This window comes from Sphaeramia orbicularis, chromosome 9 (assembly GCF_902148855.1).
Source record: "Sphaeramia orbicularis chromosome 9, fSphaOr1.1, whole genome shotgun sequence".
In the NCBI taxonomy this organism is placed as follows: domain Eukaryota; kingdom Metazoa; phylum Chordata; class Actinopteri; order Kurtiformes; family Apogonidae; genus Sphaeramia; species Sphaeramia orbicularis.
In genome coordinates, this window is record NC_043965.1 from 2,668,685 (window position 1) to 2,792,776 (window position 124,092).

The 124,092-nt window shown below is 34.9% G+C and overlaps 4 protein-coding genes across 9 annotated transcripts; 3 read left to right on the plus strand and 1 right to left on the minus strand.

Moving 5' to 3' along the window:
• Positions 1-47,927: 47,927 nt before the first annotated feature.
• On the minus strand, positions 47,928-58,226 carry sdf2l1 (stromal cell-derived factor 2-like 1). The gene is given in 5 exon segments (XM_030144403.1): positions 47,928-48,398; positions 48,400-48,457; positions 48,460-48,541; positions 50,205-50,397; positions 58,072-58,226. Coding segments are annotated over 5 exon segments (486 nt in total). The 5' UTR covers positions 58,089-58,226; the 3' UTR covers positions 47,928-48,262.
• A 4,855-nt stretch (positions 58,227-63,081) lies between these two features.
• Positions 63,082-76,685, plus strand: marveld2b (MARVEL domain containing 2b). 2 transcript variants are annotated; one of them, XM_030144400.1, is made up of 7 exons: positions 63,082-63,237; positions 64,787-66,051; positions 67,640-67,675; positions 67,770-67,942; positions 69,000-69,171; positions 69,283-69,333; positions 75,985-76,685. In XM_030144400.1, the coding sequence occupies exons 2-7, from the start codon at positions 64,807-64,809 to the stop codon at positions 76,099-76,101; spliced, it is 1,794 nt and encodes a 597-aa protein (XP_030000260.1). In that variant the 5' UTR covers positions 63,082-63,237; positions 64,787-64,806; the 3' UTR covers positions 76,102-76,685. The 2 variants fall into 2 exon arrangements, with proteins under 2 accessions (XP_030000260.1, XP_030000262.1); XM_030144402.1 differs by having other exon boundaries at positions 63,167-63,237; positions 64,765-66,051.
• Positions 76,686-78,534: 1,849 nt separating this feature from the next.
• On the plus strand, positions 78,535-99,646 carry oclnb (occludin b). 2 transcript variants are annotated; one of them, XM_030142514.1, is made up of 9 exons: positions 78,535-78,651; positions 80,811-80,875; positions 82,069-82,771; positions 86,560-86,724; positions 94,573-94,688; positions 97,026-97,118; positions 97,786-97,957; positions 98,895-98,936; positions 99,024-99,646. In XM_030142514.1, exons 2-9 carry the CDS (start codon positions 80,838-80,840, stop codon positions 99,120-99,122), a joined length of 1,428 nt encoding a protein of 475 aa, XP_029998374.1. In that variant the 5' UTR covers positions 78,535-78,651; positions 80,811-80,837; the 3' UTR covers positions 99,123-99,646. The 2 variants fall into 2 exon arrangements, with proteins under 2 accessions (XP_029998374.1, XP_029998375.1); XM_030142515.1 differs by having other exon boundaries at positions 78,591-78,651; positions 80,814-80,875.
• A 1,838-nt stretch (positions 99,647-101,484) lies between these two features.
• Positions 101,485-120,619, plus strand: gtf2h2 (general transcription factor IIH, polypeptide 2). 4 transcript variants are annotated; one of them, XM_030144527.1, is made up of 15 exons: positions 101,485-101,579; positions 103,998-104,076; positions 105,316-105,393; positions 105,909-105,945; positions 107,423-107,509; positions 107,591-107,641; positions 107,969-108,023; positions 109,718-109,823; positions 112,619-112,709; positions 113,940-114,135; positions 115,915-115,978; positions 116,063-116,172; positions 116,841-116,943; positions 118,772-118,811; positions 120,168-120,619. In XM_030144527.1, exons 2-15 carry the CDS (start codon positions 104,021-104,023, stop codon positions 120,276-120,278), a joined length of 1,185 nt encoding a protein of 394 aa, XP_030000387.1. In that variant the 5' UTR covers positions 101,485-101,579; positions 103,998-104,020; the 3' UTR covers positions 120,279-120,619. The 4 variants fall into 4 exon arrangements, with proteins under 4 accessions (XP_030000387.1, XP_030000390.1, XP_030000388.1 ...); XM_030144530.1 differs by lacking the exon at positions 120,168-120,619 and adding an exon at positions 118,965-119,093 and having other exon boundaries at positions 118,772-118,867; XM_030144528.1 differs by having other exon boundaries at positions 101,512-101,575.
• The last annotated feature ends 3,473 nt before the right edge of the window (positions 120,620-124,092 follow it).

Consider the following 124,092-nt stretch of genomic DNA (forward strand, 5'->3'; position numbering starts at 1 on the left):
TATCACATTTATTGATCATTGTATTTGGAATAACTATTTAAAGTGCATATAAATATTATAGTTTATATTAAAACGGTTGATAATGTAAATCTGATTGTGTGTGAGTGACCTAAAAAAGTGTCTGTGAATGGTTTGTGTTTTGTAAAAATATACAGAGGAAAATGTGTGTTAACAAAGCAAAGGAAGCGGATCTAGGTTTGATTATAGTTTGTAAAAGGGGGTGGAGTCAATAAGTGATACTTCTGCCCACTCCTTTTCGAGTGCAGACAATTTTATTTATTTATTTATTCATTTTTGACCATGTTGTATGATTCTTGTTATCTGATGATTCTATGTGCTCGAATAAACTACTACTACTACTATTACAAATACCTAGAGGTGACAGGTTTTTGGTCTTGGCTGAAACCTGAAGAAACATTTATCTATTATATCCTTTATTTTTAATCAGGAAAAATCCACATTTAGATTAAACATGTAAAAAAAACAAAAAAAAAAAGCAACATTTACACTGATACGTTACAAATAAATAAAAGCAAAATCATATGCGAGTAAAAGAAAGAAAGAAAGAAAGAAAAAAAGGAAATGATTACAGTCCAAATTTATAATAATAATAATAATAATAATAATAATTATACATTTTTATTTATGTAGCGCTTTTTCCTAGAACTCAAAGACACTTTACATGCAGCAGATAAAAAACAGAAACCAGACATATTAAAAACAGATTACAAAGCAGGTGCAAAAGGCAGGTATATGGATATAAACAGGTAAACATTAGATTAAACATTAAATAAATGAGTTTTTAAAAGGGATTAAAATAGGCTTAAATTATTCTTAACAATATCAAAATGTAAAAGATGTAACAACCTGATGACACCCATGGTCTCTGATTTTTGTCAATTTAGTGCTTATTATGTCATTTGCACTAAATTAAGTCGAAAATAATGAAAATGGGAGCAATCAGCCTCCTTTAACAAAGGAAAGTTGGTAAAATCTTCTTTATGCTCCAGAAACTAGAGGTGGAATATTCAGAATAATTATATATATGTGTAATATCACAGTATGTCTATGAGGTAAAGAAGTGGTTTGAACTAAGAATGTGAACAACACATAAGAGTAGACACATACAGTGATTATTATTGTTGTCTAGCTCTGTCCTAATGATATTATCCTGTTTTCAGTAAATATTAAAGTCTTGGTGTGAAATTCCAACACAGAGCTTTTAGGTGATACGTTACAAATAAATAAAAGCAAAACATATGCAGTAAAAGAAAGAAAGGAAAATGATTACAATCCAAATAAAAATAGGCTTAAATTAATCATAACAATATCAAAATGTAAAAGGTGTAAAAACATGATGACACCCATGGTCTCTGATTTTGTCATTTAGTGCTATTTATGTCATTTTCACTAAATTAATTCAAAAATAACGAAAATGGGAGCAATCAGCCTCCTTTAACAAAAGGAACAGTTGGTAAAATCTTCTTTATGCTCAGAAACTAGAGGTGGAATATCAGAATAATTATATATTGTGCAATATCACAGTATGATATGAGGTAAAGAAGTGGTTTGAAGAATGTGAATAAAATAACCCCTAAATGTAAAAGAACAGACCTATACAGGGATTATTATTGTTGTCTACCTCTATTCTAATGATATTTGTCCTGTTTTCAGTAAATATTAAAGTCTTGGTGTGAAATTCAACACAGAGCTTCTTAGGATTTGTACACTGCAAAAAAAGGCCTGTTCAAAAATAAGAAATTAAACTCATTATTGGGTTTAAAATGTCTTATTTGAAGTAAAATTGTCAGCCAGTGCAGGAAGAAAATTACACTTAAGTTTTCTTAAAATAAGAAAATATTATGTAAGGATTATACAATGATACAATTGTTATTTTAAGCAGAATATACTCATCTCAAGTCTTCATAGTAAGAACTCTTTAAATCTATGGCGTTTATTTGTATACACACATATTTACATTTATGCATTTGACAGATGCTTTTTTTCCAAAGCGACTTACAGGGGAAGATTAACAATTAAGCTCTCTCTGTAATTTCTTTTGTAAAGCACTTTAAAATAACCACAGTGGACCAAAATGTTGTACAGAAGAATAATAAAACCAAAATAAAAGAATACAAGAATAGATTAAAAAGACATAAAACAGCCGTACAATTAAAAAAACAAAAACAAAAAACAGTGTCGCACAGAAGAATAAAAAAGCAAAATGATAGAATTAAATACAAGACTAAATTAAAAAGACATTAAACACAGGAGTATAAATAACAATACCAAGTAAGGCAATAGAATAAACATAATAATAGTTTCAAATGGAACAGTTGAACGTGCTATAACAGGAGGTGTTCTCTGCAGAGTTGGGTCTTCAAACAGTTTCATATCACACATGGTTTCATGAAGATGGAATGACTCCATATTTGTATTTTATGGTTAAAACTGCATAAACCAGTCCAAAATGTGTTGAGTGTCCGTTCCTGTTCCTCCATATTCATTTACAACAATGGAGCTGGTTTTATTATAATCTTGCTTAAATTAGTGGTAAAATCTAAATGGAGTCGGTCAAGAGGAAAATACTTGGAACAGTCAATAATCTAAACAAGATCAAGTGTCAATAAGTAAATAAATCTAAAATAATGATCTTTAAAGACAAAAATTCCAAATGTTAGTCCTTATTTGCAGTGTAGTTTTACAACAAATCATGACAACAAGAAGCTGTAACAAACCCTTTTAGCTGCGATAGGTTTTAGATATGGTACATTAAGTCAACTTCTTTAACATTATTCTAAAAATTCCACCAGCAGCAGCTTTTCTTATGACTGAAAATTCAGAAAACTTTATTTATCCCATACGGGCAATTCATTTGCAGCTCACCACAGACATCAGCCCACATCCACAGTGCAAAGTGACAACCATAAATAAATCAGTGCACAAATACAGAATTATTGAAAGCAACTATGAATAAATGCATTTAAATAATCAACAATAATTAATCAATAAATACCAATGCAGTCTAAAAGACTAAAAGACCCTATTGGTTCTGCTAATATTTAAAAAAAGAAAAAAAAAATCATATAAAATGACTAAAATAGCTTCTGTCAGAGTTTAAAAGTGTGATAGCTGAAGGAATTAAAAAAAGAAAATGTGATGCATAAATAAACAAAACGGCTCCCTGAAGTTTTTATACAGGAACATAAATACAAATACAGTCTGATCTGATGGTGTTGAGCTGATTTTAGTTGTATTTATTTAATCAGGTTTCAAAGCAGTAATCCTAAAAAACACCAACACCAGGTGAGGTAATGGATCGACACCCCCGCCCCCCCCCTCCTTTTTCTGTGATGTGGTTGAGGTTAGGGATGTAAGGATTACTGGTGTAATGATAAACTGCGGTAAAATTGCAGACGGTTAGTATCACCGTTTAAATTCTAATTCTCATGATAACTGTGTTTGATTACTGCACTTTTAGAGAAAAAACGCCTATGTAAAGATCTGCTTTTATGTCAAATATTTGAGTATAGTTTTATTTATTATAATTTTAATTTTCTATACCTAATATTTGGAACCAATATTCACTTTTAAAGTCTTTGAAAAGGTTCATTAAGCATCTGTGTTATTTATGCAATAAATATAGACATTTTTCAAATCGGATTTATATATTTTTGTGTGTTTTTTGGCCTTTTGTGTTTTTATAGTAGGTTAAAGTGAAAAAAATAATAGACAGATGATATAGATGTTGTGCTGAAAAAAAAAAGATCCCAAACATGGGTAGTAAACATTTGTTTATATCGTATAGAAAGGCAAAATCGAAAGGACTGAAGAACGGCCAAAATAGGCTCAGACCACAAAGGCAGTGTTTTTCAACCTTGGGGTCGGGACCCCACATGGGGTCGCCTGGAATTTCAGTAAATGATAAAACATTAAAACTTACAAATAAAAATGTACATTATATAGCCTAAATGTTGCCTAAAATGAACGTTTATTTGCAACATGTTATAGCAAACTATTACATGATCAAAACCAAATTAATTTTAGCAAATAAAATGTCTCCATTTTGAATGTCTGGGGTCGCCTGAAATTTCTAATAATTTGTAAAAAAAAAAAATTAAAAATTAAAAATTAAAATTTACTAATAAAAATTAACATTACATAGTCTAAATGTTGTCTAAAATTAACATTTATTTGCAACATTATATAGCAAACTATTACATGATCAAATTCAAATTAATTTTAGCCCAAAAACAAAGTCTGTTTTGAATGTCTGGGGTCACCAGAAATTTGTGATGTTAAAATGGGGTCACGAGACAAAAAAGGTTGGAAAGCACTGCCCTAAGGGTTAATATTGGATGTTTCTGCAAACAGAACGTGTGTTGTACCGATTATTTCATTAGATTTTTTTGTTGTTGTTTTTTTTTTGTTTCATAATACAACATGGTTAAATTATTTCAGTGTATTAGTTACTTTTTTGAACATTTTGAGCACAATTTCAACAATACCGCGATAATAATGATAACCGTGAATCATTTTGGTCACAATACCCGTGATATTAAATGTTCATATGGTTACATCCCCAGTTGAGGTGAAAGCAAGTCTCCAGGAAGTTGAATGTGAGCGTAATGTCCTCTGAATACATGCAACCCCCCCCACCCCCCCCCACCACCCCCCCACCCCCCCCACCCCCCATGCTGTGTGTCGGTGTGTGTCCCAGCCTGCAGAGGTCAGCTGCTTTGACGATGTTGCACTACTGTACCATCCGCTAAGCAGTGCACTAGTATTGTCATAGCATTCGGCCTTCGCCCTATATCACAGCCGGCGTGCAGCCACAGGATGGATGTGGGGAAAAAAATAGAAGCTATGGAGGGACAGCACCCCCCCCCCCCCCCCCCAACTCCCATCTCCACCCTACACACACACACACCACACACCACACACACAACACACACACACACAGTCAGATCAGGCCATAGGTTCAGAGCAGACTGGAGCCATTTTTTACCACAGCTGGTCTGCGCTGGGCTGGTGTCAGTTGGCGTGGCATGGGAAAAAAAAAAAGAAGGAAAAAATCCCAGAATTCCGTTTTCTTTTATGTCGCCAAGGTGTTCGTTTAAGGAGCAGCAGCTGATAATACCTGCATTTAGTTATTTTTTAACATTTCTACCCTCCGCCAGGAGGTACTGTGTTCACTTTGCTTTGTGTGTTTGTTTGTTGTTTGTTTGTTTGTTAGCAACTTTAGGGGAAAACTCTTCCACCCATCTTTCCCAAATCTTCCCCACAGATAGGCCTAGGCCCTGGGACCAAACCCATTCCATTTTGGTCCCAGTAGGCCAAAGTTCAAGGTCCACAGTAAGGTCACAACATCTACAATTTTCCATCTCTCATCATTGAGCATTTTCGAAAATTCATAAAAAAAATCAAACAACTCCGATTAGCCTCCAATTGGATCCACCTGTAGCTTAGAAACAATGTCTTTTATCTGACACAAAATTGTCCACATCCCACTGTGGAATGTGGACTCTGTGGACATTTACATTAAACACTGAAAATCCCATTTCCCACACATTTAAAATTAGAACTCAACAAATACTGATGTGAATTGAATCTAATTGGACAGACACATGGACTGGAGCTTCAGCTTTTTCTGCTGTATGGAACAACCTGGAAACTGTTGAATTTAAACAGAAATAGTTGATCCACACATGCACACTGTTCAGGGGGCTTGGCGGAGGTTGTGTTCTGAACACTGGTTTGTTTTTTTTTTATACCTCCGCCAGGAGGTGTTGTGATCGCTTTGCTTTGTGTTTTGCTTGTTTGTTTGTTTGTTAGCAAGATAACTTAAAAAGTTATGGACGGATTTTCATGAAATTTTCAGGAAATGTTGATACTGGCACAAGGAAGAATGATTTAATTTTGGTGGTGATCGGGGGGCAGATCTGCCTTGGCAGAGGTCTGCGCTCTCTGAGTGCTTTTCTAGTTTATTGATTTTTGGAATATGGAATGATGCGAGCTTCCTGATTGCTACTAACTGACTTCTTTGCACAACATAATATAGACATGGAAATTCAAGGAACATAAAAAATGATACACATAAAAAGAAAAAGAATAAAAGTCATATTTGAAAAGGAGTGAGAAGAAGCAGAGTTTTTAGCTCTGACCCCTTTGTCTAAACCAACAGTATGTACATATATACAAATACATACACATATACATACATACAGACATATATACACCCATATAGGTACACATCTATCTATCTATCTATCTATCTATCTATCTACTATCTATCTATCTATCTATCTATCTATCTATCTATCTATCTATCTATCTATCTATCTGTCTATCTGTCTATCTATCGCTATCTATCTATCTATCTACATATACCATCATATACTATATATACATACTCATACACCTACATTTGTTTGGACAAATATGATAACAAAAAAATACTCATAGTTTAATTTCAGAGCTGGTATCTGTCCATTTAACATGTTTTCTTGATAATATATGTACAAATACTGAACACATTTTTATTTGATCCCAACAGGATCTATGTTCTATCACAAAATGTTCCTGTGTTCAAACTGAAATTGTGTTTTACAGACATTCCAGTTTCAGATCCTGTTCAAATGTTCATATTCTATTAGTTCAGAACTAACATCAGAACAGGATTTTTGTGCGATCCCAACAGAGGAACTACCATCTGCCTCTCAGCAGGAAAAGTGCTTTTAGGATGCTTCGAATAACCATTATTTAATGAAACAGTGTTAAACAATAATAAATAAGATATAAACAATAAAGAAAACCAAAAAAGAAAAGTGAACCTCCACCATGTCTGCATTTGAATAAATACCTAAAAAATCGATGCAGTATTGTGAAACGAAATATCGCAATATATTGCAGAACTGATATTTTCTAACACCCCTAGTTATAATCTTTATTTGCGTTTTGCCTCCTGTTTTAAAGCAAAAAACGATTAAAACGTCGCTTTAAAAACCTAAATCCCATTGGAATGCATGTGTAAACCCTGGTGTTTGGCTGTTTTGGTTCTGCAGAGCTCAGACGTACAGATGCACAGATTTGGTCACTGCAGAGGTTTCCTTGTAGTCTTTATCTGGACCCGTTCAGAGGCCCCCCGTGGGCCGTTGGAGGTCCTCAGTCCACAGTTTGGGACCCGGTCCGGCTCAGAGCAAGGTCCCAGATGACAGGAAGAGTGTGGTGGCTTTTCTGTTCACCCATGCTGCATTATTAGGCTCCATATGTACATGGATGTGGGTTTTTTTTTTACCCTGGGAGATATAGGCCTCCTGGACCACACCTCCCAAAAAAAAAAAGAACATTTTGTTCAGAGAACCTCAGAGGCTGTCTTTGGTTTGCATTGCACACCACGTGTCAGATTAAGTAACATGCTTTGAGGTCAACTTTCCCAACTTTTTAACACATTTGGTTAGACAGAGGAAAGTGCTGCTGTTCAATCATTTGCAGTAAATGCTTTGAGTTTGTTTCAAATTCACATTTAATTACTTAACAATAACTCTGAATCTATTTTAGTTGATTTATTTCCATATATTGGAGCAAGGTTATAATAGTTTTGGATTTTTCATCTAGTTTAGTTTTATTTAGTTTTGACTTTTTTTTTTCTCTAATTCAGTTCGTTTTAATTCGTTTTTACAGCAGGTTTGCTAGTTTTTGTTAGTTTTTTTTTTTTTTTCTAAAAGCATAGTTTTAGTTTAGTTATAGTAAAATTTTAGTTTCTTTATATCTTTTCTCTTCTTCTCTGTCGTCGTATTCAAATAAATCCCAGACAGGACTCTGCTGCTTTCTCCCATCTTTAGTCTCCGTGTTTCCAGGGAGTGGGGACCAGAAGACGACTGGAAACTAGGGCTGAAAGATATGTCGTTATCGTATCTAGATCTAGATCTGAACATTCAAGAAATTAATATCAAAAAAGCAACGATATAAATGATGTAGATTTCCCCTGTGCTCGCCCTGCATGTACAGCTCTGGAAGTCACAACACATTTCATTTTTACGATTGCCCTTGAACTTTCTGTTAATGTTGATGACTGGCAGTGAGTTCTTCTAAATAAAACTGCACTTTCCACATTCTTTTGTATTATGATGTTTGTATTTTTCTGAAAAATGCTTGGTTTTCACTGAACTCGCAGTCATATCGTATCGATATCGAGATATCTGGCATGAATATCAAGATATGAAATTTTGTCCATATCGTTCAGCTCTACTCTAAACGACATGTGACAACAAGTGACAAGCTATTAAATATCGTATGGTGCCGCTAGCTAAAATTGCTCGAACGGAATAAATCGATTTTGTATCAGTCCGACATTGACAAAGACGAAAACGAAGGGAATTTTATCCATTATTCCATTATTCCATATATCCATATTATATCTACTTCAAAACACTGTCTGCACATGACAATACATTCACTATACAGGTTCTATCAGTGGAACATTTGTAAATCTTATGTATAAATGTACATAAACCAACATATATGTGTAATAACACTTCATCTGATACCTTGAAAACATCAGCAAACCAGCACTTTGTCATTTATTTTCCAATAAATCTTATTAAAATATGTAACATTTAGCACATTTAATCTCTGAAGCAGATAATTAAAAAAAATAAAAATTGTAGACCAGTGTAATCCTTAACATTTAATTTGCAAATGTCAGAATACAGTTTGTAATTTACTCACAGATACAGTTTTAGCAGCAGAAATGTGCATTTTTGCTAAATGAAGTTAGTTATTTTTATTTATCATAAAAAAAAAAGTATCTCAGTGAAATCCCTGTCAAAAAACATTCTCAATCTCAGACGTTTACATGTGAGCGTGTTTTTTAGGCCCTAACGTTTTTATGTAGTCATGTAAAAGAACACACTGAGGGAGGGTGAAAATGTTGGTATTGATACGTTTAACGGCTGGTTTTATGTCAAAGGAAGCAGATTTGTAGTTGTAGAGCCTTCAAATGATCCAATCTGTTTACAGAATCAAAATACGCAGCAGTAAAATAAAGTAAAATGACAAAATACAAATAAAATAAACCTAAAGATGGAAGAAAAATTTGATTGAAAGGATTATGTTTGTGTTATTTTTACTGCTTTAGAGTTAAAGCTACTTCAAAACACTGTCTGCACATGACAGTACGTTCACTGTACAGGTTCTATCAGTGGAACTTTTATAAACTTATGTTAAATGTCACAAACCAACATATATGTGGAAAACAAGCAAACCAGCACTTTGGTCATTTGTTTTCCAGTGAATCTTATTAAAATATGTAACATTTAGCAGATAATTAAAAAAAACAAACTGTAGACCAGTGTAATCATTAACATTTAATTTGCAAATGCCAGAATGGAGTTTGTAATTTACACTGTAAAAAAAAAAAAAAAGCAAAAAAAAAAAAAAATAAATTGGTAATATTCCAGCAGCAGGGTGCCGAAAAATACTGTTAAATAACGGAAAATAACCACCATACAGTAATTTCCATAATTAAAATACAGTTTTTTGCCCTAACTTTCCATGAGATTTAGCATATATATTTTTTACTTTTTAATATTTAATAAAGAATATTTACATGTATTAAAATGATCAAATTCCCTATAAATATATAATATAATTTTCAATGAGACTCAGTTGTCCAATCCACTGATAAAACTGTATTTGGACAGTTTATCAGTGCTTATACATGTTATACATTCACAAAAATACATTTATTCAACATTTTTATTGTGAAACCTCCTGTAATTACATAAGATATTTGTCAATTAACAAACAAGTCTGGTTCAACTGACAGAACTAATACTTCTGTTATTAATTGTCAGTAATTTTATCACGTTTTATTTATTTTATTTTTTTACAGTATTAAACTTTAAAGTAACAGTTTAATCTCATAAATAGAAATATTTATGAAATTATGATACATTTGCAAATGGATTTTAACTGTATTTTTCTGTGAAAAAAGAAAAAAACTGAAATTTTCTGGTTATTCACAGTTACAGTTTTTTCATGTTATTTTACATTTGACATATAAAATCACAGTCTGTTTTTGTCATTTCATTGATATTTTCCTGTATCTTAAAAATACAGGAAAAATCTGTCAAATAAACAGTGAAAATTCTGTTAAATTACAGATGTTTTTTTTTTTTTTTTACAATGTGTAATCATTAACATTTAATTTGCAAATGTCAGAATGGAGTTTGTAATTTATTCACAGATACAGTTTTAGCAGCAGAAATGTGCATTTTTGCTAAATGAAGTTAGTTATTTTTATTTATCCTAAAAAAAACAAGTATCTCAGTGAAATCCCTGTCAAAAAACACCTTCTCAATCGCAGACGTTTACATGTGAGCGTGTTTTTTAGGCCTTAAACGTTTTTCTGTAGTCATGTAAAAGCAGGCTGGGCTAAAAGGAGCAGCTGAATGCCACTTCCCTGTAAAGGCTGGAGCCTATAGGTTAACGATGCAGTCATTTTGTTATGGCCGTGCAGTGTGTGTGTGTGTGTGTGTGTGTGTGTGTGTAGCCCAGGCCTGCATGGTTTTTTTTTTTTTCGTTCTTTTTCTTTCTCTTTCTTTCTTTCAGTCGGCTTTTGAAAGCATAATTTGAGTGTGCAGGCTTGAAGAAGTCACGGTGTGGGTGGGAAAAAGGGGGTAAGTTTCCTATTTGGGGCAGGTCGGAGGGAGGGGGGTGGGGGGGGGATGGGGCTCCTTGTGAGGAATGTGGAGGGCAGGGCTGCTCTGAGGGAAGAGGGGGTGGGGGTGGGGGGTAGGTTTCATCCTCCTCGGTTACCGCCTTCTGCTCTGGGTGTGTGTGTGTGTGTGTGTGTGTGTGTGTGCACGCCCTCGCAGCCTGTAGCGTCATATTTAGCCACTGTTTTGCAAGCGACTGTGGAATTCGCTGTTTGTTGTGTCTTTAGGGGGAAAAGAGTTGCAGCCAGGGATGGAATGAAGGGTAAAACCACCTGAAAGTGAGAGGGATGCGTGTGTTATTGAAGTGTTTGTGTTGTTATTTTTGCTGCTTTAGACTTAATGCTTGTATTTAAGCACAGATGAGCTCATCCAGTTTTACTGAACACACTGAGGGAGGGTGAAAATGTTGGTATTGATACATTTAACGGCTGGTTTTATGTCAAAGGATCTGTAGTTAGAAAAGCAAATATTTGAGAAAATACAGAATAAGAGCCTTCAAAGGGTCAAATCTATTTACAGCATCAAAATATGTAGCAGTAAAATTAAGTAAAAAGACAAAATACAAATAAAATAAACCTAAAGATAGAAGAAAAATTAGAGTCAAAGGATTGTGTTTGTGTCATTTTTGCTGCTTTAGACTTAAAGCTTGTATTTAACCACTGAGGGAGGGTGAAAATGTTCGTATTGATACGTTTAACGGAAGATTTGTTGTTAAAAAAGCAAAATATTTGAGAAAATACAGAATAAGAGCTTTCAAAGGGTCAAATCTATTTACAGCACCCAAATACACAGCAGTAAAATATCAAATAAACATAAAGATGGAAGAAAAATTACATTCAAAGGGTTGTGTTTGTGTTATTTTTGCTGCTTTAGACTTAAAGCTTGTATTTAAGCACAGATGAGCTCATCTAGTTTTTACTGAACACACTGAGGGAGGGTGAAAATGTTGGTATTGATACGTTTAATGGCAGATTTGTGGATAAAAAAGCAAAATATTTGAGAAAATATAGAAAGAGCCTTCAAAGGGTCAAATCTATTTACAGCATCAAAATACGCAGCAGTAAAATAAAGTAAAATGACAAAATACAAATAAAATACACCTAAGGATGGAAGACAAATTAGATTCAAAGCATTTTGTTGTCATGTGTACAGTACAAAGAAGATCTCACTTTACCGTCCACACTGAATGAACAATTTAAGATGTATAAAAATAGAAAAAATTAACTAGAAGATAAAACAAACAAAACAAAGTGGCATTTAAGGATGGCTCGCAAAAGAAATTGAGCATAAAATATAAAAAAAATATGAAGTACTATTACTATGAGAAAAATATATTTAGCCTCCATAAATGTGCAATATCTGAATAAAACTGTCAGAGATAAAGAAGACGTTAAATGTGAAAGACTGTCAGATTAACAGTATGATTATTTATATATATGTAATTAGTGCTGTCAAACAATGTACATTTTTATTCAGATTAATCACAGGGTTGCTGTGGATTAAGTTTGATTAATCACAATTAAGGATGGATGGATGGATGAATGGAAGAAAATTAACAAAAATAAACACAAATAAGCAACAAAAAGAACAAGATAATAAAATAAATGAAAAATGAACAAAATTTTACAAAATAGGCAACAAAATGAAAAAAAATAATAAATAAGCAACAAAAGAACAAAATAATGAAAAAGTCTGACAGATAGACAGACAGAAGAAAATTAACACAAATAAACACAAATAAGCAACAAGAAGAACAAGATAATAAACAAAATAAATGAAAAACGAACAAAATTTTACAAAATAGGCAACAAAATGAACAAAAATAAACATAAATAAGCATCAAAAGAACAAAATAATGAAAAAAGTCAGACAGACAGAAGAAAATTAACAAAAATAAACATGAATAAGCCAAGATAATAAACAAAATAAATGAAAAATGAACTAAATTTTACATAGTAGGCAACAAATGAACAAAAAAATAAACATAAATAAGCAACAAAAAGAACGAAATAATGAAAAAAGTCAGATGGATGGATGGATGGATGATGGATGTGGGTGGGTGGGTGGGTTGAATTAATCTCAAGGGGAAATTCAAAATACGGTTACTGCTCCACATCAACAATAAATAATAAATAATAAATAACTACAGTGTAAACCGCTAAAAATGAGTTCATTTTTCATCTCTGTTAATCCGGTTTCATTTTCCATGAACAAACAGACTCACCACTGAAGGGAAAATATCTGCACTTAACAGGTTTATTAAACACTTTCAACAGTTTCAACAGTTCAGCTGTAATCAGCTGTTCTGTCTTGTGTGTTTTTTTTTCTCCTCATATTTCCATCCAGAGGGTCAATGTGCTGTTTACCGTCCTCCATCTTTATTGGTCGGTTCTGCTGTCCGTCACTACCGGATCAGCTGACCATTTGTTCATGTGCGTTAACGCTAACTCTGCCCGGTACAAACGGACCCAAACGTGTTAAAGTTTTTATCACATTAATCATGATGATGGATTAATCTGCATGAAGGTGCTAATGTGGACAGTTTTAATATAGGGTTAGGGTAAGGTGACTGTGATACAAGTTATTATTTCAGCCTATTGTTAAATGAGCTTTATTTTACATCCCTTAGATCACAGGTGTCAAACATGCGGTCCAGGGACCAAAACCGGCCCCACAAAGTTTCCAGTCTGGTGAATTTGCACAGTGCAAGTGTGTAGGGCATGGAACTGCAAATACTATCATAATAACCTATAAATAATGACAACACCATTTTTTTTCTCTTTGATTTACTGCAAAAAATTAAATTATATGAAAATATTTACATTTACAAACGATCCTTTAATAATAAAATGTGAATAACCTGAACAATATGAACAACCTGAAATGTCTGAAGAAAATTAAGGGCAATTTTACTGCAATTTTTTTCTGCCTGTTATTAAATGTTTTGTGCCTTTGTAGATCTGATCTGTAATGCATATGTATAAATGATAAGTGAGGTGTAACATTATAAAATTGTAATTTTTTTCTTATCTTATTTTACATTTTATTTTTTTCTTACATTTCTTAACAAATGTCCTTATTTTCAGGTTATTTACATCCTTTTTTGTTTGGATAGTTTGTAAATGTAAATAGGCAAGGCAAGTTTTATTGTATAGCACATTTCAGCAACAAGGCAATTCAAGGTGCTTCACTCAGGACACTGAAATAAAAAGAAACACATTTAAAACAGTATAAAAGAAACATGTAAAAGGTGATTAAAAAAGCAAGTAAGAAACAACACATAAAATAAAAAAAAACAACCAAAACACACATATTAAAGTAGGAGTTGCAGTGCAGAGTTTCAAAAGAGAATCTAAAATTTAAAAAGTCAAAAGCCTTTTAGTCAGCGGCAGCAGTGAACAGGTGAGTCTTTAACCTTGACTTAAAAGAACTCAGATTCTCAGCAGACCTGAGATTTTCTGGTAGTTTGTTCCAGATATACGAGCATAGAAACTGAAAAATACTGGCATAATTGAATGTTATTTTTTGTGCTAAAACAATCTGGAGTTGTCATTATGTATTGCCTGTCATGCTATCATTGTAGTGGTCCGGCCCACTTCAGATTAAACTGGGCTGAATGTGGCCCCCGAAAGAAAATGAGTCCGACACCCCTGCCTTAGATGCACATTAAAGCTGCACAGTTAATTTAATTAGTCAGCCTTTGCATATGATATAATTGCAACAGGTTCAGATTTTGGAGGATTTGGGGTCTAATTGCAGAAATGGAAAAAACCTAAACATAATCTCTGTTGTTTGGTGATATTTGTGATTTAGGAAGGCTGTTCAGAGGGAAACATGCACAAATAGAAAGACCTCAGACCTCCGCCAAGGCAGATCAGTGCCATGATACAGTTCTGTGCAAGAATAAGTTCACAAAAAATGACATTACATGTTATGGAACAAATGTTTTTACCGTTATTTTTCCTCAACTAAACATTTTTAGATTACATTAGATGGAACTTTATTGATCCCTGAGGAAATTGAGGTTCCAACAGCACAAACATCAAATATACACAAGAAATACCACAAGAAAATAGTAATAAAATAACAATAAAAACAGTAGTGAAAAATGCACATTGGAAATTACAAGTCGAAACAAGTGGCAAAGTAATAATAATATAATAATAATAATAATAATATATATAATGTAATACTACTACTACTAAAATGTAATATATGATATAAGTAGCTTATTAAGTTATAATATAATATTAAACTATGCACAGTTTATATATATATAGTATTTAATAATCACAGGATAAAGTCATAATAAAGTGATAACTAATATAGTCATAACGATATATAAGTAATATAAATATGTAAGTTTTATATACTCAAGGCAGCTTCATAACATAAAACATTAACATATTTATCATAAAATGGTCAGTTTCAGCTCTTAAATGGGATGTTTTTCCACTCAAGGTTCACATCAAATCATAAATAAAAAGTATACATGACCTCCTCGAGTAAACTTGGCGTCATGATGACATTTTTCAACTCTCGCTCTAATTATAGTCGAACGGTTTATAGTAAATATTACATCTGAGCTCTTGGAAAACAGTTGTGTGAACTGGTGTGTTTTCCACATGCGTATAAACAACAGGTCACAGCTTCCAGAGCGGCGTGAACGGCCTTGTCCGACTCCACGTGTAAACGATGGAAGATGCCATCAGGTGTGAATATGGGATGTTATCAAACACGACGGCGCTGGATCAAAAACCTGGAGATGAGGATATGATAAGAAAGTCTGGAGAGTTTGGATTCTGAACGTGTAGATGCTTGTCTGTCCCACTGTGCTGGCAGGCAAATACCAGAGCTGACTGGGTTTACTGTAGGGGGGGGGAGAAGGGGGAGGAGGGGGAGGGGGGAAGAGGAAGGAGGAGAGGAGGAGGGGGGAAGAGGAGGAGGGGAGGGGGGAAGAGGAGAAGAGGAGGAGGGGGAGGGGGAAAGGAGAAGGAGGAGGGGGGGAAGGGGAGGAGGAGGGGGGGGGGGGGAGGAGGAGGGGGGAGAAGAGGAGAAGGAGGAGGGGGAGGAAGAGGAGAGGGGTGAGGAGGAGGGGAGGGGCTTGGATCCAGGCGTTCCTAGCTGTCCTTATGGTGTCAGCTGCCGCTACCGTCACATGCACATGCAGGTGTATGAACACCTGAACCACATGAACCCATACAGACCTGAACCCACACAGACCTGAACCCACACAGACCTGAACCCATACAGACCTGAACCCACACAGACCTGAACCCATACAGACCTGAACCCATACAGACCTGAACCCATACAGACCTGAACCCATACAGACCTGAACCCATACAGACCTGAACCCACACGACCTGAACACCAGACCTGAACCCACACAGACCTGAACCCACACAGACCTGAACCCACACAGACCTGAACCCATACAGACCTGAACCCACACAGACCTGAACCCATACAGACCTGAACCCATAGACCTGAACCCATACAGACCTGAACCCATACAGACCTGAACCCATACAGACCTGAACCCATACAGACCTGAACCCACACAGACCTGAACCCACACAGACCTGAACCCACACGACCTGAACCCACACAGACCTGAACCCATACAGACCTGAACCCATACAGACCTGAACCCACACAGACCTGAACCCATACAGACCTGAACCCACACAGACCTGAACCCACACAGACCTGAACCCATACAGACCTGAACCCACACAGACCTGAACCCACACAGACCTGAACCCATACAGACCTGAACCCACACAGACCTGAACCCATACAGACCTGAACCCACACAGACCTGAACCCACACAGACCTGAACCCACACAGACCTGAACCCACACAGACCTGAACCCACACAGACCTGAACCCACACAGACCTGAACCCATACAGACCTGAACCCACACAGACCTGAACTGTTTCTACCTGGTCGTCCACTAAACATGTCAGTATGTGTCCATAATTAGTGTCAAATACAGTTTCAGAGAACAGAATGCACAGTGTGCAGCCCTGTTTTGAACCAGTCCTTTTCCACTTTCACTGGAGTAAACAGCGTGAGCAGATCCATGAGCTCGTACAGACGTGTGTTTAAAGCCTAGTGTCTGCACTTCTGTCTGAGCAGTGAGTGGGAAAACTGTGGACACCCCTGAAAAACAATGAACAGCAGAGAACGGAAGTTACACAGCCGGAGGTCAGCAGAAGACGACTAAACCAGGGTTTTTCACTTATCGCAGTTTTTATTGCATGTAAATGCATTAGATCTGATTATTCCAATTATCCGATTACTCCCACATATCGGACTTTTCTGGTCACGTAAACAGGCTCAGAGTAAATCAGCGATTAGGGCTGTGTATCGGTAAGAATCTGGGGATGCAATACTAGGATCACGATACGATTTATCACGATATATCATGATACTGTTAAAAAGGCCGTTTTTTTTTATTGGTTTTGTTTCTTTTTTTTAAATGATTATTTCCTGGAAGAATTAACTTACACCAGAAACACATTTTATTTGATCAGAACAGGATCTAATGTTCTATCACAAAATGTTCAAACTGTAATTCTGTTTTACAGACATTCCAGTTTCAGATCATGTTCAAATGTTCAGATTCTATTAGTTCAGAACTAACATCAGAACAGGATTTGAGTTCAATCCCAACAAAGGAACAAACATTATTTAATAAAAGAGTGTTAAATAAAAATAAACAAAAACCAAAAGAAACCAAAAATGAACCTCCACAATATCTGCATTTGAATAAATACCTAAAAATATCGATTCAGTACTTTTTAATATCGATACAGTATTGTGAAATGAAATATCATGATGTATTGCAGAACCAATATGTTCTTACACCCCTGTCAACGCTAGATGGTGAACCAGGTGGATTTGGGGATAACCGTCTGCAGGTTTTCGTTCTCTTCTGCTGTTTAAACTCTAATTCATAACCGTTCTTTAAGTTTTTCGGTGAACATTTATTCACGACGTTGAATTAACTCGTAACAGTTTCATCAGGTCAAAAACATTTAGAGATAATCATCTAAATAAGAAATAAACCCATCTGCTAGTTTCCACTCAACTCCAGACTCTCCAACCTGCGACTGCTGAATTTTAAGTGTCGGTTTGATTTATTTACATCATTCATTTGTTCAGATCCAAATAAACCTCTTGTTTTATTATTTACGCCTTAACATGCATCCAAACCAGCTAACTTCTACTAACGGGATTAGACGCCATCAAGTACCAAAACACCTCATTATTTGATTCCAAATTTACCTACAAAGCAAATCTCATCAGTGGGAACACTGGCTTTAACACATTTACGATTAATCGATTGTTGTTAATTGGTAAATTAATAGACAATCAGTTGAAAAGAGTAAAAACATAGCAATCGTTCATTACAGCTTCTTATATGTGAATACTTTATAGTTTTTCTCCTCTCTCTGTGGCAAAAAACCCCTGAATATCTAATCAACATTTTATCAACCAATCAACCGATTAATCGATTAGTTGTTGACTAGTGCATTAATTGACGCTAATCAGTTGGAAAACAAACAATCGTGCCATTACAGCTTCTTATATGTGAATGCTTTAGAGTTTTTCTTCTCTTCTGTAGCAAAAAAACCCTGAATATTTGATCAAAATTTTATCAATCAAACGATTAATTGATTAGTTGTTGACTGGTGCAATAATTGACTAATTGATTGGAAACAACTGTGTCATTACAGCTTCTCACATGAATTTTTTTTTTGTTTTTTTTCCTCTTCTGTGGCAAAAAAACCCCAAACAATATCTGATCAACAGTTTATCAACCAATCAATCAACTGATTGATTAGTTGTTGACTGGTACATTAATTGACAATAATCGGTTGGAAAGCAGTAAAAACATAACAATTGTGTTATTACAGCTTCTTATATGAGAATACTGTATAGTTTTTCTCCTAATCTGTAGGAAAAAAAAAGAATATCTGATCAGCATTTTAATAACCAAACAATCAACGATTAATCAATTAATCAGTTAGTTGACTGGTACATTAACATTAACTGATGATAATCAGTTGTAAAGAGTAAAAAAAAAAAAATACAATTACAGCTTCTTATGTGAATGCTTTATAGTTTTTCTCCTCTTCTGTGGCAAAAACTGAATATTTGATCAACATTTTATCAACCAAACAATCAAACGATTCAAAAGTTGTTAACTGGTGCGTTAACTGACGATAATCGGTTGGGAAGTGTAAAAACATAACAGTTGTGTCATTACAGCTTCTTATATGTGAATGCTTCGTAGTTTTTCTTCTCTTCTGTGGCAAAAAACCACTGAATATTTGATCAACATTTTATCAACCAAACAATCAACCGATTAATCGATGAGTTGCAGCCCTATAATGCAGATTTCCTTTCCATTCTAAGGCTGAAGAGCATCACAACTAACCAAATAACTCCTCAGATCGAATGATTTCTCCGTTTTAAGGTGATTTAATCTATTTAACTACTCTAGCTTTTCCAAACATTTGTGCACACGTCTGATGATAATTATGGTTTAAAATATGTCAATTTACACTTGTTTTTTTTTTACCGATAAACAACATTTTCTTGCTTTGTTTATGCACCAAAGTCTGCAGCAAGGCCTGAACACTGATGACATCTAAACACCGAGGGAAAACTCTGGAATGTGTTAACATGAAGCTGTGATAAAAAGGTTATTTTTTCTGCTGTAAAGCAACAGAAAGCAGCAACGTTCAACTAAGATCAGCAATTTAGCAAGAATAACAACGACCTGATATCAGCAGTAGGGATTTCTAAACATAAGAGGTGTTAAACATAAGGCCCGTGGGCCAGAACCGGCCCGCGAGATGAATTTACAAAGTGCAAAAACTACACTGAAAATAATAACAGTCAATAGTCGCTTTTCCATTGATCCTCAAATCGCGTGAATATAACTTACACTTAAAATTTGCCTAATGGAAAAACCACAATTTTGCCAAAACTCAAGTTTTTGCGCTGGCAAGAGGTGGTTTATTGGGCATAACACAAAACTGCAATGGAAAGACCTTTTTCCACAACTAGAGTCACGTGAATAAAAAAAAAAAAAAAGCAAATGTTGACAAACGTTACAACAAAAGAAGAAGAGTTTTAAAAGAAATATGGTGCGGTATGTGTGGACACACCAGGAAACTGAATCATTTTTTATTTAGTACAAAATAGACGAGTAATATATAATAATAATGAATATATCTGTAAATCACACCATATTTATCAGTAGATGGTTTTGGTTTTTAAGGGTTAACTGAATAAATACAGGGTTCTGGATGGGATGAAATGATGAACGCTTCTCATTCTTCAAGTATTTTGCTCATTTTCTTCTCATTTTAGAAGGATTTGTTCACTTTAATGCCACATTTCGTGTTTTTTGGTTCATTTTTTTCTTATTTTCAAGTATTTGCTCATTTTTCTCATTTTGCAAGTTTTTGTACATTTATCCTATGAATTATTGATGTAAAACTGCATTTTATTATTTCCATGTATTGATAGGATTAGTGGATCAACAGGTATTAAACAGTTTAGATCAGTAGATGGTTTTGGTTTTTGAGGGTTAATGGAATAAATACAGGGTTCTGGATGATATAAAACGATGACTTCTGCTAATTTTTCAAGTATTTTTCTCATTTTCTCCTCACTTTAGAAGGATTTCTTCGCTTTTATGCCATATTTCAGTGTTTTAGGTTAATTTTTCCTTATATTTCAAGTATTTTTCAAGTTTTTATACATTCTATCCTGTAAAACTGCATTTTAATGGTCAAACAAATTAATTGCGTTTCCTCTCGTTGTGTGGACACAGAACAGGTGTTTCAGTTTCATCCTTCTTGTAGCTGAAATAATTCCAGATAACTGATGTCGCTTTTCTTTTGGCACCAAGTCTTTGTTTTCAGGGATTTTCTCTTGTTCATTGCTTTTTTTCCCAGTGTTGTTAGGGGCGTGGTCTCCTTCAGCGAAACTGATTAAGAAGGATTGTGATTGGTGGATGGCTGTGCCCAGTGGTGTCAGGTTCCCAGGTTGTACTTGTATTTGGATGTGGAGTTGGAGTCAGGAGTGGTGCCATAGTGATGTTAGCGGCTTCACTCACACAGGCTTCATTCATAATTTTCGAATGACAAGAACAATGTTTAAATGTATCTGTGACCGCCTCTCTGTAACACTCTCACAACAACACACTCATCTCCGGCGACCTGTATCTGTTCATGAGTGTGTCGCAGTCGGGCTGTACTGGCATTTCCATGACGTAAATCGGATAAATGCGACCTGGCCGTTCAGACTGACGTCGCGTTGCAAAATATACGATATGTATCGGATTTAGGACCACATATGAAAGTGGCCTGGGTTGGATTTGAAAAGATAGGAGCAATGGCCCTGTAGCTTACCGGCCAAATGAAAAGCTCTGGGAAAGGTATCCAGATCCATTTATTCTCCCCCAGTTCTGTGTATTTATTCTATTACAGAAATAGTCCATGTTTTGGTCATATTCAATCAGATCTGTAAAAAATTCAAATTCACACTTGATATCATTGATACTGATTTATTGGATCAATCCACTTCCTGTCTGTTAGAATGGGAACATTTTTCAAAGTCGCACCAAATCCAGAATCAGATCCAGATGGAAATAATTTCAATCCCTTGTGTTGACATCATCATACAGAAGCTGTAGACCAAGTCTGAAGTCAATCAGAACTGGAGTTTCAGAGAAAAAGACGATTGAAATGTTTTCCCCATAAGAGCCCATGGTAAATTTTCCATAAGTTTCCAGATCCAGAAGAAGATCCTGATCAGCATGTGGACATTATGTTTGGGTCATCTCCCCATTAGGGCTGGACTGGAGACATTTCACTGGAGATCATTTATTTACTGAGTTACTGCATCCATCCACTTCCTATCTCTTATAATGGGGACATTTTTCAAAGTGGCACCAAATCCAGAATCAGATCCAGATCCAAATAATTTCACTAACGTTTGTCGACATCATCATAAAGAAGCTGTATACCAAGTTTGAAGTCAATCGGAATTGTAGTTTCAGAGAAGACGACGATTGAAAGTTTTGTAACAGACGACAGACGCTGCATGACGACAGTAGCTAACAGCCTGTCGGCCGGTAAAATAAACATCAGATTTGTGCAGTTCAGACTGTCTTTAAAAGGCCAGACACAGGTCAGATGGCGGCAAAAAGTCGGATTTGGGCCACATTTGGCTGCAGTCTGAACGTAGCCTTAGATGAGAACGCATTGAGTTCATCTGCCTCCTACGTCGCAGGACCTGCGATGAGACTCTTGTGCACACATACTTCACGATGACGATGCATTAATGATATATTGTGCAGCTCTATTTCAAAACTTTTTAAAGTATAAAAGTAAATGTAAGGGGAAAAAATTAAATTAGGGCAAAAGCTTAGGCGGTGCCAAAGGGGAGGGGCTTAAAGTGCACTACCCCCCCCCCACCCACACACACACACACACACATAAACATGTCTCTAAAGGCCATAATGACTAGAATGTTCTATTAAAATGTTAATGTTGAAACATTTGGGGTGCACTAGTCTACCTGTTTGAGCCGCATATATGAATGAAAAATGAACGCATTTTAGTCCAGTGCAAATGTATTAACCCTTAGTGGTCTGAGCCTGTTTTGGCCGTTTTTGAGCACTTTTGATTTTGCCTTTATATACGATATACAGAAATGTTTACTATTCCCATGTTTGGGATCTTTTTTTTTTCAGCACACCTTCATCTATGCCTATTATTTTTTTCACTTTAACCTAGTATATCGACACAAAAGGACAAAAAAAACACAAAAATATAAAATCTGATTTGAAAAATGTATATAATTATTGCATAAATAACACACAGATGCTTAACGAACCTTTTCATCGACTTTAAAAGTGAATATTGGTTCCAAATATTAGGTGTAAAAAAAAATCTAAATTGTATAAATTAAAACTATACTCAAATATTTGACATAAAAGCAGATGCTTACATAGGAGTTTTCTCTTTCTCTTTTTTAAGTATACTAAATAAAAATTGGAATAGTTTTTTTTTTTTTTTTTTAACACCAACATTAGTTAATAAACATTATTACTTTTGGTTATAGGTCAAATGTTAAATGTGTCAGTGTGTATTTTGTACTCACTTGGTAGAAGGAATTTAACACTGTTTATTATGGGATGATTTTAGTGGATGGGCCAGAATTTAAAAATATTACAAAAATGAACAACTTTGAATTCTGACCAAAAAAAATAGTGTAAAATAATCTGACCTTTAATAACACGAAGTATAAAGTGTGTATAATATGTTCACCTGGATACCAGAGGGTTAACAGGAGGATGCATGGGTTTGAATGGGTTTATGAACGTGTAAATATGGCAAATTAGCTCAAAAACATTTTTTTTTTTTTGTAGCGATCAGTTTGAGTGCATGTGTTGAAGCTTCTGATTATTTCATAAAAGAGCAAAACAGGAAAAAAGAACAGTGGAATTTATCACATCTGTTGTCCCCAAAGTCTCTGCTTTTAATGAGGGTCAGAGTTCAGCGTTTCTACGGCTGGAAATAAAGACTAAGGAAGCTGGTTCTGTTTAGGATGAGTCTTCACAGATAGATAGATAGATAGATAGATAGATAGATAGATAGATAGATAGATATAGATAGATGGTGTGACCTTTGACCTGTAAAATGCCGTCGGAGCTGTTTGCCCAGTTATTGCAGTAAAGTGCTGAAGGCGGGGGTTGGGAAACTACCGAACAGACCTATTAACTTCACAAGTATCAGTGTCAGAACTCTGCACGCTCCACCCGCCTGGTCACACAGGAAATTCCAAACTTTAATTCATAAGATTTGCGCCGTAGTAAACACAAAACGGGCGGATCGCGTGCAAACGCACACATGAGAAACACTGAAGCTGGGGAAATAATTTAAGAACAGACAGCGTTTTTTTTTCTTTTTTTTTTTAGCAACAAAAACACACAAATATGAGGAGGATTTCTGCAGCATGATGACATGAAGTGAGTCTATTATCTGTAAATGTCCCAAAGAGGCAACAGTTTATAATCCAGGTTATTTCACAGCAGTAAAAACACACTAAATTTACAGGATTTATCCTTTCTTAACGAAAATGATCACCTTTACATCCCATCATGTGAGTCCAACTGGGTCCAGATTGTCAAAAAAACTATCATTAATATTTATATGATTGTTTTGACATTTAACAGCAGGAAAAACACTCAATTCCATGTTTTATCTTTTAATGTTATATTAATGATAGCTTTTTACTATTTTGGTCATTTCATTAAGTGTTTAATATTCTTTTTTTCTTCATATTTAATATATTTTACCGGGTAAACTTCAAGTGAAGACCAGCAACTGCACTAAAGAGTACAATTTTTAAAAAATACTTTCATTTTTGCACATTTTATGTCACTTTAGGAGGAAATTAGCTTATGTCAGTCTAAATAATGTGTCGTGCAGGGTGTTTTTATGGTGTAGAACACAGGTGTCAAACATGCGGCCCGGGGGCCAAATCCAGCCCACCAGAGGGTCCAATCTGGCCCGTGGGGTGAATTAGTGAAATGCAAAAATTACACTGAAGAGATTAACAATTAATGGTGTCAAAATAATTTTAGGTCAGTTCCATGTAAAGTGGGTCAGACCAGTAAAATACTATCATAATAAACTATAAATATAAAAACTTAATTTTTTTTTTTTTCACTTGTAATGTTTAATGAAAAATATTTACATGTATTAAAACAATCAAATTACATATATATTATATATATATAATAATTGTCAGTGAGCCTCTGTTGTCCAATCCACTGATAAAAACTGTATTTGGACAGTTTATCAGTGCTTATACATGTTATACATTCACAAAAAGACATTTATTCAACATTTTTGTTGTGAAACCTCCTGTAATTACACAAGATATTTGTCAATTAACAAACAAGAGTGGTTAAACTGACAGAACTAATACTTCTTTTACAGTTAATTGTCAGTAATTTTATTTCATTTTATTATTATTTTTTTTACAGTATTAAACTTTAAATTAACAGTTTAATCTCATAAATAGAAAAGAAATATTTGTGAAATTATGATACACTTGCAAATGTATTTTAACTGTATTTTTCTGTAAAAAAAAAGAAAAAAATTGTTTTAGGAAATTACAATTTTCTGGTTATTCACAGTTCCAGTTTTTTCATGTTATTTTACATTTGTCATGTAAAATCACAGTCTGTTTTTGTCATTTCATTGATATTTTCCTGTATCTTAAAAATACAGGACAAATCTGTAAAATAAACAGTGAAAATTCTGTTAAATTACAGGTTTTTTTTTTTTACAGTGTAGGAGTTAGTACTGGATTGTATAACAGTTGTTTTGATGACTTTTGATGGTTAAATAATTTTTTCCACAACTGTAAAACTGCTGAAGTTCATTTTAAATCCACAGTCGTGTGGGGAAAAAAAGTATAAAAACACCCCAAATAACAGTTTTTAGACTAAAATATGCAAAATGAAGAAAACTGCAGTTTTTTCCAGTTATCCTCATGATAAATCACAGAATATGAAACAAAAAAATAGAAACAGTGTTAAACGGCTGTAAATGTTCATATAAAAGTGATACAAAAACTGTACAGTCCCAGTTCTTGTGTTTTCACGGTTTCAGGTAAAATAGGACATGATGTGGTGTGACCGTAGATGTTCTACGTGGATCTGAGGTCCAGGATGTGGACTGTAGAGACCGAACGGGGCCGGTTCTGATGTTTCTGGGTTTGTAGGTCTCCTGTGTTTACCTGGATCTGAGCTTCACAGTCCACCGTCGTGTGTACCACTGTAGAGCTTTGGTCTTATCCTCATTAAATAGGAAGAAAAACAACAGTTAACATGTAATTTAGACCAGGTTTGATCCAGTTTGACATGTGACAGGTATGAAAACCCCCTGAATGACACCGTTTTTACACTAAAATGTGCCGAGTTTGTTAGAAAATGCAAAATGAAGAACGCTGTGCACTTTTTGTGTGGTTATCCTCGTAAGTCACAGAATATGACGCAAAAATGTGTTGAATGGCTTCAAATATTCAAATAAAGGTGATGTGATAATGTAATTATGTAATAAACCCCACAGCAGGGTTTGTACGGTGCTTGAAATCCTTGAAAATACGTGAAAATGTTGTGTTTTTAAGGCCTGAAAAGTTATTTATTTATTTATTTATAACTCTGCCAGGTTAGATGCCCAGCCAACACTACTTACAGAGCGGTGATACATGTAGAAAAATAAAAAAATAAAATATTAAGTCAAAAAGAACATTTCCAGGTGTTCTCAGGTCGACTCCAGGTACATTTTTATCTTAGTTTTTGTCTCGGTGTCAGTGTGTCGAAAGAACTTTTGGTTTCTTTTGGATAAAACTTTGTGTTCTCCTTTAATTTCTAAACTTTTTGCTTTGATGAAACATAATTTTAGACATTTATAGCATAATACAATGTACATCATTGTGATAAAAACTAAAAAATAATAATCCTGAGTATATACATTCCTGTAGATATATGTTTGACCAGTGGGATGAGGTGAAAATGACCCTGACCAGCGCTTGAAAGTGCATGTATTCTAACTCTTATTTATTTATTTAATTAAAACTCTGTCAGGTTAGATGCCAAGCCAACACTACTTACACAGAGGTGATACATGTACAAAAATAAAACAATAAGTCAAGTGGCTTTGAATTTTTTGGAAAAACTTTGTGTTCTCCTTTAATTTCTAAACTTTTTGCTTTGATGAAACATAATTTTAGACATTTATAGCATAATACAATGTACATCACTGTGATAAAAAGTGAAAAAATAATAATCTTAAGTATATATATTCCTGTAGATATGTATTTGACTCCAGTGATGAGGTGAAAATGATCCCGAACAGTGCTCGAAAGTGCATGTAATTCTAACTCTGATTTATCTATTTATTTATTTGTAACTCTGCCAGGTTAAACGCCAAGCCAACATTACTGACACAGAGGTGATACATGTAGAAAAATAAAACTTTGTCATAAAAGCACATTTCTAGGTGTTCTCAGGTCGACTCCAGGTCCATTTGTATCTTAGTCTTTGTGTCGGTGCGAGTGTGTCTGAAGAACGCCGAGTGGAATCCCTTTTTTTTTTGGATAAAGCTTTGTCTTCTCCTTTAATTTCTAAATGTTTTGCTTTGATGAAACATAATTTTAGACATTTATATCACAATACAATGTACATCATTGTGATAAAAAGTGAAAATAATGATAATCCTGAGTAATATATTCCTGTGCATATGTGTTTGACCACAGTGATGAGGTGAAAATGACCCTGAAACGTGCTTGAATTTGACCTTGAAAAATGTGTACGAACCCTGATAGTCGCAGCTTTGACTCAGATCTGCAGCGTTTAAAGCCTTTTACTGTGAAATCCTCACATGATGCCTTCACTGTCTCTTCATAAAGTTGGGTCATGGGTCTATTATGTAAGTAGGCGTTAAAGAAAAGCAGGTTGTTTCTGCATAATTAACTCCTCCAGAGTCGATACGTTCATTGTTTTATGGGATTTTATCACAAAAACAGAATTTGATCACTAAAACTACAGAGTATTGACGACGAGAGAAGAGAATATTAGCTGAAAGTGTTACGTAATAAATGGAATTTCACATTAAAAGCATTGAGCTAAACTTTTTGCTTTATGAAACATAATTTTAGACATTTATTCCTAATACCATGTACATCATTGTGATAAAAAGTGAAAAAAAAAACATTTTTTTACAGTTTTGTCCACTGTTGTCCCGTCGTATGATTCTCTCTCAGTAGAAGGACCTCCTCCACCCACTGTTATGCAATGGGTGCATGATTTACTTTTCTTTTTAAAGTAGGAAAATTACGTTTTCTGTTCGTGGACAAATTAACTTTTTTTTTTTTTTTTATCAACAATGGAATCCTTTTTTCTCCTGCTGTCTCCTATGTCCGTTTGATGGAGAAATTAGTTGTTAGTTTACATTAATTAACTCTGAATCAGCACTGAGCATTGGAAAGAGGAGTGGATAACATTATTTAGTTGTTTTTTTGTGTGTTTGTGTTTTTGTGTGTTTAATAGCTCTGTAGGTTTGTTGTATAATTTGTTTTTTGTTTTTTTGTCTTGTGTCTGTGTGGTTCCTTATTAGGGCCGTGTAATGGCAAGAATCTGGTGATACGATACAAATCACAAACGATATATCGCGATATATCATGATACTGTTAAAGGCAATTTTTTATTTGTTTCTTTTTTAAATTATTATTTCCCAGAAGAATTGAATTACAGCAGAAATCTGCACAAATACTAAACACATTTTTATTTGATCACAACAGGAACTAATGTTATATCACAAAATGTTCCTGTGTTCAAACTGAAATTCTGTTTTACAGACATTCCAGTTTCAGATCCTGTTCAAATGTTCAGATTCTATTAGTTCAGAACTAACATCAGAACAGGATTTGAATTCAATCCCAACAAAGGAACTAACATTATTTAATAAAAGAGTGTTAAATAAATAAATTATATATATATATATATATATAAATCTCCACAATATCTGCATTTGAATAAATACCTAAAAATCTGGATACGGTACTTTTTAACCCTTTCATGCCCAGTGCTCACTCCAGTGGACAGTTCTTCTCCAGCTGTTCTCTTCTATATTCATGGATTTGGTTGTTTTCGTTCCATATCAGCCAACACAGTGGACGCTCACACTGCAAAAATCTAACTCTGACCAAGAGTATTTTTCTCATTTCTAGTCCAAATATCTCATCACACTTAAAATCAGACATAATCACCTACAGAGGAACTTTTAGGTGAGATATAAGAACTGATTTATAGACAATAGATCTGCAAAATCTGATTTCAAGTCATCTTAGTAAGATAACTTTCACTTGTTCCTTTTTGCAGATTTTTTTGCTTGAATTAAACAAAAAAAATCTTCCTCTTTAGGTGATTCTGTCTTATTTTAAGTGTGATGAGATGTTTTGACTAGAAATGAGAAAAATACACTTGGTCAGATTTAGATTTTTGCAGCGCATACATCATCCCATACACTGACATTCATACTGTTACTGTAACTTTACTGTTCTTGATAAACCTGATCTGCACTAACATGTTTGAGTGTAAATCAATTACTTGTTATTGTTATTAAACTGTAATTAACAGGGTTTTTTTTTTTTTTTTAACAACACTTTTTTTTGTGTATTATTTCCATGAAGTGAGTATTGACTAGTATTAGTGTTTGTTAAAATGGGAGAAAACATCAGATTAGCTGCATTAAAAATGTTTTCTTTTTCATAGTTTTCACACAGTTTATCAGTAAATACGTTTCTTTGCTTCAAAAATTAAATCCATGGCGTCCAGCTGAGTGGATGTTTTTGGAACTCCATGAAACATGGGTTCATAAAAACAATTTCAATTGCATTGTTTTTTTTAATGCCTCCAGGAATAAAAACACTCAGGGAAAAAATCTTGATTAAGGCTGTCATAATTCATGCATGAAAGGGTTAATGTCGATACAGTACTGTGAAATGAAATATCGCGATATAATGCAGAACTGATATTTTCTTACACCCCTATTCCTTATGTGTAAGTACATGTTTGTGTAAATGTATAATTTGAAAAAAAAACTTAAATAAAATAAAGCATTTTTGTGATCTGCCCTGTCACACCAGAAAAAAAAATCCTAAGTCTATATATTCCTGTAGATATGTGTTTGACTTCAGTGATGAGGAGAAAATGACCCTGAAAAGGGCTTGAAAGTGCTTGAATTTGATCGTGATAAATGTGTGAACGCTGCCACAGAAATACAACCAGTGTTAAAGGGCTGTATGTTCATGTAACTGACAGAATAAACGTTACAGTCCCAGTTCTTCTGTTTTCATGTTTCAGGTCAAATAGGACCTGGTGTGGGACAGTAGACGGTCTACGTGGATCTGAGGTCCAGGATCTGGACTGTAGGCCTGGTTCTGATGGTTCTGGGTTTGTAGGTCTGCTCTGTTTACCTGTTTCCACTGAGAAGGAGAAGAAGGAGGAGGAGGAGGAGGAGTGTTGCTGTTGACTCCGCCCCCTTGCAGATGAGACCCTATCAATATTGCCTCTGCTTTCACTAGCCTTAACACAGTAGTGCAATATTGCTTATAGGGTCTTGACTCTGAGGGATGATCTGCGTCCGTCTGCAGGTGGAAAACCTTCGACCTGCGCTGAATATGATTCTGGTTCGTACAGGGGCTTGAAACCCTGGAAAAGGCTTGAATTTCAATGTTTTTTCAAGGTCTGAAAATGCTTGAATTTGAACTGAAAGTGCTACAATTCTAACTCAGTGATGTGACTGATTTTTATTTATTTATTTATTAGTTTAGTTTATTTCGAATATGCAACAAGACAAAGTAATCTACGGAAGCGTTTTGCATTCACACAAAAAAATTAAATTTGGCTCTGTTTTTCCAAATTAACAAAATAATCAGAAAAACAGAGCTGAATTAATTTTTTTGTGTGAATGCAGTACCCTTCTGTAGTAATCTTACTTAGTCCTTAGAAATAAAACAGGTAACAGTAAGAAGTCATGGAAGAAAACAAAAACCCCCCGAAAAACTAAACTTACACATTACATGACTTCACTTGCACATTTGAGAAGAGTGGGAGGAAGTAGAACTTACATAAAATATGAACTAGATGTCAAGACGACTCTGCTTACATAGAGGTGATATATTTATAAAAAAAAAAAAAAAACTTTACGTCAAAAAAGCACATTTCCAGGTGTCTTCAGGTCAAATCCAGGTACATTTTTATCTTAAACTTTGTGTCAACGTGAGTTTGTCTGAATTTTTTAGGATAAAACTTTATGTTCTCCTTTAATTCCTAAACTTTTTTGCAGTTTTGAAACAGAATTTTACATGTTTATAGCCTAATACAATGTACATAACTGTGATAAAAAGTGAAAATAATAATCTTGAGTATATGCAGTGATGAGGTGAAAATGACCCTGAAAAGTGCTTGAATTTGACCTTGAAAAATGTGTACGAACCCTGATAGTCGCAGCTTTGACTCAGATCTGCAGCGTTTAAAGCCTTTTACTGTGAAATCCTCTCATGATGCCTTCACTGTCTCTCTTAAAGTCGGGTCATGGGTCTATCATGTAAGTAAACGTTAAAGAAAAGCAGGTTGTTTCTGCACTCCTCCAGTCGATACATTCGTCATTTTATGGGATTAAATCACAAAAACAAATTTAATCACTAAAACTACAGAGTATTGACAATGAGAAAAGAGAATATTAGCTGAAAGTGTTACGTAATGAATGGAATTTCACATTAAAAGCATTTTGTATTAGGAAAATCCCAGCCTCATGCAGGGTTTTGACCTGAATGTAACCTTTTTACAGAGAAATCTATGTAAAAACCTGTTTTTCCATGCTCATAGTTTGCATTTTTATTGATAATAACAATAATAATAATAGTACATTTTATTTATAGCACTTTTGATCAAAGTTCTTTACAACACAACAATAAAAAATAAGAGCACAGTGAAAACAGATTCAATAAAATAAATAAAAACTACTCTAAGCAAGTGGTTCCAGGCATAAGAAACCCTGCCCTCGCTCATGTTGTGTCTTATTTTGGCATCGATCCGTTCTTTCATTCATATTCAATTTTTATTAAACATAAAAAGTATTTATGTGCCAGCTTTGAAGTAAATTGAAACTAAATTGGCGGTTTTATAGACATTTGAAATTTGGCCCATTATAAGTAAATGGGGGGGGTTAAAAATAAAATAAAATGAAATGGAAGATCCAAAAATATGTGTGTGAGCTTATGTTTACGTTGTTTTCCTGATTAAAATAGTCATTAAATATGAAGAAGAAAAGCCTTTAGCATTTAATTTAGGTCATAATTGATCCAGTTTGACATTTAACAGCAGGAAAAACATTCAATTCTAGGATTTATTTTGTTTGTGACAAATATCTAATGATTTTTTTGTTTTCCGCATTAAAATAGTCATTAAATATGAAGAACAAAAGCATTTTACGTATAATTTAGGTCATAATTGATCCAGTTTGACATTTAACAGCAGGAAAAACACATTAAAGTCTAGGATTTCTTTTGTTTTGACAAATATCTGATGATTTTCTCCTAAATTTACCTGCTTTGGATTCCGTCAAAATGAAGTTTAGATCCAGAAAGGTGTGTGTGACCTTGTTTATGTGGTTTTCCTCATTAAATAGGAAGAAATATTAAAATTTAACATTTGATTTAGGTTCAAATTGATCCAGTTTGACATTTAACAGCAGTAAAAAACACACTAAATTCTAGGATTTATTTAGTTTGTGACAAATACTAATGATTTTTTTGTTTTCCTCATTAAAATTGTCATTAAATATGAAGAACAAAAGCATTTAATGTGTAATTCAGGCCAGATTTGATCAAAAAAGGGAAACTTTACAGACTAGGATTACAAATTGGTTGCAAAAACCCTTAGTTTTCCCTCCTTTAGGTCACTTTCACTGATAAAAATTATCTGATGCATTACTTCTGCATCAGGATGGGACATGTACAGGTCTGGAAGTGTTTAAAAGTCCAGTGGTGACCTGCAGGAACCCTGCAAAGCCCACTGATGGGGGGTCCACTGTGGGTGGGGGGGGGCAGACCAGTGGAGGTGGACGTCCTCCTGGGGTGGACCTAAAGTGGACCTAAAGTGGACCTAAAGTGGACTGGACTGGTTGCGGACGCTCTCTGCTCGACACTCTTTCCCTGTTGCACTACTGTGGGAGATGCAGCTAGCAGTGCAATAATGAAAGGGCATCGGTCAGATGGGACCCCCCCCCACGAAAGCAACTAACATTAACCCCCTTTATTCCACATATTGACCTGGTTACCATGACGACTGCAATAAAAACCATTAAACTCAGAAGCTTCTCTGTCTCGTTTGTCACATATTTTTTTGAGTGTTTTCTTGATTAATTCTTTTAATTTCTGTTCATTTTGTGGATTTTGAAAATGATATGTAAATTTTCTTCATTATTATTTCTTAATCCTCCTTCATTTTGTTGATTTAAGGCTATTTTGTCAATTTTGTTAAGTATTTTTGTAATTTTATATTAATTTTCTTGATTAATTCTCTCCATTTCTGTTCATTTTGTTGATTTTAATGTTAATGTTTGTTTTCTTCATTATTTTTTCTTAATTCTCCTTCTTCTTTTGTTAATTTAAGGTTATTTTGTTGCATATTTTCTTCATTATATGTTCATTTTTGTTCATGTCTTGGAATATTTTCTTAATTTCTCGATTAATTCTTTCCATTTCTGTTCATTTTGTTGATTTTAATATTAATATGTTAATTTCCTTCATTATTATGTATTAATTCTCCTTCATTTTGTTGATTTAAGGCTATTTAGTTGCAAATTTTCTTAATTTTATATCAATTCTTGTTAACGTCCTTGAATATTTTCCTAATTTTCTTGATTGTTTCAATTTCTGTTCATTTAGTTGATTTTAATATTAATATGTAAATATTCTTCATTATTAATTCTTAATTCTTTTTCATTTTGTTGTTTTAAGGCTAGTTTGTCAATTTCATTGCTTATTTTCTTAATTTTATATTAATTTTTAACATACTTGAATATTTCCTTAATTTTCTTCTTTTAATTTCTGTTCATTGTGTTGATTTTAATATTAATATGTTAATTTTCTTCATTATATCTTAATTCTTCATTTTGTTGATTTAAGGTTATTTTGGTTAATTTTGTTGCATATTTTCATAATTTTAGATTAATTTTTGTTAACATCCTTGAATATTTTCTTAACTTTCTCAATCAATTCTTTCAATTTCTCTTCATTTTCAGTTTGAATATTAACGTTACTTTTCTTCATTATTGTTTCCTAATTCTCCATTTTATTGATTTAAGGCTATTTTGCCAATTTTGTTGCTTACTTCCTTCATTTTTGTTAATTTTTGATGTCCTTGAATATTTTCGTAATTATCTTGATTAATTCCTTCAGTTTCTGTTTTGTTGATTTAATACTTGTTCTCCATATTTTGTTCATTTCATGCTTAGTTTTGATCATATTCATGATTATTATATTTATTTTCTTGATTTCTTTCATGTTTTGGTCATTTTTTCCCCCTTTATTCATTTTATGTTAATTTCTGTTCATATTCTTGGTAATAAAAACAATAACATTAACTTTATTCCAGATATTCACCTTGTCATGATGACGATTTCAATAAAAACTCATTAAACTCAGACGCTTCTCTGTGTCCTTTTTGTGTTCTTCTATGTAACAATGCATTGTGGGTAAAAGATCAAGCTGCAGGAACATACATGTGCAGTTGAAAACATGCCGACACATTTACCCCGCTGCAATAAAAGCCCCTGATAAGATAAAGTAACACAGAAGTTACCTGCAGCCGGGCAATTTAGATAAGTCTCAGAACATTATGTGAAGAAAAGGAGGAAAAAGCAGCAGATTTGAAAGGAAAGAAAAGTCAAAGGAACATTTCTGTTAAATTTCTAATGGAAATGTTTATTCCCAGAAGTTTCAGGACATTTGATTTGGGTTTGCATGTGAAAAACTCCAACAAGAATTATATTTTTGTTGAGATAATTATAAATATGGCTTTAAATCTATAGTGAATTTAGTTTGATAATGAAAATCCAAGCCTCTTAACTCTGTTTATGTGCATTTATTTGGTTTAATTTAGTAACTTTTTAACATCAAACACAAACGACCTGCGCTGATTAGAAACATTTACTCATTTAAAACGTTTAGTACCTGTTTATCCACTGTTTCTATCAATACATAGAAATAATTGAGGTAAAATACAGTTTCTTGTCTTTTCATTGCTCATCAGATATGATTATTCCTGATAATATCCTTTATTTTTATTGATTCATTTCAGTTTCATTAAAAGGTTTTATTCAGTTTTATATATAATATATATAATATATTATATATACAGTACAGGCCAAAAGTTTGGACACACCTTCTCATTCTTCGCATTTTCTTTATTTCATGACTATTTACATTGTAGATTCTCACTGAAGGCATCAAAACTATGAATGAACACATGTGGAATTATGTACTTAACAAAAAAGTGTGAAATAACTGAAAACATCTCTTATATTCTAGTTTCTTCAAAGTATCCACCCTTAGCTCTGATGACTGCCTTGCACACCCTTGGCATTCTCTTGATGAGCTTCCAGAGGTAGTCACCTGAAATGGTTTCCACTTCATAGCTGTGCCTTGTCAGGGTTACTTAGTGGAATTTCTTGCCTTATTGATGGGGTTGGGACCATCAGTTGTGTTGCAGAAGTCAGGTTGATGCACAGCTGACAGCCCTATTGGACAACTGTTAGAATGCATATTATGGCGAGAACCAATCAGCTAAGTAAAGACAAACGAGTGGCCATCATTACTTTAAGAAATGAAGGTCAGTCAGTCTAGAAATTTCAAAAACTTTGAATGTGTCCCCAAGTGCAGTCGCAAAAACCATCAAGCGCTCCAACGAAACTGGCTCACATGAGGACCGCCCCAGGAAAGGAAGACCAAGAGTCACCTCTGATGCTGAAGATAAGTTCATCTGAGTCACCAGCCTCAGAAATCGCAAATTAACAGCAGCTCAGATTAGAGACCAGATGAATACCACACAGAGCTCTAGCAGCAGACACATCTCTACAACAACTGTTAAGAGGAGACTGCGTGAATCAGGCTTCATGGTCAATAGCTGCTAGGAAACCACTGCTCAGGAGAGGCAACAAACACAAGAGATTTATTTGGGCCAAGAAACCCAAGGAATGGACCTTAGACCAGTGGAAATCTGTGCTTTGGTCTGATGAGTCCAAATTTCAGATCTTTGGATCCAACCGCCGTGTCTTTGTGCGACGCAGAAAAGGTGATCGGATGCTACATGCCTGGTTCCCACCGTGAAGCATGGAGGGGGAGGTGTGATGGTGTGGGGGTGCTTTGCTGGTGACGCTGTTGGGGATTTATTCAAGATTGAAGGCAACCTGAATCAGCATGGCTACCACAGCATCCTGAAGTGACATGCCATTCCATCCGGTCTGCGTTTAGTTGGACCATCATTTATGTTTCAACAGGACAATGACCCCAAACACACCTCCAGGCTGTGTGAGGGATATTTGACCAAGAAGGAGAGTGATGGAGTGCTGCGCCAGATGACCTGGCCTCCACAGTCACCGGACCTGAACCCAATCGAGATGGTTTGGGGTGAGCTGGACCGCAGAGTGAAGGCAAAAGGACCAACAAGTGCTAAGCATCTGTGGGAACTTCTTCAAGACTGTTAGGAAACCATTTCAGGTGACTACCCTGGAAGCTCATCAAGAGAATGCAAGAGTGTGCAAAACAGTCATCAGAGCTAAGGGTGGCTACTTTGAAGAAACTAGAATATAGAGATGTTTTCAGTTATTTCACACTTTTTTGTTAAGTACATAATTCCACATGTGTTCATTCATAGTTTTGATGCCTTCAGTGAGAATCTACAATGAAAATAGTCATGAAAATAAAGAAAATGCGAAGAATGAGAAGGTGTGTCCAAACTTTTGGCCTGTACTGTATGTATGGATTAGTTCCTTTTTGTTGCTTTTTTCCTCATTATATATTTAGTTTTGATCATATCCTTGATTATTTTATTTATTTTCTTTAATTTCCTTCATGTTTTGACCATTTTCTGAATTTTATTCAAATTTCTATTCATATTCTTTAATATTGTCTTAATTTTCGTAATGATTTTCTTTATTTTTGGTTAATTTTGCTGCATACACTATCTTTCAAAATATTCAACCAACATGAATAATATATGTTTGGTCGTCATTCTTAGAAATCTTGTCTTTTATATTAATATAAACATTAAAATGCTACGATATGTGGATTCGTTTCTAGTCAAGGATAAACATGTTAAGTCAGAATATGGTGTTTTTTTAAGGTTTCGATCCCAGGGAGGTGGTACTTTTTTTTTTTTTTTTTTTTTTTGCTAAAAAAGTATTTGGGCTAGTTCAGTTAATTGTGTTCTGACGTGTATTTCCTCATTAACTATAGATGACAAACAAACATAAAGACCGTGGGCCAAAACTGGACCGCAAAAGGGTCCAATCCGGGTCCAATTAAAAAATTATACTGAAGATATTAACAAAATAAATAGAGTTAAAATCATTTTAGTTCAGGTTCCACATTCAGACCAATATGATCCAAAGTGGGTCAGAACCAAAAAAATACTATCATAACCTATAAATAATGACAACTGCACATTTTACTCTTTGTTTTTCTGTATAAAAAAGTTCATTTACATGAAAATATTTACATTTGCAAACTATCCTTTTACAAAAAATGTGAATAAACTGAAAAAATATTCTGCCTGTTATTAAATGTTTGGTGTATTTGTAGATCCACTGTGATCTGTACGTTATAAAGTACATGTGGAAATGATAAATGAGGCAGAATACGGTTAAAATTTCACTTATTTTTGTTAAGATGTTCATGTTATTTATTTTTTTAAAGGATAATTTGTAGATGTAACATTTTTATGCAGTAATTTTACTTTTTTCCACTGTAAAACATAAAGAAAAGTCTGGAGTTGTCATTATTTACAGGTTATTGTGTTATTGTTTTATTGGTCTGACCCAGTTCAGATCATATTGGACTGGAAAATAATCAAAAAATGAACAAAATTATCAACAAACTGAACAAAATAATCAACAAAATTAGCAAAAATGAACAAAATATCAACAAAATTGGCAAATATTAGCAAAATAATCCACAAATTGAACAAAAAATCAACAAAATTAGGAAAAATAACAAAATAATCAGCAAAATTAGCAAAAATGAACAAAATAATCACAAATTTAACAAAATAATCAACAAAATTAGAAAAGTCTGGAGCTGACGTTATTTACATGTAACTGTTATTATTTTATCGGTCCAATGCAGTTCGAATCATATTAGACTGAGCTCTGAAAAAAAACATAAAATTACATGAACATGTTCACATTTAAAAACTATCCTTTCACAAAAAATGTGAATAAACTGAACAAATATGAACCATAAATGTCTTAAGAGAAATAAGTGTAATTTAACCAATTCTGTCTGTTATTACATGTTTTGTGTGTTTGTAGATCCACTGTGATCTGTAGGTTATAATGTACATGTGGAAATGATAACACAGGTATAATATTAGTCAAATTGCACTTATTTTTGTTGTTATCATATTTTTTAAAGGTTAATTGTGGAAGTAAACATTTTCATACAGTAATTTGACTCTTGTTTTTTCCACTGTAAAATATTTAAGTCTGGAGTTGACATTATTTCCAGGTTATTGTGTTATTGTTTTATTGGTCTGACCCAGTTCAGATCATATGGACCCACTCTGACCTCTGAAAAAAACATAAAATTACATGAATATTCTGCCTGTTATTACATGTTTTGTGTATTTGTAGATCCACTGTGATCTGTACGTTATATAATGTACATGTGGAAATGATAAATGAGGCAGAATACTGTTAAAATTTCACTTATTTTTATTTAGCTGTTCATGTTATTCATATTTTTAAAGGATAGTTTGTGGATGTAAACATTTTCATACAGTAATTTGACTTTTTTTCCCCATTTTAAACGTATAAGTCTGGAGTTGTCATTGTTTCCAGGTTGTGTTATTATTTTACTGGTCTGACCCAGTTCAGATCATACTGGACCCACTCTGACCTCTGACCTCTAACCTCTGACCTAACCTGAGTTTGTTCATATTTGGACGTTCGTCAGTTTTCCTGTGGCTGTGGAAACTGCAGAAGCTGGAGCTGATACAACAACACAGCACTTCCTCCTCCTCAGAGAAGGGGGGTGGGGGTCACATTTACATTTCCTCTGCTCTGCCTGCTGGGACTGGGGAGGCCCAGACCCCCACCTACCCCCCCACCCCTACCACCCACCCTCTGCTACTGGACGCTAACGGCTGAGCACCTACGCCCACACAAAAAGGAGGGAAAGTCAAGGAAAAAAGAATTCCTTAAATACCACCCACACCTGATCACATTTAACCTCATATAAGTACAGGTACCCCCCCCCCCCCAATTTAATTACCTAAGTCACTATGATCAACAAAATTAGCAAAAATTAGCTAAATAATCCTCAAAATTTGCATAAATGAACAAAATAATCAACAAATTGAACAAAATAACCAACAAATTGAACAAAATGATTGACAAACTTAGCAAAAATGAACAAAAATCCAAAAAATGAACAACATAATCAACAAATTGAACAAATAACCAACAAATTTAACAAAACAATCAACAAAATTAGCAAAAATGAACAAAATAATCAAAAAACGAACAAAATAATAATAAAAAAAATCAACAAAATCAACAAATTCAACAAAATAATTCACAAAATTTGCAAAAATGAACAAAATAATCAACAAAATGAGCAAAAAATTTCCAAATAATTGACAAAATTAGTCAAATTGAACAAAATAATCAACAAATTGAAAAAAAAATGAGCAAAATAATCAACAAAATGAGCAAAAATTTCCAAATAATCGACAAAATTAGTCAAATTGAACAAAATAATCAACAAATTGAAAAAAAAAATGAGCAAAATAATCAACAAAAAGCAAAAATTGATGACTGAGACGATGATGATGATGATTATTTCCTTTTTTTTCCTCCAGTCTGAGCTGATGTAGAATCAAACCTGACATTTTACAGTACAGCAGAATCCACATGGAACATCCTCCTCCTCCTCCTCCTCCTTTTCCTCCTCCTCCTCCTCCTCCTCCTCCTCCTCCTCCTCCTCCTCCTCCTCCTCCCCTTTTCCTCCTCCTCCTCCTCCTCCCCTTCCTTTAAACCCTCTAATCCCGCAGAACCCGCAGACATTCGTACATACCTCACAGGAGCCGCAGAGCAGATGATGAAGATGATGATGAAGATGATGAAGATGATGATCGCGGTAATAAAGGTCCTCCTGCTCCGCGCGCCGCCGTCCGTCCCCTTCTACCATGTGTTCCTGGTGTTTTGTCTCCACCTGCTGGACAGAACAGGTAACAGCAACTGGAAAAAAATGCATTTACAGATTTCATCCACACATATTTATTTAAAAGAACATGTTTTAGATTTAGATAAAGTGTATTCTCTTTCTTGATTATATTCTTTATTTATTTTTTTGATTTAATTCTTGCTTTTTAAAAAATGTTTATGTTAATTTTCTTGATTATTTCTCTTGATTAACTCAGTTTTGTTAATTTTGTTGATTAATTAACATCTATTTTGTTCATGTACTTGAACATTTTCTTAAATTTCTTAATCAGTTCTTTCAATAGTTATTTTTGCTGATTAGTTTTTTTTTTATGTTTTTGCTGATTGTGGGTGTAATTTTTAAATTTTATGTTCATTTTGTTAACTTTGTTCTTAATTATCTTCTTTATTTATTATCTTTTCCTTTTTATTATTTTGCTCATTGAATTTTGTTCCATGATTTTCTTCATTATATGTTTATTTCTGCTCATATACGTGATTTTTTCTTTATTTTCTTGATTTCCTTCCTGTTTTGTTCATTTTGTCGCTTAGTGTCTTCTTTCTATTTATTGATAATTAGTTTGTTGATTTGATTCTTATTACTTCATTTGTGTTCACCTTCTTGATTAGGTGATTTTTTTTTAATTCTCTTTATTTACTCCTTAATCTTGATCAGTTTTGTTTTTTGTTGCTTATTTTCTTCATTTCATGTTAATATATAAGTTAGATTCCTTATTAATGTCTTGATTTTGCCAGTTTTTGTTCATGCCATTGTATATTTTCTTGACTTTTAAAAATGTATTCTTTGATTTTTGATCTTGTAAAAAAAACAACATAATAATAATAAACACTGATGAGTACTTATTTTCTTTATTTTACATTCAGTTTTGCTTATATTCTGAATTTTTTTAAATTATTATTTTCTAGATTATTTGACGTTTTTGTTCTTATTGTTGATTTAATGCTTTTCTTTTTATTTTATGTTCATTTCTGATTAAAAATAATTTTTATTTAAGTATAAAAACATTCCTCATGGTTTGTCCAATTATGTTGAGCGTCTGAAAAAGGAGGGACTATGTTTAAAATGCATGTAATTCCTAAACGGTTAATGCAACATTTTTATTAAACCCCTTAAAGGTAGAGGTAACATTACAACATTTGTGTTGAAATACTTAAATCACTCAATAAATACCTGTTAAAACGTGGTCCATTTGTTTCCAGAGGGAATTATTTCAATGTAACACAAAACAATGGATGAGCTGAAAGCAGAAGCTTCAAGTTCTGATCAGACAACAGTAAAGGTAAGAAAGAATTCAACATCATCACCTGATTATGTGACCTTTATTTTATTCTTTGTCTCATTCAGTGAGTTTTGCGGTAGATAAATAATAATTGTACTGATGGATCTGATTAGTGTTAGTTTAGCGCTGCAAAGTTAGCCTCATTAGTCAAAAATGAACAAGACATGAATAAAAATCAGTAAAATGTTTAAAAATGTACAAATATGCTGCCCATGTTAACAAAAATAGACAATAGCAAATGAAGAAAATTAACAAGAAATGAATACACATGAAAAATTTACAAGAACTGAACAAAACTAAATGTAATGAGGAAGAAAATGAATAAAATAATTGAGAAAATTAACAAAAATGGATGAAATCACCAAGAAAAAAAATATTCATGGACAAATCAAGAACATAAACAAAAACAAACAAACAAAAACATACAATGGGATCTGTATTTAAAAAAAAAAAAAAAAAAAAGAATAAAATGAACATAATGATAAAGAAAATGGAGCAGAAAAAAATGAAGGAAAAAAAAAAGAGCAACACCCACTAAAAAGTAATTTAAACCCCCATAAAAAGAGTTAAAAACTAATAAAAAAGAAGTTTAAAACCCATAAAAGAGTTATAATCCAATAAAAAGAAGTTTAAAACCACTAAAAAGGCCTAGAAACCAATAAAAAAGTTCAAACCCCAATAAAAGGTTTAAAATCCACTAAAAAAAGTTTAAACTCAATAAACAGAAGTTAAAAACTGAAGTTTTAAACCAACAAAAAAGTAGTTTAAACCTACATAAAGAGTTAAAAACCAATAAAAAAAGTTTAACACCCACTAAAAGAGGTTTAAAACCCACAGAAAAAGTGAAACACCCAATAAACAGAAGTTAAAAACTGAATAAAAATGTTTAAATCCCACTAAAGTAAGTTTAAAACCCACTAAAAAGAAGTTTAAAAAAACTCAATGAAAAGAAGTTAAAAACCCAATAAACAGAAGTAAACAATGACAGTGGATGGACACACTGGGTTTATGTTCAGTTAATAAGAGGTTTAACTGAAAAAGTCACTTTTTTTTTTCTTCAGTTTTCTCTGTTTCTGATCTAATAACCCTCAGTCTGTGAATACATAGGGTGGATTTGTTGGTGGTTTTGGTTCTAAGTGTGTTCTGGTACCAGACTGACCCCTACTGGTGAGAGTTGGAATAGTAATACTACATAGAACCACTTTAAGCATTACTGAGATTGAACTAATCATGTCAAAGTCACATAAAACTCAAGCTGCATGAACAGAATAGAATAGAATAGAACAGAATAGAATAGAATAGAATAGATAGAATGGAATAGATAGAATAGAATAGAATAGAATGGAATAGAACAGAATAGAATGGAATAGAACAGATAGAATAGAATAGAATGGAATAGAAGAGATAGAATAGAATAGAATAGAATAGAATAGAATAGAATAGAATAGAATAGCCTTAACTGTCATTGTGTGTTCAGTGCTACTCCAGTCAGTGCAAACAAAAGAAATAAAAAAACAAATACGTAAGAAAATAAGAAGAGCCAAAAACTAAAAAGTAAAATAAGAAAATAGAATCTAAAATTTTACAAAAAACTAGAAAAACACTCAGACCTCCACATACCTCCGACAAGGCACATCAGCCCCCCTCAAAAGAAATTTAATCATTTCTTCCTTGTGCCAGTATCTACATTTCCTGAAAACTTCATCAAAATCCTTCCATAACTTTTTGAGTTACACTTAAAAAAAAAAAAAAAAAAAAACCAGTAAAAAAAAAAAACAGTATTATTCCGGCAGCTGGGGTGCCGAAAAAATACTGTTAAATAACAGAAAATAACCATCTCATAAAAATATGGTAATTTTCCATAATTAAAATACAGTCTTTTGCCCTAACTTTACATGAGATTTAGCTTTTTTTTTTTTTTTTTTTACTTTTTAATGTTTAATAAAGAATATTTACATGTGTTAAAACAATCAAATTACCTATAAATCTCTCTCTCTCTCTCTCTCTCTCTCTCTATGATATCTATATTATATCTATTATATCTATATATATATATCTAATATATATATTATATATATATTATATATATATATAGAGAGAGAGAGAGAGAGAGAGAGAGAGAGAGAGAGAGAGAGAGCATATAGCATTTTTGTTGTGAAACCTCCTGTAATTACACAAGATATTTGTCAATGAACAAACTCTGGTTAAACTGACAGAACAAATACTTCTTTTACAGTTAAATGTCAGTAATTTTATCTCGTTTTATTATTATTATTTTTTTTTTTTACAGTATTACACTTTAAATTAACAGTTTAATCTCATAAATAGAAAAGAAATATTTGTGAAATTACGATACATTTGCAAATGTATTTGATCTGCATTTTCTGTAAAAAAAAAAAATTCTTTTAAAAAATTGCAATTTTTCGGTTATTCACAGTACAGTTTTTCATGTTATTTTCCATTTGACATGTAAAATCACAGTCTGTTTTTGTCATTTCATTGATATTTTCCTGTATCTTAAAAATACAGGAAAAAATCTGTAAAATAAACAGTGAAAATTCTGTTAAATTACAGATTTTTTTTTTTTTTTTACAGTGTATCTTGCTAACAGACAGACAGACAAACCCTGATGAAAACATAACCTCCATAGCCTGAGGTAATAAAAGAACTAAGTAGAATAAAATAAAAATAGACGTAAAATATGAATAGACACAATATTAACGGTTCATATCTGTGAACAAATCTATAAAATAGTGCATTTATGTCTGAATTAGTTTAGTTCGTCATTACATCATCATATTACACACACTATAATCAGGAATCATTCATGTTGTACTTATTTTTATCCTTCCAGTTCAATGTGAAAAACACACAATGCAGACGCTGAAGTCATTTTTCCTTTATTTCTTTTTATTTACAGTCATTTTAAAAGGCAGATCAACAAAGTATTGCGCTGCAGTTTCATTAAACCTTTTCATTTTTTACTTCAACTCAGATACAAATGTGGTCTGTTTCCTGAACTGCTGCTGTTTGTATCAGATTTACCTGGAAAAACAAAACTATTGTTTGGTCTGTAGTTGAATATGAACAGTGGTTTAATAGTTTCAAATCCCCATCAGAAAGGGTTAGACCAGGGGGTCAAACATGTGGTCTGGGGTCCAAAACCGGCATGATATTTTTTTTCTTCAAAAACCTGATGTATACAATTAGATACATGCAATACACAGATAATCTACAAGATTGTCAGGACGCAGAACTTCGCCAGTTTTTAAAAGGAATGACCAATTTGTTAGACAAGTTTGTGTTTTTGTTTGTTCAAAAATAATATGTGAGCATTGAGACCTGATGTATCAAATATGGTACAAAATTGAAAATCATACATGGAAACTGATATTTGAAAAAACTTTATTTTTTGGTTGTTCAGACGGACCAAAAAAGGCTCCGGTTTCAAAGAACACTTTTCTGTCAGTGATTTAATGCTTCAGGGTTTAAATCATTTTAGTTCCGGGGCCTTTTGTCTTCAGTGGGTTGGATTAAGAAAATGTTACCATAGTAACTGCCAGGCACAACAAGCCCCGCCCCTCGCACATATTACATCTTATTTTGGTGTTGATCCAGCTGATGTCATCATGTCTATGCGTGTGCTTTTGTCAGCGTAGACAAATTTCGCCCATTATAAGTAAATGGGAAAAGTTTGTTTTAAAAAATGTATTAAAAATTTGAACTTCGACCTACAGTACTTTTCCCAAAATGTAATCAGATCTATTCTGGGTCACTGGTAATCTATGAACCCAATCTGGCCTGAATTCAACCAATAGTTTTGCTGCTAAAGTGTAAACAAACAAACTGAACCAAAAACATAATAACTCCAAATTTTTCCTCTTGCATAAATGCATAATATTAATAAAATTGCTCCTATTTTTCTCAAGAATTGTCAGGTTGTTATTGTTATTCACATTTTTTAAAAGGATAATTTGTAGATGTACACATTTTCATCATGTAATTAAACTTTTTTACTGTTATTAATTTATGGGTCTGGTCTGTGGGAGATTATACTGGACTGATGAGTTTGAAACCTACGGGTTCGACGGTAACAAAGTCTGGAAATACAGTGTAATGATGGTTCTAATCTATTTTTAATGTGTTAAAGGCCTTATCCAGACCTGGCATTAACATCCATCCTGTTAATTCTGATCAGCTCCAACATCTGAACACATTCTCCATCAGTCTGAACAGGTTTCACTGCAAAAAATCTAAATCTGACCAAGTGTATTTGTCTCATTTCTAGTCCAAATATGTCATCACACTTAAAATCAGACAGAATCACCTACAGAGGAACTGTTCAGTCAGACAGAAGAACTGATTTATAGACAATAGATCTGGAAAATCTGATTTCAACAAATCTGACCAAGATCATTTTCACTTGTTCCATTGGCAGATATTTTGCTTAATTCAAGATTATTATATATTTTTTTTTTAATTGCTTAATTCAATTTTTTGCTATTTCAATTTTTTTCCTTAATTCAATTTTTTTTTCTTTTTTTGCTTAATTTAAGATTTTTTTTTTTGCTTAATTTAAGAATTTTTTTTTTGCTTTATTCAAGATTTTATTTGCTTGAGTCAAGATTTTTTTTTTGCTTAACTCAAGCAGAAAAAACCTGCCAATGGATGGGACAAGTGAAAATTCTCTTGGTCAGATTTGTTGAAATCAGATTTTCCAGATCTACTGTCTAATAAATCAGTTCTTATATCTCACTGAAAACTTCCTCTGTAGGTGATTCTGTCTGATTTTAAATGTGATGAGATATTTGGACTAGAATTGATAAAGTACACTTGGTCAGATTGAGGTTTTTGCAGTATATGACCCTTTTTTTGGGCATAAAACGATTCTATTGGTCAGTCTTCACGTTTTTGTGATTTTTATAATTCTGATCCATCCACTAAAATCAGCACATTATAAACAATGCACTGGAAAAAAATCTAAATCTGACCAAGTGTATTTGTCTCATTTCTAGTCCAAATATGTCATCACACTTAAAATCAGACAGAATCACCTACAGAGGAACTGTTCAGTCAGACAGAAGAACTGATTTATAGACAGTAGATCTGGAAAATCTGATTTCAACAAATCTGACCAAGATCATTTTCACTTGTTCCATTGGCAGATATTTTGCTCAATTCAAGATTTTTTGCTTAATTCAAGCAAAAAAAAAAAAATCTGCCAGTCTGCCTGACGACCTCACACATTCAACTTGTTATTGATTCAGATCCAACTTCACGCTGACTTACAGGGACACTGGTCATTTTTCTGTCTCTTATACTGAATTGTTCTGGACCCTTAAACTCCATTTCCCTTTGAACACACGTAAGCATCGAAACTAAACCTCTATTTTCACCAGTATTTTCATAAATAATAATTTTTAGTGACATAAAATGGAATTTTCATGTGAATTAAAGACAAAAAAACATGAGAAAACATCCTTTTTTCCAGATACTCGGCTACATGTACACACGTCCTGGACAGGGTTTGGTTCATGACAGATGTTAAAACCAGGTCTGAATATGGCTTTAATACATGTTTTTTTTTTTTTGGCTTCTGCCTCCATCTGAAGTAGAATAGAACATTAACATCTGCTCCTCTTAACTGTGGACGTTCAGACTGACATGTACAGTAGGTGGGAATACACAGACTATAAATAAGTACTTCATACAAACCCACTTTAAAAAAAAAAAAATCCAAACTAACCCTTAAGACTGACTGTGCACAAAAAACAAACCTGCATTTGGGTGTAAAACACTGGCCTGTTCTGTTTGGGAGGAAACTCAGCCTTTATTTATCACAGAAACTGCCTTCCCTTTGATAAACCATGTGGACAAAAGTAATGGGACACAATGAGTTCAGGTGTTTCTTTTCTAACAGGGGTCTGGGATACAAAACAATAAGAACTAATGTTATAATATCGTTTTATTTTATGGGATAAATATCATTACTTTGGTTTAAATTATCTTTGCTTCCAAAATTCTCTCAACATTGATTTATTTTTTTATCCATGACTATCCATGTTCTACCTCTAAATTTCCTAAATATTCTTCCTGCTCTGACTGTAAATAATAATTTTCTACCAAAACTAACCGTCTACTTTCTTCACATCTCAAGTATCAAAACTTCTAAAAATATTTATAAACATGAATATTTCTTTTTAACAAAATAATCCACAAAATGAACATAAATGACCCAAATGATCAACTAAATTAGCAAAAATGAACAAAATAATAAAAACTGAACAAAATAATCAACAAATTGAACACAATAATCAAAATTTACAAAAATGAACAAAACAATAAAAAAAAAAATGGGCAAAAGAATCAACAAATTGAACAAAATAATCATGAAATTAGCAAAATAATCCACAAAATTTGCAAAATAAACAAAATAATCAACAAACTTAGAAAAATAATCAATAAAATGAACAAAATAGTCAACAAAATTACCAAAAATGAACAAAATAATAAAAAATGAGCAAAATAATCAACAAACTGAACAAAATGAAAAAATGAAAAAATAATCAACAAATTGAACAACTTTCTTCACATCTCAGTGAGAAAGAAAAATCTACCATTAAACTTTAAGGAAATATTGATGTTTTTTATCTTAAATCCTCATGAACAGGACATCTTAAAATAGAATAAAAAAAATCCCTAAATAGAGAAAAAAATTAATTCGGAAACTGACACTAAAGTCACACTAGTTCTTTATGGGTTAAACCAAACTAACCAATGCAATAATATTATTCCATAATATAAAACTATATTCTGACATTAGTCATTATAGTTTTATATCCCGGACCCCTGTTGGAAAAGAAACACCTGAATCTAATGTGTCCCATTACTTTTGTCCACATAGTGTAAATGCAGCCCATAACTCATTTAATTTAATCAAACTTGTAGAAAAAAAAAAAAAAAAAAAAATCACATTATCTTCGTCCGTCGGAGCCCAAACACACACACACACACACACACACACACACACACACACACGACATTTCTGTCCAATGCGAGCTATAAAACGACCACAGGAACGTGAAGGCGGAGTCTGTGCGCACAGGCGTGTCCGTTACTGCGTCTGATCACGTGCCCGTCAGAGCTCGTCGTGGCGCAGCGGCTCCACGCTGGGCTGGATGAACACGCCCTCCATGGCGCGCCACCAGTTGTGGTGATTGGGCGCGCTCATGCCGTGCACCTCGCGCTGGCCTCGGATGGGGTGGCCGTACTGCCCCCGTCACGCTCAGGAACACGTCGGTGCCCACGTGTTTGAAGCGCACCGTCTCGTCGCGTCCCAGTGGACGCCGTCGCACTGGACCGTCCACACGTCCAGGTCGTCGCCCTCGCCGTTCTCTCCAAAGGCGCTGACCTCCTGCGAAGAACGTGGACGGAGTACAGAGTTAGTTTTTTCTATTTATCTGTAGTTTTTCTAGGACTTTAGTAGTATATCGTCGATGTCAGGTGGAAACCTTGTAAGTCCATTTTTGGTCTTTTTTTTATTCTTTTGGCATAAAACGATTCTATTGGTCCGTCTTCATGTTTTTGAAATTTTTGTAATTCTGACCCATCCACTAAAATCAGCACATTATAAACAATGCACTGCAAAAAATCTAAATCTGACCAAGTGTAGTTGTCTCATTTCTAGTCCAAATATCTGAACACACTTAAAATCAGACAGAATCACCTACAGAGGAACTGTTCAGGTAGAAGAACTGATTTATAGACAATAGATCTGCAAAATCTGATTTCAACAAATCTGACCAAGAGAATTTTCACTTGTTCCATTGGGAGATTTTTATTTGCTTAATTCAAGATTTTTTTTTTTGCTTGAATTAACCAAACAATCTGGAATTAAGCAAAAAAATTTAAATATTTCAAAAAATTTGAAAACATCTTCAATTAAGCAAAAAATAAGCAAGATTTTTTTTGCTTAATTGAAGATTTTTTTTTGCTTAATACAAGATTTTTTTGCTCGAATAAACCAAAAAATCTTGAACTAAGCAAAAAAATTAAGCAACATTTTTTTGGCTTAATTCAAGATTTTTTGGTTATTCGAGCAAAAAAAAATCTCGAATTAAGATAAATGAATAAATAATCTGCCAATGAAACAAGTAAAAATTCTCTTGGTCAGATTTCTAGAAATCAGATTTTCCAGATCTATTGTCTATAAATCAGTTCTTATATCTCACTGAACAGTTCCTCTTTAGGTGATTCTGTCTGATTTTAAGTGTGATGAGATATTTGGACTAGAAATGAGAAAAATACACTTGGTCAGATTTAGATTTTTTACAGTGTTTAAATTCCTAGACTAATACCGTTCTACCAAGTGAGTACAAAAATACACGCTGATACATTTTAGCATTTAACATTTGACATAGAACAAAACAATAATAATGTATATTAACCACAGTTAATCATTGACATATGCCAGGATGAAAAAAGGAAAAAAAAAAAAACTAATCCAATTTATGTGTAGAATATTGGAAAAAAAAAATTGGGGATTTTTGCATAAAAAAAATGGTTTGTTTATGTTACAAATATGGCATTTAAAGGGTTAAAAACATGACAGTTATTGAGTATTTGGTATTTCTGTTTATGGCTCAAGTTGATGAAATACAAACATTTTTTAAAAAGTTAAAAAAACAAACTGTATGAAAACATTTTGACATACCTACTACTATTATTACGTCCTTTGGTGGTTAAAGGAAAGGCCAGGCACATTTATTTATACACCACCATTCATTCACAATTCAAAGTGCTATCTTATAATTTAACATGCTTTTAGACGTAAAAGCACTTTTGTCTTCTTCGTCTTGTTGTAAAGTCCTATATAAATAAACTTTGACTGATTGCTTCTTTTCAAAGGTCTAAAATGACATTAAAATGAAAGGACCTCTGTGGGCGGAGAACAGAGGGTTAACGAACTGAACCGCTAACTGTGAAAATGGAGTCACAAACAGCTGAGCCCGTCCACCCCAGTGCAGTCCGACTGATGTAGACACTGGTTCTGTGATTCGTGTGCATGCGTGGTCTGACTGGTTGTTGGCCAGCGGGGAGCTGAAGTGGTGCGTGTGCAGGTTGCGGCTGGTTTTCATGGCGTGATGCGGATGGCCTGACCACACTTGATGGCCACGCCGCGCTGACACGGACGGTTGGGTTTGCCTCGAATCTGCCAGTAACTGTTGGCGTCGTCGGCGCTTTCCACTCCAGTTACAGACTGTTGTCCACTGCCTGCACGGACACAAAACATGAGGTTCTGATGGACGACCTGAACCGCGCCTGCGACCCAAAACCATCCACTGATCTAAACTGTTTAATATCTGCTGATCCACTAATCCTATCAATTACATGGAAATAACTGGTGCAAAATACAGTTTTACCTCAAATATTCATAGGATAAAATATACAAAAATGTGTAAATGACAATAAATGAGCAAAATACTTGAAAAATAAGGAAAAAATTCACCAAAAAACCTTGAAATATGGCATTAAAAATGAACAATCCTTGTAAAGTGAGGTGAAAATTAGCAAATACTTGAAAAAAATTAGCAGAGTTCATCATTTAATACCCATCCAGAACCCTGTATATTCTGTTACCCTCAAAACTAAACCATCCACTGATCTAAATGTTAATACCTGTTGATCCACTAATCCTATCACATACATGGAAAGAATTGGTGTAAATACAGTTTTACCTCAATTATTTATAAGATAAAATGTACAAAAACTTGTAAATACTTGAAAAATAAGGAAAAATGAACCCAAACCCTTGAAATATGACATAAGAGTGAACAAATCCTTATAAAGTGAGGAAAAAAATGAGTGAAATACTTGGAAAAACTAGGCGAATCATCATTCATCCCATCCAGAACCTGTGTTATTCTGTTAACCCGTAAAAAACCAAAACCATCCACTGATCTAAACTGTTTAATACCTGTTGATCCACTAATCCAATCAATACATGGAAATAATTGGAGTACTAATGCAGTTTTACCTCAAATATTGATGGGCTAAATTGTACAAAAACTTGTAAAATGACAGTAAATGAGTAAAATACTGAAAAATAAGGAAAAACTGAACCAAAACCCTTGAACTATGGACTAAAAGTGAACAAATCCATCTAAAGTGAGGAGAAAATGAATAAAATACTTGAAAAACTTAGGAGAATTGGTCATTTCATAACATCCAGAACCTGTATTTATTCAGTTAACCCTCAAAAACCAAAACCATCTACTGATCTAAACTGTTTAATACCTGTTGGTCCACTAATTCTATCAATACATGGAAATAATTGGTGTAAATACAGTTCTTCATCTTTTCGTGGTCATCAGATCTGACCCATTTGGACGTTCAGCGGCTCATAGTTACCATGAAACACCGTCATCTTCTCCAAAACAATTGTTTCTTCTTTCTTTCTTTAACCAGTAACAGTGGTTGTAGATGCTTCTTTTTATGTTCACTTGAAAAGTCACTTTTCTTCATTTTTCTCTTTTTCTGATATAATAACCTTTGAATTTACTCTGAATTTTAATGAACATCTACATGATCAGTGAATTAAATATAGGAAAATACGACAAAAATGTGATGGACAAAATAATAAATAGTGATAAATCCCTTGATAAAGGTTAGATGATGAGGAACAATGAACTTAGAAGTCACCATTAAAGTAGTTCTTTAAGGGTTAATGCATCACAGACAAGACGCTGTAGTTAATATTTAATCCTAAATCAACAGGTTCATTTGATCAGGCTTGTGCATCGACACTAAGACCAATTTATCAGTCCAAGATGATTCTCCCTGCAAAATTATGAAACACTTACTCCTCTATTCTGTCTTAAATCATTGAACATTCACTCATGAAAACACACTGAGAACTTTATGTTGTGCAAAACATCAAATGCACTTACTATATGAAGGAAAGTATAGTTATTTTTGATGCAAAGATAATAATTTATGCACTAATTTTATTTTATTTTACACCTGTCAGGTCCATAATACTACATGCCATGATTTAACCCCATGTTTTAACTCATTTCTAATTAGAAATCAGTGTTATTTTGCAAAGACTGCATAAATTTCTGACAAATATGAAATAAATGTCAAAGGCTAAAATTGTACTGTAAATTTTAGTCTTTTAGTCTCACTGTATTTTTTCTTTCGTTTTTATATGAACTGCTTGTTCTGTGAGCAGCATGTTCAGTAAAATGATCCTTGGTGATGATATTTCACATTGTGAATGTCAGTTTTGTTGGGTGTTTGACTTCCTTTGTAGCTAAAGGGCCTCAGGGCTGATTTGGATTCAGTTTCAAGATATCAGTTTCAGAATATCTACAAAGTACAACGTAGCACAATGAATACTAAGGCTACATTCAGACTGCAGGATACGGAAGAGGATTAGGGCCACTGTAAGAAAAAAAAAAAAAAGGTCCAATATATTTTTTTTATAATGATTATTATTCTGAGTTTAAAGTCAGAATTCTGAGAAAAAGTCTGACTTTTTCCCCGAATTCTGACTTTAATCTCATAATTCTAACTGTTTTCTCAGAAGAATAACAAAAAAACATACATTGGACCTATTGGACCTTAACAATTTTTTTTTTTTTTTTTCAGTGGCCCTAATCCTCTCCGTAGCAGCCAAATGCCACCCAAATCAAATTTTTTTTGCCCATATGTGACCTGTGTCCGATCAGTTACAGATAGTTTAAACGCCACCTAATCTGATTTATTTCAAATTTTGGCCCAATAATCTGATATGTATCTGATATTTTGCACTGCGACTTCAGTCTGAACAGCTAGGTCACATTTTATCCAACCTTTATGTCATTGAAATGCGACAAACATCACAATTCTGCGTCCCTCCATATTTTCTTCCGATGCATAACACTTGAACTGGCTCTCTGTTAAAAAAGATTACTTTACTCATTACTGGTTTTCTTTAGAAATATTATTAGAACAAAAAAAAAAACATCCATCTTGTACAAAAATGTTTGTTTTAGTTCAGACAGACATAGCTATGCAACCAGAGGTAATTTTATACTACCCAAATCAAGAACAAATGCAGTGAAAAGAATGGTATTATATAGATCTATGCAAGAATGGAACAAACTACTGGAACACATCACACAAGAAAACTGTAAAATGAAATGTAAGAAATCAGTCTAGAAACATCTATTGACCATAAATGATTGACAACCTGGGTAACTGAATAAATGTATGTATATACTGTACTGCTGCTGACCTAAAGGAGCTGTCGTTGTCTATATTTTTGTCTGTTGTTTATTTTTTGTATGTTATGTAGTAGGGCTGTGCAATTAATCGAAATTCAATTACGATTTCGATTATTACACGCAACGATTACAAAAATTATGTAATCGAGAAAAAACGATTATTAATTTTGAGTTGTTTTAATTCACGCGCACGCAAGCTCCCATGAGTTGCTCTGCCCCGCCCCCCTCTAAGCTACTGCTGCCTGCTAGCCGGCAGGTCCACCCCAAGAGGAAAGTTGTACCTAGCGGTCTGGAAAAATAGCAGGAGAATCCCAGCAGAAGTGCTTGGTAAACAAAAAAGGCAAGTCCAATTCAATTGTATGGAATCACTTTGGGTTTGATGAAGAAGACGAAGAGCAAAAACACATCACGTGCAAAAAGTGTTTCGTAGTTGTGTCCGCACCGACCGCTAACACAACAAACCTTTGTAACCATCTAAAGTTTAACCACCGCCACCTTTATATATTCTTTATCTTATGAAAAACTAAAACGCATAAAAACAACTTCGTCCGCAATGCAATCTTCAGTCTCCGAATCTCTTTACGCTGCAACTCCCGTATTAACCTAACCCTAACCCGTTATAACCCTAACGTGCATATTCTACAGGGTGTCCCATAAGTCTCCATACATAGGAAAAAATAAACGTTTCTTGACATAAACCATTTTTATTTATATAATATGCTCTATATGACTGCCATTTTGTCGGGAACACATTTCAATGCGTGTCCTCCACTGCTGAAGAACTATAAAGAAGAAATATAAAGAAATACATGTTAGAACCATATGTATTACAGGGGTTGGACAAAATAATGGAAACACCTTCTATGATGCCACAATGTTAGGTGTTTTCCATTATTTTGTCCAACCGCTGTATGTCTCCTGTGTATGGAGACTTATGGGACACCCTGTAGATGGCTGTTGTATACAGAAGGCCTTAACTGAAACCTCACAGCACGCCACTGAATGTACTATGTTTCATACTACATTGAACATACTTGAATTTATAATTTGCACTTTAGGTGAGGTTTTTTTTTTTTATTGCTACAGTTCTATGGCAAGTCTATAGCAGTTTAATTCCAGTGCACTATTTGTTTACAAAAGGAAACATACTTGAATTTACAGTACACCTTATTTGATTTCAAGATTTTTTTTGTTTTGTACAAAAGTGAAAATGCTTTGCTTAGTGGTTAAAAGCTTTATTTATGTTTAAAGAGTATATTTTACATTGTTTTGCAAGAAAAAAATAAACAGCTTTAAGGTTAACAAATAATCGTTTTTTTCTTTTTAATAATCGTGATTTCAATTTATTGCTCAAATAATCGTGATTTTTTTTTTTTTTCTATAATCGAGCAGCCCTATTATGTAGTATGTGAAAATTGTTTTGTATGATCTATTGTATGTTATTTGGATTGACTAGTTGACAATATTATTGTAAGGACCCCACGAAGAATAGCTGTAGCTATGGTACAGCTAATGGAGATCCAAAATAAAGAAAAAAGAAACACAGTGTGTGTCTGCGTGGTCACTTTTACTTCAGGACCTCTTTTGTGCATGTGGGTCACTTCAAGATCTCTTTTGTGGCATGTAGGTCACTTCAGGGTCACATTCAGTCAGACTCAAAAGTGATAGAAGTCGCATTTAATGTGTAACATGAACAAGCACACACACAAAAAAAATCGGATTTCATGAAAAAATCTGAATTATGCATTAAGACCTGCTGTGTGAGGTATATAGTCTTAGACTTTTCATTCTTTAGGTATATTTGACGATAGGTACTTGCATAGTTTTGAGTAAAACTGAATATAATGTGAGGTTATTTGAACACAGGTGCCCAGAAGACGACCCTGAACTGGTGCCAGATAAACCACAGAGATACAGAAGGCAAAAATTAGAAAATAAATTGTACTTAAATATGACCAGAATCTATCTGAGAGTAACCACTTAGACCTACACTGACAAATAGTTTAAAAAAAAAAAAAAAGTGAGTAGAAGTTGTTAAAATGTGCTCTAAATTTAGCCAGACAACACCGAAACATGGGGAAGAGTTGAGTTTCCGGTCACAGTAAGTTAGAATGAAGCATGTTTATTAAAGAGGCTCCTTCCTGTCTGTAGTGCACGTTAAAAACTGTTCACTAGTGGAGAAGCTATGAAATACAGCTGTTAATTTTACTGAAAAATCATTAAGTGCAAAAGCAGATGATGTTTGGAGGATGTTGAGACTTAAAGTATACACATATTTATACATATTTGTTCAAGTTATTCACATTTTTTGTGAAAGGATAGTTTGTAAATGTGAGCATGTAATTTTACTTTTTTCTTTACACTAAAAGAGACACGGAGACAAATGTGTAGTTGTCATTATTTATGGTTATTTTTTAAATTATTTTACTGGTCTGACCCACTTTGGGTCATACTGGTCTGAATGTGGAACCTGAACTAAAATGAGTTTGACACTGTTGACTGTTAATGTCTCAGTTTAAGTTTCGCATTTCACCAACTCATCCCACAGGCCGGGCTGAACCATTTGGTGGGCCGGTTTTAGCCCACGGTCCCTATGTTTGACACCCCTGCCTGAACTGGAACGGTCTAGAACAGGGGTCAAACTCCTTTTAGTTCAGTTCCACATTCAGCTAAATGTGATCTGCAGTGGGCCGAACCAGTCAAATAAGAACATAATAATATATAAATAATGCCAACTCCAAATTTTTTTCTTTGTTTTAGAGCAAAAAAGTTAATTTACATTATGAAAAGGTTTACATCTACAAACTATCGTTTCAAAAGATGTGAATAACATGAACAAACTGAAAAAATAAGTGTAATTTTCATGATATTCTGCCTCAGTTTATCATTTCCACATGTATATTATAACTTACAGATCACAGTGGATCTACAAATACACAAAACATTTAATAACAGACAGAATATTATTAAAAATGTACTTACTTCTCTTAACACATTTCAGGTTGTTCATATTTTTTGTGAAATTATACTTTGTTTTAGTGTAAATACATGAAAATATTTACATTTACAAGGAGAAACATTTGGAGTTGTCATTATTTCTATGTTATTATGATAGTATTTTACTGGTCCTGCCCACTTGAGATTGAATTGTTCTGAATGTGGAACTTGAACTAAAAGGATTGTTCGTATCTTAGTGTAATTTTTGCATTTCACAAATTCATCCCAAGGGTTGGACTGGACCCTTTGGTGGGCTGGATTTGGTCCCCGGGCCGCATCTTTGACACCTGTGCTCTAAAACAATTCCTAACAGAAGCCTTTTGTACTATCGTTGGCCTCCATAAGTCAGGGTGAGACAGGGTCACAACTGTGCAATGTGCAATTTCACCACTAGATGTCACTAAACATTACACATTGAACCTTTAAATTATGCATTTTAAATGAAGATACAAGCTGTTATTAAAGTATTTTCCAATAAATAATTTTGTTTAGGAATAAAAGCCTGCCTCATAATTAGAGCTGTGTATCGGCAAGAATCTGGTGATATGATACAAATCACAAATACCAGGATCACGATATGATATATCACGATATATCAATATACTGTTAAATGACAATTGTTTAAATCGGTTTTGTTTCTTTTTTTAAATGATTATTTCCTGGAAGAATGGAATTACACCAGAAATCTGCACCAAAACTAAACACATTTTTATTTGATCACAACAGGATCTAATGTTATATCACAAAATGTTCCTGTGTTAAAACTTAAATTCTGTTTTACAGACATTACAGTTTAAGATCCTGTTCAAATATTCATATTTTATTTGTTCATAACTAACATCAGAACATTATTTTAGTTCAATCCCAACAACGGAACTAACATCATTTAATAAAACAGTATTACATAATAATAAATAAATATAAACAAATAAGAAAAACAAAAAAAAGTAAATGAACCTCCACAATATCTGCATTTGAATAAATACCTAAAAATATCGATACAGTACTTTTTAATATCGATACAGTATTGCGAAATGAAATATCGCGATATATTGCAGAACCCATATTTTCTTCCACCCCTACTCAAAATGTTATTTCATGTTACATAGAAAAAAACCAAACTCCACTGTCAAAAATGGCAATTTAATCTATTCCTGCTTGTTGTGCAAAAACAGAAGAATCTCAGAAAGCATCGAATACATTTTTATAACCATTAAAATATCGTTTTTACTTCGGCATAAGACAAATATGGCAAAGAGAGTTTGTTTAGTTTAAATTAAAGGTTAGATTAGATTATTTCTGACGCACTTCTGCATCTGTTTCCATCTCAATAGACATGACTGGGCGTCGGTTACGAGAAGGTAGCATATGTGGAGGTTTGAGTTCAATACAAGGCCGATTTTTGGGTCTATAAACCCAATTTACTATCAAATAATAACATGAGGCACCTTGGTTTGTGTTTGTGTGGTAGATTATGGATGTAACAGATGAGGATGAACAGATAAATGGCCTGATGTTGGACTGAATGTAAGGTTTCGCTTGGTTTAATGGTGAATTCAGTGTCATTATTATTATTATTATTATTATTATTATTATTATTATTATTATTATTATTATTGTTGTTATTGTTATTGTTAGTTTCTGTGGTGATGCATGTATTATGGGATGTGACTGAACTTACCTGAGCCATATTGACATCGTGGGGAGTGCAGGCGGACGTTGTGTCTAGTGTTGAGGAGTTTGACCAAAGAACCGCACGTAACGTAGTTCCGCTCGGACTCTCTGCCTTCACAGTTCGTCCACAGAAGGAGAAGAAGCAGAGACTTGACACAAACACGAACCGACTGGATTAACTCCATCTTCCCGGCGACACTGAGGAGCCGAGCCGCAGACCCAGCCTGGGTTTCAAACACTACAGCCGGACGCAGCCAATCACGGCTTGACAAGTCCTAAAAGGCGGAAGTAAATGTCGACATCTGATTGGTCGATTTACAGGTCAGGTGGTCGGATTCAGTTACAACCGGAAGAGGAATTTACATTATATTATAATTAATGTATATTATATACATTAAACACTATATATTATATTATATTATATTATATTATATTATATTATATTATATTACAAGCTAGCTAGCATGCTAGATAGATAGATAGATAGATAGATAGATAGATAGATAGATAGATAGATAGATAGATAGATAGATAGATAGATAGATAGATAGATAGATAGATAGATAGATAGATAGATAGATAGACAGACAGACATTTTATTGGCACAAAGCAAATTTACATAACAAGAATGGGAAAAATATTACAGAAGAGAAATATAGAAATACATTTGGAGACATGGTGGAATGGTTAAACACAACTATTACAACTATTTGAAACAAAATAAACAAAAAAATTAAGGCTTTCGAAATGTAATGAAAATATTGAAACTGAAAGGAAAATAAATAAATAAACTGACTGGACAATAGAGCACAAAGGACTAAGGCAAGATACAATTAAAAAGGAAGGACTTAGAAAAACTAAAATAAAGTTTTCTGTTTTTTTTTTTTTTTTTTTTTTTTTTTTTTTTTTACATATTTACAATATACTAAGAGATTTGTAATACTTAATAAATCACACAAAATCAAGTTAAAGGAGGGGTTTGTGTTTTTCCACTTAAAGGGTATGAATATAATATTTATCCAAAATAATAATAAGGTTAACAATATCTTTGACATTAACTTCTAATGAATCCATAAAATAAATAAGATCACATAAAGAAAAAGATGGAATATTTTCAATTTTTAAGGACAACCAACCGTGAATATCAGCCCAAAAGGAAATGCTGTGTGAACAATTCAAAAACAGACGATCAATGGTTTCAACTTCAGATGAACAGAAAACACAGGGATCCACATCAAAATTAAATCTTTTATGCAAAAAAATCATTAACAGGGTAAATTGAAAATGCAATTTTGAAATGAGTTTCTCACATTATATATTCTTTATGTCTGGTTTTATTTTATTTAGTCTTTAAAAAAGCAGGGCACAGCAATCGCATAAATCATAACCAAGCAATATTAATTAGCATAACAATCTTAAATGAGTTCTGGTGCAAAAATACTGAACAAAAACAGAAAAATGAATAGAAACAGTGAAAACACTCAACTATCAATACAAGTAAAATCAGTCAGTGGTTGTAATGTTATGGCTGATCGGTGTATGGAAATATTATACTGTAAAATACTCTGAATAAGTAAAATAATTTTCTACTTCTACAAAGTACTACAATCAAAGCAACTGGTTCAATAAATAGAATCAACATAATTAGGTTACATACTGTATTTCTAAAATACATGGCATCTCCTGTTGCTGTTTCTTTTTCTTACCAGCAGGTGGAGACAAATTCATAGGAAAGACACGTGAGTCTACACATTGTAGGGGAGACTGGGTATGATTATAACTTGTACGTCATCTGCTTTTTCTGTCTTTCTGATACTGCTTTTATATATTTGTTCTGATTTATGTGTGATTTTTTTGCGTGGAGAAACTGTTTGTTTCTGCATTTATGAACAGGATTCACTAACAGAACAGATTTTGTGTAAATGGATAAATAAAGGAAGAAAAATATAATATTATGAACTGAAAAACACAGACTAAATGATTCTTCAAGATTTCAATAAAAGCTGAATGAGACAGACAGACAGACAGACAGACAGACAGACAGAGATAGATAGATAGATAGATAGATAGATAGATAGATAGATAGATAGATAGATAGATAGATAGATAGATAGATAGATAGATAGATAGATAGAGAGACAGACAGACAGACAGACAGACAGACAGACAGACAGATATTGTCTGTTCCAAGTAAAAAACAAAACAGAAATTCCTCTTTTGTCATGGCTGTAGGACGAAGTTAACCCTTTCATGCATGAATTATGAGAACCTTAGTAAAGATTTTTTTCTTGAGTGTTTTTATTCCTCCTTAGAAATGAAAAAAAACAATGTGATCGATTTTTTTTTTCATGGAGTTACAAAAATGTCCATGCATTTAATTTTTGAAGTAAAGAAACGTGTTTAAAACCCAATATCAGAAAGTACTGAAGAGGATTTGGGCCACTGGAAAAAAAATACAATAAATTAAATTAAGGTCCAATATATGTATATTTTTAATTATTATTATGAAAAAAGTCCAAATTTTGAGTTTAAAGTCAGAATTCTGAGGAAATAAAGTCAGAATTCTGAGATTAAAGTCAGAATTCTGAGGAAATAAAGTCAGAATTCTGAGATTAAAATCCAGTGGCCCTAATCCTGTTCCGTAAAACAGTAATATGAAAACAATGAAATAAAAATTTTTTAATGCTGCAAATCTGATGTTTTCTCCCATTTTAACATATTCTAATGCTAGTTATTACTCACTTCATGGAGATAACATGCAAAAAAAAAACTTTGTGTCTAACAAATAAGTGATTTACACTCAAACATGTTAGTGCAGATCAGTTTTATCAAGAACAGCAAAGGTACAGTAATGGTGTGAATGTCAGTGTATTATGGGATGGTGCATAAGCGTCCAGTGTGTCGGCTGATATGGAACTAAAACAACAAAATCCATGAATATACAAGAGAACAGCCGGAGAATAACTGTCCAGTGTAGTGACCACTGTGCATGAAAGGGTTAAAAAAAAAATTAATAAATAACAAAAAAAAAAAAAAAAAAAAAAAAACCACACTCAGGCATTAAAAACACACATTAAAAAAATCTAAAAATACTAAAATGATAAACTAAGGCATAGATTCATTCACTGGTGTAACCTTCTTTTTTCTGAGACAATTGCAAAAAACAACAAATAAATAAGGATTAAAGTAGTTTATTTGTACTGCTGCTGAAACATGTGGTTTAATTAATACAAATATATACACACATTGACAATTGTATTTAAAAAAAAAAGTTAAAAAAAATATTCAAAAATTGTGAAGTTGTCGTTTATTTATGTGTTTCTATACATACAATATAGCAGTCTACACTTCTGATGTTTTTGTCAGAGAAAGACGGTCATTTTATGAAATTTTACCATTGCAAAGGTAGATCTATCTATATTTCTAACTCTTTCTATCCATACAAATCCAGAAAACATCTATTCCAACGTTAGGAATACACTGCCACAATTTTTTATTTCGGAAATTCAAGCAGTTAGTTTTTCTAAAAGGCTGAGAATTTTCATATTTACCCAAGAATAACTGAGCTATTGCACATCCTATAGTGACATCTTCTAGACCAGGGCTGTCAAACTCATGTTAGTTCAGTTCCACATTCAGCTAAATTTGATCTGCAGTGGGCCGAACCAGTAAAAGAATAACATAATTATATATAAATACTGTCAACTCCAAACTTTTCTCTATGTTTTAGAGCAAAAAAAGAAAATTTACATTATGAACAGGTTTACATCTGCAAACTATCCTTTCAAAAGATGTGAATAACATGAACAAACTGAAAAAAAAATAAGTGTAATTTTAACAATATTCTGCCTCAGTTTATCATTTCCACATGTACATTATATGAGGGCTGTTCAATAAGTTCATGGCCTCACCCAGAAATACTGGTTGTTATAATACAGGATGTTACATTCTTTCATGATGGGATAGTGATGCTTGAACATCGATGGACCAAGTGCATTGCTGTAAATGGAGATTATGTTGAAAAATAAAATATAAATTATCAGTCTGTGTTGTTCTATTCTGGGTGAGGCCATGAACTTATTGAACAGCCCTTGTAACTTACAGATCACAGTGGATCTACAAACACACAAAACATTTAATAACAGACAGAATATTGTTAAAATTGTACGTACTTCTCTTAAGACATTTCAGGTTATTCACATTTTTTGTGAAATTATACTTTGTTTAGTGTAAATACATGAAAATATTTACATTTAGAAAGAGAAACATTTGGAGCTGTCATTATTTCTATGTTATTATGATAGTATTTGACTGGTCCTGCCCACTGGAGATTGAATTGGTCTGAATGTGGAACCTGAACTAAAAGAATTGTTCATATTTTAGTGTAATTTTTGCATTTCACAAATTCCTCCCAAATTTAGCCGGATTTGGCCCCTGGGCCACATGTTGACACCTGTGATCTAGACAGTTTGTTTTTCTTTTGTTTGTTGTGCAGCTGTTTTTTGTTTCTGTTATTGGGTTTATTTATTTATTATTCTTTTTTTCTGTTGTTGTTTGGTTGGTATTATTACTGCTATTGTAATTGTTTTATATTGTGTGCTGTAGTTGATTTTTGGTTTTTGTGTTGTTGTGTTGAGTGTATGTACATCCTGTTTGTTGAGTGAGTTGTGGGAAATAAGTGGTGCTTTGTTTTTATGTTGTTAATGACCCCAGGAAGAGGAGCTGCTGTGGTGTGCAGCAGCTACTGGGGATCAAACTAATAAACTGATAAACTAATAAAGCTTTAAATTATGTCAAATTCATTCTTTCTTTCTTTCTTTCTTTCTTTCTTTCTTTCTTTCTTTCTTTCTTTCTTTCTTTCTTTCTTTCTTTCTTTCTTTCTTTCTTTCTTCCTTTCTTTCTTTCTTTCTTTCTTTCTTTCTTTCTTCTCTCATTCTCTGTACACGCTGAATCTCATATGTCGGAGGTTGAGCTCAGTCCGTGAACGCACCGTCAGGCAGGTCGGACAGGACAGGTGGGTTTCCTCTGGTCTGGGTTCTGGGATCAGCTTCTGTTTTCTGCTCACTGTCTTCAGTGAACAGGTGGTTCTGACCTGGGATCAGTGTGAAGGAACAGTGGAACAAAAGCAGGATGTTGGTGTGTGTTTGAGAAACAAACTCTGCGTCAACAGCAGGTGAGTGAGCGGATCAATTTCACATCAGAAAAGTCTTTTACTCTAAATATGACTGGAAAATAAATGTAGAAGTGGTCAGGAGATACAGACGTGCTGCTGTTTGTGTTTTTCTGTGTGATTTTCAGAGTTTTGTGTTTTTATGTTAAATCTGTGGTCTGTCTGTGAAGTGGCTCCACTGGGAAACACCTGTTTTCTACCTGTTTGACCAGGATTTAATGCCTTTTTTTTTTTTGTAAGTTAAGCTTAATTCTTATAAGATGTTTTATAATCTTTCGAGACAAATTAAGTAAATTTGCTTTAATTTGAAAAATCATGCCATCTGTAGTAGAATCCTTGGTCAATATTTACAAGTAGAATGATTTAATTGTCCTTCAAAACAAACCAAACGTCCATTTTTCATGTAATCTAATCAAATGTGTGAGTAGATGTTGTTCAAACTCTCTTTAATTATAGTTTTTTTTAATTCCAACATGAGTTTTGTCAACATCTTTTGCAAAATATAACTTCTGTTCAACTTTAAAAGTAAAAACCAGATGCCTGTGTGCAAAACTGAAAAAAACAAATGACATTTTCATTTCATTCATTCAGTACAAGTTCTGGTTGATGAATTTGAACTTTTTATGCAAAATATTGATGATTTTCTAATTAAAAACCATCAACATAGTGTTAGAAGGGGGAGATATGCCATACTACCTTAACATTAGTATTAAAAAAGTCATATTTTTGATCGACACAGTCTTTCAAAACAAATGGAACGTCCATTTTTCATGTATTTGCAGATATTCAGCATTGAATCTCTTCAAATGTGTCGAGTAGATGTTGTTCAAACTCTCTTTAATTATAGATTTCTAATTCCAACATGAGTTTTGTCAACATCTTTTGCAAAATACAGGCTCTGTTCAACTTTAAAAGTAAAAAGCAGATGTCTGTGTGTGCAAGACTGAAAAAAAAAAAAAAATCAAATTTTTGTCATCATCAGAGAAATTAATTATATCATTCATTCAGTGCAAGTTCTTGCTGATGAATTTGAACTTTTTCTGCAAAATAATTTTTTTTTTTTTCAAATTCAAAAGCATCAACATAGTGTGTAGGAGGGGGAGATATGCAAGGCTACTTTAACATTAGAATTAAAAAAAGTCATACTTTGATCAACACAGTGCATTTGTGAACATATACATCATAATCAAATTTAAACTATTTTCAGAACTTTTTGTATTTCATTTAGGATGTGATTCCAATATTTTTGCATTTTTGTGTAAGACCAGAAACGATGAATAAAATAATCAATTCCCACTTTAACTTTAGGGCAGAATGGAGCGACATCCTCTTGATTAATGATAATTAATGATAGATTTGACTGAAAAGTTTATTTTTCTTGAGTTTTTTCTGTTACTGATTCAATAACCCTCAGTTTTAACTTGATCTTTTATGAACATCTACACGATCAGTGAATTAAATCTAGAAAAATGAATCTTTATGGGTTCAAATGATGCATAAATCCAACACTAACTTCTTAAATTTCTTCAGAGTCTTGTCTTTCTCTCTTCAGAAACCACAGACCAGGTCCTGATGTCTGCAGGAGGAGGTGGTTCTGTCTCCAGGTTCGACCGGGTCCGGGAGATCCCCCACTACGACCAGGTCCCAGTGGGCTCCTTATGGCGGGACCACGATTTGCCTCCCCCTCCGCCCCTGCCCCCACCCCCACCCTCAGTCCCTCCTCACGGACCCATCCCGGCCGTCAGCCTAGACCCCCTCCCTCCTCCTCCTCTACCTGAAGCCCCTGCCATCGGGCCCGAGTCCTTCTACCCCCCCAGTGATGACGACCCGGCGGAGGCGGACTGTGAGGCCATGGACATCAAGCCGGTCCACCGCTTCATCCCCGACTCGGTCAAGAACTTCTTCCGCGGCAACAGCGGTAACCGTGGCAGCAAAGGTTGGACTGCCCCTCACTCCCCTGCCCCGTCGTCCAAGAAGAGCACCAACCACACCTCCAAAGGCGTCCCCTGTTCCCCACCGCACTCCGCCCCTCCATCCCCATCCCTACCCGGGTCCTACAGAGACCCCTACGGTGGTTCTGGGGGCAGCTACACCTCCCAGAAGGAAAGGGACGGCCTGTTGCTAGGAGCCGAAGCCTTAGATTCGGTCTCGGCGGTTCCCACTAACCTGTCCGCCCAGACCTACCAGGAGCGGGTGGAGGAGTACCACCAGCGCTACTCCTACATGAAGTCCTGGGCAGGCCTGCTTCGGATCCTGGGTTGCGTGGAGCTGCTGTTGGGCGCCGCCGTCTTCGCCTGCGTCTGCGCTTACGTTCACAAGGACAACGAGTGGTTCAACATGTTCGGGTACTCGCAGCCGCAGTTGTACGGGGGGTTAGGCGGAGGGGCAGGGATGTATGGGGGCGGCGGCGGCATGTACACTGGCCCCAAGACTCCCTTCGTCCTGGTGGTGGCCGGTTTGGCGTGGATCGTAACGGCCCTCCTGGTCGTCCTTGGAATGACATTGTACTACCGGGCCATCCTCCTGGACTCGTCCTGGTGGCCGCTGACGGAATGCGCCATAAACCTGGTCCTGGCCGTGCTCTACATGGCGGCGGGGATCGTCTACGTCAGGGACACAACCCGCGGCGGGCTCTGCAACACGCCGGTGTTCAACAACGGCGTCAACGGGGCGTTCTGTCGCACCGAGGCTGGACAGACCGCCGCCATCGTCTTCCTCTTCATCACCATGGTGCTCTACTTCATCAGCGCCGGAGTTTGTCTCAAACTGTGGAGACACGAGGCCGCGAGGATGAGGAAGGAGGAGCTGGCACAGGAGGTCCGAAACACACCGGCCTGGGGCGCCGATAAGGGGGGGGGGGGGGGTTGAACATAACAAATTCATGGGGCCCAGTATTCATGGGGGGTCCATAGAGCAGTGGAGGGGGCCCAGTGGATATTGACCCTTTGCACTAACGTCATAGTTATCACATGACTAGGGGTGCAGCGCCATGGTGGACGGCAAAAGCAATGCAACAAACAAACGAATGAGTGACAGATTCTGGCTACCAGCACTGAAAACAAAGTTTAGGAGTTGTCCTGCAAAGTGACTCACTTTACTGGACAACACAACAAATGCTATTTGGAGAAGCTAGCGATAGCAGGGCTAGCTACCGACCCATACCTTCTCCCTCCTGATGTGTTTATGGATCTAGTAAAATCCTCCAGTCTACCGGAATTTAAAGCACACGATCTGTTCCATTCTGTTCTAAATGCAGTGTCCCCATACGCAGGTGTGATCTAAACGCAGACTAAAGTCTGGATGATCCCAGATGATCCCAGCGAGGGATGATCCCCTCGCTGTACTGCGCTCAGGGCAGAAGAATGGATCTCATAATGGTAAAGGAAAGATCCAGCTAACGTTAGCTAGCTAGCTGTGTATGTTTTTAACATGTTTCCCCCAGCATGCCTTCCAAACTCAAACAGACTGGAACCAAAAGCAGCTCTAATGAACCAACACTGTGTAATAATGTTAGTGTGTGTCATCAGTATCCTACAGTATTAGCTCTGCTGTTGAAGTGTCTGCCTTTCTACTGTCTACACACAGTCATATGTACAGTTCCACCACTAGAACAGATGGAACAGCATCAGGACAAGAACAGTATTTATAGAACATAGTGGAGCTGGTCCAAAGGCAGACACTAGAACAGAGCTGATACTGAAGGGACTGATGACACACACTGGAACACAGTGGATCACAGTAGTTAACCCAGTCTACCACCTAGCTAGCATTTGGTGGAGCTAATGCAAATGCTGTGGACACAAACACAGCCTGTTCTGTCTGTAATATCAGGTCCATCAGATCCAGGCTCTGTCTGGAACCAGCTGAAACCATGGATGGAACTGTTGTGTGCGACCACTGGATGTGGAAAGCAGGGTTAAAAATGAACAAAAACGACAACGTTCAGTTCAAATTTGATATTAGCCGGTTTGCTGTCCAGTGTGCAGTCCGGCACTTCCGCTGTCCGTCATGGCGCTCGTTGGCACCGTGAACAGAGCGCGACGTAACGTGCAAAGGGTCATTAGAAGTTGTGAAAATTTCATGTACAGAAAAGTTTTGTAACCGCAGAAATGTGTTTTGTAATCGCAGAAAGCGTTTAATAAAAACAAAAAACAGGTTTGATAGGCGCAAAATAAGTTTTGTAGGTGCATTTTTGTAGTTAGGTATCTTCTAGTAATGATATATTTTGCTACAAAAAGTCGCATTTTCTTCAATTTTCCATGTTTTGCTGTAATAACCTTTGAATTTTCTATTGAATATTTACATAATCAGTACATTCAGTGTAGGTTAATTATTTACACTGTGAATGTCTAATAACTCAACTCTAATCAATACCACTTCTTTTTCCTGTGTTTATTATTATCAGATGAAAACTATTACATCGTCGGCACCTCTGTCTATAGTAAGTATCACCGTATCTACATATATTTATTGGTCAGTTTATTGTATGAACTGAACCTATGACTTGTCCATGTCTGTGTGTGTGTGTCCTGCAGTTGGGGGGCAGCTCGAGGGGGTCTCAGCCCACCCCCCTCCCAACCATCCAGCCCGACATCATGGACGCCTCCATGAACTCTGCAGCTGCTCCTCTGATGGAGCCCGAGATCCTGCGGGGCCACATTCCAGCCGGACACATCCCCAAACCAGTGGTCATAGCCGACTACGTGGCGTAAGTGTGGAGTTTAAGTACGAAGGCAGTATTCACATCCTTCAGATTAATAAAAAATAAAACCAGTGTCCCTGTACATCAGCGTCATGTTCTATGTGAATCAATCCTCAGTTGAATGTGTGAGGTTGTCAGGGTCTGTTCTATGTTCAGATCAATCTAACTATAGAAGTGGGCGGGACTTTCACTGGAGGAGAACTCAACTCATCCAATCAAAGTTCATATATGACTTCTATCAGAGATCAGTAGGAGCTAGACAGAAATCTGGAACCATTTACATGTTCTAAACCATCAAAATATGGACCATTAGAGGGAAAGGAACATTTTCAATATTTCAAAAATTGGTCAAAAATTCAATTCAGTTTCACAAAAATGTGAACAAACTTTGTAGACAATGTCCCAAGGAAAATACTTATCTTATCTTACAGTACCTTACCTTACCCCACTTTACCGTTTCTTACGTTACCTTACCTTACCTTACCCACCTCACCTTACCTTACCCTACTGTACCTTACCTTACCCTACCCTACCTTACCCTATCTTATTTTACCTTTTCTTACTTTACCTTACCCTACCTTACCGTACCCTACCTTACTTTACCTTACCCTACATTACCTTACCCTGCCTTACTTTACCTTACCCTACCCTACCTTACCCTATCTTATTTTACCTTACCTTACCCTACCTTACCTTACCTTTTCTTACTTTACTTTACCTTACCCTACCTTACCGTACCCTACCTTACTTTACCTTACCCTACATTACCTTACCCTACCTTACTTTACCTTACCCTACCCTACATTACCCTACCCTACCTTACCTTACTGTACCTTACCCTACCTTACTCTACCCTACCTTACCTTATCCTACCTTACTTTACCTTACCCTACCCTACATTACCCTACCCTACCTTACCTTACTGTACCTTACCCTACCTTACTCTACCCTACCTTACCTTATCCTACCTTCCCTTCCCTTGCCTTCCCTTGCCTTACCCTACCCTACCTCCTCCTCCCCCTTCAGTGTTTGTTGACATTAAACTTCCTGTTTGTACCAACAGGAAGTACCCCCCCATCCACTCAGATGAGGAGCGGGACCAGTACAAGGCTGTGTTCAACGACCAGTACGCCGAGTACAAAGAGCTGCACGCCGAGGTTCAGGCCATGGCCAAGAAGTTCGACGAGATGGACGAGATGATGCAGAACCTGCCGGCCCGACCCTCCAGCCAAATGGTAACAGCAGCTCCAAACTACACAACACACACACACACACACACACACACACACTTTAATATATGCACTGTGTATATGTGTGTGTGTGGTAATGTGTGGATTCTGTTCTAGGAGAAGAACCGGATCAACAGCATTTTACAGGAATATCAGAGAAAGAAGGCTGTAAGTACTCACCTGCAGACCTGGACATGTCTGGTTCCATGTAAAGACTCATGTGCTGCGTTTCCATTACGTGGTATCGACTCGACTCGACTCGACTCGACTCTGCCTTTTTGCGTTTCCATTATGAAAAAGGACCTGGAATCTGGTACCCGGTACTAGTTTTTTGGTATCACCTCCGCTGAGGTTCCAGGACTGGGGACCAGATACTAAAAGGTGACGTGTAAACACTGCAGACCACTGACTGGTCAGAGAGTCGTCTCTGTGACCCGCCCTTTTACAAAAAACAGATGCGGACGTTGACAGTAAATACAGCAGTAGGTTAATCCACATGATGACAACCTGAAAAAACTACACCATAGTTTGTCGAGGAGGTTCAGACGTAAAAATTCAGCATGAGTTTGACGAGACAACACGCAACAAGTGAGTTTATCAGCAACTCTGAGCAGACGACACGGAAGTAATGCACCACATCGCTATGACGACCAGGTACTGTAAAGTCTGTAGTATCCTGTAATGGAAACGGTCTCCAAGAATAGGACCTGGTACCGGAGTCGAGTCGAGTCGAGCCGGTTCCACGTGGTGGAAACGCAGCAATATTCAGGTCATTTTGTTCTTTGAGTCCTGATTACACTATGTGGACAAAAGTATGTGGACATGTGGAGTTCAGGTGTTTCTTTTCTAACAGGGGTCTGGGATCCAAAACAATAATGACTAATGTCAGAATATTGTCTTATATTATGGGATAAATATCATTGCATTGGTTAGTTTCATTTAAATTGTTATCTTTGCTTCCAAAAGTCTCTCACCATTGATTTTTTTTTTATCCATGACTATGATTTTAAATGTTTTTCCTCTAAACTTCTCAAATATTTTTCATGCTCTGACTGTTAATAATAATTTTCTACCACAACTAACCATCTACTTCACATCTCACCGAGGAAGAAAAAAACTAAAAAAGAAAAATGTAGTCTTAAAGGTTCTTTATGGAAGCATTTGGGCCGTTTAATGTAGTGTAAGGCTCAGTCTTAAGCTATATGGACAAAAGAATTGGGACACAGCTCTAAGATGTCCTATTCATGAAGATTTGACATAAAAACATCAATATTTCCTTTCCATTTCTTCTAATGATGATATTTTCTTTTGAATAATGATGATGTTTATAAACTATATGGACATAAATATTGGGACACATCATGTCTTCAACTGTATGATGTCCTGTTCATGAGGATTTGAGATAAAAACATCAATATTTCCTTAAAGTTTGATGGTAGATTTTTCTTTTTCTAAAATCATAGTCATGGATAAAAATAAAATTAAATTAAAACCGCAAGCGGTGTTTAGGCCCTTGCCCTCCTGTACGACCACCGAGGTCACCGAAAGTAAGAGGACGCTGTATCGTGGGCTCGATCCGACATTCTGTGAGATCAGCACAGTGTTATACTTCTGAAAATGACCGCTTCATTGCGAGCTCGTCACAGCCACGCCCAGCATTTGATCAAAAATGTAGATGATAACTTTTGATCACACGTGTGTAGGCGATTTTTACCAAATTTGGTCCAAATTGGATGTAAACCCTTGAAGGAGATGATGAAAGTGTGAGGGGTGGGATTTTATAGGTCCACACTTCCACCCAATATGGCCGACTTCCTGTTGGGTTTAGGGCGGGGCCTTAATGTAATTTTTTACTCGTCCTACCATGGGCTATGTCTGCACCAAGTTTCATGTTTCTACGTGGAAAAAAATTGAGGGAGGGCTCCCATCCGCGTAATGTATTTTGATTTTTGAGGGGGCGCTGCTGAGCCATTTTGCGCTATTTTTTCTTGGTGACCTCAAATAAAAAATTTTTTTTGCCAGGCTTGAATTTTTGGTCACATAAAATGGACTTTTTATTAACGTTCAGGGGGTCAAAATTGCATTCAAAGTGTCCAGGAAAAATAATAATAATGGAACCATGTGATTTTAATAGACCCTCACCGGCATGTGTGCCTGGGCCCAGGCCTAAAAAAAATCAGTATTGAGAGAATTTAAATCAAAACCATCTCTGAGGCATTTTGAAAACAAAGATAACAATTTAAACCAAACTAACCATTGCAGTGATATTTATCCCATAATATAAAACTATATTATTTTCATTAGTCATTCTTGTTTTGTATCCCAGACCCCTGTTAGAAAAGAAACACCGGAATTCAACGTGTCCAAATACTTTTGTCCACATAGTGAATATATATTGACATGCGACTGATATAACAGACATGTGCAGTAAAGATTATTTCTACCGGAACTTCAGAAAAACTGTTGTCAGTTGGATCAATAAGTGCCATAACCAGTTGCGCACGTTTCTTGATTGGAAGGAAATTTCGGAAGAACTGTGATGGGGTCTGAATCTTCTGATTATTGTGTTTATATGAACCAGTTTTATTCATTGTTTTAACCCTACGTCATCTAAACGTGTCTATAGTCAGTCAACCTGAAACCAAAACCAGTCACTCAGACTCAGAGTACAGGAATTCCACAGACGTTTGAATCACAGAAGGACTAATCATGTCGTCATTAGCAGAAACTATTACATGGCATCTAAAGAGAGAAGAAGAAGAAGAACTGGATCAGCGATAAAAATAAGAGCTGGCAGTTTCATAATTAGGTCAGTTTCATGTTATTAAAAGTAAGTTTTGTGACATTTTCTTCTCAGAATTCAGACTGAATATGCTGGAAATAGTGCAACTACGTTACAAAGAGTTTCAGTATATTACATCACCTTTACAATTCCTGAAATTAATTCTAATAAACGTCAGATTATGACAGTGGTCTTTCATTTTAGCCATGTCATTATAATTAACTGACTATTAAATCACTTAAATGGGAGTTTATTGTTATGATCTCACATTTGAGCCTTTTAATAGTGGCTCAAATGGGAGATGATGGCAAACAAGGAAGTGTTATAGAATAGAATAGAATAGAATAGAATAGAATAGAATAGAATAGAATAGAATAGAATAGAATAGAATAGAATAGAATTAGATTTAAAATAGAATAGAATTACAATAGAATAGAATAGAATAGAATAGAATTAGATTTAAAATAGAATATAATTACAATAGAATAGAATTTAATAGAATTAGAACAGAATAGAATAGAATAGAATTTAATAGAATAGAATTTAATAGAATTAGAACAGAATAGAATAGAATTAGAATTTAATAGAATAGAATTAGAATATATTAGAATTAGAATAGAAATAGAATCAAATAAAATCAGAATTTAATAGAATAGAATTAGAATTTGAATAGAAATAAAATAGAATAGAATAGAAATAGAATTCAATAAAATTAGAATAGAATTAGAATAGAAATAGAATAGAATAGAATTCAATACAATTAGAATAGAATAGAATAGAATAGAATAGAATAGAATAGAATAGAATAGAATGGGGGTTATTTTCATGTTGTACAGTGCAAAGTAAAAATAATCCATGCTTATTTTCAGATTTAAACACTTTCACATTAAACCAAATCATGAGGAAATATATGAAAACTAGAAAAACACCTGGACAGCACAGACCCCCCCCCCCCCCCATCACCACCAAAATATAATTATTTGTTCCTTGTGCCAGTATCAACATTTCCTGAAATTTTCATCCAAATCCGTCCCTAACTTTTTCAGTTATCTTGCACACAGACAGTCAAACCCTGGTGTAGACCTAACCTGGGCCGTTCCTGGTTTGAGGTAAACATTCGTGTCACTGTGTCACTGAGCTGACGACATGAAATCAATCTCCCTCTTTCAGTAAAAAAGTTAAAACAAAAAAGCTCAGACTACACATTTCATTTGACAGCCTGTAATTCAATCTGAGGGTGTGGAATCAGAAACATGAGCTGGTACCAGGCGTGGAGGTGCATTATGGGAAATGTCGGATCTGCTGCTGCTTTGACTTTTTTTTCTCTCTGTCAGAAAGTTTTTAATTCATTCAACTTTTATTTAAATCCTGAGAATCCCACATATAACTCCTAGATATACCAGGAATTCCATCCGTCCGTCTGAGACTTGTGTCCATCCCATTTCCAGTTGGTGCAGTGCAGGGTTTGATGGCTGAAGTTCAATTTGTGGAAATTTTGTTGTTTTTTTTTTTTGCAAAGTTTTAAAAAGATTGAAAGTTCAGACTCAAAATGAATCCCTTGGTAGGCAGAGTATCAGTGAGGAGGAGGCTTTAAAATGTTATGCAACCGGGCGGGATATTTGTAAGCTCCGCCTTCTTTTTCACCTGTTTATATGGGATTAAGATCGTACATGACAAATACGAACAGTTTTAGTTCAGTTTTAAAGAAAAATGTAGGTATGTGCAAAAAGCTCCAGAATAAAATATTAAATATACATATGATACGAAAGTATTAAAGAAGTGGAAATAACCTATTTTGGTGCTGATAATCTTATTTTAAATTGTGGAATACAATCAGGCATTTATTTATTTATTTATTTATTTATTTATTTATTTATTTATTTATTCCAAGTGCATGCAGAAAGTCTGTACAGCACCTTTAAATCTACATATGCTACTAAATTAGCAGGGGCTGGCCAAGGGAAGGTTAACATCTAGATCAAAAAATACATTTAAAGGGCTCATATTTGTCTAAACCAGGGGTCGGCAACCCGCGGCTCTTTCATCCCTATGTTGCGGCTCTGCGTGGCTTGGGAAAATAAATTATAAGTGTCCGATTGAAGTGTGTTTTATTTGTCTCAAAAACGTGTATCATATCTTCTTATTAAGTCAAAGTTTTTAACTTCTTTCTTCAGACCTTGTGCAATTTCGGTGATCAGCATTCGCCTTCTTCAGAGACGTTTGACAGCACTTGATGTGTCAGCCGGCAGCCGGCATGTGCAGAATGCCCTGTGACACCAAAACTGCACAATATCTGAACAAAGTATTTTATTTGTGTTTGTTCGTTTGTTTAATTGTAGTTGTAAATTATAAGATTATTGTGATCTTGAAATATTAAAATAAAATTTTATATATATATATATATATATATATATATATATATATATATGTATATATATATATATATATGTATATATATATGTATATATATATATATATATATATAGAATTTTTTGTCGCTCAAAATATGCGTCACACTCTCCGACAGCCTGCCAAAACGCCGTACATTTATGGAGACTTTCAACCCCAGGTAGGCCAAGTATGGAGAAATCTAAGAAAAGAAAAATATCTGAAGAAAATAGAACATTTAATGATGCCAGGTGCCATGGCATGACCAAGGTGCCGCGGCACCTCGGGGCCAACGCTAGGTGCCTTGGCACTGCAGTACTACGGCTCGGTGCCAGGTGCCATGGCACTGCGGTGCCACAACTGGGTGCCACCGGTGCCGCGGCACCACCGGCATCTCGAGCCAAGGCACCACCGGCACCTCGAGCCAAGGTACCACCGCGGTGCCTTGGCACCTGGCACCGAGCCATGGTACGGCGGTGCAACGGCACCTAGCGTTGGTGCGCGGCACCACCGAGGTGCGCGGCGCGGCACCAAGCCGTGGTACCGGTAAAATCGTTGTATTAGCCGCGTCGGAGTATAAGTCGCAGTGTTGAAAGTATGGGAAAAAAGTAGCGGCTTATAGTCCGGAATTTACGGTATATATAGGTAACATCTTCATTTCAGATGTCAAAAAGTGTTTGCGGCTCCCAGTGTTGTCTTTTCCGTGGAAACCGGGTCGAAATGGCTCTTTGAGTGTTAAAGGTTGCCGACCCCTGGTCTAAACCCACTTTTCTTAGTCTGTGCTTCATTTCTTTGTGTATTTGGACTCTAATAGTTCAGACAGTTTGAATTTGAACCCTCCAGCTGCTGCAAAACTATCTTTAGATTCATTTGAGCAAAAATCCAGTGGATTTCTACAACCTGTTTTAATTCCTGCGTAATTTCTTACGTCTATAACTAGTTACGACATTTGCACATATCAGGTCCAGACTTCAGTCGAACATTTCTCCAGTATTTCTCCATAATTGTTTGTCGTCATCAGTGGTTGTAGTCCAGACTGAAAATCTGTCCAAACTTGGAGCCCATTACCTCAAATGTTCAGTTGTTGGTTGAACGGGACAGAGCAGCACAGCCAATAACCTGGAGGGGGCGGGGCCTGAAGTGGCTCATGTGCATTTAAAGGGCCAGCGCTCCAAACCACCTTTCTGGTGTCATTCCTCAGAAACAGGGTTGAAGATGGACCTGTGGAGTTGAATGAATGAAGAATTCAGAGCCAAGCAGAGCATTTACAGTTTATGGAGACCACAGGGAGATGTGGGAAAAGGAAGAATTCTATTTAAAAAAGCAAACTATCACTACTTTATTATTATTATTATTATTTTTTTAAACACATATCTATGTTAAGGTTTTCACGCATTACTTATATTTTCTGACATGAAATGATAATATTGTGTGGGTCTCCCTTGAACCTAAAACCCCTGACCCTGAACTGTATGACTGTCGTGTACCAAATGAAAACTCTAATAAAAACTTGAATTATTAAAAAAAAAAAAAAAAAAAAAAAAAAAAAAAGCTGTGAAACTCTTGTCCCCTACAGAGGATAAAAATGCTTTGCTGGATCTTAGGAGGTTATATGTAGTTTTATTATTATTATTTTTTTCACTCATCAGGACCCTACTTATGTGGAAAAGCGGGAGAGATGCGAGTATCTAAAGAACAAACTGTCCCACATCAAACAGAAGATTCAGGAGTACAACAAAGTCAACGACTGGAACGACGACAACTAAACCGAAGAGCGAAAAAGGAAGAAGCGGCTGCTAAAACTGGAGCAGAAACAGCTGACAGGCTTCACATGAATAAATGATGCCATGGTTTCTGCAGCATGGTTGCCATGGATACAACAGTCACAGATTCAGGATGATCACTGATGATGACCTTCTGACGACTAAAGTCTGCAGACACACCTTTAGTCCAGGTTACTTTCACAGATTGTGGTTTTTTTAGGTGGAATCCACCGCCTCCAGGCTCAAGTATTTGCCAAAGTGTTTGCTCTGCTGATGTTTTTTTTTTTTCTTGTATTTTTTTTTTTCTATCAACTTCTAAATCTAAGAAGCAGAAAGTGAAGATTATTATAGTGAAGGGTATTTCTGCCAAAATACTGAACAAACAGATGTGTGCTGTTTTTATTAGTTTTAAATCATATACATATATATAAAAGGCTTTTGTGAGCTGTTTTACTGTATATTACTGATTTTGTATTAGATTTGTTTTGTCACGTTGCTGTTCTGTTTAGTTGGAAATTAAATGTGTTTTTCACTTCAGAATTATGTTTTATGAATTCTCTAATAAAAAGGTTTAACGCTGTGTCCCACCACGGTTCTGTTACTACAAAAAAACTTTAAAATGGAGTCAAAAATATCATGTTTTTCCAATTTTAGATTCTTTTCACCCTCAAAAACCTACAGATTAATTGATGTGCTGAAGCAGGGGGGGTTCCAATCTGGCACCGAAGATATTAACAACAACAACAACAACAACAACAATAATGATAATAATAATAATAATAATAATAATAATAATAATAATAATGATAATGATAATACATCACACTTATATAGCGCTTTTTTTGGACACTCAGAGACACTAACAATGGTGTCAAAGTCATGTTAGTTCAGGTTCCACATACAGAACAATATGATATACTATAAAATACTATCATAATAACCTACAAATAATGACAACTCCTAATTGAAGGAAGAATTAATGACAATATTGTGATTCAAAGACGTTCTATACATGAATATACATATGTAATTAAAGATTTTTGTTTGCTTAATTCAAGATTTTTTTTTTTTTTGCTTAATTCAAGATTTTATGTTATTTTTTTACCCATCAGGGATGTTGGAGTTTTCATCTTCTCTTAATGTGAGAATTGAAACAAACATAAGTTCAAACCTGTTGTTTTCCAGGCAGTGTAAACAGTGTAAACAGTGCTCTAGGCTGATTGGTGGTTTAATGTTGGACTTATTTGCCTGTAATGTGTGCATGAGTTGACAGTTCAGTAAAATAAACCCCCTTCAGTTCATCCACGGCTCCATAACATGGACTCTATTGTGTCGAAGTTCACAGCCTGGAGGACTGGTTTTGTGCACTCAGGTGTTCTGTCGAATCTTTCCTGGTGTCAGGTTTTGTGACACTGGAGGCGTTTTCCTTTTGATTTTATTCAACACAAAACTCTCCATTTATTTTTCATCAGTGCAAAAGCTGGAACTGTTTTAAAACACTGATTATGCTGTTTATTCTAGTACGATTCCTTATTGGACATGTTATTCTATGACAGTAAACCATGCACTGCAGTCCTCAAACACATTTAAGAAATCATCATTCCCATTCCAGTTTGTATTAGTGTCGTAGTGGTTTATTTATGTTCAGTTGGGTTCAAATTCTGAGTAGAAGTGTTGGGTTTTGAAGTCCAAAAAAACAGAATGTTAACTTCAACTGTTACAGGATGATCCCACAGCCTGAAGAGAACAGAATATATATATATATATATATATATATATATAAAATTTTATTTTAAATATGTGAACAATATTTTAATGTTTAATTCTAATTCTATAGCCTTTTTATTTAAATATTTATATAAATACCAAATCTCTTGTTTTTTTCTAGATATTTCATTTTTCACTCGTTTGTCATTTTTCTTCTTTACCTTTTCTCTGCCTTGTTGTCTGTTGCTTCTGTCAACTGTGAAATTTCCCCATGGTGGAATACTAAAGTCTTATCTTACCTTATCTTATCTTTCCTTAATTCCTTATCTCTACATTTCACACCAACACTTTTTTCCTGTTTGACACTGTAAATAAATCTACATTTATCTTATCCTTATTGGGTCATATTTCTCTCTGACCCAGTTCAATCCTCTCCTTGACCAACTTTCGGTCCCGGTCCCATGTCTGGGTCCCTCAGACCTGTGTTTGGGTCCCGGTCCCATGTCTGGGTCCCTCAGACCTGTGTTTGGGTCCCGGTCCTATCTGGGTCCCTCAGACCTGTGTTTGTTCCCGGACCGGATGCTGGGCTCTGGTCCTCCTCCTTGTCCTGCTGTGTGTTTATAAAAGCTGCTCCGGGTGGACCGGTTCTTCCTGTCCAACCTGTGGGAGGGGCATACCTGAGGAGCGCACACCTGTTAGGCGCGTGTCTGTGCGTACCTGAGCGCGCGGCGGGCTGCGGGCGCGCGCCTTGCTGTGGGTGTGTGCGTGCGGGTTATTTGCGTCCATCACATCAGAGGATCCACAGGTTATTGTGTTTTGTCGTGAAGAGACGGGAACTTAAACAAGGTAAGACCATGAAAAATAAACACAAAAAGACGCAAAATGAACGCATTTACCCTGTGGTGCGTTCAAGTGTTTAGCATTATCTGCGGATTATTTGTATTTTTCTCTCGTTTCATTTGATAATTTTCGATTTTCTTAAATTTACTCTATGTTTGAGCTGTTTTTCTTTTAGCTATAATTCTAATAAACATCTTAATTAATCGTTAATCAATTTATTTACGCGTTTTTTTCCTTTCCTGTGCACATTTACTCTAATTTTACGCGTCAAATAGACCTGTTTGGGGTGATGTATGCTTGTGGAAGTAGAGCCGAATATTCCCAGCAGTGACTAGACCGGCAGCCATCATGTGTAGTGGAGTTTCAGGCCCAGTTAAACCGGCCCTGTTGGACTGGTCTAATTCGGCTGTTGGACTGGTGTAATTCAGCTGCTGCTTTGGAAATAGACGCTCTCATGTTCAGCCTCTCCACCCTCTCAGAGCTTTGTTTCACCACAAACAGCTGCAGCAGGAGCAGAGGCTCTGGTCTGTCAGGAGTTAACACTGCAGGTCAATATTTGGAGATGTCTGATGTGCAAACTGAAGGACTGTTCATGCTCTGGTTACATATCCACTGGTTATTTTTCACTTTTAGTGCATATTAGTGGAGGATTTCATTCAGTTCAGGTTTCAGTTCAAACTCTAGCCTCTAACCTTTGACATCCACTGTTGATTTGAGTTAAAGTCAGGATTAAAACAGAATACTTTTCAGACCAGTGCATTTTGAAGAAGAGATTATTTATTTATTTATTTATTTATATCCAACTAGGCAAGAATTTTTTTGCGCTTAATTCAAGTTTTTTTTTTTTTTTGTTTATTTCAAGATTTTTTGCTTAAGTCAAATTTTTTTTGCTTAATTCAAGATTTTTTTTATTTATTTTTTTCTCAATTCAAGATTTTTTTGCTTAATTCAATTTTTTTTTTCTTAATTCAAGATTTTTTTTTGCTTAATTCAAGATTTGTTTTGCTTAATTCAAGATTTTTTTCACTTAATTCAATATTTTTTTTTTTTCTTAATTCAAGAATTTTTTTTTGCTTAATTCAAGTTTTTTTTTGTTGCTAATTTCAAGATTTGTTTTGCTTTCAGATTTTTTTTGCTTAATTCAAGATTTGTTTTGCTTAATTCAAGTAAAATAATAACATAATAATATATAGACAGGCTGAATATTTATCATTAAATTTCATCTTTATTATTAATGTATTTGGTTTAGAAACAGCTGATGTGCAGTTCAGTGTGCACAGGAATGAATGAATAAACAACTGTTACAACAAAAGCAGCATTGTGTTCAACAGGAATCCACAAATGCACTGACACAGCTTTTTTAAATAATCACGTGTGCAACAGAATTGAGTAATGTGCATATTTTTCTTGATAACCAAGCAGTTAGACTCACACTGAAACTGCAGGGTTGCTCACATTAATTATATTATGACTTTTTACAGTTAATTTAATCAAATGATCTATGAGTCTGTATGTAAAATAATGTGACGGGCAACAAAACCATACATAAAACCTACAGATTATGTTCATACCTTTGTTAATAGGGTGATTAGAAGGTATTTTTTTGCCAGTGTTGTGAAATAATACCACTGATTTATGTGATAAAGTGGGAAATAAGTATAAAAACAGTATAAATATGAATAATAATAATAAATATTGGAAGAAACTAGCTCTAATTGATGGTATCTGTGGTATTTACCGTCAGTATCAGAGGAATTATCTGCTTTTATGAAGAGTAAAAGCGCAAAAAGGTAGAGACAATGCACTTAAAATAACCACATTTATTGGGTTTGATTACACTGAGTTCAGTTATTCCCGTTTTTTTTTTTTTTTATTGTTGGATTTATTCGTTTTGGTTTTTATTACTCTAATGTAGAGGTTCAGTCATAAAATCCATGATCAGGATGGTTGCATTAGTGCTTTTTGGTAATTTTTTTCTTGAAATTAAAAAACAAAACAAAAACAAGAATATATCAGTTGACTTGTAGCGACTGTTGACAGAGTTGCCTGATTAGCATGAAATTCTAGTGAAAATGTACATTATACAAGGTGGTGTTAATACTCAACACTATGTAAAGATCACATTTGAATGTTTTTTCTAATCTAATAATTATATTTTTTTGCAGCAGAGGGTGTTCTAACAGGATTTCAAAATGCCGAGCAACAAACACCATTCAAGCAGCAGCAAACAGTGAGTTAAACACGTCTATAATCTGTCATCACTGGAACAAAAGGGGGATTTGTACTGATAATAAAATTTGACTTGACAGTTTAAGTATTTTCTGTTTTGTTTCCGAAGTCTGTGAGTTGATTAAGTGAAATTGAAAGTGCTTTTTTTTTGCCGTTCTTATTGGATGCATTGGAAATAATAATTAGATCACTGTGACAAATGGGAAGGGGCTGTTCACATGACGCTGGGAATGACTGAGTCACAGATTTAATAAAGAAATAAGCAGCGTTTTCATCAGTGATGATAAAAACCCATATTTGTCAACAGTAGCTTGGTCCTGTGTCTGTGTTTGGGAAATGTTGTGTTTTAGTATAATTTTGTTTAAAGAAAGAAAGAAAAACCTCAAAGAAACACAAAGTAAATCTGCTCGTATGAAGTCAGTGGCAATGCCAGCAGTCTGCGATGGATGGATGGTCGGTTGGCCAATTAGTTACTTAGATGGTTGGTTGGTTGATTTAGTTGGCTGATTAGTTAATTAGATGGTTGGTTGGTTGGTTGGTTGGGCAGTTGGCCAATTAGTTACTTGGATGTTGGTTGGTTGGTTGGTTGGTTGGTTGGTTGGCCAATTAGTCACTTAGATGGTTGGTTGGCTGACAAGATAGATAGATAGTTGATTGGCTGATTTGTTAGTTAAATGGTTGGTAGGTTGGTTGGTTGGCTGATTAGATAGATAGATGGTTGGTTGGTTAGTTGGTTGATTCGTTAGTTAATTGATTGGTTGGTTGGTTCATTAGTTAATTGGTTGGTTGGTTGGTTGGTTGGCTGATTAGATAGATGTTTAGTTGGATGGATAATACCATAGACATTGTAAACTTTTGAATTTGGTTCAGGTACTTAATGCAGTCCATGTGTTGTGTTATAATATCGTTGGCTGCAGATTCAATTCTACTGTAACATCTGTGTCAAAAGAATAAATGAATCTAAATGTAAAATCTATCTTTCTTCTCCAAACTGCTGTAAAAATTCACCCAACAGAGGTTCTGTTAAATTCCTGCTCTCACAATCGCTTATCTTTACAGTGTAATTTTTCCATTTTGAACATTCATGCTGCGGGCCGGATTGGAACCTTCGACGCTCCGGTTTTGGCCCCAGGGCCGTGTGTTTGACACCCTTGTCTTAGTGTGTTTAATTTTGCGTCTGGTCTTGTGTTGCAGCCACAGCAGCCGACACAAGCACAGTGAAGTCATGTCCAACCCGGCCTTCTCCTACTACCCTGGAGACCAGATGCTCCACTACTATCGCTGGACGTCACCACCGGGGGTGATGAAGATCTTGTCCATCATCATCATCATCATGTGCGTGGCGGTGTTCGCCTGCGTGGCCTCCACGTTGGCCTGGGACTACGACATGAGCATCATGGGTCTGGGAGGCGGAGTCGGCGGTGGTTTGTTGCCGGGAGTGGGATACGGCGGCACCTACGGCGGCTCTTTTGGCGGCTCTTTCGGCGGCGGTTACGGCAGCAGCTCATATGGAGGCGGCGCTGGCGGTGGCGCGTACGGCTACGGAGGACAAACGTATATGGATCCCAAAAGTGGCAAAGGCTTCATCATCGCCATCGCCGCCATTACCTTCATAGCCGTGCTCATTATTTTTGTCATGGTTGTGTCGCGGCAAAGTTCCGCGCGATCGCATAAGTTCTACCTCGCGACCATTATCATCTGCGCCATCTTGGCATTCCTGATGATCATCGCCACCATCGTATACCTGGTGGCGGTGAATCCAACGGCTCAGTCCACGGGGTCCACGTACTACAGCCAGGTGGTTCAGCTGTGTGCCCAGTACCAGAACCAGAACCAGGCCCAGGGCATCTTCCTCAACCAGTACCTCTACCATTACTGCGTTGTGGAGCCTCAAGAGGTGAGATACTCTTCACGCTGCAGATTACACTATATGCAGATGATACCATATTATACTATTTTAACCTGTTTGATCATATTCTGAGTCTGAAAATAAGAGTTTTTTCCACACAAATCAGATGTTTTTTTATATTATGACAAGCTTTTAACCATCAAAACTTACAACCAAATCAAATAAATACCTTTTTCTTTGAATATCAGCGTTACCAAAAAGTAAACTTCTATCACTCAAGTTTGTTTATCCACTGAAGACTTAATCTAGTCATTTGTGTCTGTTTATTTACTATTTTCTGTGGGTAGGATAATTCAAAAGCTACTGCACTTATTAACATGGAATTTGTTGGTTAGATAAACCCATTAAAAGTCCTTTAAACTAGTATTATTCTACCATTACTGCATAGTGCAGCCTCAAGAGGCAGGATACTGTTAATTCTGCAGATTACACTATATGCAGATGATCCCATACAATACCATTTCAACCTGTTTGATCATATTCTGAGTCCAATCATCAGTAATAATAATTCTCCCACACAAATCAGATGTTTTTTAGATGATGACAAGCTTTTAACCATAAAACCATCCAACCAAATCAAATTACTTTTTCTTTTGAATATCAGAGTTACCAAAAAGTAAGCTTTTATCTCTCAAGTTGATGCGTCCACTAAAGATATTATATAGTCATCTGTGTCTGTTTATTTGCTATTTTTATGAGTAGGATAATCACCCCCCCAATTACCACCAAAATTTAATCATTTGTTGCTCGTGCTAGTATTGACATTTCCTTAAAATTTCATCAAAATCTGTCCATAACTTTTTGAGTTATCTTGCTAACAGACAGACAGACAAACAGACAAACCCTGATGAAAACATAACCTCCGTGGTGGAGATTAAAAAAAAAAAAAAAATAAAGAAAATAAAGGCTAAGCTTTAAAGTAAAACCTACAAATCTTACATCGTCAGACGAACAAAACTCCAACACAAACAACTGTTAAAAACTCTTTATTCATGTTGTTTTGTTTTCATTGTGTTTCATTTGTCATTATTGTTTTGTAGCCCAGATACATCAACTATCATATTTAAAATAATAAAAATCAGGATTTACCAAACAATTTTTATGTCAGTACTTAAAAAATATAGACTAACATCCTTTCCCAGAAGTCAGCTCTTCCAGAATCAAAACTACCACATCTAGAACCCGTCAGTGCGCTAGTATATGAATATGTTTCAGCTGTGGAGGTTCGTGCATGTTCTAAACCCAGTCTACTCGATTAAATCACATGTGATTCACCAACATCTACTCAGCTATGTGTGGATGTTGTGCAGCGTAATACATTCCCCCCAGTTTCGCAAAAACCTACTGATCTGTACCATGAAGATAATGTGATAAGCACGCACACTTTGACTGAGATTAGCTTGTTAAAAAAGTTGAAACAATGTCCAGGAAAGTTAGAACACAGTAATCCAGAACAAATGATTAGACAAGTTTTGATTTTTTAAAATTTGTGTTTTTATTTGAAACAAGTGTACACGTGATATAAAAATGGCTTTCTATTGTGTTTTTTTTTTGTCGCATTATAGTAAAAAAGAGTCAATAATGTTGTTGAATGTACATTAATGAGAGAAGTAAACAACGTAAGTGGACACCAAACCAATAAATACACAAAAAACACACAAAAAAATGCAGAGTTTTAAGGCTTAAAGATGTAAATAGTCGACAATACACATAAAGTTAATTATAACGGAATATATACATGTAACATATGTTCATGGAAACGCAAACAACACTTTTTAACTTTGAAAGTTGGAATATTGTCCAGGAAAGTTAGAACACTTATGAAAATATGTACCGTAAATCAGAACAAATAATTATACAAGTTTCCATTTTTTAAATTTGAGTTTTTATTGGGAACAAGTGTACGTGTGATTTAAAATCAGCTTCGTATCATGTTTTTTTTTTGCCACATTATAGTAAAAAGGAAAGAATAATGTCATTGAATGTACATTAATGTAAGAAGTAAACAACACAAGTAGACACCAAACCAATAAATACACAAAAACACACTAAAAAATGTAGAGTTTTAAGGGTTAAAGATCTAAATAGTTGACAATGCACATAAAGTGAATAATAACTAAATATATACATATAACATATGTTCATGGAAATGCGAACAACACTTTTAACTTTGAAAGTTGGAATATTGTCCAGGAAAGTTAGAACGCTTATGAAAATACACACAGTAAATCAGAACAAATGATTAGACAAGTTTCTATTTTTTTAAATTTGTGTTTTTGTTTGGAACAAGTGTACGTGGGATTAAAAATTAGTCTTCTATCATGTTTTTTTTGTCACATTATAGTAAAAAAGAGTCAATAATGTCATTGAATGTACATTAATGAGAGGAGTAAACAACACAAGTAGACATCAAACGAATAAATACACAAAAATGCAGAGTTTAAGGGGTAAAGATCTAAATAGTCGACAATACACATGAAGTGAATAATAACTAGATATAAACATGTAACATCTTTACCCATTTAAAATGGGGATAATAACCCTAACCCTAATCCTAACCCATGTACTGATAGGATTAATGGATCAACAGGTATTAAACAGTTTAGATCAGTAGATGGATTTGGTTAATGGTGGATGTTTTGGCCTTTAAGGGTTAAATTTTAGCACTTTAATACATCAGTATAATTACTTTTCTTTACATTTACACGTTTACGAAGTGATTTATCACTATGTATTGTAATATTATATATATTATACATTATCCTTTCCATTTTCTTGTTAAAATCATGTATTTTCTTATATTTAATTCGCTGATTATGTAAATGTTCATTAAAGCTCAGAGTAAATTCAAACAAAACATAGAAAACTAAACAAACATTGACTTTTTTAATCAAAATATAGATTAAAAACAAGTGTCTACAACAAATTCTATGGGTTTTACTGGTGAATCAATGTTGTAGAAGATGACACTGTTTCCATGGTAACTATGGAGCCTCTGAACATCCAAATTGGTCATATCTGATGACCATGAAAAGATGAAGAACTGTATTTTACACCAATTATTTCCATGTATTGATAGGATTAGTGGATCAACAGGTATTAAACAGTTTAGATCAGTAGATGGTTTTGGTTAGTGGTGGTTGTTTCGGGCTTTAAAGGTTAAATTTTAGCACTTTAATACGTCTGTATGATTACTTTCTTTACATTTACACCTTTACTAAGTGATTTATCACCATGTATTGTAATATTATATATATTATTCTTTCCTTTTTTCAGTTAAAATCATGCATTTTTTGTATATTTAATTCGCTGATCATGTAGATCACAGGTGTCAAACATGCGGCCCAGGGGCCAAATCTGGCCCACCAAAGGTTCCATTCCGGCCCTGCAGGATGAAAGTGCAAAAATGAACCTGAACAGTCCAGGCTGTCCAAATCCTTTTGGTTCAGGTTCCACATACAGACCAATGTGATCTACAGTCAAAATAACAACACAATAACCCATAAATAATGACAACGACAAATTTTCTTTGTGAAAAATTATGTGGAAAAAATTGAAGTGAAAAAAATAACATTATACTGTGAAAATATTTACATTTACAAAACTATTCTTTCACAATAAAACACAAATAAATACATAAATAAAAACAAAGATTTTAGTCGGTTTGAGCTACATACAGGACTTAAATGAGATGAATTAAATGTCACATGGTTCCATCTGTGTTTGTTGTGAATATACTCTCCTGGCGCTGACGTGGACTGTTCCGCTTCCTTCAGGCCATCGCCATCGTCCTGGGCTTCCTGGTGTTCGTGGGCCTCATCATCCTGCTGGTGTTCGCGGTCAAGACTCGCTCTCAGATCCGACGCTGGGGTCCCGATCGCATCCTCTGGGAGGAGGTGAAGGTGGTCAACGGCGGGCTGCACAACAGCATCGGGGAGTGGGTGAGTGCATGAGTGGGTCTGACTGTGCTTTTACGTCTGCCATCCATAGATCATCAACACAGCTGATTATACGTGCATGGAGTCGAGCAGTATTTGAGAATGTCATTTTTTTATACATGGAAATAGGTTCTTAAGTCTATATCATCATCTTTGTGATAGTTTATGCAAGGTTGACTTGTTCATTGTTAAATGATCTATTGCTTATTGTCTATGAAATGTAAAAAAAAAAAAATGGATAAAGTCAATCAGTGACGTCCTCCTAATGTCTACAACTGAAACATGCTCAGTTTACTGACAGAGGAGAAAAGACGAGAGAATGCTCACATATAAGAGCCTGGGATGAAAGGGTTTTGCTTTTTTTTCTTGAGGAAAATATTCCATTCATTGACCGGTGGGTGAAAGTAGTTGATGATTAATTTAATAGATAAAAACAAACTGATTAATCATTTCAGTTCTAGTGCAAATCCAGACTTCTGTCACATTTCAGTTGCATTTTGGAGTCATGTGAACAGTTTGATGCAGGTTATTTTTATGCAATGTTATGTTGTTTTTTGGATTATTTGATTTAGGCTAGTGCTGTCAAACCATTAAAATTGCTAATCAGATTAATCACAGGGTTGCTGTGGATTAATTTTGATTAATGATGATTAAATCATTCATAATATTAATTACCTCCACCAAGGAGGTTATGTTTTCATCAGGGTTTGATTGTTTGTCTATGTGCAAGATAACTCAAAAAGTTATGGACGGATTTTCAGGAAATTTTCAGGAAGTGTTTATACTGGCACAAGGAACAAATGATTAAATTTGGGTGGTGAAGGGGGGGGGGGGGGGGGGGGGGGTTCTGATCTGCCTTAGCAGAGGTCTGCACTCTGAGTGCTTTTCTAGTTATGCAATGTTATGTTGTTTTTTGGATTATTTGGTTTAAACTAGTGCTGTCAAACGATTAAGTTTTTGAATCAGATTAATCACAGGGTTACTATGGATTAATTTCAATTAATCACAATAAAATCATTCATGATATTATTCATTTCCTCCACCAAGGAACAGTGGAGGTTATATTTTCATCAGGGTTTGTCTGTCTGTTTGTTTGTTTGTTTGTTTGTTTGTTTGTCTGTTTGTCTGTTTGTTTGTTTGTCTGTGTGCAAGATAAGTCAAAAAGCTTTGGACAGATTTCGATGAAATTTTCAGGAAATGTTGATACTGGCACAAGGAAAAAATGATTACATTTAGGTGGTGATTCTGGAAGGGGGGGCACTGATCTGCATTGGTGGAGTTCTGCGCTCTCCAAGTGCTTCTCTAGTTTTTAATCTATATTAATTGTTTTTCATTTTGTATGAGCAAAAGAAAGAAACGAATATATCTGCGCTTAACGGGTTTATTAAACACTTTCAGCAGTTTCAACTAAACAACTGTTCCGTCTTGGTTTTTTTGTCCTCATATTTCCATCCGGAGCCGGGGTGGGTAATTAAGTTTTCTACATGAGAAACTGTGACAGTTAAGGGCCGGATCAATGCACTTGCAGCTCTCCTTAATCTCTCTCTGTCTCTCTCTCTGTCTCTCTATTTATATATATATATATATATATATATATATGTATATATATATATATATATATATATGTATAATTTATTTATTTTACTATAATACAAAAACTGTAAATGCAACAATACAATAATAAAATGAAAATGTGGAGCACAGAATACAACTATTTAATGAATAGTCACAAAAAGACTTTTGAAAATGTGTAAAACCAGCTCCACAGTAACTTTACATGAAAAACTGTAAATGCATCCAGCCTTGTTTGTTTGCATATCTCAGTTCCTTTTCTTTTTCTTCACCTCTGACTTCAGTAAAGAAATACTTACAAGTCCATATCTTGTTAAAAACTCTGCATTTGGAATCAATCTTTCTTTTTTTGGCGTTAGCTGACATCTTCATGGGCTGAAACTGACCAGTAAACCAGTCAGTGCATAAGCCTCATGCAAGTACAGAAAGTATGTGTGAAAAAACGGTAAATTAGCAGATCCTTCAAAATAAAAGCAGTGGCGTTGTATTGCTTACATCTGTTATGATGATATATATTTGCATTGACTTTTAATTTGCCGATGACCTCATGTGGGCCAGTTGGGGTCAACTGTCAGGCGGCATGTGGCCCCTGGGCCTTACAATGCCCAGGTCTGGTCCAGAGGGTCACCATGTTGTTCAGTGTCTTCCATCTTCATGGGTCGGTTCTGCTGCCTGTCACTACCGGATCAACTGAACATTTGTTCATGTGCGTTAACGCTAATTCTACTGGGACAAACGGACCCAAATGTGTTGGCAGAGACGTTCAGAGTCATTCTGCAGATGGGTTCATGGAATTAACATTTTTAATCAGATTAATTATGATGATGGATTAATCTGCGTTAATGCATTAATTTTGACAGCACTAGTTTAAACACTTCAGACAAAAGCACAACTGTTTGTTTTTCATCGTTTGTGCATGAAAATGTTCAGAAATTCTATTGAAACCTGTGTTTGATCTGATCTGTATGTAAGTGAAATGTTTCTGTGGAAAATGCAATAAACAGACGTTAAAGATGTGAGTAATGGTTTTGGAGTATGTTAGGTAGTTTCTAATACCTGGACTTTCTGAAAAACCCTGTCATTTGGAGGAAGCAGGATCTGCAGCGGTGAAGCCCGGCTGTGTGATGCCAGTGTGTGATAGTTGAGACAAAGGGAACACAAGGGATAGTTTCATTGACAGTTTCTGGGTGTGGCCGCTCTGAGGTTCAGTGTGATGTAAGACGCTGTTTAGACACAGGTCATACCCAAAAACAACAACAATCCATTCATGCAAAACCTAAAATCATGACACAGTCGATGTTTCCACGAGCACCAAACGCCTCCTCAGTCTGCTGTTGTCGCTTTTTAATCATTAGTGTGAAAACAGGTGTAAATAAATGACTTCCATACCAGCACATTTGACTCCCAGGCTGAAAACTTTCCCGTCCGTGCATACCAGCCTGAAACGTCAGCGCTTGTTTTTGACTTGCTGTTAATGCAGTGATGGTATCGGTGGTATTCAGGCTTTCAGACCAAAGCAGACTAACCGGTCGGTCCTGGGGAGTGGAACGTACGTAGGACCGGAGTGTTTAGTGTATGGAAGGAGGATGCAGGTAAACTGGGGCAGAGAAAGGAGGAAATAACCCCAGTGAAACCTCAGGCATCCAGACCGCCGTGGGGTAAAACAGGAAGAAGACCAAACAGGGAAATCAGCACTGGAAAATAGTGTTTATTTCACCCTTTAACCCCTGATGTGTCTGTGGTGAGCCTTCTGAATGTGTGATTTAGTGGAAATATTCATAAAAATTTAACTGTTTTTTCAATAGGAACAATCTCAAATCGTGCTGATAGAATAGACCTTGGTCTTTCCATAGACATCTGAGCATGCTCAGCGCGTCCCTATGTGGAATGGGGGGTAAAACGTAGAACACTATTGACTCACTATACAAAAAAAAAAAAAAAAAGACGGTTTGGGTTTTTTTTTTTTTTTTTTAACACTGTTTTCCTGTCATTTTTTGTTTTTACTGTTGTTTTCAGTGTTGGCAGGATTTTCCTTTATTTTTCTGACTTATATTAAAAAAAAAAAAAGCCTAAAACTATTGGGTCCAAATTCAAATCCTTGTTGCTTATTTTATTTTATTCTATTTTTTTTAACTTAATTTTGGTAATTTTTTTGCATCAAAAAAACAACAAAATCAATAAATGTTATCAGAATATTTTGTAAATGTATGAAATTCAACAAAAATAATCAACATATGAATGAAAATTAGCAAAAAAAACACCAAGAGTGAAAACGAACAACATAATCACGCAAAAAATTGCAAAAAATCAGCAAATTTGAAACAAATGAAGAAATATGAACCAAAATCAACAAAATAAGGGGACAAGAAAAAAAAAAAAGAAATCAACAAAATCTACTTCAGTTAACAGTTACAGGTGTTCCAGCTCATGATAAACATTCTAGTGTTGTGGTGCTTTTTCTTTGTACTGTGTTTTTACTGCGTTTTGACGGTGGAACTGCTTTATGGTTTTAAACAGGTGCCAAAAGCAGCTGGACTGATTTAGAAAAAAAGAGCCAAAACAAAATCTACTGGGCCCAAATTCAAATACTTCTTACTTATTTTATTTATTTTTACTTTATTTAGCCAAATTTTTTTCCTATTTTTAAATGTTATTTATTATTTTAGTTGCTTATTTTGTTTATTTTCCTACATTGTTTTTTATTTTGTCAATTTTTTTCTTAAATTTTGTTCAGTTTGTGGCTTATTTTATTCATGTTATTTATTAGTTTGTTGGTTTATTATTCATTTTTGTTCATTTCATTGATCACTTTGGCTGTTTTTGTTCACTTTGTTGCTTATTTTACTCTTTTTTTTAACTTCATTTAGTCTTTTTTTTTTTTGCATGTTTTTTATGTTAATTATTATTTTATTTTCTTATTTTGTTTATTTTCCTAAATTTTGTTTTTATTTTATATTTTTTTCTTTAGTTTTGTTCAGTTTGTGGCTTATTTTGATCATGTTGGTTTATTATTAAGTTTTGTTAATTTTGTTGCTTATTTAATTCTCTTTTTTTTTGACCGTGTAACTGCTTTTTGGAGTTTAAGGTGTCGAGAAGCAGCTGGACTGATTTTTTTTTTTTTTTTTTTTTTAAGTATTTAACCATGGAGCCCCATACTACTGGAACTTTTGATTGCTGACCTCTGAAATTGTATTTAATCTTCTCTAAATTCAAAAAAAGCATAAGGTTGCTGAGCCATGAGGGTGGTTTTGGGGCGGATGTTGATTTCCATTCAAAGAGTATTTGTCTTCAAACTAATAATATTGAGAATGCAGTAATGTCCATTTCATCTTTTTTGCATAATTTACGTTTAGAAGAGTTTCCAAAAATGGCTAATCCAGCAGATGGTTTTAGGGCAGTTTCCAAACCTGGAGACAGGTGATAAAATATATCTGTCGGCCAGGTCGCATTTATCCGACCTTTACATGATTGAAATGCGACGAACGTCACAATTCTGCGTCCCAGGAGGAGGAGCGACAGGAAAAACATATTTCCTTCCATAAACACAGTGTGTGTCTGCGTGGTTATGTATTCTATCAGGACCTCTTTAGTTCATGTGGGTCGCTTCAGGACCTCTTTAGTGCATGTGGGTCACTTCAGGACCTCTTTAGTGCATGTGGGTCACTTCAGGACCTCTTTAGTGCATGTGGGTCACTTCAGGGTCACATTCAGTTCAGACTCAAAACTGATCGAAGTCGCATTTAATGTGGAAAATGAACAAACACACAAAAAACTCAGATTTCACCCAAAAATCCAAATCGTGCGTCTTTTCTCCTTTGCTTTTGAAACCATGTGAGATGTTTGAATGTATTGTTTTTATTCTGTTGTTTTATTTGTGATTGTTCTTATTTTTTAATTGTACAGCTTTTTATGTTTTTTTAATCTATTCTTGTATTTTATTCTTTTATTTAGTTTTTATTTATTCTTCTGTATAGCACTTTAAATACAGCTGGATTGGAATTCAGTTCAGTTCAGACTCAAAACTGATAAAAGTCGCATTTAAGGTGGAATATGAACAAACACACACAAAAATTTGGATCTCACCCAAAAATCCGAATAGTGCATTAGAACCTGCTGTCTGAACGTAGCCTTAGAATGACTTTGAATGGATCTAAAGAGGAACTATTCAAGGTTTTACTGTTTTGGTTTTTCTTGGCTGTTTTTATAGCATTTTTTTCTCTATGGAGCGCCCCCTACAGTTTGGAAGTACATATTCACAGTGGTAAAACCCACCCATCCCCCTCCCCCTCCCCCTCCCCCCTGTGACCATGTGCATTATCTTATTGATGCATTTGTTCAGTTTTGAGCTGCTCTGGGATCTGCACCCAAGGGTCTGCGTGACCTGGGAAACACAACACAACAACAACCACAGCCGTACAAACACAGCAAACATTTATCTAATAACATGAAATCATCTCTTTCATAAATGGTTAATTTATCATAAATGTAAATATCGTACATTAAAAAGTAAAAAAAATACTCGTTTACATAATTGTCTTTGAAGTGAAACCTTGTCCTCAGAACAGGTCAGACTCTGAAATGTCACACCCTCAGGTCATGGTTTTCATAACACTGCACTTATGCAACATCCTTCATTCATTCATTCATTCATTCATTCACTCAGACTTTATCTAAATCAGAGGTCATCGTATATATTGAATCTGAATCTTTATTGTCATTATACACCGTGTTCAATGAGACAGAGTGTAATCCCACAGTGCAACAAAAGCAGCAAAGTACCTAACTGCTGGGGGCAGCTGTGTCCTGGAGGGATGGAGAGTCAGCTTGTGACTGAAGGGTCGCCGGTTCAATTCCACGGACTGGCAGAAAAAAAAAAAAAAAAAAAATTGTTGGCTGATGTGCCCTTGAGCAAGGCACTCAACCCTCCGTTAGCTCCGTGGGCACCTGCCATGGCAAGCCCACTGCACCTGGTTTGTGGTGTGTTCCTGCATGTTCTAGAGATGGGTTAAAAGCAGAGGTTGAATTTCAGTGTGTGGTGAAAAATGTACTGTATACTGACAATAAAGGATCTGAGTCTGAATCTTTTTTTTTTTTACCTCGAATAGAATAGAATAGAATAGAATAGAATAGAATAGAATGGGCTTTATTGTCATTGTGTGTACTAGGGATGTAACAGTTACCGGTATAACGATAAACCTCGGTAAAATTGCAGACGGTTAGTATTACCATTTAAATTCTAATTATCATGATAACCGTGTTTGATTACCGCACTTTTAGGGAAAAAACACCTTTGTAAAGATTTGCTTTTATGTCAAATATTTGAGTAGAGTTTTAATTTATTACAATTTTAATTTTCTAGACCTAATATTTGGAACCAATATTCGCTTTTAAAGTCTTTGAAAAGGTTCATTAAGCATCTGTGTGTTATTTATACAATAAATTATATACATTTTTCAAATTGGATTTTATATATTTTTTGTGTTTTCTGGCCTTTTGTGTTGATATAGTAGGTTAAAGTGAAAAAATAATAGACAGATGATATAAATGAAGTTGTGCTGAAAAAAAAAACAGATTTCAAACATGGGTATAGTAAACATTTGTTTATATAGTATATAAAGGCAAAATCAAAAGGACTGAAAAACGGCCAAAATAGGCTCAGACCACTAAGGGTTAATATTTGAATGTTTCTGCAACAGAAGGGACATTGTGCCTATTATTTTATTAGTTTTGTTTGTTTTGGGTTTTTTTTTTTCAAAATCCAACTTGGTTAAATTATTTCAGTGTGTGTATTAGTACTTTTTGAACATTCTGAGCACAATTTCAACAATACTGCAATAATAATAATAACCATGATAATTTTGGTCACAATAACCGTGATATGAAATGCTCATATCGTTACATCCCTAGTGTGTACAGTGAAATTAGAGCTGTTACTCCAGTCAGTGCAACAATATTAACAAAACACTAATTAAATAATTGTCTATATTGGAAACATCATGATGCAACAGTTTTTTCAGTTGTATTTTTTAACATTTTTATGGAATGTCCTTTACGGTGGACTTTTTTTTTTTTTTTAAATTTATGTATTTATATATTTTTTTCTATAAAGCTCTAAAACTCTTGTCCACAGAAAACCCCAGCACACTCCAAATATTGAGCAGAAATAATCACCTCACTTTTACAAACCTCTGTTTTCTGTATCTGAGCCTGTGTAGGCCAAACAGTCGATCATCGTTTTGTTCTGGGGTTAAATGTGTGTGAATTTTGTCTCTGATTCAGGTGAAAAACGTGTCCGGTGAACCCGAGGTTCTGGTCAGTGACTATAACGACAGAGTTGGAGGATCCAGGGACTTTCTGGACAAACTGGAGTCCAACAAACCTCTGTATCTGCCGGGGTAAGTGAGTGGAGGGAGGGATGAATGGATGGATGGATGGACTTTTTTGCCATTTCTTATGCACGTTATTTTAAGAAGTGCTTAACTTTCAATATCTGGCCATTAATCATCATTACTATATGTGATAAATGATTAAAACGGTGTGTTATACAAAAAAAATAAATAAAGGACTTCTTGAAAAAATATATTTATCACGAAAAACAACTGTAAGTGTGCAGACCAAAATTGTATGAGGTTACAGTAATAAAACTATTTTCCATGTGCTCAAACCTTTTAGTTTGTCTAGGTCGTTCTGTGTCCATGTTACAGCCTCTTATTTGTAGTTATTTTGTGTTTTTAGCCTGTGTGATCAATCAACTATCAGTCAATTATACAAACTGGAAAAAACCCAGATAAAACAGTGGAAAAAAAAAAGGCAAAGAAACAGCAAAACTCAACACTAGTAAACACTCTAAAACAGTACTATTCTATACTGGCTATTCTATACAATTATTTACAAGAATTCACTATTAAATCACCACTACAAACTTGCTAAAACGCCGCTAAATGTAATACATATCTTCTCTATCTCTCTCACCGACTGCACTCTGCTGCTCTCTGCTCCGCCCACCTCCGCCCCTCCCCCTCAGCCAGTGGCGACCTCTACCCTAATGTGCTATAGACCAACAGAAAGAACCCGATCTCAACTAAAAGATGACGTTTGGATTTGGTCAAAAGTGTCGCAGATAGTCGTTGTAAAAGGGTTAACGAGGGCGAAATCCACTTGGAGATTAAAAAGAGTTGCAAATAAAAGAAATAAAAACTGAACAAACAACTTTCATACAAATTAATGAAAATACAACTACTACTTATATACTATGAAAATAAAATCACTGATCACCATGAGAATAAAGTCGCAAAATATCAAGATAAAACCCATAATTTTATGGGAATAAAGTTGAATACAAAAAGAGTCGTAATTTTACAAGAATGAAGTCGTTATATTATGAGAATGATGTCGTAATATTTCAAGAATAAAGCCATAATTTACGAGAATTAAGTCGTACCCACTCGTCACATAATGTAGAACTTGGAACATTTTGTGAGGTTTTACTTTTGTTTGGGGTTTACGCACAAAGGCCAAATACTGAGACTATTAGCCCCGCCCACCATCAACACATTAGCATTAATCGAAGGACTCTGAAGATAGTTCGCACACATTTGGGTTTGTTTCGTCATAAGAACCAAACGGATTTGGAGCAAATTACCAAACATATTTAAGGCTTACAGTTTCTAAATTATGACTTTTTATGGCAATATTGTGAATTAATTTTCAAAATATTACGACTTTAATCTCATGAAAGTATGACATTATTTTTATTAAATTATGATTTCTTTTTTTTTTTTTAACTGTGCCTTTATTCTCATAATATTATGGCGTTATTCTCGAAATATTCCGATTTTATTCTCATAAAAGTACTACATAATATAAAATATTAATATTATAAATATTAAATATTACGACTTCATTCTCATGGTGATAGGTGTTTTTATTTTTCTTACGTGGCCCTAATACGCCGTTGTCTTAAAGAGTAAAAGATCAAAATTAAAAAGGGTTAATTTAAAAACAATTTCAGTGCAAATTTAGAAGATGACATTGGTACAGGAATGCCCCCGTGTGGCTGAATTAACTCATTACAGTTCACCTGTTTTCAGTCACTTTTAACCAAAACTGTTAATTAATTCTCCAACATCATAGATTTTTGACTCTTTCCAGGAATAAATTATTTTAAAGACACACCTATTTGCACTGGCACATATGAATTTAATTATCATATAATATAATATTTTATCTTCTGGTTGTATTTTTAGATGCCGTTAATCCTATTATTGTGCATCTGTTTTATCAGGTTTAGTATATATTATCTTGTATATCTACATATTTTTACTCCTTTTATCATATCTTGTATTTTTACCTTTATCTTTGGACACTTTGTGTTGTTGTAAATGTGCTATAGAAATAATTTGACCTTACTGAACTGACTTTATTTTGGATGTTTTTAACTTAACTTCAGTCTGACTTATTGTTATTCTGTTTATTATCAGGTGACAGTTTATTGCACATGTTTTTTACATGACAAAGACTGACAGGTAGCGAACTAGAACTGCACAATATTTATAGTAAATGTACGATTTTATGTGTTAGAGAAGGTTTAGATTGAGCATCTGATTGTGCCTGCGCTGAGTGAAAAGAGGATTTTGGATACAGAAGTGTTTCTTGTAACACACATTCACACTAATGCTGCCACTAAAGTGTGTGTGTGTGTGTGTGTGTGTGTGTGTGGACGGTGTTTGCAGTGACTCGGACATCAGCAGCTCGGTGCCTCAGCCCAGAGACTACGACACTGGAGTGGAATCTGGAGACGAACTGGACGAGGACGACTTCAGCAGGTCAGAGCATGTCCACACCTACACAGGAGATACTGAGAGAAGAAGGCTGTCACTGCACCACTCTGTCTGTTTTAGCTCCACACATGGATGTAATAATGATAACAGGCTGAAAGGTATCTGGTCTGAATGAAGTCTTTTTCCTCATCCATATTAAATTTAGACATTTTTGGAAACACATATTGTGTTTTTTAGTTTTTAAAAGTATCCTGTCCACACAATAACACAAAACTAACTCCAAACATGTCCAAAGTTTCAACATTATTGATCGTTGTCCAACCTGTGGCCACTGTGGATGATACTGGACACAGCAGACGCAGATGCTTTAATCTGATCATTAATTAAAACCATCAGTCAAAGCAGGTTAAACATGGAACTAAATACAGCCACAGAACTTCAAAAACAACAAACAACAACGTTGTTGCACCTTATTTATCTACATTTCATTTACTTTTCATATTGATAATGTTTCTCTAATATATGTTATATATATGTTATACAAATTACTAATCCAAATGTGTTTAATAGTGTTTTAAATTGTATATTTGATGTGTGTGTGTGTATATGTACACACACACAAACAAACATCTACATTTATATACACATATATACCTACATATACAGTATATCTAACATCTATACATTGTCTTTCCTCGCTCTCTGTCCTCAGTATATTTCCTTCCATCGTGGATGAGCCGGAGCGTCTGAACTACAAGCGGGAGTTTGAGCGGGACCATCAGGAGTACAAGAGCCTGCAGTCAGAGCTGGACAACATCAACAGAGACCTGGAAGACCTGGAGCGAGAACTGGACCGGCACTCGGAGGGAAGCCCACAGTTCCTGGTGAGTCCACTGGAGTCACCTTTAGGGATTTATGTGCATGTACATAAATGTACTATGTGTACAGTACATATAGTACATTTATGTACTGTACATATCCTCCTGAGACCCAGCAATTCATTTTTGTCCTCTGGAGGGGACAAGAGTTTCACAGCTTTACTTAGAAAAAAAAATCCTATCCACTGCAAAGGACATTCCATAAAAAAATAAAATTAAAATAATCATTGTATCTGAAAAACTGTCGCATTATGCATTTTCCAGTGAAGACAATTATTTAATGTACAAAAAAGTCAAAATATTTACTTTCCTGGGTCTCAGTAGGATATAGTACATATATGTACTATATGCACAGTACATATATGTACAGTACATATATGTACATGTATACATATATGTACAGTACATATATGTACATATATGTACAGTACATAAATGTACATTTATGTACAATACGTGAACATGTTGAACCCTAAAAACTCGAGCTGTATCGGCCAGTCTCAGTCTCAGTATATATGATGTCCTTTCACCAGTGGTAGCGGACGATATAAGTAGAATTATTTATGTGATTTATAGAAAGAAAAATATATTATCAGTCCATTTCTATTTCTACTGCTGCTAGTACTACTACTACTTCTTTTCTTCTACTTCTACTACTATTACTACTGTATGTAACACAAAAATACACTTCTTTAATGTAAATTGCAGCTTTTATTCCATGACTTGTTCACATTAGGACTTAAAGCTGATTCAGTATCAAGTACTTGAGCTTCATTTACATATGAAATGTGTTAATTAATAAATACGAGTAATGGATTTCTACTCACTGAATGACAGTCTCCCCCAGTGTCAGAGGTTCTGTTGTAACAGTATAGTGATGTAGTCAGATGTCAGAAACACAGACGGTGCTTTTCTGCGTTTTCACTTTCCTTCTCATCTTTAGGATGCACTGGATGAGTACAACAGACTGAAGAACCTGAAGAAGGTGAGATGACATGAAGTCATGTTTGTGTTTGTCAGATGTGTAAAGCTACAGAAGGCTTTTATGTGATAACTACTATTTTCTCTCCAGTCTCCACACTACCAGATTAAGAAGAAACGGTGTAAATACCTCAAGTCTAAACTGTCTCACATCAAGAGGAAGATCAGTGAATACGACGGCCGACCCTGAACCTGGACCTCCAAACAGACCTCCACAGTTTCTGCCCCGCTGGCTTTAAACATATCACTATAATCTACAGGAAATGATGCTAAAAACCTGTTGCCTTTTATTCCATCTGTATCACTCCACATTACTGAAGGGGTGAAGGAAATGTGGATTTTTTTTTTTTTTTTTTTACTCAAGTCTGTGATCAATTCTTCAACCTCTGTGAGTTTCATGAAGAACTGTTTTAACGAACAATCAGAACGTATTATTCACAAACTACATGAAATGTATTTTTTCCATTTATTCCTAAACTTAGAAAGTGAAATGTAGAAGGTGTTTTTATTTTGTTGTAGTGACTTTTATGAAGCAGCTATTGTGCTCTTTTAAAAACTCTTTTAGAGAGTTTTAACCCCTAAATCAGGCGGTGTCAAACATGTGGTCTGGGGGCCAAATGTAGCCCACCAAAGGGTCCGGTCCAGCCCATGGGATGCATTTGTGAAATGCAAAAGTTACACTTCAGATATTAACAGTCATTTTAGTTCTGGTTCCATGTACAGACCAATTCAATCTCAAGTGGGTCAGATCAGTAAAATACTATCATAATAACCCACAGGTGTCAAACATGTGGCCCAGGGGCCAAAACTGGCCCTCCAAAAGGTCCAATCCAGCCCGTGGGATGAATTTGTAAAATGCAAAATTTACACTGAAGATATTAACAATCAACGGTGTTAAAATCATTTTAGGTCAATTCAGTCTAAAGTGGGTCAGAACCAGTAAAATACTATCATAAATAACCTATAAATAATGAAAACTGCAAATGTTCCTCTTTGTTTTAGTGTAAAAAAAAAAAAAAGTAAAATTACACAAAAATAGTTACATTTACAGACTGGCCTTTTACAAAAATGTCTGAAATGTGGAATTTTACCAATATTCTGCCTGTTACTAAATGTTTTGTGTATTTGTAGATCCACTGTGATCTGTAAGTTGTGATGTACATGTATAAAGGATAAATTAAGATGCAATATTGTTAACGTTGCACTTATTTTTTGTAAGAATTTTCAGGTTGTTCATATTTGTTCATGTTATGCTCAAGTACACTTAATAAATGTAAACAATTTCATTACAGAATTTTACTTTTTTCGCTCAAAAACATAGAGAAAACTTTAGAGTTGACATTATTTCTAAGTTCTTATCTTATTATTTATATTATTTGACTGGTCCGGCCCAGGTTATATCATATTAGGCTGTGTGTGGCCCCTGAACTAAAATGAGTTTGACACCCCTGTAATAACCTAGAATAATGACAACTCCAAATTTTTGTCTTTGTAAATGTAAACATTTTCATGTAATTTTCCTGTATTTACACTAAAACAAACTATCATTTCACAAAAAAAACATGAATAACCTGAACAAATACAAACAGCCTGAAATGTCTTGAGAAAAGTAAGTGTAATTTTACCAATATTCTGCCTGTTACTAAATGTTGTGTGTATTTGTAGATCCACTGTGATCTGTAGGTTGTAATTTACATGTGTAAATGATAAACTGAGACAGAATATTGTTAAAATTTACTTCATTTTCTTAAGAATTGTCCTTTTTTTTTCATGCTATTCACATTACTTTAAAGGATAGTTGGTAAAGGTAAACATTTTCATTGCATAATTTTACTGTTTTTGCTCTAAAACATCGAGGAAAGTTTGGAATTGACATTATTTATATGTTATTTTGTTATTTTTTTTCACTGGTCCAGCCCACTTCAGACCAAATTTAGCAGAATGTGGCCCCTGAGCTGAAATGAGTTTGACACCCATGGCCAAAATTAAGCAGTTTCACGAATTTGTCTAGCTTCTCACGTCACTGGCATCTCATGGAAATACTCTGAAGCTGTCCTGTTTTTTTATTTTATTACCTGTAATTAATGGAGATGTCTTTTAGTGATTGTAAGTACTCACAGATTTGTTCCACACTGGATATTAAAAGGAAATTGGTGCAGTTTATGTGCATTACTGGTGTGCCATGAATATTAATTGATTCTATTTATGCATTACTGAGAAACACATGAACGATCCATCACATTGTTTGCATCCATTTTATCATCCATGTTCAGAATTATTATATGCAATGTACAGTAGCCTATATTTTTGTGTGCAATATATCCACAATAATGAATCCGTTTGTATTGAGAAAGCTGGGGTGTAAGATTTAAATAAAATGTTTTAATTCCTGTGGTTGTCGTGTAAAAATTTTTAGAAAAAGTATCCTAATTAATGGATATAGAATTGATCGCGTCTTTTTTTTTTTTTTTTTTTTTTTTTTTTTTGGAGCAGCAGCAGGATCCTGTCAACCTGAATCTAAAGGAAGCGGAACCTTTGTCTCTGAATCATGTGTTTGGTTCCGGAAGTTAAATACATTGCACCGGTTGGTTTGTTGTTACACTTCGCATCACGGGCTGAAAGTGAAAAACCACAATCGGAATTGTAGGTATGGGCAATTATTGCACTTATATTCATACAAACCGGTAATATTTGTGTTTTAAAAAGACGTTGACTAGCATTTTGTAACTTTAAAAGCGCTAAAACTGACGCAGTAGCAGCTAGCTAATGCTAACACGCTACATGAAAGACAGTCATTCATCTCCTAATGTTCAAATATTCTTTATACTGTTCTGTAATCCAACACAGTGGAAGTGCTGCTGGGTCTTCTTCTTGGTGATTATCCACAGGTGCTCTTTGGAAACTTGTGGTGTGACTGGTTATTTAGAGACAAAAAAAAAAAAAAATCCGCATAAGCATGCTACATTTCAAACAATATATCCAAGGCACACTGTAGGATCTGTGTAAAAATAAAAAGCCTTTATTAATTCATGGCATTCTTTAAAATACAGCCAACGCGTTGTGACCTCTGGTCTTCATCAGGGCTTTTTTCACTAGTGAACTGCACACTTTTATACAATCACTTTAATGACCTGAAGGAGGGAGGTGTGAGGGAAGAACAAAACAAACAAACAAACGAAAAAAACATGCAGATAGATAAATAGATATATATATATACATGCATGTATGTGTATATAGATATATATGTGTGTGTATGTATGTGTATGCATGCATGTATGTATATGTGTGTGTGTGTCTATATATATATATATATATATATGCATGTTTTTTGTTTTCTACTCTTGTTTTTTGTTTATTTTATTATATATATATATTTTTTTTATTATTTTTTTCTTTTTAATTTTTTATTCTTTGTTTTTTATTATTAGTTTTTTTTGTGTGTGTATGTATGTCTGTATGCATGTTTTTTTTCTTTTTCTATATAGATATATATGTGTGTATGTATGTGTATGCATGTATGTGTATATGTATGTATGTATGTATGTATATATATATATATATATATATATATGCATGTTTTTTGTTTTCTACTTTTTTGTTTGGTTTTTTGTTTATTTATTTTTATTTTATATATTTTTTTTATTTTCTTTTTTCTTTTTCTTTTTTTATTCTTTATTTTTTTTATTATTAATTTTGTGTGTGTGTGCATATATATGTGTATATGTGTTTGTATGTATATGTATGTCTGTATGCATGTTTGTTTTTTTTCTCCCCTCACACCTCCCTCCTTCAGGTCATTAAAGTATGAAGGTGTGCAACTCACTAGTGAAAAAAGCCCTGATGAAGACCAGAGGTAATGACGCGTTGGCTGTATTTTAAAGAATGCCATGAATTAATAAAGGCATTTTATTTTTACATAAATCCTACAGTGTGCCTTGGATATATTTTTTGAAATCTAGCATGCTTATGCAGATTTTTTAAATTCTTTATACTGTTGTTAAACTGTAGGTTTATTAATCCACTTTGGACTATAAACTAATATTCCTGCCAAGGATTATGCAGAACATTTAATTCTTTATCATTCCTGTTTTTAATCTTATTATTCGTCTCACATGTGCTTTATTACTGCTTCTGATATCCACCTTAATGTGAATTTTTGTTGTTTTTTTTCCATCTGAAACATGGCTTACAATAAGAACTGATGCTTTTCACCAGACATTTTTACATTTAATAGTTAAGCCGAGTATACTGGAACAAAGACACCGCTGGTTTTACTGTTACTTATTATTGTTAATTGTAGAAACTCCCTTCAACATTTTCAGGTAATTTAGAACATTTATAAACAGACAAAGACGGCTGGTGCAAATAACAAATTATTAAGTGTTTTACAGACTTCAAATAATGCCAAGAAAAGAAGTTCAGATTCATTTTTGGACAACACATCCATGAAAATATGCATATACAATGTAATAAAATGAAATAAAATGTTTTAACTAGGGATGTAATGGTATGAAAATTTCATATCAGGGTTATTGTGACCAAAATTATCACGGTTATCAATATTATTGCTGTATTATTGAAATTGTTCTCAAAATGTTCAAAAAGTACTAATACACACACTGAGATAATTTAACCAAATTGTATTTTGAAAAAAAACAACAACTAAAAAGCCAAATAAAATAATTGGCACAATATACCTTCTGTTGGCAGAAACATTCATGTATTAACCTTTAGGGGTCTATAAGGTATAATTTCATATAATTTTTCAGCATTAATCCCAGATCAGTGTACAAACGAGCTACAGGTAGAAATAAAAAGCTTAATAAAGATATGATTAGATATGGGATTAATCACTTTTTAGAAGAATTTGGTGTAAGTGGTGTTTAAATTTGAACAAAAACCTTGATATTGAATTTAATCTTATAATTATGTTTGTGAATATGAGACTGAGTCGTATTTGACATGAGCTCCTCCACACACACACATCTGGTATGAGTAGAATTAGGGTGGATTTTCTTCATATGGTGTCTGTTCATTCATTGTTTCCTACTTTTTTTGACACCAGTTGAATTTGTGCAAGTGTTCACAATGGATGAAGAACCAGAGAGAGCGAAGCGCTGGGAAGGAGGCTACGAGAGGACATGGTGAGACTTTTAATATCATTACCTTCATAGCATAGTTCCTGATAAAAGTCCTACACTAAATGGACAAAAGTATGTGGACACGGTGAATTCAGGTGTTTGTTTTCTAACAGGGGTCTGGGATATGAAACAATAATGACTAATGTTATAATATAGTTTTATATTGTGGGATAAATATCATTGCATTGGTTAGATTGGTATAAATTGTTGTCTTTGTTTCTAAAATGACTCAGAGGTGGTTTTGACTTAATTTCTCTCTACAATGATTTTTTTTATTTTTTTTAAATTTCTGACTGTGATTTTAAATGCTCTTCCTCTAAATTTCTAAAATATTGTTCCTGCTCTAACTGTAAATAATAATTTTCTTCCACATCTAACCATCTACTTTCTTCACATCTCACTGAAGAAGAAAAATCTACCATTAAACTTTAAGGAAATACTGATGTTTCTAAACTATATGGACAAAGTAAGAGAGTAATTCAAATTTCAGAGATTTTCATATGTGTGAGGGGATTAAAGTGAGGACAAATGTGAAGTCTAGATGGACTGGGATTGTGGGTGTGAAATTATGGAATGGAATTTATGATGCATTTAAATTATCTACTCCTTTGGCGAAGTTAAAAAAAAAAAAAAACCTTAAGTTTAAAATTATTCAGAAATGTTGAATTGAAATGGTAGATATGTTTTTGTTGTTGATTTTTTACATTTTTTTATTATTATGTGTGAATGCTCGATGCTGTACACATTTAAGTTGATGTAAGCAGTGTATTAGTTGGAAAGGATAGGGAAAAAAATAAGCTTTTGCTTCTAGCCTATTCCTTTTTTGGTTTTTATGTTTATTACGATTAATGTACTGAGTGCAATGATTGATGTAAAACCAAAAATGAAGTCATTCATTCATCCATTCATTCATTCAAAAGTACTGGGACACATTGTGTGTATAGTTGTAAGATGTCCTATTCATGATGATTTCACATATAAACATCAATATTAATAACCAATATGATATTTATCCCAATATAAAACTATATTATCATATTAGTTATTATTGTTTTGTATCCCAGACCCGTTAGAAACGAAACACCTGAATTCAACGTGTCCACATACTTTTGTCCATATATGTATGACAAAGGCCATTATACTATGAGGCTAACGGTATATGTTATCTGCTGTTTTCTACTACTTTATAAATATGTTATTGTTCAGTGCAACCTTGTGGAATATGTTTTTATCGACCTACAGGGAAGTTCTGAAGGAGGATGAGTCTGGTTCGCTCAAAGCCACGGTGGAGGAGATCCTGTTCCAGTCCAAAAGGAAAAGGTCAGATCTGATGTTTGAAAATGTGGTCGTGGTTAGCGCCCTGAAGACGTCTGGTGTTAGTTTACCCTCGACCAGGGACGTCGAACTCATTTTAGTTCAGGGGCCACGAGTAAAATAACAGCGTAATAACCTAGAAATAATGAGAACTCTGTTTTTTAAATGCAAAAACAGGTGAAAAATCAGAAATTTCCTCAGTAAAATAAGTGCAGTTTTAGCAGTATTATAGTCCTTATCATTTATACATGTACATTACAGATCACAGTGCATGTGCAAATACACAAAACATTTAGTAACAGGCAGAATATTGTTAACATTTTGGAGTTTGGAGCTAAAACCAGTTTGACAGTCTGAACTGTTCATATCTTCAGTGTAATTTTTGCACTTTGCACATCCATCATATGATCCAGACTGGATCCTTTGGCGGTCCAGTTGTGGCCCATGGGCCGTATGTTTGACACCCCCACCTAGACATTGTGGGGACCATAAACCTAAGTGCTGTTTTGTTTACATTATAGGGTCATTGAGAGCCATGGACAGGTCAGGCTTGGAATGGTGAGTGACCCCAGCCTGTTGTTTTCAAATCCTCTGTCACATTAACCCCCTCATAGCATGGTTTTAAAATGCATCATGGGTAACTGGATAAAAGAAAACAGACACTGAAAATACAACATTATTATATATATTTATACATACATACAATATATATAGACACATACATACATACATACAGACAGTATATATCCACACATACTGTACATACATACATATATGCATACATACATGCATACATACAGAGAGTATATATACACACACGCATATATATATATATATATATATATATATATATATATATATATACATATATATATATATATACACACACACAGACATACAGTACATATACACTCATACGTACATGCATACATACAGTATATATATATATATATATATATATATATACATACATACAGTATATATACACACACACAGACATACAGTACATATACACTCATACGTACATGCATACATACAGTATATATATATATATACATACATACAGTATATATACACATACATACGCACATACATACATACAGTATATATACACACTTACTTACATACATACTGTATATATTCATGCATACACACATACATACGTATGTACATACCTACATAAACCTATTTATATATGTCCAAAATCATACACAGGGTGGGGAAGCAAAATTTACAATATTTTGAGGCAGAGATTGACAGACAGTGTATGACCAATTAGTTTATTGAAAGTCATGAGAATTTATTTGCCACAAGAAAATGTCCATAATAGAAAATGTTTTTATTCTATGTGTCCTCCTTCTTTCTCAATAACTGCCTTCACACGCTTCCTGAAACTTGCACAAGTGTTCCTCAAATATTGGGGTGACAACTTCTCCCATTCTTCTTTAATAGTATCTTCCAGACTTTCTGGTAATAGTTTTGCTCATAGTCATTCTCTTCTTTCCATTATAAACAGTCTTTATGGACACTCCAACTATTTTTGAAATCTCCTTTGGTGTGACGAGTGCATTCAGCAAATCACACACTCTTTGACGTTTGCTTTCCTGATTACTCATATGGGCAAAAGTTTCTGAAAAGGTATGGATAATAGTGTTAGGTATGATTATGACATCAATATATGTTTGGTTTCAAAACGATTGACATAGTGCCTGCTGAGAAAAAACAACTAAATGTTCAGTGTATATTTTGCTTCCCCACCCTGTACATATGGTTTTGTACATATATAAATAGATATATGTATCTACACTTATATATACATATTCATCTGTTCATCTCATTAATTTCTATATTAATGGGCCTGAAAAGTGGTGGGAAGAAGCTAAACTTATTTACTCCCATTCCAGAGTCCATTCTTCAATCATGAGTTCATTCAGCTGTTTCAGTAAATAATTACTTTATTGAATGTGATCTATAATGTGTAATGTACTTCTCTGTACTTTATGATCAGTTATGTGAAACTCTGTTCTGTTCATAGATGCGTCATCTGTATGTGGTGATCGACTGTTCTAGGAGCATGGAGGACCAGGACCTGAAGCCGAACCGCCTCACGTCTACGTTAAAGGTGGGTTCAGTATCAGGTCTGTTCAGCGTCAGTGGTCAAAGTGATGAACTAACCTCACATCCTGTCTGTTTCCCTCTGCAGCTGATGGAGGCTTTTGTCGAAGAGTATTTTGACCAGAACCCCATCAGTCAGGTAGGATTACACACAGTGAGATGTTTACAGGCTTCTTGTGCTTGTGCTGTGTTTGTGTTATCGACCACACAGTTCAAGGCGTTAAATGTCAGCTGTGTAATTGTAATTCTGTGGTTATAGATAGATGAACTGCTTTGTTGATCCTCATTTATACTCAAAACTGCAGGTTTGTCATATTTCTATAGTTTAGTTCAAGGTGAAAAACAGCGATAAAAGTAACCTTCAATGCTGAATCAGTTGCGTTGCTGAGGTTGTGCGTTTATCCATTGTCTAAATATTGTGACGCTTCACTAACACTGACTGACACATCTGCATTTGCGTCTTCAGGTGGGCATCATCATGACGAAGAATAAAAGAGCAGAGAAGCTGACGGACCTGGCAGGTGAGACCAGAGCTCACACCTTAGTTCATAACAAACAGGAGGAAGGAGGATGTTACTGTTACCATGACGATGGAATCATTTTATTTTCAGACACAATCCTCTTTTTATTCCTATTTCTACACATCAATGTCAATATCATCAATGACACTTTATCTATCAACAATAAATCACATTGTCACAATATTTCATGAGACGAGGAAAAAATATTTTAATTGTTTAGTTTTTTTTGGTTTTTTTTCATCAAATGTACTTTTTATTGTTATGTGTTGAAGTGTATTTTGTTTTGTTTTTTTTGGTCTGTGGTGTGAATCATTTGTCATCGTTTTATTTATGGATCAGAACTACTTTATTACTATTATAATTTTTTTTATTTAACCAGATAAAATTCCGTTGGGCTCAAGGTTATAAGAGTTTTGGATATTTCATGATAGTTTAGTTTTATTTAGTTTTGACTTTTTTTTCTCTAATTCAATTAGTTTTAATTAGTTTTTGGAACAGGTTTGTTAGTTTTTATTAGTTTTCATTTTTTTCCCTAAATTGGTAGTTTTAGCTTAGTTTTAGTTTTGTCGTATCTTTTATCTTCTTCGCCGTCATATTCAAATAAATCCCAGACAGGACTCTGCTGCTTTCTCCCCACTTTAGTGTCCATGTTTCCAGGTAGAGTGGGGACCAGAAGACGACTGGAAACCACAAGTGACGGACTGTGAAGTGTCGTATGGAGCTAAAATTGCTCGAGCGAAATCAATCGATTTCATATCAATCCGACATTGACAAAGACGAAAACTAAGGGAATTTTAGCTGTAATTCTTATACGTTTTAGTTAGTTTTGTAAGGACACTATACAGTTTCAGTTAGTTACCGTTTTTTTCTTTTAATTATAGTGTTTATTGATTTCAGTTAATGAAAATATTTTTTCAATTGTAATTTTCGTCATTTCATTAGTTTTCATTTACGATAATAACCTTGATTGGGAACAGAGATCTCTTTTACAAAGGCGACCTGGCCAAGAGGTCAAGCAGCACACACCACAGTGCTAATGCTAATGCTAATGCTAATAAATCCCTTCTTAAAACCCGTCTTTTCTCCTCAGCTTTTGAAACCACATGAGATGTTTCAGTGTATTATTTTCATTCAGTTGTTTTATTTGGTATTGCTATATTGTTCTTATTTGTTGTTGTTTTTAAATTGTACAGCTTTTTATGTTTTTAATCTATTGTATTTTATTCTTTTATTTAGGCTTTATCTATTCTTCTGTATTTTTAGTTATTTATTTATTTTAATTTTGGAATTTTGATTTTATTTTTTTACAGTTCTATGTCTTTTAATCTAATCTTGTATTTTTTTTTTTCTCTGGTTTTTGGTTTTTATTTATTTTTCTGTGCAGCACTTTGGTCAACTGTGGTTGTTTTAAAGTGCTTTACAAATAATGTTGGATTGGATTGGATTGGATAATGAGAAACGGGTTAAAAGATCAGTGAAAAGAATGAATAAATAAATAAATAAAAAAACAGGCAATAATTTAGTAATAAACAAAATAAGCACACTACAAAACAGAACTACAAAAGAACTACAGAACCTTTCCATAGTTCTTAGGTGAACCACTCCTCTGCTATTGATGGGAAAACTCAAAGAATATCCAATGAAAATGGGACATTTTCTATGATCTACAATAAAACGTTTTCTTTCACCACCAGGGAATCCAAAGAAGCACATCACAGCTCTGCAGAAGGCGGTGGACAGTGTGTGTGTCGGAGAACCGTCCCTCTACAACTCCCTCAGCCTGGCTGTTCAGACGCTCAAGTAGGTTCTGTAGCAGCTCATAAAAATCCAATAACTGGAAGTAATCAGATAATTGTAATATTCAGATCTGACGCGTTTACATCTACTTCAGAAATGTAATAATTAAAAAAACCCTGGTTTAGATGTTTCAGTCCGTTATCGGCTTTCTTTCGGAGTACTTGGATACACAACTTCCATTGTTTTTACACATTTGCAGACGTAAAAGAACTAAATAAATCAGATTAACCTGTATACATGTAGGAAGACATCAGAGTATTGGGGACAAATCCAGGTGTGTTAATCTGATTTATTATAATCAGATTACTGCTGTTATCTGATAAAACAGGTCAGATTATCCTGTTTATATGATCACTTGAATAATCTCATAACTCCAGAAATTGGATAATGATTAAAGTATTAGTGTGAATGTAAACAGGCTCAATGTTATTTTTTTAAATAGTTTTTGCTACCGGCCATTAGCTGTAGTGGAGGTGCTGTGTCTGGCATCGTCTTCATTAGCAATTTCTTAAAACATCTTCTCTGACGAAATTACTGGTTGGCTTCATTTCAAATGTTATATGTATCTTCCTTGGGACAGGATGTACAATGTTTGTTCACAGTTTTGAGAAATTTGGATTTTTAAATTTTTTTTATGAATTTTTTGAAATATTAAAAATGTGCATTTATTTATAATAAATAATAATAATAGATTTTATTTATAAGCACCTTCCAGGACACCCAAGGACACTGTACAGTAGAGGATAAAACAGACAATGCATAAAATACAAAGAAGTAAAATAGATTAAAAAGTAATTACAATACATGGAAATGAAAATGTAAAATGGAGGGTTAATGGTTCATATTTTGATGGTTTACAACATGTAAATGGTTACGGATATCATAATAGTTCCTATTGTTCACTGATAGAAGTCATATATGGACTTTGATTTGGGTCCATGACCTTTGACCTTGAGTGACCTTGAAGGGTCAAAGTCAAGGTCACCAATGTCTACATTTCAACAGTCTTCTCTGAAACTACTGATCGGATTCATTTCTAATTTTATTTGTATCTTCCTTGGCACAGTGTCTGCAAAGTTTGTTCACAGTTTTGAGAAATTTAGATTTTTGGATTTGTGGTGAGGTTTTGAAACATTAAAAATGTGCCTTTACTTATTATAATGGTTCATATTTTAATAGTTTATAACATGTAAATGGTTACAGATATCAATATATTTCCTATTGATCACTGATAGAAGTCATATCTGGACTTTGATTGGATGAGTTGAGTTCTCCTCCAGTGAAAGTCCCGCCCACTTCTATAGTTAGATTGATGTGCATCAGAACCTGACGACCTCACACATTCAACTGGGACTGATTCACATAGAACATGACGCTGACGTACAGGCACACTGGGACTATTTTTTTTAGTTTTTATGAACTTCACTCACTAGTTGTGGGTTGTTCTTTATTGCTGTGGGTGGTTTTTATCACTGGAGAAATACTTCTAAAGTAAGGAGGATGTTGTCAAAACCAGATCTTGAAATGATCATTCATGCCTTCATCTTGTCTCGTCTTGACTCCTGCACTTCTGTGTTCACTTATGTCAGTAAGACGACTGTCAACAGACTTCAGATGGTTCAGAACTCTGCAGCTAGACTTTTGACAGATACACCCAAAACAGCCCACATCACCCACGTTTTGTCTGCTCTTCATTGGCTTCCAGTCAAATCTCATAGTGATTTAAAAATTTTAGTCCTGACTTTCCAGGCGTTGCATGGTCAGGCCCCCCATTTTATTGACGCCTTGTTGTGCCCCTACTTCTCAGGGCGCCCCCTTAGGTCTTCAGGACAGAGTCTCCTGAAGGTCCCAAAGACTCATTGTAAAACCCGGGGAGACCTTGTCCTTTCAGGCTGTAGCCCCCCCGCCCAGACTCTGGAATGACCTGCCCCTGTCGCTCTGTGTGGTCGACTCTGTGGACTCTTTTAAAAAGCAGCTCAAGACGTTTTTGTTTAGGAAAGCTTTAGGTTGATGAATTTATCCTTTTTATTTATTTTATGAAATTACAACTTATGTTGTTCTATTGCACCCATTTTTTTTTTTCAATTATCTTTATTAGATTTTATTAAATTTCTTTTACAACAAATGGCTCAGTACAACACCTGTTCTATAAGAAAATAAAAAAATATGAAGCTGCTGGAGGATAAGCAGAGTAAGAGAGAGAGGAAAAAATGTAGACTAATCCAAGATAAAGCAACTAGTGCACAGTATGGACTTATAGTGAAGATAAAACAAAGATCAGACAATCAAGCAGTGACAGGTGAGGTCAGTAGTGATCTTATTGTAAACAGGCACCAAAGATTTTCAGTCACTGATGAGGTCTGAAAGTACAGAAGTGACCGATGAGTTAGTGAAACAGAGGTATGGAGTCCAAATTTTCATAAACTGTCCCTTTGAAGAATGAAGTCAACAGGTCAAATAGTCCATAGGAAAGCATTCCAGAAGGATTTTATGCCAAGTTGTTTTAGTGGGAGGTTTGTCATTTATCCAAGACATGAAAATATGTTTCCTTGCAGCATATGCGAGGATATCATACAGTTTTTTCAAGCTGGTGTCGATAATGTCCTGACTTGGATGTCCCAAGAGTAGAGATAAAGGGTCCAGTTTTTACTGCACCCATTTTATGTACAGCACTTTGTGATTTTTGTCTGTGAAAAGGGCTTTATAAATAAAGTTCACTTACTTACTTACTTCTTTAGTTTCCATGCTTCAGTAGAATCTGTGTCTGAGTGCGACTGTGTTATTTTGTGTGTTCGTAGACACATGCCTGGACACACGAGCAGGGAGATCCTCATCATCCTCAGCAGCCTCACCACATGTGATCCGGCCAACATCTACGAGCTGATCAAGGTGAGGTTTAACCTGGTTTACAATACACAGAGAGATGGACAGAAGTAGCACAAGGGCTTTCAGTGGATGTCGGTAAATGTCAGATCATTATTTCGTTAAGTTTAAAGGCTGATTTCAGGTCCTGAGTGAAAGAAACCAGACAGTTAACTGTACATGTAATTTATTCAAGAGAGATGGAAAAAATTAAAAGTTATTTACAAAACAAAAATACTGTAAAAGGTCTAAAAAAGGAGACTACACCTGTAAAGTTGGTTTGTGATTATGTGCTGGTTTTGTTCATGATTATTATTATTTTTACGACATTAAATTAAGATGAATAAAATGAGCGTAACATGAGTTCTTATTCAACAAGATGAAAAGACTGTTTTAGCTGAAATTAAACATAAAGACAAAGGAAAAATGTATATATACACAAAATGCACCTTGTTTTTATTTTATTTGTATTTATTCTCTATATGTTGTATATATTTCTTCTTTCTGTGGTGCAGAGTTGGCCTTTTGTATATTCTAGTATTTCTGTAGGTTTGTATATTGTCAATATTTTTACCTCCGCCAGGAGGTATTGTGATCACTTTCCTTTGTGTGTTTGCGTGTTTGTTTGTTTGTTTGTTAGCAAGATAACTCAAAAAGTTATGGATGGATTTTCCTGAAATTTTCAGGAAATGTTGATACTGGCACAAGGAACAAGTGATTAAATTTTGGTGGTGATTGGGGGGGGGGCAGATCTGTCTTGGTGGAGGTCTGCTCTCTCCGAGTGCTTTTCTTGTTCAGTGTATATTTTCAGTATAATATTTGTATAATTGTTTTATAGTCTTTCTTTTTGCACTGTAATCTGCTCATTGTTCTTGTGACAGTGACAATAAAATTCTATTCTATTCTCTATGCACCATCAGAACCTCTGATTAATTTGTCACAATATCACAATATGCAGTAGAATAGAATAGAATTATCTATCATTGTAAACTGTTCAATGGAATTCAAATTATTAATAAATAAATAATAAAACAGCTAAAAACAAACACACCTGTAACCACACATTCTAATTATTGCACCTCAGATTGTGTTCTGCTGTTATTGAATGTTGTTCAGACGTATCTTAAACCAACATATGACGTAGAATTACACACGTCAGTCGTCCTCATGACGCTTGGGGAGGTAGATTTCCCAGGGCAGCAGCAGCAGAGTCTGTTCTCACCTGTTCTTCATCCTTTTGGTCCTTTGCGTCGTCAGACTCTGAAGTCCCTGAAGGTTCGGGTGTCTGTGATCGGCCTATCGGCGGAGGTCCGGGTGTGCACGGTGTTGACCCGGGAGACGGGAGGTTCCTACCACGTCATCCTGGACGAGAGTCACTTCAAAGAGCTGCTGATGCTGCACGTCAAACCGCCACCGTCCAGCTCAGCGTCCGAGTGTTCCCTGATACGCATGGGTCAGTGCACGGACGGGTTTATGTCCAACATCAACCTCACACTGAAACCAATGTTCAGTACAACACTATGTTAAGATAAGACTTTAACATAAGATAAATAAATGAGAAGTATAAAAACAGAACTGGGTAAGTAAACAGTAAGGTGCAATAATTATGTGCAAATTAAACTAATTTCTCAATGGGATGAAGCTGCATAAATGACATTAAAGTGAAAATAGGACTTTATTGATCCCACTGTAAAACGTTCTAGTTTCTCTGTATTTAAAGTAGACTGTTCCAGTAAATGCTTGTTTCCTCAAACTGAACTCATCCATCACTGTAAAAAATGTGATCAATGGTCACTTAAAATTGTTCTTGAAATTATGACAGCTGGCATCTAATTCTAACTGTGTTTAAAGTTATATAATGCAATTGGTGATTTAAAAACTTTAGTTTACTTTAGTGTAGTGTAGTTTAGTTTAATTTACTTTAGTTTAATGTAGTTTAGTTTAGTTTACTTTATTGTAGTTTACAGGGCTCATGTACAAAAACCAATAATTTCAGGGAGAAAAAAATGCATTGAACTAGAATTAGCGTCAAGGAAATTCTATAAATAAACCAAATTCACCCAAAATAATTTCAATTTCATATTTTCTCTGTTTACTACATCTCTATGATTTATCACCTCTAGATTTATTAAAATAATCTGAGTTCATTTTTCACAAAATAAACAAAATAAAACATTAGAACAACGAAAAAAACTAGTTTATTCATTAGAATTATTAATTCATTGAAATTAAACTGTCAAGTGTAAATGAATGAGAATATTATGTGAAATGTGCAAAAATTAGATACAAATTCAAACTCATTGAATTAATATTGGTAAAATGTTATCATTTATTAATTTTCCACATTACTGTACTTCTTCTTTTAGAGGTTAAATTAGATTAGAAATGATAGTATGTAGGGCAATTTTTGAAGGTTACAATTGTTAAGATCTAATAATTAATAAGTAAATAATTTATTTTCTACTCTATATTAAATTACCATTAATTTGGTTGGTTATGTTTTCTGGTTTTACCTCTGCCAGGAGGTATTGTGATCGCTTTGCTTTGTGTGTTTGCGTGCGTGTGTGTTTGTTTGTTTGTTTGTTTGCAAGATAACTCAAAAAGTCATAGACAGATTTTCATGAAATTTTCAGGAAATGTTGATACTGGCACAAGGAAGAAATCATTAAATTTTGGTGGTGATCGGGGGTGGCCACGGGGGCCCACTGATCTGCCTTGGTGGAGGTCTGCGCTCTCCACTTTTCTTGTTTTTGTTTTAGTTCTACTTCTTTATGTTTTTGTTTGGTTGTTTGCATTTTTGTTTTTTCTTTTTCCTATATTAAATGCTGGGTAGCTTAATTTGTTCTGTAGGACAGACCTTAATATAATAATTATGCTTCTGCCTGTGCCTTTTCAGTCACTAACCTGTTGGTAATGTTTGTAGTAGTTTGTTGTATTATGTGATGACTGAATAAAGAATTTCATCATCATAATAGTAATAGTAGTCGTAGCAACAATATATAAGTAATAAGTAATATAAGTAAGTACATAATAATAATAATAATGTGTAAGTAATAGTAATTTATCCCTGAAGCTGATAATATTCAGTAAATAAATGATTTGAATATGTATAATCAGTGCAGCAGTGTTTAGTAAATGTGTTATTTCAGTGCGTTATTAACCTCATACACTGATGATGATTACTGTGATAATTGTTGTGGATGTTTTTAATTGTCCTACTGTGACTCCTCAGGTTTTCCTCAACACACCATCGCCTCTCTGTCCGACCAGGACGCCAAGCCTTCCTTCAGCATGTCGTAAGTAAACAATGAAACCTTTTACCCACGAGCCCCTTCTGTTTCCTGGTTCCTCTGTGTGACGTTCTGCTGTTGGTTCTGCAGTCATCTGGACGGCGGCGGCGGCAGTGGTCCCGGTCTGTCTCTGGGAGGATACTTCTGTCCACAGTGTCACGCCAAGTACACGGAGCTGCCTGTGGAATGTAAAGTCTGTGGTAGGTCCCATGGATGGATGGATAGATAGATAGACAGACTGACAGACAGACAGATGGATAGATGGAGGATGAATGGATGGATGGATAGATGGATAGGTTGATGGGTCGATGGATGGATGGATTGATGGAGGGAGGGAGTGCATGTAAACAGGCTCAGTGCTGAAAAGATGAAAACAACTTAGATTAATACTTTAGTCTGAACCGTGGATCAACAAACGGCAACTTAGCAAAGATAAGAACATCCCACAATAACTTAATACCTTCATAAGCCTCAGAATCAAACTCATCCGTGTTGAAGAAACACTGACATTTCACCATCCAACTCCATTCTTTACATTTACAGCTGAGCCCAGCGGAGAAAACAACAGAATCTATTTTCATCACTTTCTGTCTTTGACTTTAAAAGCTGTTTCTTCATGGTTCTCATGTCATCTGGTCACTTTCTGATGCTTTGGTCAAAGTATATTTTTCAGTATGGCAGGTTCAGTCCTCCATACCCTTTAAGCTACAGAATGCTTTTAGTAAAACATTTCAGGAAATAAACTACATTATAAATGACCTTTCTGGTGCATTTGCTATGATTTTATCGTTTTGCTGAACAACACAAATACCACAACTCAATGTGTGTTTTTTTGTTTTTGTTTTGGTTTGGTTTTTTTGTCTCCAAGGTTTGACTCTGGTGTCAGCTCCTCATCTGGCCAGATCCTTCCACCACCTGTTCCCACTCGACGCCTTTACAGAGATTCCTGAAGAGGAGCATCATGGAGACAGGTCTCACATGCACTTAGAATGTGTAGATCAGTGGTTCTCAACTGGTGGGTCACGACCCAAATGTGGGTCTCAAACCCACTTTCAGTGGGTTGTGGGCCTTAGTCTGGACAAAAAATCATGTAAACAAGTGGTTCCATGCATAACAAACCCCGCCCCTCGCACGTATTGTAGCTTATTTTGGCATCGATCCAGCTGATGTCAGCATAGATTCCAGAAATTATTCATAGAAAACTGTCAGTTTTGCTGATCAACATAATTATTGTACAAGACAAACCAGTGAAACATGGTGTGCTCTGCCTTTAAGCAGAACAAATCAGTTACAGCAAACTGTTTTTTATTGGGCCATGGTTGCATGGAATGGATTGCCAGGGTTTCTGTTGTTGGAAAATAATAGAAAATGTTTTAATGTTTTCAAAAGAAATTAAAACTTCTTGTTTACACAACATGCATGAAATGTAAAGAGTATTGATAATATTGAAAGACGTCTTATGATTTGTATCAGACAGCTTTGTTTGGTGAAGGAGTCTAAATGTATAGTACTTACCTTGTTTATTTATTTATTTTTATTGCATTGGGCTGTTGTATATGCCCCGTTTGTGTGTGTGTGTGTGTGTGTGTGGGACAAATTTCCGCCACTGTAAGTAAATGGGGGGGAAAAAGATTTTAAAAATTCATAAAAAATTTGAACTTTGACCTACTTTTCCCAAAATGTAATCACATCTTTTCTGGGTCACTGGCAATCTACAAACCCAATTTGGTATGAATTCAACCAATAGTTTTGCTGTTAAAGTGTTAGCAAACAACCCAAGCCAAAAACAATACCCCTTGCCTTCTCTTCAGGGGGGGTGTAAAAAAAAGAAAAACAAAACAAAAAAAACAAAACAATCCTGTGCTTTATTTTTTATGTAGCCGAGCCCTGTTCACTCCCCATTCACACTCCCCAGCAGAAGAGGGCGGTAATGCACTGTAATGACAATTAACATCAGACATTTCCCAGAATAAAAGAAGACCCAAAAGTTTCAGTTCATATCATGTTTAAACTCAGGTCTGACAACGACTCCATCAGATCTGGTTTGACCTCCATTGGACAAAAACCTCAGTGGGTTGAATTCTTTAATAAGCGACTGAATGAACGTTTAATTTTTAACTGAGTTCACATTTTAATTTTGGTTCAAACGGACCTAATTTAGTGTTAAAGGGAATATTTCCATATTTATCGTCGCCACCTGCTGATCAGTTTGGTTTGTCATTAAACTTGTCTTCTGTGTTTTCATACTGTGATACTCTGTTTTATCTCAGGTTCAAAACACAACATCTTTTTATTAAATACATTTTAGAAGTTTAACTTTTATTAATGTGGCTTATCATTGAGGGCTGAAAGTGGGTCCTGAAGCCAGACCAGTTCAGAACCACTGGTTTAATTAAATTTCATTTACTTTATTCATTAACTTATCCAAAACAACAACATGCCTAAACCTATCCTTAATCCTCTGAGACCCAGGAAAGTAAAAGTTTTGACTTTTAAATCCAATAATTAGAAACAGTTTTTTCAGATACATGTTTTATATTTTTTTTATAGAATGTTCTTTGCAGTGGACAGTGTTTTTTTTTTTTAAGTAAAGCTCTAAAACTCTGGTCCTTTACAGACAATTAAAATGCATTTGGTTTCAGGAGGTTAGTCTAATCCTGACCTTTAAACAGCTTGTGACTCTTTGGGTGACTTGTGTTTTGTCACAGTAACAGAGTAAAACCTCCTATCGTTGGTGGATCTACACATACACTCATGGATAGTGTAACGTTATTCATTTAAATGTGTGATCTGTTTCAGGTTCTGTCAGGCCTGTCAAGGAGAGCTGAAAGACAAAAGTGTGAGTACAGCAGTGAAATGTGTTTCCTGTCATGTTCAAGTCAACACTTCCTTTTTGTCTGAGGACATAAAACAATTTTGGTCAATAAATAATAATTGGTGCATAATTAAGGAATGTGATGGAATCATAAAGCAGACAGTGGGCCCTTTGAAGACGACTGTGTCTCCAGTGACACATTTGGCATTTTTACGGCACTCAGATTACCTCCTGAACCGTTCTTTCTATTGATAAAATTAATCTTTTAGCTTAGATCGGGTTCTTTCTATCAGTTTAGAACACATTAGGGTAGAGGTCTGCACTGGCTGATGGGAAGGGGTGGAAGCAGAGTGCAGTCGGTGAGAGAGAGATTGAAGTTTTTTTTTTATTATTTTTAGCAGCGTTTTGCTGAGGTTTAGCAGTGAATTCTTGTGAATAATTGTATATAATACTGATAGTGCTGTTTTGGAGTGTTCTACTGGTGTGTTTTGCTGTGTTTTTGTCAGTTTTGCAGTTATTTCACCATTTTTGTCATAGTTTTTATCTGTGTTTTTATGGTTTGTATAGTTCATTGAAGGTTGTAGTTTAGCAGGAAATATATAAATGTATATGTATATGTGTAAATCTATATGCAGATCTATCAAGGGCATACACTGTGTGTATTTGAATCAGATGATGGATGTTTTTGTCAGTGAAATAAGCGGCTCTGTTTACAACTAGACACAAAGTGAACACAGACTATCAACAGGATCCAAACGACACCAAAGAACCAAAAAGAAGAACATGAACACACAATGATCTAGACAAATCAAATGTATGAACACATGGAAAATAGTGGAAAGTTTATTTCTATAATCTCCTAAAGTTTCATCATGCACATTTACAGTCGTTTTTCATAATAAATATGATTTAAAAAATGCTACTGTACTTTCCGGACTATTGGCCACACCTGACTAGCTCTATTTCCTTCTTCGACAGATGGATCGATTGTTAGCCCAGAAAACATAAATTAGCCGCATCATTTTTGAGCCACGGGTGAAAAAAGGTAGCAGCTTATAGACCGGAAATTACAATATACTATATATATATATCTATATATCTATATATATATATATATATATATATATATATTTTTTTTTTTTTTTTTTTTGCTATAATACACTGTTTTAAGCATTTATTAAATATAATAATGATAATTAATTAATGTACACATATTGAAAGTTAAGTTCTTCCTGAAAAGAGGTGAAAATGAACTGGCAAAAACAACATTTTCTGACACTTCTATTGCAAAAAATTCATAAATAAATCTAGGTGGCCTGTTGTAATGTTAGTCCTTATTGGGATAAACATGTCTCTCCTTCTGTCTGTGTGTCTGTCCAGGTGTTCATGTGTCCGTCATGTCACAGCGTGTTCTGTGTGGAGTGTGATCTCTTCATACATGACTCTCTGCACTGCTGCCCCTGCTGTATTCACAACCAGAGCGGCCCCTGAAGCTGGACGAGAACCTGCAGAGACTGATGAGACTCCACAGACACGAACTGGGCCAAATCCAGCAAAGACCGGTTTTAACACGGTCACGTCGGCGGCGTCCATGTCTGCTGCGACAGTTATGGCGCCTTTGGTCTGGTTTTGACCGGTTCGGAACGTCGGCTATCAGCAGAATCGTCATGGTTGTTGTGTGTGTTTACAGTAGGTGTATTCCTGCTGAAACTGCTGTAAACTGTGAGAACTGAATATGAGCCGCTGCAGTTACGTCAGAACAGATGGTGTACAGTTTGTAGTCCAGTTTGGATGTGACATTTCATAAATAAAACAGAATTGATTTGTACAGGTTAAAATGCAGTTTTGCCTCTTAAAATTCCAATTCTGTGTCTTGCTTTTGTGAATTTAACACATATGGTAAATGCAGATTTGACACGTTTCATGTCCAGTAGATATAGATATAATAGATCAGGGGTCTCAAACATGTGGCCTGGGGGCCAAATGCGTCCCCCCAAAAGGTTCCAATCTGGCCCATGGGATGAATTTACAAAGTGCAAAAATTCCACACTCAAGGCTGTAGAACTCATTTTAGTTCAGGTTCCACATACAGACCGATATGATCTACAGTCAAATAATAACAGAATAGCCTACAAAAAAATAGACTCCATGGTTTGATGTGAAAAAAATATTACACTGCCTATAAATAATGACAACTTCAATTTTTTGTCTTTTAGTGCAAAAAATAACATTAAATTATGAAAATATTTACATTTACAAACCAACCTGTAACAATAAAATGTGAATGACCTGAACAAATATGAAAAACCTGAACTGTCCAAAGAAAATTAAGCAAAATTTTAACCATTTTCTGCTTGCTAGTAAGTGTTTAGTGTCTTTGTAGATCTGATCCATAATGCACATGTAGAAATGATAAGTTGAGGCATAGTATTGTTAAAACTGCACTTATTTTTCTTAAGAAATTTCAGTTTTTTCGGGTTATTCACATCTCTTTTGTTTGAATAGTTTATAAAAGTAAGTATTTTCATAATTTAATGGGGGTTTTTTGCACTAAAACAAAGACAAAAATTTGGAGTTGTCATTATTTATAAGTTATTATGTTATTATTTTACTGGTCCGGCCCACTGGAGATCAAATTGGGCTGAATGTGGAACCTGTAATAGATAAATGAACAGAAAAACAATCAAGTGAATATTTCTAGATTTTAATTTTTAATATAATATTTTTTAAATCTAGTGATAGATTAGTTATTTAATTGACATCATTATAGACAGGGATTTAAACATAACAGCTAACATGCGGCCAATTAGCTTAAGTATTGATCACGTGATTCACTGTGAGCCAATCGGATCAGTCCTCTGCTGTTGCCGAACGTTCAACAATTGTTTACGACAGTAATAACAAAGTGGGTGTCTTAGCTATTATGAGTATATTAGTTACGTCTTTGGTGAGTTTTGTTATTTTACCTTTGGTTTTAACAATATAAAGAAGAAAAAAGAGATTCAAAGTAGTTTGTTTGGTCCGTGGTTCGTCTACGTGACGTAAACGGACCTCGTCTGTCGCAACACATCAAACTGGTCTCTTTTTTAGGCCCGAGCCGAGTAAAGCCGGCGCAGGGCCTATTGAGACTGCAGTGGGCGCATGGGGACGAAATCGCCAGTGACGCGGTCGCCTTTCGCCACTGTCGCCACTCTCACACATATTCACATTCACAGCACTGAGACCTTTCCGACGATGTACATGACATGTGCACAAATCGCATATTTACACCTGCTCAGAATGAATGGGAGTCAATGGGACACGCCCAGTCGCGGTCAGTCACGTGTGTAAGTGCACGACAGGTGACATCTGACCCCACACACATGTGGGGGACCTCGAGAACTTTCAAAAAAGGGCAATTACGTGGTTGCCATAGAAACGGCTATATTGTTCTTGCTCAGATTATTATTATTATTATTTTTTTTTTTTGTCTTATTTTTCTTTCTCCTGCGCTTTGAGCTCAATTTTGACCCTCTGAACATTTACGAAAACTCACCAAATTTTGCCTAAAATTCAGAAGAGTGAGAAATTGAATTTACATGTAGGTTTCGTAGATGTCGGTAAAGAAATGTTGCGGCAGCGCCCCCTTGAAAAGTGGAAATGCATTGCGCCAATGGGAGCGCGTCCAACATAAAGTTTGTCGTAGAGCCACGAAAATCGGTACACAGATTCATCATGAGGAGACAAACAAAAAATATTATTATGGCCACGCCCCTAAACCAACCCTTAGTCGGCCATATTGGATTGAAATTTCCAAAATGCTGAGTCAGCGTTTTCGCTGACGTATTTTAACTATCTCCTCCTTGGCCGTTTGGCCAAATGAGCTTAAAATCGGTGTACAGTATCTAGAGAAGTGGGGCATCAAAAGTTAGCCGAATTTTTTGGATAGGTGTCACCGTTTTTGTGTGACAACATCGCAAACTTTGCAAAGTTTCTCCATGAATTTACCATTACAAAAATTGCTTCAGCTCAGACATACGAACAGCGATTTGGCTGAAATTTGACTAAGACGTCCATCTCCCAGGCCTACACCCATTTATTAAAAGAAATTGAAATTTTGCACTATAGCGCCCCCTACAAATGTACATTTACAAAAATGACATCAGTTCGGACATACGAACACCGATTTGGCTCAAATTTGACTCAGACATCTGTCTCAAAGGCCTACACCTATTTATCAAAAGAAACTGAAATTTTGCACTACAGCGCCCCCTACAAAAATTTTTAATATTTTTTTATTAAAATTGCTTCAGTTCGGACATACGAACACCAATTTGGCTCAAATTTGACTCAGACGTCTATATCCCAGGCCTAAACCCATTTATCAGAAAAATTTTAAATTTGGCGCCATAGCGCCCCCTACAATGTTACCTTTACGAAAATTACTTCACGTTAGACATGCGAACACCAATTTGGCTCAAATTTGAATCAGTTGTCAATCTCCCAGGCCTACACCCATTTATCAAAACAAATTGCCACTTCGCTCAGTAGCGCCCCCTACAAATTTACCTTCATGAAAATTGCATCAGTTCAGACATACGAACACCGATTTGGCTCAAATTTGACTCAGTGGTACATCTCACAGGCCTACACCCATTCAATGGAACAAATTGAATTTCGGCTTATAGCGCCCCCTACAGATTTATTTATACAAAATTTTGTTCAGTTCGGACATACGAACACTGATTTGTCTCAAATCAATTGTCAATGTCCCAGGCCTACACCCATTCATCAGAAGACACAAAATTTGGGGCTAGAGCACCACCTGCTGAACGATGAGCATACTTCCACTGGACGTGCCCTTGGCGAGGGCCTTTAGATGCCGCTTGCGGCTTTATTTTTTTTTTTCTTTTTAAATGTTGTATATCATCAGATCGCATCTCAATATGCTTTTCTATGGATATGAATTATATGGAGAATTATAACAGAGGTCATCTGACTGTTATGGAACCAACACTTTTCAGTTAACAGTTGTTTATTGAGCGAACTGAACCACCTTTCCCTTACATTTCCATTCAGAAGCCGAGATATGGAACCGTCTAAATACTGGAATCTTGCATATTTAGTAAGGAAATCATTGAACGGATATTCATGCGAAAAAATATGAAAAACCAAAGAAAAGCCGGGGTACAAATATATAAGATCAGCTCCTATCACCTGTTGGCGCTTTCATAACCTGAGATTTTTTTGTATTTTTTTTTTATCTTCGTGAATATCATATCTTGGATGCAAAAAAAAAACCAATGTCACAAATCATACAGTATTC

Coding starts and splice junctions, on each gene's coding strand:
- gtf2h2 (XM_030144527.1), top strand. CDS start 104,021: ATGGATGAAGAACCAGAGAGAGCGAAGCGCTGGGAAGGAGGCTACGAG. Junction 105,946..107,422: donor GACAGGTCAGGCTTGGAATG/GTGAGTGACCCC, acceptor TTCTGTTCATAG/ATGCGTCATCTGTATGTGGT. Junction 116,173..116,840: donor TGTGGAATGTAAAGTCTGTG/GTAGGTCCCATG, acceptor TTTGTCTCCAAG/GTTTGACTCTGGTGTCAGCT.
- marveld2b (XM_030144400.1), top strand. CDS start 64,807: ATGTCTGCAGGAGGAGGTGGTTCTGTCTCCAGGTTCGACCGGGTCCGG. Junction 69,172..69,282: donor CCCGACCCTCCAGCCAAATG/GTAACAGCAGCT, acceptor ATTCTGTTCTAG/GAGAAGAACCGGATCAACAG. Junction 69,334..75,984: donor AATATCAGAGAAAGAAGGCT/GTAAGTACTCAC, acceptor TTCACTCATCAG/GACCCTACTTATGTGGAAAA.
- oclnb (XM_030142514.1), top strand. CDS start 80,838: ATGCCGAGCAACAAACACCATTCAAGCAGCAGCAAACA. Junction 94,689..97,025: donor AAACCTCTGTATCTGCCGGG/GTAAGTGAGTGG, acceptor CGGTGTTTGCAG/TGACTCGGACATCAGCAGCT. Junction 98,937..99,023: donor GACTGAAGAACCTGAAGAAG/GTGAGATGACAT, acceptor TTTTCTCTCCAG/TCTCCACACTACCAGATTAA.